Source organism: Zophobas morio, unplaced genomic scaffold (genome assembly GCF_036711695.1).
Source record: "Zophobas morio isolate AGI-343-1 ecotype UQ-CSIRO unplaced genomic scaffold, CSIRO_AGI_Zmor_V1 ptg000008l, whole genome shotgun sequence".
In the NCBI taxonomy this organism is placed as follows: Eukaryota; Metazoa; Arthropoda; class Insecta; order Coleoptera; family Tenebrionidae; genus Zophobas; species Zophobas morio.
Genome location: NW_026972113.1, coordinates 6,179,464 through 6,323,642, shown reverse-complemented (window position 1 = coordinate 6,323,642; position 144,179 = coordinate 6,179,464). Strand labels below are relative to the sequence as shown.

Genomic DNA, 144,179 nt, shown 5'->3' with positions numbered 1-144,179 from the left:
TTTCATTAAACAGATACCTTGTTTTTCCATATAATATATTTATATTACGTAAAATATGTCAATTTACAAAAACTGGAGTTTATGAAAAACAACACGCAACTTGGAATTTTCAATTTTTTAGACAGGGCCGTAGCTATGAAAAATCTAGAAATTTTTGCTTCCCCTAGTCCTAGACAAGTTATAATTAACCAAATGTGAATTTCAACATCCAAAATCAAAATAAAACGCAATATTTTATTTCATAAGCGGAAGTCGAAGCATTAAAAGAGTCTGGACATAGTCAATTATTTTCAGGCATTAATATTGTATTAGTTAAAAGATATTTGGGTGCATGATGGGATGATAAAATTTTTCGAAAGTTTTTATGAAATAAAGTTAGGGTACGTTAGCGCCAGGCGTCTTGATTAAGTACATGTTCACAAACACCTCTAAAGTAGTAATTAGACTAAAACCGGTTCTGTGCCCGTTCTAAACTTAACTCCTCCGCCTGAGCTCCTATTTTCGCCGCCAATCACGTAAAAAATGCAACCGTCTGTGGTCCACCGTGCCAGCCAACAACAGTAAAAAAACCCTCCACCCCCTTGTACTTTGTTCCATTTTTTAGCCGTCAGGAGCGTTTCCCTGTTTCGGGAATCCGCCAAACACCTGGTTACATCTCGTGCCCGTGCCACGTGCTTCGCAGGCCCGCCGCCGAGGGCAGCACGCGTCCGCGTAAAAAAGCACGTCGGAACGCACCCTTAGCGCGTGCCGTCCTTGTCGCACTCGTTGTCGAGCTTTTATGGCGGCATTCGATGGAGATGCGTATTTGATAGAGATGGACTCGTGCACAGACAAGGGATGAGTTTATTGCACGAAAAACTCAGGATAATGGCCTATAAAAACGTATATGCAAAGTTTATGAATGGTGCGGGATTGCCATCTCGGATCGAAATTTGGTTTATAACTTGCTTTATATCAAATTGATATAATGGGGGGATGGTGAAAGGTGTGCGATAAAAATACGTCTTATTCTCGATCTGTCGCACAATAAAAATTGCCGCTCGCGCTTTCAATATCCACGAAATTTCGGGGATTTCGGGTTTTATTAATAAGAAACAGGAAAATCCGCTCTAACGATGCGTATTGTTGCGACATTGCACAATGCGATTATTTCCGCACAAAGCGGAGGCTTAATTAGTAAACTTTCTTGCAGCTGCTGAGATATGAAATTAATAAAATGAAATTCGCATTTTAATAAGTAGCATAGAAGAGAGCAAAGGAGCCTCTTTAAAGAAATACATCAAAAGCATATTGTCCATGACAGATTTCTCTTTGATGTTTTTGCTTCCTACTTTTACCGGTTAATTATTAACAAGGAGAAGCTTTATAATGCTTTATATCTCAAATAATGCCTTCTAATATCTACCTTTTATAACTTCTTCTTTTCTCCTTAGTACACAATCTTTACTCGGCCTGGAAATGTTTGTGACATGGAACAGAAAACGAGGGATTTACGCAAATTTTTTTTACCCGGATCGATGGTAATAAGAACCCCCGCCCACGCTTTGTCAATAAAATAATGGACCTAGGCACTTTTCAAATATTAATTTACTCAATAATATAACAGACATGAAATCTTACCCGTAAATCAACCCGACTCTGAATTATTCCTGACGTAAACACACGCAAATGCATGTCTACAAATTCCAAAACTAGCGTACCGGCTACTCTCAAATTAAAACATACTTCAAATCTATAAAAAAGTAAGCTTCCCATGTTTGATAAATTCACCCTTTTTAATTTAACGTCTAAAACAGAAGTATTGATTTTTTGTTAAAAATTATAGAACATTCATTAAAAATTGTTTATACATCCTCTCCAAAAAACCGGTGACGTCATTTTAAAAACTGCACTATTAAGTACTTGTACTTAACCTCCTCACTTGCGTTTTGTTCTCGTTCTCATTTTTGTTTTTGCCCTGTTTTCATCGTTCTAACTTTCGTTCTCTGGATTCTCTCTATTTTCGTTTTCATTCTCGCCCTCATTCCAGTTAGTACTCTACCCTGCCTTCCGTTCTAATCTTCCTTTTCATTCTCATTCTCATTCTCATTCCTGTTCTCATTTTTGCTCTAATCTTGTTGTCATCGTCTTGTAATCCTTGTTGTCTACGTCCTTCCTCATTCTCACTTTTGCTTTCATTCTAGATATCATACTCTTTTTCATTCTACTTCATGTTCCTGTTCTACATTCCGTTCTCATTCTCGTTTTCACTCTCATTAGGATTTTGGTTCTGGTTGTAATTTTCCTTATTTTGGTTTTAATTCCAGTTTTCATACTCTTGTTCTCAATCGTACTCTCATTCCGGACTTCAATCCTTGTTTCATTCTCATTCTCATACTTGATCCATTCTGTGCTAATTTTCGTTGTTAATTCCTTCTCCTGTTCAAAATTCTTACTTTCCTTTCTCTTCTTTGCCTCATTCTCATTTTACTCGAGCAATTTCTCCTTGACATTCTCACTCTCGTTTTCATTCCCGTTCTTGTCGTCATCACACTTGCTCACAATCTCTCACTTACCTTCGCTTTCATTCTCCTTCACGTTCATGTTCCCATTTTCGCTTTTATTCCGTTTTCATCGTCTTATACATCCTTTTCATTTTTGTCGCCCTCATTCCAGTTCTTGTATACATTCTGTCTTTAGTCCTCATCTTCTTTATATTCTTATTCATGTTCCAATCCCGTTCTCGTTATCATTTCTGTTCTTATCTTGTTTTCATCGTGGTTCTAATTCTTGTTCTCTATGTCCTTCCCATTTTTTCGTTCCATTTTCTGTCTCCATTCTCGCTCACCCCCTCATTCGCACTTTCGTTCTTATCCTCGTTTTTACTCCTATTTACTTTTTCGTTTTCTTTCTAATTCTCTTTATTCTGATTTTCATTTCCGATTTCATACTCGTTCCCGGTTTTACTCCCTCTCTCTCATCCTCATGGTTACTCTCGTTCATTCCCGATTTTATTTTCATTTTCATTCGTGTTCAATTTTTATGACAAATCTGGTTCTTAATTCTCTTTCTCGTTATCATTTTCGTTCTTCGTTGAAAGTTTCCTTATTTTGGTTTTCATTCAAGTTTTCATTCGTGTCTTGCTCTCTCTCGATCTCACTCTCATTCTCATTTTTATTCTCTCGTTTTCAATCCCATTTTCAATCCTACTCTCATTTTTTCAGTTTTACGCCAACTCTCCTTCTTATTCTCTGTGTCGTTCTCGTTCTTAATTCTCCCTCTCATTGTAGATAATCTTACTTTCCTTCTCCTTCTCGTCTTCACCCTCATTTTCTTCATGCGATTTGTCATTGTCATTCCATTCTCGTCCTTGTCTCGTTATTCTTGGTGTCATTGTTACTCTTACTTTCGTTGTCATTCTCGATCTCAGGTTCATTTTTATTCCAGTTCTTGTTCGTATTCTCATCTTAGTTTTTATTTTAAGCCCTTCTAATTTTTGTTTTTCCTTGTTTTCATCGTTCTAACTCTCGTTCTCTACATCATTTTTATTTTCATTCCACATAGTACCTTGCTCTACTTTTGGTTCTCATTCTCATTTTTGTTCTTATCTTATTTCCATGATCGTTGTAATTCTTGTTCTCTACGCCCTTTCCGTTTTCGTTCTTGTTTTCATTCTCGCTCACACTCTCACTCTCACTTTTGCTTTTATTCTAAATCTCATTCGTTTTAATTATAGTTCTTGTACCCGTTCTATCTTTCGTTCTCATCCTGGTTTTCACTCTCATTCTCATTTTTAATCTCTCATTTTCAATCCCGTTCTCAATCTTACCTCTTATTCTTTCAGTTCTCCGCCAAATCTCCTTGTTTTCTGTGTTAATATCCTTCTTAATTCTCCCTCTCATTGTCGATATTCTTGTTTTTCTTCTTCTTCTCGTGCTCATTCCCAGTTTCCTCATGCAATTTCTCATTGTCGTTCCATTCTTTTTCTTGTTTCGTTATCATTCTTAGTCCTACTTTTACTTTTACTTTCGTTGTCATTCTCGATCTCATGTTCATTCTTATTCCAGTTCTTGTTCGTATTCTCATCTTAGTTTTTATTTTAAGTCGTTCTAATTTTTGTTTTTCGTCGTTTTCATCGTTCTAACTCTCGTTCTCTGCATCATTTCTATTTTCCTTCCACGTAGTACCCTGCTCTACCTTTCGTTCTCATTCTTATTTTTGTTCTTATCTTATTTCCATCATCGTTGTAATTCTTGTTCTCTACGTCTTTTCCGTTTTCGTTTTCATTCTTGTCTTCATTCTCGTTCACGTTTTCACTCTCACTTTTGTTTTCATCGTTGTCTTCACTCTCATTCGCATTTTTGTTTGGTTGTAATTTTCCTTATTTGCATCCCAGTTTTCATTCACGTTCTTGGTCACTCTCTTTCTGGCTCTCTTTTACTCTCTTCTCATTCTTATTCTCCTGTTTTCGATACTACACTCATTCTTTCTATTTTACGCCAACTCTCCCTCTGATTCTCTGTGTCATTCTCCTTCTTAATTCTCCTTCTCATTGTCAATGTTCTTGCCTTCCTTCTCCTTCTCGTCGTCATTCCCATTTTCTCATGCAATTTCTCATTGTCGTTCCATTCTTAGTCCCACTCTAACTCTTACTTTCCTTTTCATTCTCGTTCTCATTCTCATTTTTGTTCTTATCTTATTTCCATCATCGTTGTAATTCTTGTTCTATATGTCTTTTCCGTTTTCGTTTTCATTCTTGTCTTCATTCTCGTTCACGTTTTCACTCTCACTTTTGTTTTCATCGTTGTCTTCACTCTCATTCGCATTTTTGTTTTGGTAGTAATTGTCCTTATTTGCATCCCAGTTTTCATTCACGTTCTTGGTCACTCTCTTTTACTCTCTTCTCATTCTTATTCTCCTGTTTTTGATACTACACTCATTCTTTCTATTTTACGCCAACTCTCCCTCTGATTCTCTGTGTCATTCTCCTTCCTAATTCTCCCTCTCATTGTCAATGTTCTTGCCTTCCTTCTCCTTCTCGTCGTCATTCCCATTTTCTCATGCAATTTCTCATTGTCGTTCCATTCTTAGTCCCACTCTTACTCTTACTTTCCTTTTCATTCTCGTTCTCATTCTTATTTTTGTTCTTATCTTGTTTCCATCAGCGTTGTAATTCTTGTTCTCTACGTCTTTTCCGTTTTCGTTTTAATTCTTGTCTTCATTCTCGCTCACACTTTCACTCTTACTTTTGCTTTCATTCTATATCTAATATTCGTTTTCATTCTAGTTCTTGTACCCGTTCTACCTTTCGTTCTTCACTCTCATTAGCGTCTTCGTTTTGGTTGTAATTTTCCTTATTTTGGTTTTCATTCCAGTTTTCATTCACGTTCTTGGTCACTCTCTTTCTCGCTCTCTGTTACTCTTATCTCCTTCTTATTCTCTGTATCATTCTTCTTCTTAATTCTCCTTGTCATTATCAATATTCTCGATTTCCTTCCCCTTCTCGTCCTCATTCTCGTTCTAGTTTCGTCGTCATGCTTGCCCACACTCTGACTCTCACTTTCACTTTCAATTTCCCTCTCATATTCGTCCTCATTCTAATTCTTGTTCCTGCTCTGTCTTGCCTTCTCATCTTCGTTTTTGATTCCCCAGTCACCTTCCCATTCACATTTTTGTGTTTATTTCATTCTCATTGTTCTCTGGATTGTTTCCATTTTCCTCGCTCTTTTTCTGGTTCTTGTACCCGTTCTGCCTTTAGTCCTCATGCTCTTTTTCATTGTTATTCATGTTTCATTATCGTTCTCTTTATGAGTAGTCATTATTTCCTTCTTATTCTCGTCTTCATTCTAAATTTTCCTTGCATTGTCATTGTCTCTTTTTTGCTTTCGTTCTCACTCTCATTCTCGTTCTTATTCTAGTTCTTGTTCCTGTTCAGGGTCGCACTCTCATCCTCTTTTTCAATCTTATTCTTTTTCACGTTCTCATTTTTGTTCTTGTTTTCGTCGTCGTCCTAATTCTTTATTTCTATGTCCTTCCTATTTTCGCACTTTCGTTCTTATCCTCGTTTTTACTCATATTCATTTTTTCGTTCTCTTTCTATTTCTCCTTATTCTCGTTCTTAATCCTCTTTCTCGTTGTCATTAGTCTTGTTTTCCTTAATTCGCATTTTCGTTCTCGTTGTGATTTTCCTCATTTTAGGTTTTCATTCCAGTTTTTCATTCACGTCGTCCATCTTACATTCTCTCTATCTCATTCTCAATCTCATTTTGATTCTCTCGTCTTCAATCCCATTCTCAATCTCATACTTTCACTTTTATGTCAACTCTCCTTCTCATTCTCGTTCTTATTCTCATTTTTCTCATGCAATTTCTCACTGTCGTTCCCACTCTCGTTTTTGTCTCATTGTCACTCTTGATCACAGTCTAACTCTCACTTTCACTTTCATTCTCCCCCTCATACTCGTCCTCATTCTAGTTCTTGTTCCTGTTTTGCCTTAAATTCCCATCCTTATTTTTATTCTCACTAGTTTGATAGCCGTTCTAATTCTCGTTCTCTACGTTTCCGTTTTTCTTCGTCATTAATCTCCGTTCCCACTTTACATTCACTTTCACTTTCTTCTGCCTTTTGTGTTCACCCTCGTTTTCATTGTCATTTCCATTCTCGTCCTTGTCTCGTTGTCACTCTTAGTCACACTCTCATTGTCACTTTTACTTTCAATTCCCCTCTCATACTCGTCCTCATTCTATTCCTGTTCCTGTTCTGCCTTGCATCTTCGTTTTCGATTCCCATTCATGTTCTCATTCACATTTTTGCTCTTATCTTGTTTTCATCGTGGTCCTAATTATTGTTCTCTACATTTTTCTTATTTTTGTTTTCATTCTCGCTCCCATCCTCGATTTTATTCCAATTCTTGTTTTCGTTGTCATTCGTTCTCATCGTTGTTGATACTCCCATTCATCTCCATATTCTTGTTTTCATCGCAGTTTTCATTCTTGTTCTTGGTCTCTTTCCTTTCTCAATCCCATTCTTACACTCGCTCTCAATGCCGTCCTCAATCGTACTCTCATTCTTCTTCATTTTTATGCCAATTCTGGTTATTTGTCCCTCTGTCGTTCTCGTTCTCAATTTTCTTCTCCTCATTCTCAATTTTCTCCCTCATTGTTATTCTTAGTGTCGTTCTCTCCTTTCGTTTTCATTTTCATGGTAATACTCGTTCTCATTCTAGTTCTTATTCCTGCTATGGCTTGCATTCTTATCCTCGATTTTAATTTAATTCTTGTTCCCGTTCTCCTTTTCGTTGTCATCCTTATTTTTATCTCTATTCAGTATAGTTTCTTTCCTCCAAAAATTGCAAATGAACTGTTCTTCTCAAAATATTTTCACTCTACAACTTTGACAATATTGATAAGATGGAAAACAGATTGTATCTTACGAATTTTATTTGTTTGTTTATTATTATGGTATTTACTAAATAATTAATCGTTATAATAATGTAATTAATGAATAATTAAATCAGTCAACAGTTAATTGGCAATTAATAACTGTCAAATAATTAATTTTATCCAAATGAACGGAGACAACTTTTAGAAATGAATTTATTTCCATCGAGTTTTCATGGAAAGCGAAGTGTAGGAAATATTATAATAAGGTCAGTGTTTAAACAATGCTAAGTAAAAATTTAATTTAAATTTACCTTACAATATTCTAGGATTGTCATAATTTTTTTAAAATACATAGATATTTAAGTAAATTTTAGTAAGTGTGTGTAGGATCGACGAGACGCGAACAACATGTGTTGATTTAAAATCTCGAGCTTATAGGAAACAGTGCTCTTTTTGCTTGTGTAATATACACAATGATAATTGTAAAAAAAGAACACCCGGTGTATTTGGACCGATTTATTGTCATTACAAGTTTGCCGGTCTAAACCTTCTCTCCTTTTGGCACTTTGCCCACACAAACATTTACGAACTCCTTTCATCCACAATATGTGTACGTTATTGTTATCGCAAGACCACATGTTTGTTTAATTTATTTCAACGACGCGTCGTCATGTCGTATTTATTTGCTTAGGTTAGGTTAGGGTCCAGACTGATTATTGTTAAGTGCGGCTCTGGCATTTAGCGACCTTGACTTTAACCAACATCGGCCTTATCTTATTCCGGTTGAGGCAAATACAAGGAAACTGTCGAAATGTGTCGGTGGTAGATTAGGAGGGTTAATAGAGAGGTAAAGTAAAGAAACGATCTAACACGACAACGCCAAGGTAATAAAGTTTCGATGATTGCGTTTGACAGATTCGTGATAAAGCAGGTCTAAAGTAAACAGGTGATAACGCTAATCGAAAACAAAGTAGGAAACGATTTGTTTTATTTACCTTTCGGCAAAAGCGATTATTCCACGGTTAGAGACAAAAAGTATGTTTAAATCTAGCGACGGGGAAGTAATTAGGGCAAAGTCGTTGCTCACTCACACCATACAAATATACTAGTACGGACGCTAAAAAAGTATAAGCCGATTTCTCTATTTTTTTCTCAATCCCGTGTTATTTGTTATTGAAATCCATTGAATCTAATCTTAAGAAAAGTTTGGACCGGACATTTTATCCATAAACAAGTTAATCGGATACGGAATTGAAAAAACATCAAAAACGAACGATGCTTATTCATTCCCGATTGAGAAAAATATCTTTAGGGGCTGACGCAAGTGTGTGCCGAGGAGAAATCCAAAGCTGTCACCGACCACTGGCCAGCTGTCAATATCTCATCTACCTGGAATAGCCCCAGAAAATATAAAAGCAATTTTTTTTTTTTGATTTTTTTTAGGAATTAATAACGGAGCGTGGCGAGGTGTTTTAAGTTTTGTTTTGTGAAAAACAAATAATCGAGTTTTCTTGCTGTTCTCTCTTGCTGTTTGCTGTTGCTACTAATGTTATTTGTTACTTTTGAAATACAAAAAAATTACGGAACTTATAACGACTCACAATGTAATCATGTTTTATGTAAAATTTAAATGTATATTTTTAAGGTGAAAGCACATTTAAAAAAATTGAGATAAACGCATTTTTTATTTATCCACAAAGTTATGCCAATTTTATGAGAAATAAAATGATAGCAGTTATCTAATTCGTTTTATTTTTCTTCTAAAACGTCTCTCCCAATGGAATTTTAGAAAAATTTAGAGATTAAGTTTCATGAAAAAAAAATTCGCACTAATGATGTGGTTAAATTTGCGTCTCGTTCGTGTCACTCTTGCTCATATTCTTACTCCCACTTTCACTTTCATTGTCGCTCTCATATTCGTTCTTTTTTAGTTCTTGTTCCTGCTCTGCCTGCCTTTTCATTCCTGTTTTCATTCGCTTTCCGGTCTCTCTTTCTCTCTCTCCTTCTCTGACCTCATTCTTACTCTCGCTCTGAATCTCGTTCCCAATTTTACTCTTAATCTAGTATTCATTTCTGGTTCTTGTTTAATTTGATGCCAATTCTCGTTCTCATTCCCGTTCTTAATTCTCTTTCTTTTTATATTCTTATATTCTCTCAATATTCTTGCTTTCCTTGCTTTCTCGTCCTCATTGTCACATATCTCATGCAACTTATCATTATCACTCCCGGTGTCGTTCTTGCCTCGACATCACATGTTCACACTCTCATCCTCATTCTTTTTCACGTTTTCGTTTTTATTTTTTTATTTCCCTTCCATGGTTTCAACTCTCGTCATTTATATCCCTTCCATTTTCGTTTTCATACTCGCTCTACCCCAATTCTTGTATACTATAATTTTTATTTCGGTTCATGTTCTCATTCTCTTTCTCTTTTTGTTCGTATCCTCTTTTCATCGTCGTTCTAATTCTTGTTCTCTTACTTTCGCTTTCATTCTAGTTCTTGTTACTGTTCTACCTTGTATTTTCATCATCGTTGTCAATCTCATTCACGTTTTTGTTTTCTGTTTCTTCTTCTACCGGTTTTGCATTTCTTTCTCATCTTCGTTTTCATTCTCATTCGTGTTTTATTCCTATTTTAATTTAATCGTGGTGTCTTTATTCTCGCTCATACTCTCATTCTCACTTTCACTTTTATTCTCGCTCCCATAGTCGTTTTCATTCTAATTCTTGTTCCCATTGTGTCTTTCGTTCTCATCCTCGCTTTCACTCCCATTCACCATTTCATTCTCGCTATAATTTCTATTATTCTGGTTTTCGTTCCAGCGTTCATTCTCATTCCTCGTTTCATTCTCTCTGTCTCTCACTCTCAATCTCATTCTTACTTTCGTTCTCAATCCCATTCTCAATCTTACTCTAATTCTGGATTCCACCCTTGGTTTCAGTATCATCTTCATTCTTGTTGAGTTTTATGCCAATTCTCGTTCTTATTTCTTCTGCATTTCGTTCTCATCCTAGTTATCACTCTCCTTCCCCTTTTCGTTTTCGTTCTAATTCTCCTCATTCTTAATTCCTAGTTTCAAAATAGTTCTCGTTCTTATTCTTCTTCAATTTTATGCCAATTCTTATTCTTACTCCCTCTCTCATTATGGTTCTTAATTCAATAATTATTCTTGCTTTCCTTCTGCTTCTCTTCCTCGTTCTCATTTTTGTTCTTACTTTATTTTTCGTTTTCGATCTTGGTCGTTGTCTTAATTCTCATTTTCTACGTCCTTCATTCATTCATTCTCATTCTTGGCATTGTTACTCACACTCTGACTCTCATTCATTCTCATTCACATTCTGATTTTCGTTTTTATTTTATTTTCATCGTTCCCAAATGCCTTTCCATTTTCGTTTTCGTTCTCGCTCAATTCTTGTACACATTCTGCCGTTCTTTTTCTTTCTCACCTTCCTTTTCATTATCGTTATCGTTCTCATTTTTGTTCTTATCTTTTTTCCACTGTCGTTCACATTCTTTTTTGCTACAACCTTTTCAGTTCGTTCTCATTTCTGTCTTCATTCTTGTTCACATTTTCACTCCCACTTTCCCTTTCGTTCTCATTCTCATACTCGTTTTCATTTTCGTTTACCTTTTCGTTCTCGTTCTGACTCTCCGTGTTTCACTCCCATTTTAATTCTCGTACTCAGTCCAGTTCCAACCTTAATGTTGTTTTGGATTTCATTCCTGCGTTCCTTCACCTTTTCGTTCTAGTTATATTTAATTCTACTCACTGTGGTTTTCATTCCAGTTTTCATCCTCATTCTCGGTTTTTTGCTCTCTTTCTCACTCTCATTGTTACTTTTGTTCACAATCCTGTTCTCAATCTTCCTATCACACCAGGTTTCATTTCTGATGTTAGTCTTATTCGTCTTCACTTTTATCCTAATCTCGTTCTTATTCCCTCGTTCAATTTCGTTCTTAATTCTCTCTCATTATCAATATTCTTGTTTTACTTCTCCTTCTCCTTCTTATTTTCATTGTTATTTTTTTATCCAATTCCTCATTAGTTTTCCCATTGCCGTCCTCATTTTTGTTCTTGATTCGTTGTCACTCTTTCTTACATTCTCATTCTCACTTGTCTTTCCATTTCCTTGTCATTCTTATCTGTGTATTTATTTTCATGATCGCAGATCTCCACTCCTTTCTATTTTCGTTTTCAGTTTCATTCTTGTCTTCATTCTCTTACACTCGTACTCTTATTTTAGTTTTCATTCTCGCGCTCGCACTCGTTTTCATTCTAGTTCTTGGTCTCACTACCTTTCTATCACTCTCTATGTCATTCTTACTCTCGTTCTTAATACCGTCATCTTTCTCTTATTCTGGCTTTCATTCTTGGTTTCAATCCCTCAGTTATTCTTGTTCAATTTTACGCCAATTCTCGTTCTTGATTCGCTCTTTCTCTCTCGTTATCAATATTTTTGCTTTCTTTCTTCGTTCGTCCTTATTCTTATTTTTTTGTTTTTCTCATGTAACTTCTCATTCTCATTCCCGTAACCCATTTTTGTTCTTGATTCGTTGTCACTCTTTCCTACATTCTGACTTTCACTTTTCTTTCCATTTCCGTTTTATATTCGTTCTCATTCTCATTTGTGTTTTTATTATGATTATCACAGATCTCCACAACCTTTCTATTTTCGTTTTCATTCTCGCTCTTATTCTAGTTTTTGTATCCGTTCTGCTTTTAGTTCTCATCTTCCTTTTCATTCTCATTCTTGTTTTCATTCTCGATCACACCCTCACTCTCACTTTAGTTTTCATTTTCTCCTTCATACTCGTTTTCAATCTAGTTCTTGTTCCCGTTCTGCCTTTCACTCTCTTTTGCATTCTCGTTCTCGTTCTGTTTATCATTATTCTGTGTTTCGTTCTCGGTTTCATGTGTATTCTTGGTGTCTAACTCGCTATGTTATTCTTTCTCTCGTTCTTAATCCTGTTTTCAATCTTACTCTCATTCTGGCTTTCATTCTTGGTTTCAATCCCTTAGTTATTCTTGTTCAATTTTACGCCAATTCTCGTTCTTAATTCGCTCTTTCTCCCTCGTTATCAATATTCTTGCTTTCTTTCTCCGCCTCGTCCTTATTCTTATTTTTTTGTTTTTCTCATGTAACTTCTCATTCTCATTGCCGTTCCCCTTTTTGTTCTTGATTCGTCGTCACTCTTTCTTACATGCTGACTTTCACTTTTCTTTCCATTTCCGTTCTATATTCGTTCTCATTCTCATTTGTGTCTTTATTTTGATTATCACCGATCTCTACAACCTTTCTATTTTCATTGTCATTCTTGCCCTCATTCTGTTTTTTGTATCCGCTCTGCTTTTAGTTCTCATCTTTCTTTTCATTCTCATTCTTGTTTTCATTCTCGATCACACCCTCACTCTCACTTTAGTTTTCATTCTCTCGTTCGTACTCGTTTTCATTCTAGTTCTTGATTCCGTTCCGCCTTTCGTTCATTTTGGTCATTTTTGTGTCTATTCTATTGTATTTCTCATTTTCATTCTGGTTCTACGTTAATTTTAACATCGTTATGCATATATGTTGTATATTTTTAATTTCAAAATAATATGTATAGTCAAACCTGTTGCATATTCCTATATAAAAAATGTGAGTACACTTTATTTCTGTTCTTTTTGATTTTAACTGTAAGGGAATTTTTCAAAAAATAGTAATTTTCGAATATTTAAAAGTCGTTTAAAGTTTTTTTAGTTTATATCAGGTGATTTTTTAAAGTTCTGCCATAGTTACCCTTGAAGCGTCATGGGTAACTAGAGCAGAAATTTAAAAAATCACCTGGTATTAGATTCTTACATAATTAAACCCCATTTTTTTCAGTTGTTGCAACAAAATCTGATATTGTAGATAAAATGTTGTGTTTAAGATATTATTATCGCACTCGTATAGTAATAATGCGATTATTCCACTTATAGAAAGAACAATTTAATTAGTTCAACAGTAATAATACATTATTACAAAAGAATCAATTACCATTTTTTGCGGGCTGCTATCGAGCATTTTCCCCGTCTCCTTTCAGCCTAAAACTTGACGAAATTTGAAAAAACCAAGTTTAAATCCCCCAGAATTGGCACCGAACGATAATAAGTATTACATTCGAAGAGGAAAATCACGTCGGAATCATACTTTTTGAATTATCTCGCATAATGAACGTCCCGATTGTCTCCATTCAAATTCCCGCTATTGTGGTGCTTTGACAGGCCCATGTTTGAAATAAAAATGCAAACAATAAAATAACGCAAGCGAAGAAACAGGATAAGTTGTGAGCGCCAACTGCCGCAACTTCCTTTCTGGCAAGATAAGACAACAACTGACATTATTATCTTGAGTCGCCCCAACAATCAACAATTCACCGACACCCCCGTAGCCACATAAAAAACCTGTACAATGGAATTTCACGAACCGCCAATTTAAAAAACAAAATATTTAAAAGAGAAGGGAAAACGCACACGGACAAATGGACTAATAAATAACAATCGCACATGGAAGCATTGTGTCGTATACAGTGTACTTTTTATAGTGCGCCATTGTTGGGGTTTTTATTATATTATGTCGATGACAGAAGGGAGTGAGTTGGCAATGCGTGCTTCAAGTGGGGGGAGGGTAATCCACACGAGCGACATCATCGCGGACTCGTTTTTGCGAAAATAGTGTCTTAGAGGTAATAAATAACGGGTTAACAGGTCATTAATGTATGAAGTGAATAGCACAGGAGTCAATACCGCCCTTGAGTTAGTTTTCGTACCTACGACAATTTTTCTGCGCCGCCCCCGTTAATTTTCGCTGACCGATCATTCAGTAATCCGAACCTGACGCTGTAGCGTCTTCAAACATCCTGAAACTAAAAACCTCCATCGTCTTGCTGGCCGATGGATGATGACATAACATTAGATCAGGCTGTACACAACTTCCCTTTCCGGGTCCACACCCCTCATTTTTGCGGAATTTAGGGAAAATCGGAGCTTTGCGTCCCCTTTTAGACATCATCGGGTTGTAGTCGATGCTGGCACGTGAAGGGTTTGCTGTTAATATCTCTATAGAGGGAGGCTGTGTGTTAAGTCGGAATAAGGACGAAATTGGGGCAGTGATACAGTAAATGTACATTGTTTTAATGGGGGTTGGGGTGGACTTTATCCTTTGCGCTCGTGGTGGTGGTGAATCGCCGCCACCCTTCCACGATTTCGAGTAATTGATTCGTTAGGTTGCACGGACCGACATTGTAACGGAAATTTTTTCACCAGGTTTATTTTGGTTTGAAATCATATATAAAAATTGTATCGTGTGGTCAAGCAAATCTTGCGCAATAATAATAATTTCCCATTTGGTAACATCTCCTCGAACATTTCCAATCGAGTTCACCGAAGAAGCAACCCTAAACGCGGCCCTAAAATTTTGTAAGCAAATACCCACTTTGTGCTGCCATTATCTGATCAGACACATAACGAAAAAATGTAAAAGGAATCGAAGCTTTATCCTTATGACCAGCACAAACAACTACGAAATAGGGAAATATCGTCCTTGCTCTAATAAAAGAAACCGATCGTAAGCCTCAAAGTGGACAAAGGTAGCGGACCTTCCACACAAAGGACCATCATAAAAACAACATTGACCGTTTCCCGATCACTCCTCAATCTTTCTGAATATAATAATCTAGATGCGATCTTTGTGCGTAACAGATTTCTTATACCGTGGATATTTTTTTCGGCGAGGGTTTGTCCAGTTGGCGATTTTTTCTTTTCGAGGGCACGTTCGTGTTTGTTACAATTTGTAAAAAATATAAGCAGATGCCTGCAGCACGTGACGGATTTTCGCGCTTGGGTGGAGGGATGAATGACGTTTCGGGACGAATGGGGCTTGAAAAAAGAATCAAAGAAGAATGGGTAATTTCAGGCGAAATTTCGGGCGCTAAATATTGGTGGTTTTAAAGCTAGAACTTGTCGGAAAATAACTGATGGTGGATGGAGAGCTTTTTCAGCAAACATCATGTTCCAACTTGTCTAAAAAAACAATCAACACAAAAAATGTACCCCCTTTTATTTTAAATAAAAGTTTAAGATTTTTTTTTACGTGAATTAATCGTTCCGAGTTTCAAACTTCTATTTACTTTTGCGTATATGTGAAATATTAGAACAGAATTGGTAAAAACTGAAACAACAAAAAAATATTCTATTAAGATGAGACTGATTTTGGCAGGTGACCCATTCTTCTAAGAAAATAACGGCTGGGTGGGGTTAGTATTTGCTAAAAATCAAAATAATTAAAAATCCAAAAATTAAAAATTTGATAAATGAGAAATCGGAAAATTGTACAACTGTTTAATCGCAAAATCAAAAACTGAAATATCGAAAAATTGAAAAAAAAAACAAATGTTATAAAATCGAATTCAAAATTCCAGTTTTCATTTTTTTTGACAATTTTGCAGTTTTTAATCCCAATCTTTTGATTTTTCAAGTTATAACTTTACATTTTTTTGAATTTTTTGATTTTTAATTTTTCAAGTTCTCAAGTTAAAATTTTTCCTTTTCACGATTTGTCATTTTTGATTTTTTAACCAAAGTACAAATTTATTCGAACCGAAATTTTGAAAAATCGAAAAATCCAAAAATTGAAAATTAGAAACAAAATTTTCAAATGTTCTAAAGTTACGTTAAACATGGCAATCGCTGATCAAAATTCCTGTTTACTCCCTTCCAAAAACTCGGTGACGAAAAATCAAAAATCGAAAATTTTGAAAAACAAACATCTATTTTCTCGATATATTTAAAAATCAAATAATTGAGAAATCGGAAAACTGCCAAAATTGTAAAATTAAAAAATTGAATGTTCTCGATCTTTAGACTTCTCTCTTTAACATGTTTTGTTTTTTCCGTTTTTCGATTTTGGATAATTTCGATTTCGCAATTGTTCGATTTTCCGGCTTCTCAGTTTTGCGATTTTTCAACTTTTCGATTTTCCAATTTTTCGATATTTCAGTTTTATGACTTTTTTTCTCGAATTTTCAGTTTTTCAATGCTTTAAATTTTACATTTTCGATTTTTCCGTTTTTCGATTTTTAATGTTTCGATTCTCCAATTTAAATTAACCTACCCTCTAAGAAAATAAAAGGCGGGTGAGCCAGGCTAGTATTTGCCAAAATAAGACTCATTTTGACAAACGACCTACTCTTCTAAGAAAAGGTACTAGCCTCGCCCACCCACCCTTTATTTTCTTAGAAAAGTAGGTCATCTGCCAAAATCAATCTTATATCTTGGCAGGTATGAAACTCATTTTTGCAAATGACATATCCTCAAAGAAAATAAGGGAGGGTGGGCGGGGCTAGTACTTGTCAAGAAAAGACTGATTTTGGCCGATGACCCACTCTACTAGAAAAATAAAGGGTGGGTGGGCGGGGCTAGCACTTGTCAAGATGAGACTGATTTTGGCAAATGACTTATGCTTTTAAGAAAATAAAGGCTGGGTGGGGTTAGTATTTGTAAAAATCAAAAAAATTAAAAATCAAAAAATGACAAATTGAAAAATTGGATAAATGAGAAATCGGAAAATTGTACAACTGTTTAATCGCAAAATCAAAAACTGAAATATCGAAAAATTGAAAAAAAAACAAATGTTATAAAATCGAATTCAAAATTCCAGTTTTCATTTTTTTTTTGACAATTTTGCAGTTTTTAATCCCAATCTTTTGATTTTTCAAGTTTTAACTTTACAATTTTTGGAATTTTTTGATTTTTAATTTTTCAAGGTCTCAAGTTAAAATTTTTCCTTTTCACGATTTGTCATTATTCGATTTTTTAACTGAAGTACAAATTTATTCGAACCGAAATTTTGAAAAATCCAAAAATCCAAAAATTGAAAATTAGAAACAAAATTTTCAGATGTTTTAAAGTTACGGTAAACATGGCAATCGCTGATCAAAATTTCTGTTTAGTCCCTTCCAAAAACTCGGTGACGAAAAATCAAAACTCGAAAATTTTAAAAAACAAACATCTATTTTCTCGATATTTTTAAAAATCAAATAATTGTGAAATCGGAAAACTGCCAAAATTGTAAAATTAAAAAATCGAATGTTCTCGATCTTTAGACTTCTCTCTTTTACATTTTTCGTTTTTTCCGTTTTTCGATTTTGGGTAATTTCGATTTCGCAATTTTTCGATTTTCCGGCTTCTCAGTTTTGCGATTTTTCAACTTTTCGATTTTCCAATTTTTCGACATTTCAGTTTATTATTTTTTCTCGAATTTTCAGTTTTTCAATGCTTTAAATTTTACATTTTCGATTTTTCCGTTTTTCGATTTTTAATGTTTCGATTCTCCAATTTAAATTAACCCACCCTCTAAGAAAATAAAAGGCGGGTGAGCCAGGCTAGTATTTGCCAAAATAAGACTCATTTTGACAAACGACCTACTCTTCTAAGAAAAGGTACTAGCCCCGCCCACCCACCCTTTATTTTCTTAGAAGGTAGGTCATCTGCCAAAATCAATCTTATCTTGGCAAGTATAAAACGGATTTTTGCAAGTGACATCCTCTAAGAAAATAAGGGTGGGTGGGCGGGGCTAGTACTTGTCAAGAAAAGACTGATTTTGGCAGATGACCCACTCTACTAAAAAAATAAAGGGTGGGTGGGCGGGGCTAGTACTTGTCAAGATGAGACTGATTCTGGCAAATGACTTATGCTTTTAAGAAAATAAAGGCTGGGTGGGGTTAGTATTTGCTAAAAATCAAAAAAATTAAAAATCAAAAAATGACAAATTGAAAAATTGGATAAATGAGAAATCGGAAAATTGTACAACTGTTTAATCGCAAAATCAAAAACTGAAATATCGAAAAATTGAAAAAAAAAACAAATGTTATAAAATCGAATTCAAAATTCCAGTTTTATTTTATTTTTTGACAATTTTGCAGTGTTTAATCCCAATTTTTTGATTTTTCAAGTTTTAACTTTACAATTTTTGGAATTTTGTGGATCATCTGCCAAAATCAGTCTTATCTTGGCAAGTATGAAACTCATTTTTGCAAATGACATATCCTCTAAGAAAATAAGGGTGGGTGGGCGGGGCTAGTACTTGTCAAGAAAAGACTGATTTTGGCAGATGATCCACTCTGCTAAGAAAATAAAGGGTGGGTGGGCGGGGCTAGTACTTGTCAAGATAAGACTGATTTTGGCAGATGACTCATTTTTCTAAGAAAGTAAATCCTGGGTGGGTGGAGCTAGTACTTGCTTAAAATAAAAAAACTTAAAAATCTAAAAATGACAAATTGAAAAATCGGATAAATGACAAATCGGAAAATTTAAAAAAAAACAAAATCTTATAAAATCTAATTCGAAATTCCAGTTTTCATTTTTTTTAGTTTTTAGATCTTTCAACATTTAATAAATTGTTTTACAATTTTGGAATTTTTTGATTTTTAATTTTTCAAGTTCTCAAGTTAAAATTTTTCCTTTTCACGATTTGTCATTTTTCGATTTTTTAACTAAAGTACAAATTTATTCGAACCGAAATTTTGAAAAATCGAAAAATCCAAAAATTGAAAATTAGAAACAAAATTTTCAGATGTTTTAAAGTTACGGTAAACATGGCAATCGCTGATCAAAATTTCTGTTTACTCCCTTCCAAAAACTCGGTGACGAAAAATCAAAAATCGGAAATTTTAAGAAACAAACATCTATTTTCTCGGTATATTTAAAAATCAAATAATTGAGAAATCGGAAAACTGCCAAAATTTTTACATTTTTGGTTTTTTCCGTTTTTCGATTTTGGGTAATTTCGATTTCGCAATTTTTCGATTTTCCGGCTTCTCAGTTTTGCGATTTTTCAACTTTTCGATTTTCCAATTTTTCGACATTTCAGTTTCATGATTTTTTTCTCGAATCTTCAGTTTTTCAATGCTTTAAATTTTACATTTTCGATTTTTCCGTTTTTCGATATTTAATGTTTCGATTCTCCAATTTAAAATAACCTACCCTCTAAGAAAATAAAAGGCGGGTGAGCCAGGCTAGTATTTGCCAAAATAAGACTCATTTTGACAAACGACCTACTCTTCTAAGAAAAGGTACTAGTCCCGCCCACCCACCCTTTATTTTCTTAGTAGAGTGGGTCATCTGCCAAAATCAATCTTATCTTGGCAAGTATGAAACTCATTTTTGCAAATGACATATCCTCTAAGAAAATAAGGGTGGGTGGGCGGTGCTAGTACTTGTCAAGAAAAGACTGATTTTGGCAGATGACCCACTCTACTAAAAAAATAAAGGGTGGGCGGGCGGGGCTAGTACTTGTCAAGATAAGACTGATTTTGGCAGATGACTCATTCTTCTAAGAAAATAAATCCTGGGTGGGTGGGGCTAGTACTTGCTTAAAATAAAAAAACTTAAAAATCTAAAAATGACAAATTGAAAAATCTGATAAATGACAAATCGGAAAATTTTAAAAAAAACAAAATCTTATAAAATCGAATTCGAAATTCCAGTTTTCATTTTTTTTAGTTTTTAGATCTTTCAACATTTAATAATTTGTTTTACAGTTTTGGAATTTTTTGATTTTTAATTTTTCAAGTTCTCAAGTTAAAATTTTTCCTTTTCACGATTTGTCATTTTTGATTTTTTAACTAAAGTACAAATTTATTCGAACCGAAATTTTGAAAAATCCAAAAATTGAAAATTAGAAACAAAATTTTCAGATGTTTTAAAGTTACGGTAAAAATCGCTGATCAAAATTACTGTTATTACATCTATTTTCTCGACATATTTAAAAATCAAATAAGTGAGAGAAATCGGAAAACTGCCAAAATTGTAAAATTAAAAAATCGAATGTTTTTTTCAGTTGCATAGAAAAATCAAAAATTGAAAAACAGTTAAAAAAACTGAAAATTGAAAAAGCGAGAAATTGAAAATTTGAAAGTTGAAAACCCGAAAAACTGAAAAATTTAGTAGTACTTGTTACGATAATATTGATTTTGGCAAGTGCCTACTTTCTAAAAAAAAAAAAGGGAGGGCGGGTGGGGCTAGCACTTGCCAAATAACCTACCCTATAAGAAAATAAAAGGCGAGTCGGCTGGGTAGTATTTGCCAAAATAAGACTCATTTTGGCCAATGACCTACACCTTTTACAAGATTAATAGGGGCAAAATCAGTACTAGACCCGCCCACCCGCCCTATTTTCTCAGAGGGTGGTACTTCCTAGTACTTGCTAAGATAAGTCTTATTTTGGCAAATGACATATTCTCTGAGGAAATAGGGGCGGGCGGGTGGGCGGGGCTAGTACTTGTTCAGACAAGACTGATTTTGGCAGACGTTATACCCTTTGACAAAATAGAGGGCGGGTGGGCGGGGCTAGTACTTGCTAAGATAAAACTGATTTTGCCAAATGCCATATCCTCTGAGAAAATAGGGGGCGGGTGGGAGGGGCTAGCACTTGCTAAGATAAGACTAATTTTGTCCCTATTGATCTTGTAAAAACTTGTTGAATTTAAAAGGTGTTAAATTGCAAATTTCCATGGTAACGAGTTAAATTCGTAAATCCGATTGGATGTCTATTTTTTACAACTCAGTCATTAATTTTTTTGAGTCACCCTGTTTGAGCAAATCTAAAAAATATGAATGCAGTGATAATTCATAAGTAGACTGATCATATTTTGCATTTTGTGAAATTTTGAGATAACGTCAACAATTTTTTGGAGGTGATAAGCGAATATATTTTGATTAAAAAATTCAGTTTGGCAGATTCAAAATTAAAATGTAGTCTTTATTTATTTTCACAAAATTGTTTCATTGAAAGCCAAAAAAACATGAAATTAGATATTTTTGGTGTTTTCTGCGTTGTAAAGAATGTTTTTTTAGTTTTTCAGAGGACAATATTTTCATGACAAAAACATGAAATTATATGTTTTCGGTACTTTCAGTTCAGGCAAGAATACGTCATTCCCAAAAATAAAAAAAAAAGAAAGATAGATTCCAAAAAAAGTTAATTTTTAATATCGTATATTATATTTTGGGAACAGTAGCCCTTTATTTAACTCAACTTTCATTTTTGTATTACTTTTTATCAACTGAAGTGAAATAAATATATAAGTATTGTACATTATTTTTCTACTTAAAAATGCAAATGTTCATGTCATTTCTGAAAAAACCAAACACGGTATTATGCTTGGAATAAATTTATTTTATAGATTTATTTGTGTTAATGAACTAGTGTAAATTTGAAACTTCTGTCTTTTGAAATAACCGAAATATTAATGTGGAACTGGTGGTGTAGCTCAGGACAGTATTGACTCCATTGTGATTCAATTGTTACAATAATGACGTGCTACCTGTATTGGACACTGTTAAAATAGGCCTTAAATGGCATTGTGTCGCTAGAAGGGATGTCCTATTTTTTTTAGTAGTGTACCATCTGGTATGTAACTCCTTTGATGTAAAATTTTAAGAAATTTTTAAATGACGAAGTCTCAGTTTGAATTTTTCACTCTCATATTTGAGTTATTGGAAAATATAGAATATTTGAAATTTGGGAAAGTAAATAAATGTCAAATATGTATATTTATAGCGTTAGGTCACCTTTGATTTTTCCGGTAATGATTTAAACTTATTTGTTCAACTAAATAGATTTATTTTTTCAATAGCATCGCATTTAATATGAATCATTTAATAGAGTGCCTTAAAATATCTGAGGTATTGTAGCAGAAATGGTAAAAAGGGAGTCATCATTAGAACAATTTAAAAGATTTAAAACTACTCTCTTCTTTTAGTATACTAGGATTTATTTTTATTTATTGTGCAATAAAGCGTTTTGTTCATGTTTCCCCAAAATAATGCAACAAAATCACTTAAATACGTTCAATTTCTTCTATAATAATAATAAAATCTGGTTGTGATAACACATTTGAAGTAACCCAAGGAACGGTGTTAACTCCAATGTTATTCATTGTACACATCAGTGACATACTGACTACATTAACCACCACAGAATCAATAATCCACACACTTTAAACTACCCTAGCCCATCTTCTGTCCAAAACCCCCGTTTTTAGTTTCACGGATGTTTGAAGACTCTCCCCCCAGCTTCCCATTACCGCCCGATCGGTCAGCGCAAATTAACTTCGAGGGCGGAAACGGCCAAACGCGGAAGTCTTTTGTGATGTTTAAAAATCCCAGAGAGGCTCTTCAAAAAACGAGCGCAAAAAACATGTGCAAGGTCAACGCACCCCCGAAAATAATTTTCTTCGGCGTCTTTGTACCTTTTGGCACGATGGTCGGATTTCACAGTGGCGAAGGTAGCTCTGATGGCGGCGGGCGTAGGGGCGCTTTTGGCTCGGCGGGGTTGAAAGTGAAAAATGATTCTTCTTAATTCTAGAAAATCAGCCAACCAAAATTAAAAGGCAGCGTTGCGGAGCATGGGAGGAATTTCTTTAGGTGAGCAAATATATGGTGAGGTGGTGAGTCTGCCGGGTTGAAGGACCTCCAGGTAGGTGATTAGGGATAAAAAATACTTCTGTTTCAGGCAAGTATGTGAGATGGGATGGTTGGGGGCTTGGGAAATTATTAGGGCATTGTCCTTCTGACCATTGGGTGATTGGGTGGGATGCTTCAAAGGCGGTTGTCGAACTAATTTGCACGGTTTGCGATGGGTCGATTTGGATAGAATTAAATAATTAGAAGCGAGGGCTTTTCCTGTGGTGCTGGGGATGATTGGTTTTGAATAATGTCAATTACAAACGAAGTCAATAAGGATGGTTCTAGAAGTGCACCTTGTCGAACACAACTAAAATACATAAATGTGTCTCAGCGCGTTAAAACTGGTAATCAGCTCATTAAAAACTGCGCTTGTTGATTACCTGTTATTAAAGAATTTTATCGCTCGCCGATAAAGAAACAAAACCATTATCTTTTTAGTGGTACTTCACGCGTGAAGGTAACATGACAGTCAAAGAGAAAATTGTGTTGCTCATAATTTCATGTTTCGGCGTACGTGAATAAAACTACCAGAAAGGGTACCTATGTCAATTTTGTTAAATTTCAGGTCACCCTAGCAAGGACACACGTTGAGGTCAGTTCACGTACAGACCATGTGATTTTACAAACTTCCAATGCCACGACTTCGGTCCGTCCTAAGAAGCACAAACTCAACTAATGGTATGAAAATGACAAACACGTCACGTTTAGTCAAAATTCACAAACACATATTTACATATTTTGCAGCTGTAAGTCCATTTATTTTGTAATTTTTGTATAGTTTTTGAGTATTATTTTTAGGTTATGTGTTTAATAATTTAATTTTTTGTGGAGGATTAAATTTGTAAAATCATTTAAGTAGAAAATAAATAAATGTGGGCCCAGATTTTTTATTTTGTTCAATCTGATTCTGTTCACTATTTCTTGTAATATCATTCACAACCTGGGTAAACATAGTGCTCCAGAATTACACCTTGAGGAACACCGTCATTATTTAACAACATAATAGGGAAAATGGTCCAAATAAAAATTAAATTTGAAAGCATTAAAAAAAAATGACGAAGTTGTGTGGAACATTAAAAAAAGTTTCATTTTTCCACTATTTGTTTTTTGATCATTACTTCAGAGTTAGTGAAATTAAAGGAATTCGGAATTATAATGTAATTAAATATATTATTCCACTGCGTACTTTGACACAACGATTAGGATGCAATTTTTGAAATGCTCATCTTCAAGATTTACACATTTATTTAATGAAATCTTTGATAATAGTGTGGAATTACGCGAATTTATATTTGCAATCGAAACCACCAGATTTATACTTCACACAATTTCGGTAGTAGTATTCAGATTTTAAATACGTTATTCATTACGCACTTTGAGAGAATATTTTCTGAATTATCTGAATTTTCAAAAGTGCCCTCGGAATTATTGAAATTCCTTATGAAAAAGTGGATTTGTTTAGAATTTTTAGAATTATTTATACCCAATTTTTAAAATGCACATCTTCAGGACTGCTACAATTATGTCATGAAATTTTTGATATCTTGAAAGTACTTCAAATAATGGAGAATTACGGGAATTACGGGAATTTATTTACTTTTAGTGAAATTCTGTAAAATTCATCTCAGTTATTGTTATCTTACACACTCTAAAATTGTTGGATTTGTTGGAATTCACGGGAATTTGCTCTAGAATCGTCAGAATTTCTGCTATAGTTACTATGCTAATTTTTACTGAACTGTTTAGAATTTTGTGCATTACTTTGGATTTAATCGAAACCACCAGATTTATATTTCACACAGTTTTGGTATTAGTATTCAGATTTTAAATACCTTATTCATTACGCACTTTGAGAGAATATTTTCTGAATTATCTGAATTTTCAAGAGTGTCCTCGGAATTACTGAAATTTTTTATGAAAAAGTGGATTTGTTTAGAATTTTTTAGAATTATTTATACTCAATTTTTAAAATGCGCACCTTCAGAACTGCTACAATTATCTCATGAAATTTTTGATATCATTGAAATTACTTCCAACAATGGAGAATTACGGGAATTACGGGAATTTATTTACATTTAGTGAAATTCTGTAAAATTCATCTCAGTTATTGTTATCTTACACACTCTAAAATTGTTGGATTTTGTTGGAATTCACGGGAATTTGCTCTAGAATCGTCAGAATTTCTGCTATAGTTACTGTACTAATTTTTACTGGATTGTTTAGAATTTTGTCAATTACTTTGGATTTAGAGGAATTAATCGAAACCAGATTTATAATTCACACAGTTTTGGTATTAGTATTTAGATTTTAACTACATTATTCATTACGCACTTTGAGAGAATACTTTCTGAATTATCTGAATTTTCAACAGTTCCCTCAGAATCACTGGAATTCCTTATGAAAAAGTGGATTTGTTTAGAATTTTTTAGAATTATTTATACCCAATGTTTAAAATGCTTATCTTCAGGACTGCTACAGTTATCTCATGAAATTTTTGATATCTTGAAATTACTTTAAATAACAGAGAATTACGGGAATTACGGACATTTATTTACATTTAGTGAAATTCTGTAAAAATCATCTAAGTTATTGTTGTTTTACACACTCTAAAATTGTTGGATTTTGTTGTAATTCACGGGAATTTGCTCTAGAATCGTCAGAATTTCTGCTATAGTTACTATGCTAATTTTTACTGAATTGTTTAGAATTTTGTGCATTACTTTGGATTTAATCGAAACCACCAGATTTATAATTCACACAGTTTTGGTATTAATATTCAAATTTTAAATACGTTATTCACTAGGTACTTTGAGAGAATATTTTCTGAATTATCTGAATTTTCAAGAGTGTCCTCGGAATTACTGAAATTCCTTATGAAAAAGTGAATTTGTTAAGAATTTTTTAGAATTATTTATACCCAATTTTTAAAATGCGCACCTTCAGAACTGCTACAATTATCTCATGAAATTTTTGATTTCTTGAGATTACTTCAAATAATGGAGAATTACGGGAATTACGAGAATTTATTTACATTTAGTGAAATTCTGTAAAATTCATCTCAGTTATTGTTATCTTACACACTCTAAAATTGTTGAATTTTGTTGGAATTCACGGGAATTTGTTCTAGAATCATCAGAATTTCTGCTATAGTTACTGTACTAATTTTTACTGAATTGTTTAGAATTTTGTCCATTACTTTGGATTTAGAGAAATTAATCGAAACCACCAGATTTGTAATCCATACAGTTTTAGTATTAGTATTCAGATTTTAAATAAGTTATTCATACGCACTTTGAGAGAATATTTTCTGAATTATCTGAATTTTCAAGAGTTACTCAGAATTACTGGAATTCCTTATGAAAAAGTGGATATGTTTAGAATTTTTAGAATTATTTATACCCAATTTTTAAAATGCTCATCTTCAGGACTGCTACAGTTATCTCATGAAATTTTTGGTATCTTGAAATTACTTCAAATAATGTAGAATTACGGGAATTACGAGAATTTATTTACATTTAGTGAAATTCTGTAAAATTCATCTACGTTATCGTTATCTTACACACTCTAAAATTGTTGGATTTTGTTGGAATTCACGGGAATTTGCTCTAGAATCGTCAGAATTTCTGCTATAGTTACTATGCTAATTTTTACTGAATTGTTTAGAATTTTGTGCATTACTTTGGATTTAATCGAAACCACCAGATTTATATTTCACACAGTTTTGGTATTAGTATTCAGATTTTAAATACGGTATTCATTACGCACTTTGAGAGAATATTTTCTGAATTATCTGAATTTTCAAGAGTTACTCAGAATTACTGGAATTCCTTATGAAAAAGTGGATATGTTTAGAATTTTTAGAATTATTTATACCCAATTTTTAAAATGCTCATCTTCAGGACTGCTACAGTTATCTCATGAAATTTTTGATATTTTGAAATTACTTCAAATAATAGAGAATTACAGGAATTACGGAAATTTATTTACATTTAGTGAAATTCTGTAAAATTTATCAAAATAAATTATTGTTACCTTACAGAGTCTAAAATTATTGAATTTTGTTGAAATTCATACGAATTTGCTCTAGAATCGTCAAAATTTCTATTATAATTACGACACTAATTATTATTAACTGAATTGTTTAGAATATTGTGCATTACTTTGGAGTTAGAGGAATTAATGGGGAGTTAGAGGAATTAATGGAAACCACCAGATTTATAATTCACATAGTTTTGGTAGTGAAACTGAAATTTTAAATAAATTATTCCCATTACGCACTCTGAGAGATTATTTTCTGAATTGTCTGGATTTTCAAGAGTTCCTTCCGAATTCTTAGTGTTCTTTATGAAAAAATGGATTTGTTTAGAATTTTTTTGAATTTATACTTTAGAATTTATTACTTTATATAATTTATACCCAACTTTCAAAATGCTCATCTTGAACACTGCTACAATTAAGTATCTCATGAAATTTTTGATATCTTGAAATTACTTCAAATAATGGAGAATTACGGGAATTTATTTTCAATTAGTGAAATTCTGTAAAATTCGTCTAAGTTATTATTATCTTACACCCTCTAAAATTGTTGGATTTTGTTGGAATTCACGGGAATTTGCTCTAGAATCGTCAGAATTTCTGCTATAATTACTATACTAATTTTTATTGAATTGTTTAGAATTTTGTGCATTACTTTGGAGTTAGAGGAATTAATCGAAACCACCAGATTTATAATTCACATAGTTTTGGTAGTGAAACTGAAATTTTAAATACATTATTCCCATTACGCACTCTGAGAGATTATTTTCTGAATTATCTGGATTTTCAAGAGTTCCTTCCGAATTCTTAGTGTTCTTTATGAAAAAATGGATTTGTTCAGAATTTTTTTAAATTTATACTTTAGAATTTATTACTTTATATAATTTATACTCAACTTTCAAAATGCTCATCTTGAAACACTGCTACAATTAAGTATCTCATGAAATTTTTGATATCTTGAAATTACTTCAAATAATGGAAAATTACCGGAATTTATTTTCAATTAGTGAAATTCTGTAAAATTCATCTAAGTTATTATTATCTTACACCCTCTAAAATTGTTGGATTTTGTTGGAATTCACGGGAATTTGCTCTAGAATTGTCAGAATTTCTGATATAATTACTATACTAATTTTTATTGAATTGTTTAGAATTTTGTGCATTACTTTGGAGTTAGAGGAATTAATCGAAACCACCAAATTTGTAATTCACACAGTTTTGGTAATAGTATTCAGATTTTAAATACGTTATTTATTACACACTTTGAGAGAATATTTTCTGAATTAGCTGAATTTTCAAGAGTGTCATCGGAATTACTGAAATTCCTTATGAAAAAGTGGATTTGTTTAGAATTATTTAGAATTATTTAGACCCAATTTTTAATATGCTCATCTTCAAGATTTGTACTTACATTTATTTCATGAAATTTGTGATTTCTTGAAATTACTTCCAGTATTAGAAATAATTTCATGAAATAAGTATTATGGAATTTATTCACTAAAATTAGAGTTTGCGACGTCTTACATTTACAGAGCCCTGCTCTCTAACTGGTTAATTATCGATCCGACCTCTCCCAAAATCACCATTCTAATTTACAAATTCGCGCAAACATGTCGCCGTCGGCCATGGCGTCGCCCTTTCACCCCAATTAATTAATTCAGTCACACCCCTCAACCCTTTTTTATTGGTCGGTCAACGCCCGCAGCGCTCTAACCCTTTTTATTTGATCCCCTGCCGACAATTACCCTTTCACTTGTACTCAACCCCATCCGCATAACACTGAAACGGAAAGTGCACGTCTACCTGCTAGCACCCATTGGTTCAATCAACCCTTCCGTTACACCAACCCTTTCACTCTCAATCCATTGGTCGTTAACCCCTTGTCAACAAACCGTACCATGCGAACCGGCGATGTTTTCGCCAATTTCGATGGCCGTGGGAAGTTGCGTCAGGTTCGGGTCAACGCAATATTTGAAAAGAGACTGGCGATGTTTACCGGGATTTTGTAAACAGGGTAGTGCGTGGGAACGGTCAAATTTTACAAAATTGCGTTATTTGTGAAGGGTTTAAGGCATTTGGAAAGTTCGGTGTCGTTTTATTTGAAAAGTGCAGGTCGTAGCATAACACCTTGAGTCACAGCAGACTTGATCAATTACTACGAATATAGTAAACATGAAGCGTAGCGGTGCCCATCTCTCGCTTCGCCGAAAATATGAATGCAGAAACCGGCGTAATCTCTTTAGCAAATTGAATAATTTATCCGATCGCACATTTCAGGCGTCAAACGGCCGAAATCCTCTCTACAATAAAGCAAATTAGGAAAAAGTGCTCCGTCGTGTTCGGTATTACCTGATAATGCGATAATCGTGAGTGCGAAACGGTGCGAAGGATTTAAAAAATACAACAGCCTGAATTTGTTAGTTTTAGGCGGCGATGATGCCAGCTATTTTTTATGGGGACGTTAAGACAGTGGCGGCGGGAGTTATTTTCGCTTTAATTGTATTTTTCTTCGTAAAATGTATCGATTCGGTTGACCCTCGCGACTATCCGATGCTTGATTGGCTAGCGATTCCATTATTTTGCGAGGGGGATACTTCGCCCCAGCGTCCATGGGGACTGACCCTTCCACGGCGTACCCTTCTTTGTGAAAAAAATTCACATATTTACATAAATGACGCGATGGCCGAATCATTCATAACAAATATGGTGGCTTTGTGAGGATGGGGGTTCGGGGGTTTCAATGGACCCACAGAAAAATCACAAAATAACATATGCACATAATGGTCAGCTAGAGATTGGGTTTTGTGTTGCAATTGCTGGAAATAATTGGAATTATTCTTTTGTGGAACCATTTTCGAGGAAGATCGAATCTGTAAATTCAATTCGATACACTGGAAAAAATCAAAGAATACGAGTATTAAAAATACGAGCGCAGCGAGCACTTTTAGGTGTTATTAAAATTGATTCGACAGTGTCCTTCAAAAGCTAAATTATTAATAAGATAATTTTTTATTGTGTAAAAAAAAGGTGAATCCTAAAAATGTTTGTGATTATCTGTTAAAGTTGGGGAGATTAGCTCGACGTGCTCGCTGCGCTCGTATTCTGAGAGTGTGTTTCTAGATTAATTAAAAAAAAATTGCTCGACAGTTACTTCGACAGAAAAAAAAAATCAAAAAATGGCAAGTCGAAAAATCAAAAAACCTAGACATCCAGACATGGAAGAATTGACATAACATCGAGAAATTGAGACATGAAAAATCGAGAAAATGAGAAATCGAAAAGTTGAGAAGTTGAAAAGCCGAAAAATTGAAGTCGAAACATCCAAACTTCGTTATATGGAGAAATCGAAAAATTGAAAAATTTTTAAATTCTAAAAGTCGAAAATTTAAAAATCGAAGAAATGAAAAATCGAAAAATTGAAAATTTAAAAAGCAGAAACATTGAATAATAATTGAAGAATCGAAAAATCTAAAATTTAAAAAATCGAAAAGTTGAATCATCGAAAAACTAAAAGATCGGGAGATCGAAACATCAAAAGCCGAAAACTTGAAAAATTTAAGAAATGAAAAATATAAATTTATGAAAATCGAAAAACTGAAACATTGGAAAATTGAAAAAGCCAAACATCAAAAAATTGGAAAATCGAGAAATCGAGAAATCGCAACGTCGAAATGACAAAATCGAAAAATTAAACATGGAAACACTGAAAATGTTAAAGTAAAAAGATCCATAATTCGGAAAATCGGGAAACTGAGCAAACGAAAAGTCGAAACATTGAAACTTCAAAAAATGGAGAAATCGAAAAATCGACTAAATCTAAAACTACGAAGTCGAAACATCAAGAAATCGAAACATCAAAAAGTGTAAAAGTTTAAAAACTTAACAAAAGCGAAGAACTGAAAAATCAAAAAACCGAAGATTTAAAAAAATGCGAAATTGAAGAATTAAAAAATTGAAAAAACATCGCGAAATCGAAATATAGAAACATCGAAAAATTAAGAAACTGAGAAATCGAAAAACCGAAAATTCGTAATAACCCAAAACCGCAAAATTAAAAATTGAAAAATTGAAATATCGAGAAATCGAATGAACAAAAATTTAAAAAGTCGAAAACATGTAAAACCTAAAAACTAAAAAAAATAAAAAAAAAACTGAAAATTCGAAAAATCGAGATGTCAAAAAATCGTAAATTTAAAAACGCCAAATATAAAAAAAAATCAAAATCTAAAAATTGAAATTTCGAAAGATTGGAAAAAATCCGAACTGAAATATCTAAAACTGAGTAATTGAAAAATAAAATCGAAAATAGACAAAATAAAAATAGAAAAATCGAGAAATTGATGAATCAAAAAACTAAAAAATCCCAAAATCGAAACATCGAAAAAATTAAAAACAACGAATTTTAAAATTCTAAAAAAGTTAAACAATTTAAAAATCTAAAAAATTAAAGAATCCAAAAATTTAAAATTTAAAGAATCGAAAAATTGCAACATTGTAAAACTGAAAAGCGAGAAGATGAAAAGCGAATAGTCGAAAAATCAAGAAATCGAGAAGTCGAAATATCCAAAAATTGAAAAAACAGAGGTCGAAACATGAAACTATGGAAAAATTGAAAAATCGAAAAGTCGAAAAACCGAAACGACCCAAAATTGCCAAATTAAAAATTGAGAAATTCACAATTTTAAAAGAATCCAAAGACAAATTGAAAAACCGAAGTACTGAAAAATCAAAAAACTGAAATATCGAAAAACTGATGCATCCATAAATCGAAAAATTGTAGAACCGAACAATCTCAAGTGAAAATTAAAAAATCGAGAAATTGAAATACCAAAATTTGAAAAATCTAATATTAAAAATTCTAAAAATTTAAGAATCGAATAACTGAAAAATCGAAAAATCTAAAATTTAAAAATTCGAAAAATTGAATAATGAGAGAAATGAAAACGATAAATTAAAGAACCGAAACATGTGTTGACAAATTCCAAAACTGAAATATCGAAAAACTAATAAATTGATAAATCGAAAAATTACAAAATCCCTATATTGAAACATCCGAACAATTGAAAAATTGAAAATTCGAAAAATCGAAAATTTTAAAAATTTTAAAATTTTAAAATCCCAAAACTGGAGTATCGCAAGTTGATATATCGAAAAATTGAATATTCAAAGAAAAATAAAATAATGAAAGATATGAAATATTCCAAAATTGAAATATCGAGAAATCGAATCAACAAAAATTTAAAAAGTCGAAAACATGAAAACCCTTAAAACTAAAAAAAATAAAATAAAAAAATTGGAGAATTTAAAAACTGAAAATTCGAAAAATCGAGATGTCAAAAAATCGTAAATTTAGAAACGCCAAATATAAAAAAAAAATAAAATCTAAAAATCGAAATTTCGAAAACTTGGAAAAAATCAAAACTGAAATATCTAAAACTGAGTAATTGAAAAATCGAAAAATTGAAGAATCAAAAAACTAAAAAATCCCAAAATCGAAACATCGAAAAAATTAAAATTAACGAATTTTAAAACTCTAAAAAAGTTGAATAATTTAAAATTCGAAAAATCGAGAAATGTAAAAACTAAAAAATTTAAGAATAAAAAAATCTAAAATTCAAAGAATCGAAAAATTGCCACATTGTAAAACTGAAAAGCGAGAAGTTGAAAGCGAATAGTCGAAAAAATGAGAAATCAAGAAATCGAAACATCGAAAAATTGAAAAACATAGAGGTCGAAACACGAAACTATGGAAAAATTGAGAAATCGAAAAGTCGAAAACCCGAAAAGTCGGTATGACCCAAAATTGCCAAATTAAAAATTGAGAAATTGAAAATTTTAAAAGAATCCAAAGAAAAATTGAAAAACCGAAGTATTGAAAAATCAAAAAACTGAAATATCGAAAAACTGATGCATCGATAAATCGAAAAATTGAAAAATCCTAAACTCACACAAGCGAAAGATCAAAAATTTTAAAAATCGAGAATAAAAAATCTTAAACCGAAATATAAAAATTTGGGTAATTGAAAAATCGAAAATCGACAAATTGAAATATAGAAAAATAGAGAAATTGCAAAATCGAAAAGTTGAATAAATCTAAAACTAAGAAGTCGAAAAATCAAGAAATCGAAACATCAAAAAGTATAAAAGTTCAAAAACTTAACAAAAATCGAAGAACTGAAAAATCAAAAAACCGTAGATTTAAAAAGTTGAGAAATTGAAGAATTAAAAAATTGAAAAAACATCGCGAAATCGAAACATAGAAACATCGAAAAATTAAAAAATTGAGAAATCGAAAAACCGAAAATTCGAAATAACCCAACATCACAAAATTAAAAATTGAAAAATTTAAAACTGAAAAAAATCGAAAAATCGGGAAATTGAGGAAAATGTCGAAACAAGATAAACCGGGAAATCGAAAAATTAAAAAATCAAAACATTTAAAAATTGAAAAACCGAAAAATCTCAAATGAAAATTAAAAAATCGAGAAATTGAAATATAAAAATTTGAAAAATCTAATATTAAAAATTCTAAAAATTTAAGAATCGAATAATTGAAAAATCGAAAAATCTAAAATTTAAAAATTTGAAAAATTGAATTACGGGAAAAATGAAAACGACAAATTAAACAACCGAAAAATGTGTTGAAAAATTCCAAAACTGAAATATCGAAAAACTAATAAATCGATAAATCGAAAAATGGCAAAATCCCTATACTGAAACTTCCGAAAAATTGAAAAATTCAAAATTCAAAAAATCGGAAATTTTAAAAATTTAAAAATCCCAAAACTGGAGTATCGCAAAGTTGATATATCGAAAAATTGAATATTCAAAGAAAAATTGAAGAATGAAAGAAATTTAAAAAGTCGAAAACATGAAAAACCTAAAAATTAAAAAAATAAAAAAATTGGAGAATTTAAAAACTGAAAAATCGAAAAATCGAAAAATCGAGATGTCAAAAAATCGTAAATTTAGAAACGCCAATTATAGAAAAAATCAAAATCTAAAAATTGAAATTTCGAAAAATTGAAAAAAATCAAAACTGAAATATCTAAAACTGAGTAATTGAAAAAGAATAGAAAAATTGCCACATTGTAAAACTGAAAAGCGAGAAGTTGAAAAGCGAATAGTGTCGAAAAATCGAAAAATCGAGAAATCCAGAAATCGAAACATCGAAAAATTGAAAAAACATAGAGGTCGAAACACGAAACAATGGAAAAATTGAGAAATCAAAAAGTTGAAAATTGCCAAATTAAAAATTGAGAAACTGGAAATTTTAAAAGAATCCAAAGAAAAATTGAAAAACCGAAGTATTGAAAAATCAAAAAATCTAAAATCGAAAAACCGAAAAATCTATAACTGAGAAGTCGAAAAATCGAAATAGAATCAAAAAAATTTTAAATCTAAAATTGAAAAAATTGTAGATATTGAAGAACGGAATAATTGAAAAATCGAAACACCAAAAATCGAAAAATTGAAGAATCTAAATGTGTACTGAAAAATCACAAAACTGAAATATCGAAAAACTGAAGAATCAAAAAATTGAAAAATCCCAAAACTTACCTATGTAAATTGAGATTCGAAAGTTGAAATCGAGAAATCGAAAATTTGAAAAATTGGAAAATCGAAACATCCTTATACAATTTTTATTCTTTTTCCATAAAATATATAAAAATTCAAGACCGATTTATAAACCACAAGTCCAGAAATATGTCGCTTTTTAACATTTAAACAACATTTATTCCACAAAATTGTAAGATGACGTCATTAATCCCTGGGGGGCATGAAGGGATACATTTTAATTCATGATTTCTATACTTTCAAAGACAAATTGCAAAATGTTTTTATACAATCATAATAAAATAGAATTTACTATTGTAAATTTTTTAAGTGACGTCATCACAGTGTTGGTGGGGGTTTTTAGACAAAGTTTATTTAGCGTTTTATCATCTACATGATTCCTGAAAGTCTTAAACTTTGAAATAAAACTTACAATACAAAAGAATCAAGAAAACGCGAAAGCTACTAAAATTTGATCTGAAAAGCAGTTTTCTCGTCCAAGATCAGTTATAGGGCTTTAGAACCGAGATTTCTGAGCTTCCAAATCTTCTAGACATGTTCAGGGATGCTTAAATAGTCACATATTCCGAGAAGTAATCGACTGTAGCTTTATTCGTAAAAGTGTTTTTATCTCGTCGATATTGCTGTTCAAAATTTTTAAATTAGTCCTAGATTTTTGCGCAATATTTGTGTACATATTCAATGAAGATTCGTACTAATCAGGGTCGTTCTGTGCCACGTGTGCTCTGCCCTTTGTATCCTCATCCTTTCTATTAGCCTTTAATGTACAAACCCTATTTGAAAAAAATATTTACTATCTGTCCCGATTGTCTATTTACTTTTCTTTAGAAAATTGGCAAGCGTGTCGCTTTCTTTAAAATCCTCCGAAGCATAAACACCCCCCCGCCGCCACCTGTATCCCTGCGATCGATCGAAGGAGAATAAAATCGATTCACCCTGAATGTAAGACCGAATTGCATGATGATTGTGTCTGACAGAAAAGAGAAACCCAACAATACAAGAATTTCCAAGAGTGCTTCGACAATGGTTAGACTTGCAAATCTCTATAATAGTCCCCCTTCAGGTATCCGCATATTGAGGAATATTTCTGTTTTCAACCTTGACCAGGTAAAAAGGGATGAAAAAGCGAAATTTTTCCGCCCTTTTCGACGCGAGAGAACGAGAGGGTGATGTTTGCCAGATATTGCGTCCGAAAAGGACCAGATTTATGTAAGAACCGCATAATGCTGGACGTGGGAACGTTGGCTCTAGGAAATGGGTTGTGCCTCGATGGACATTGACGTCTCTAATCCCAACAGGGTTATTGATTGCGTTATAACGTGGGAATGAGTTGATTTCTGTTTATTTTTGCACATCTCGGTAGTTTTTCGAGACGATTCCGCAAAATCTGCATGGCTTGTGTAATTTAAGACTGGTGGCTCGGGTGTCTTGCGGGGGTCTGTGACCCCTGAAATTGCGGGTAGTTCTCACCCCCAAGCTGCTTTTCGATTCAGGAACTAGAGTTTAAGACGCCGGTCGGTCACCGGGCCATTATTTCTGGTCGGTTCAGGTAATAACAGGTAAAAATGGCTGAGTAGTTTAATGTTACGTCGTTTTGCATCCGCACTTTTTTCCAAATCCTCGAGCATAACAATCGGAAGATGTAATTTAATCGCGGGAGAATCGCTGGCTCGGGTCGGAGTACGGTCGTACAACAAATTAAATAAGGAGAAATCGGTCGAAGCGGTGGACGGAAAATATGAGGGTATTTCCAAAATTAAGGAAGTAATAATGTGGGAAGAAATACAAGGTTGCGACATACAAAATTAAACGTAAGTCAATTAAAGGGAGTTTTAGAAATTTAATATATATTGAAATTAAATAAAGTAACAACTGTTAAGAATTTTTGAAAAATGAAAATTTGTCTTATGTAGAATTCTTCCCAGTTTAAACCCTAGAGTGCGAAAAACTAGGTCCCCCGTTTCTGTCTGTCTGTCTGTCTGCCTGCGTCTGTATGAAAAATTTGTCTACTTATCCCAACCCACAATAAAGTGCGTCATCTCCAAATTTTTGCTAGGGTAAATATTTTATTAATTAATTTTATTTATTTAAATTTTATAAAATAACGTACTCCTCCATTTGTGGTTTATGAATCCGCGTTGAATTTTTATCCTAGACATCGAGATTTTTGGAAAAAAATGACAATAATTGTATACATATATTCACAAACAACAATTTTTCCATTTCTCGATTTTTCGATATTTCACTTTTGAGATTTTTCAGGTTTTTTCATTCTTCAGTTTTTCAATTTCTCGATCCCGATTTTCAATTTTTCCATATTTTTCGATATTTTAGGGTTGGGATTTTTCAATTTATCGTATCTTCAATTTCTCGACTCTTCAAATTTTCGATTTCTCGATTTTTTCATTTTTCGGTTTCCCAATTCTCCGATTTTTCAATTTTTGACGTTGTAAATTTACGATTTTCCGATTTTTCAATTTCTCAATTGATTTTTTGGTTTTTCGGATTTGCGATTTGTCGATTTTTCAATTTTTCTATTTTTCGACTATTCGTTTCCCAATTTTTTGATGTTTTAGTTCTGGCATTTTTCGGTTTTTCGATTCTTAATTTTTTTTAAATTTTTCAATTTTTCTATATTTCAGTTTTGGGATTTTTCAGTTTTTTTATTATTCACTTTTTTGATGTTCGATTCCTCGATTTTTAATTTTTCCATTACTTACTCAATTTTTCGATACCTTAGCGTTAGGATTTTTCGATTTTTCGAATCTTCAATTTCTCGATTTTTTTATTTTTCGATTTCTCAAGTTTCCAATTTTTCAGTTTTTCGAATTTTCAACTTTTGACGTTTCTAAATTATCGATTTTCCGATTTGTCAATTAATTGATTTTTCAGGTTTTTCATTTTTCAATTTTTCGATTTTTCGAGTATTCGTTTCCCAATTTTTTGATGTTTTAGTTCTGGCATTTTTCGGTTTTTCGATTCTCAATTTTTTTTTAATTTTTCAATTTTTCTATATTTCAGCTTTGGGATTTTTAAGTTTTTTTATTATTTCCTTTTTTGATGTTCGATTCCTCGATTTTTAATTTTTCCATTACTTACTCAATTTTTCGATACCTTAGCGTTAGGATTTTTCGATTTTTCGAATCTTCAATTTCTCGATTTCTCAAGTTTCCAATTTTTCAGTTTTTCGAATTTTCAACTTTCGACGTCTCTAAATTATCGATTTTCTGATTTGTCAATTAATTGATTTTTCAGGTTTTTCATTTTTCAATTTTTCGATTTTTCGAGTATTCGTTTCCCAATTTTTTGATGTTTCAGTTCTCGCATTTTTCAATTTTTATATATTTCAGTTTTGGAATTTTTCAGTTTATTTATTATTCTTTTTGTCGATTTTCAATTCTTTCATTACTCAATTCTTCGATATCTTCATATTGAGATTTTTCAATTTTTCGAATCTTCAATTTCTCGATTCTTCAAATTTCGATTTCTCCATTTTTTCATTTTTCGATTTCTCAAGTTTTAGATTTTTCAATGTTATTGTTCTAAACTTTCGATTTTCTGGTTTTTCAAATTCTCAGTTAATTGATTTTTTGATTTTTCGACTTCGCGATTTTTGATTTTTGGATTTTTCAATTTTTCGATTCAATTTGTCTTTTTTCAGATTTTTGATTTTTTTATTTTTGGATTTTTCGACTATTCGTTTCCCAATTTTCTTTTAAGTTTTGGCATTTTTCAATTTTTAGATTCTCAATTGTCCATCGATTTTTCAATTTTTCTATATTTGAGTTTTGGGATTTTTCAGTTTTTTTATTATTCAATTTTTCGATTTTCGATATCTCGATTTTCAACTTTTCAATTTCTCAGTTAACGATTTTTCGATTTTTTGACTTTGCGAGTTCTCGATGTTTCAATTTTTCAATTATTCGATTCAATTTTTCGTTTTTCAGTTTTTTGATCTTAATTTTTCGATTCTTTGACTATTCGTTTCTCAATTTTTTGATATTTCAGTTTTGGCATTTTCAATTTTTCGATTCTTCGATTTTTCTTCAATTTTTCAATTTTTCTATATTTCAATTTTGGGATTTTCAGGCTTTTTTTATTCACTTTTTCGATTCTAGATTTCTTGATTTTCAACTTTTCAATTTCGCGATTTTTAGGTTTTCCATTACTCAATTAATCGATACTTTAGTGTTGGGATTTTTCAATTTTTCGATTCCTCAATTTTTGACGTTTCCAAATTTTAGAATTTCTGATTTCTCAATTTCTCGCTTAATTGATTTTTTGATTTTTCGACTCTTCAAATTCTTGATTTTTCGATTTTTCAATTTTTCGATTCAATTTTTCGTTTTTCAAGTTTTTTATTTTATTTTTTCGATTTTTCGACTATTCGTTCCAGTTTTGACATTTTTCAATTTTTTATTTCCAATTTCTCTTTGATTTTTCAATTTTTCTTTATTTCAATTTTGGAATTTTCAGTTTTTTATTCAATTTTTCGATGTTCGATTTCTCGATTTTTCGTTTTTTCAATTTTTCGATTCAGTTTTTCGTTTTTCAGGTTTTTAATTTTCAATTTTTCGATTTTTCGGCTATTCGTTTCTCAATTTTTTCATGGTTTTGTTTTGGTATTTTTCAATTTTTCTTCGATTTTTCCATTTCACCACCATTTACTTTTTCAATTTTTCGATTTTTAAATTTTAGTTTCTTCAATTTTTCAATTATCAAATTTTTGATGTTTCGGATCTTTGATTTTTTAATTTTTCGATTCTTCATTTGTTCTCTGTTTTAATTTTTGAATTTTTTTAAGTTACCAATTTTTGGATTTTCACTTCCCGGATATTTTTATTTTTCCAAATTTTCAAATTTTTATATTTTAGAATTGTTAGTTATCCACGATTTGATTTTTCGTTTATTCAACTTTTCGTTTAACAGAGTTCTTTAATTTAAGATTTTTCAATTTTTTAATTTTTAACTTTTCGATTTATCGATTTCTCGACTTCTTGATTTCTCAATATTTCAGTGATTCAATTTTTCGATGTTTCAATTTTTCGATTTCCCGGTTTTTCGAATTTTCGGCTTTTCAATTTTTTGTTTTTCCAATTTTTCGATTTTCCAGTTTTTCGTCATTTAAGTTTTGGAAAATGGTTAATTTTTTGATTTTTCAGTTTTTCGTTTTTTCAGTTTCCCCAATTTTCAATGTTTCCATTGTTTAAATTTTGGATTTTTCGACTTTTCGGTTTTTCAGTTTTTAACTTTCCGATTTTTTATTTTTCGATTTCTCAACTTTTACATTTTCCGCTTTTTCAATTTTTCGAATTTACGATTCTTTATCCGATTTCTTGACATCACGGTTTTCCGATTTTTCAATTTTTAGACAATCGTCGATTTTTCAAGTTTTCCATTTCTCAATTTGTCAACATTTCAATATTGGGAATTTTTCAATTTCTGGATTTTTCAATTTTTCAGTTTTTCGTTTATTCATTGTTGGACATCGATTTTTTTTAATTTTGAATTTTTAATTTGTCGTTAGAACTATTTCGATTTCTCTATTTTTCGATCTTTTCATGTTTCGGTTTTCCTATGTTTCAATTTTTCAATTATTCAATGTTTCGTTTTTTCGAATTCTCGGTTTTTCGATTTTTACAATTTTTAGACTTTTGAATTTTCCAATTTTTCGATGTTTCGATTTTTCAATTTTTCGACATTTTAGTTTGGAAATTTTTTAAATGTATTTTTCGAAATTAGAAAATTCTTCAATTTTTCTATTCTTCTTGTTCGATTTTTTAAATTTTAAGGTTTTTCAATTTTTCAATTTTTCGAATTTCTAAATTTTACGTTTCTCTCTTTTCTTGATGTTTCGATTTCTCAATGTTTCACTTTTTGGATTCTTTAATTTTTCGATATTTTAATTTTTCAATTTTTACAATTTTTTGAATTTTCTATTTTTCGATTTTTCAATTTTTCCATTTTTGGATTTTAGGATTTTTTGATTTTTCGATTCTTGAATTGTTCCATATTTTAATTTTTCATTTTTTATTAAATTTCAGACTTTTCGGTTTTTTGAGTTTTCAGTTCTCCGATATATTTATTTTTCAATTTTTCGGTTTTTAAAATTTTAGTGTTTCCAACTTTTCCATTTCCCAATTTTTCGTTATTGCAGTTTGGAATTTTTCAATTTCTCGAATTCCTAAATTTTACATTTTTCTCTTTTCTTGATTTTTCGATTTCTCGATGTTTCACTTTTTCGATTCTTAACTTTTCGGTATTTTAATTTTTCAATTTTTAAAACTTTGAATTCTCTATTTTTCGATTTTTCAATTTTTCGATTTTTGGATTTTAGGATTTTTTGATGTTATGGTTCTTTGATTTTTTAATTTTTCGATTCTTGAATTGTACGATGCTTTAATTTTTCATTATTTTTTTTATTTTAGACTTATCGATTTCTTGATTTTTCAGTTCTCCGATATATTTATTTTTCAATTTTTCGAATTTTTAAATTTTAGTGTTTCCAACTTTCCCATTTCCCACTTTTTCGTTATTGCAGTTTGGAATTTTTCAATTTCTCGATCTTTCAGTTTTTCAAATTTTCGCTGTTCCAATTTCCCAATTTTTCGATTTTTAAACATTTACATTTTTTGATTTCTTAATTTTTTTGTTTTTCCATTTTTCATTCGATTTGTTAACTTCTCGGTAATTCGATTTTTTAAATTTTTTGACATTTTGATTTTGAGATTTTTGGATTTTTCAAATTTTCAATTTCTCAATTTGTCATCATTTCAAATTTGGAGATTTTTCAATTTTTGAATTTTTTAGTTTTTCAATTCTTAAATTTTTCAATGTTTCAGTTTTCCAATTTCTTGATTTTTTAAGTTTTTGAATCTTCAATTTGTCCATATTTTAATTTTTCTCAATGTTTCAGTTTTTCGATTTTTGTTTTTCAATTTTTCGAATTTTTACATATTCGACTTTCGATTTCTGGATTTTTCTGTTTCGCCATTTTTCATATTTCAATTTTTCGAATTCTTAATTTTAGATTTTTCAGTTTTGTGATGTTTCGATTTCTTTTCTCGATCTTTCGATTTTTCCGCTTCTCGGTTTTAGATTTTGCAGATTTTCCATTTTTCGATTTCTTAAATTTTATATTTCTCGATTTTTCAATTTCAGTTCTTCAATAGTTCTATTCTTCAATTTTTAGACTTTTAAAGTTGTTCAACTTTTTGATTTTTGGATTTCTCAATTTTCCAACATTTCTATTTTGAGAATGTTTCAATTTCGGATTTTTGATGTTTTAATTTTTCAATTTAAATATATTTCATATTGTCCACACTTGTAAAGACTGCGTCACCTCGGAATTTGCGAGATTTGTTGGGCTGCACTTGAGGGGCGAGGGAAGTTCTGTCGAAATGACCTGCGACCAATTATTTCTTTTTAATTCTGCTATCCCAAAATTTCGAACAGAAAATCTTGTTTAAATTTTGTAAAATAAAATATTCCTGCACTTGTGGTTTATGAACCCGTGTTGAGTTTTTACCCCAGATATATAGATTTTTGGAAAACTCACTTGTCACATACATTTTTTTTTTACCTGTACTTTAACGGTATCTTTATTTTAACTAACATATGTTTTTCTAGAAATCATAAATGAAAAAATTATGTCACTAGTCATAGATTTACAACGTCAGCTTTGAAAAACTATTGTTGGAATTTGTTGCAGACGTGACTAAAACGCTGTCTGAAATACGTTAAGACAACTCCGATAACCTTGCCAAAAAATCAACATGGCTCGTGCCGCCATATGTCGAAGTATTTAGTTTTCCGTCACAACGCTGCTCTGGAATTAGCGGCCGCAAAATTGGTAGTGGGCCAAGACGCAATCCAAGGTGGTCACACGCAGGGGCGGACCGGCCCCCCGGTAATTCTCCCTTCACCGCCCTGTTCCGGCGATAAATTAGCGGTTTTAGTTTACTTTTTATTTTCATGGAAGAAGTGCCCATCGATTAGATCGACAGATGGGCGCGCTTTCAATTCGCACACTTCGTCACGTGATTTGGAAAAAAAAAACAATCAGGTGACGGGCAGTTTTTTATCGCCGAGGTATGGTTGGCATAACTGGCGTTTAAGATAAAGACTGGACACACAGACAACAGAGCGAAATAAATAAGCTCGCTACCGCGATGGTGATAAGAAGAGTCCAGATTACGAGGGTGCCAACTCAAGGGCCACGGTTATCACAACAAAAATGGCGTCGTATTTTTTACGTTAATGTTTTTTGCGTGACGCCGTCAGCCAATAAAATTTATCGGTTTTTTTGCAACGTATGTCGCACTGGGGAATATCGATGTGGGATGGGGAGGCAGAGGCGTGCGATTTCGGGGGCTGCGTGGTATTGTTTTCGTTTTGAAACTGACTAAAGTTTATACTGTAGTTAAAATGTTTTTAAACTATTGTTTTTTTCATTAAGAGTGATTTTTATAATGAAAAAATCTGCACTCAGTCAACGACGTATAAATGCACAAACAAAAATTATTCAAATTATACTTAATACGTTATTTTTTTAAACTAAGACATGGTGCTGCCATTGGTGGAGATTGAAAAAACATCATCATTGACATAACAATAATATATACTCCAATAGAGAACCCCTAAAACTTAGACTAAACATCTTGAAGAAAATTTATAAATTAAAATTGACTCCAGGCAACAAGAAATTTTGAGAAATTTGTCATTTTTACAAATTTCTTATTTATCGAAGTGTTGAAGATACAGAATTAAGATTATTTTTGCCTCATTGTAAAGGCTAAATTTGACAATACTAAAAAAGACCAAGTACAAAACACCTAACATTGCTTCAAACTACTTCAAAACATCATGGGGGCCGAGACTTTTTCAGATTATTTCAAAAAGAACATATAATAGAGACACGAAATATTTTAAACTTACTTCAAAATGAAGCCACAAAAGAACCCCGATAATTTTTAAAATTACTCCAAAAACAAAACCCAAGGTATCCCCGACACTCTTTCTAATTACTTCAAAAACAAGACACAAGATGTCCCCAAGAATCTTTAAAATTATTTCAAGAACTAAACACCAATGTGCCCAACATTGCTGCAAACTACTTCAAAACATCATGGGGGCCGAGACTTTTACAGATTACTTCAAAAAGAACATATAACAGAGACACGAAATATTTTAAAGTTACTTCAAAACGAAGCCACAAAAGAACTCCGATAATTTTTAAAATTACTCCAAAAACAAAACCCAAGATATCTTCGACACTCTTTCAAATTACTTCAAAAACAAGACACAAGATGTCCCCAAGAATCTTTAAAATTATTTCAAGAACAAAACACCAATGTGCCCAACATTGCTTCAAACTACTTCAAAACATCATGGGGGCCGAGACTTTTTCAGATTACTTCAAAAAGAACATATAATAGAGACACGAAATATTTTAAACTTACTTCAAAACGAAGCCACAAAAGAACCCCGATAATTTTTAAAATTACTCCTAAAATAAAACCCAAGGTATCCCCGACACTCTTTCTAATTACTTCAAAAACAAGACACAAGATGTCCCCAAGAATCTTTAAAATTATTTCAAGAACAAAACACCAATGTGCCCATTGCTTCAAACTACTTCAAAACATCATGGGGGCCGAGTCTTTTTCAGATTACTTCAAAAAGAACATATAATAGAGACACGAAATATTTTAAACTTACTTCAAAACGAAGCCACAAAAGAACCCCGATAGTTTTTAAAATTACTCCAAAAACAAAACCCGAAGAATCACCGACACTCTTTCTAATTACTTCAAAAACAAGACACAAGATGTCCCCAAGAATCTTTAAAATTATTTCAAGATCAAAACACCAATGTGCCCAACATTGCTTCAAACTACTTCAAAACATCATGGGGGCCGAGACTTTTTCAGATTACTTCAAAAAGAACATATAATAGAGACACGAAATATTTTAAACTTACTTCAAAACGAAGCCACAAAAGAACCCCGATAATTTTTAAAATTACTCCAAATACAAAACCCAAGGTATCCCCGACACTCTTTCTAATTACTTCAAAAACAAGACACAGGATCTCCCCAAGAATCTTTAAAATTATTTCAAGAACAAAACACCAATGTGCCCAACATTGCGTCAAACTACTTCAAAACGTCATGGGGGTGGAGACTTTTTCAGATTACTTCAAAAAGAACATATAATACAGACACGAAATATTTTAAACTTATTTCAAAAAGAAACCACAAAAGAACCCCGATAATTTTTAAAATTGCTCCAAAAACAAAACCCAAGGTATCCCCGACACTCTTTCTAATTACTTCAAAAACAAGACACAAGATGTCCCCAAGAATCTTTAAAATTATTTCAAGAACAAAACACCAATGTGCCCAACATTGCTTCAAACTACTTCAAAACATCATGGGGGCCGAGACTTTTCAGATTACTTCAAAAAGAACATATAATAGAGACACGAAATATTTTAAACTTATTTCAAAAAGAAACCACAAAAGAACCCCGATAATTTTTAAAATTGCTCCAAAAACAAAACCCAAGGTATCCCCGACACTCTTTCTAATTACTTCAAAAACAAGCCACAAGATGTCCCCAAGAATCTTTAAAATTATTTCAAGAACAAAACACCAATGTGCCCAACATTGCTTCAAACTACTTCAAAACATCATGGGGGCCGAGACTTTTTCAGATTACTTCAAAAAGAACATATAATAGAGACACGAAATATTTTAAACTTATTTCAAAAAGAAACCACAAAAGAACCCCGATAATTTTTAAAATTACTCCAAAAACAAAACCCAAAGTATCCCCGACACTCTTTCTAATTACTTCAAAAACAAGACACAAGATGTCCCCAAGAATCTTTAAAATTACTTCAAGAACAAGACATCAGTGTCCCCCAAGACTGCTTCAAACTACTTTAAAAACAACGCACAAGGGATCCCCGAGATACTTTAAAATTACTTCAAAGCCAAGACACCAGGGACCGCCGAGATTCTTTCAAACTACTTCAAAAACAAGCCACAAGGGGCCGCAGAGATTCTTTCAAATTATTTCAAAACAAAAGACAAGTAGTCAAAGAGATATTCTCAATTTACTTCAAAACCAGGATGATAGGGGATCCGAGAGAGATTCTTTCAAATTACTTTCAAAAACATGTCACAAGGGGTTCGAGAATCTTTCAACTTACTTCAAAACAAGACATAAGGGGGTCCCCGAAATACTTTAAAATTACTTCAAATACAAGACATAAGGGGCCCGCAAGATTTTTTCAAATTACTTTAAAATCAAGATACAAGGTGTCCTCAAGATACTTTCTAATTATTAAAAACATGAAGAAATACTTTCTAATTACGTCGAAAAGAAGGCACAAGTTTCCTTGAGATCCTTTACAATTACTTCAAAAATAAGACACGCGGTTCTCCCAAGATTCTATCAAACTACTGTAAAAATAAGACACGAGGAATCTCCGAGATTCTTTCAAACTACTTCAAAAACTAGACACAATTCTTTCAAATTATTTCAAAAACAAGACACAGGGAATCCCCGAGATACTCTAAACTTACTTCAAAAACATGTCACAAAAGATCCGGAGAATGTTTAAAATTACTTCAAAAACAAAACACAAGCGACCCCCTAGATTCTTTTAAATTACTTTAAAAACAAATCACAACGGTCTTCGCGAATCTTTAAAATTACTTCAAAATCAGACATCCAGACCCCTGAGATTCTCCCCTATGGTGTGTATTTAAAAGAGTTTGTAAAAATCTCGTAGGTTCCTGCTGTTCAGAGAATCATTTGTTTTTTAAAAGTTTGAAGAATAATTTTGAGGGCACAGAAAGAAAATCGAAAAATTGGAAAGAAGAAAAAACGAATCGAATCGAAAAATTGGAAATCCGAAAAATTGTAAAATCGAAAAGCTGTAATTAAAAAATTGAACGTCGAGAAATTGAAAACTTAAAAATCGAAACTGAAAAATTAAAAAATGAAAATTCTAAAATTCCAACAATGGAAAGATTATATTATTACATATATTTAAAACGAAATCTAGAAAAACTGAAAAAACGAAAAATTTCAAACTCAGAACACTGAAAAACCGAAAAATGGATAAAATAAAGAACATAAAAAAAACCGAAACAAAAAATTGCAAATCGAAAAATTGAAACATCCAAAAGTTGGAAAATCGAAAAACTGAAATATTTATCTAAGAGTTAAGAATGAAAAATTGTAAAAATACAGACCATTAAAAATGAAAATGAAAGCCGCAAATCGAAAATTTTAAAAATTGAAAACTCCAGAAAATTTAAATCGAAAAATTGCAAAATCGAAAAACTGAAGAAACAAAAAAATTAAAAATCGAAAAATTGCAAATCAAAGAACTGACGAAACGAAAAATTGAAAAATTGGAAAGAAGAAAAAACGAATCGATTCGAAACAATTATAAAATCGAAAATCTGTCACACTGAAAGATCGAAAAATTAAGATGTAAATGAAAAAGTTATAAAATCCAATACATAATTGAAAAATGAAACGATTCTAAAATCGCAAAAAATTGAAAAATCATGAAAATGAAAAATCAAAAATAAAAAATCTAAAAATTGATAAAACGAAAAAAATTGAAAAATCTAAAAGTTGGAAAATCGAAAAATTGCAAATCGAAAAATTATAAAATCCAAATACTGAAGAACCGAAAAATTGCAAAAATGAAAAACATTAAAAAATCGAAACGAAAAATTGCAAATCGAAAAATTGAAAATTCTAAAAAATTGAAACATCCAAAAGTTATAAATTCAAAAAACTGAAAAATTTGAAAACGAAAACTCGAAAAGTGAAGAATGACAAACTGAAAAACTGCAAATCGAAAAATTGAAAAAACAAAAATTATAAAATTGGAACATTGAAAAACTGAACATTTTTCAGTTTTTCGATATTTCAGTTTTGGGATTTTTCAATATTCTTCGACTTTTCGATTTTGACTCCTGGATTTTTCGATGTGTCGATTATTTTACTTTTTCGATTTATCAATTTTTAGATTTTTTAATTTTTAAAATTTTAGATTTTTCGATTTCTCCATGTTTCAGTTCAGTTCTTCGATATTTGAATTTTTCAAGGCTTCGAATTTTTCAAATGTTTTGATTTTTCGACTTCCTGGTTTTAGATTTTCAATTGCCATTTTATCAAATTTTCGATTTTTTAATTTTTCAAATTTGACTTTCTATTTTTGACTTCTGCATTTTTCGATGTGTCTACCTTTTACTTTTACGATTTTCCAATTTTTGGATTTTAAATTTTAGATTTTTCAATCTTTCGATATTTTAATTTTTCAATATTTCTTAATCTTTGGATTTTTCGACTTCCTGATTTTAGATGTTCTGATTTTCAATTTTTCGATTCGTTAATTTTTCATTCCCGATTTATCGAGGTTTGATTTTTCAGGCTTTCGATTTTTTTGTTTTTTGATTTTTCCACTTTTCAAATTTTTCAACTTTTAACTTTTTGTTGGTCGATTTCTCTATTTTTCGATTTTTCGACTTCATCACTTTTCGATTTCTCATTCTTTGGATCTTGTAATCTCTTAATTTTTCAATTAAGTTTTTTGATTTTTCGATTTATCGATATTTGGATTTTTCGATATTTTGATTGTCAATTTCTCAGTTTATAAATTGTTCAATTTTTAACTTTTCAATTTTTTGATTTTGGCTTATTTCGGTTTCTCAATTGATCAACTTTTCGACTCCACTATTTCTTGATCTTTTGATTTTTCGATTTCTCGGTTTTTCGATGTTTCGATTTTTCAGTTATCCGATTTTTTAAATTTGGGAGTTCCGATTTCTCGATTTTTCGTTATTCGGTTTTTAAATTTTAGATTTTCTGATGTTTCATTTTTCGATTTTCAGTTCTTCTATATTTCGATTTTTCAATATTTCGGTTTTATGATTTTTTAAGGTTTCGATTTTTCTATTATTAGATTTCTCGATTTTCCGAATTTTCGATTATTTTAATTTTTCATTTTTTTTTCTCACTGTTAATATCATACAAAAATTGTCACTAAAAACATTTAAAAATTCATACAAAATAGAACACAGTGTTTCCAAAACATTTTCCCGAAAAAAATCCATTGGGTTATTACGATTTCAACAATATTCTTAGTTGAAGACGTTTGCTAGTATAAAACACAAATAAAGAATCCATTCTTAGTTAAACAAAATATGTAAAAACATCTAAAAACGTACCAAAAATGTAAAAAATCACAGTAGGGTTATTTTTAAAATCTGGGTTACAATATTTTCTGGAGAGATAAATAAAGGTACGCGCTTTATTGTGGTATAAATAAAATTAATATACGGAGTGTTTTTAGAAAAATTCAAATTATAACAACTTTCAAATATCGATATTTCCATTTTCTCACACAGTATTTTATTTTCAATTCAAAAAAATGAATTGTAGTTGTAAAGTCTAGGAAGAGGCTAAAAAGGATACGTAAAAATAAATATACGCTCTGTATAGTCGAAAATAATCTCCCACTTATTGAGTCAGCATGTATATGTGTACAAGAAAAATTGCTCACATTAAAACCACTTGCGCAATATTTAAATGTATGTCAACAGTACCACTTCTTCTAAGTTGGAAGATATTTAAGTCAGGGATTAATATTGATGCCTTTGTTATTTCTATTATTTATTAATGATCTGACGATAACAGATTCTGAATATTATTTACAAGTTGTTTTTTTTTTTAACTATATTTTTGGAATTTAACCGGAAAAAATGCCTTTTAAATATTTTAAGCCATAATTGAATTTTTTTTTTAAATAATTGAGGATTTTCTTTTTCGAATAGATTTTAGTTGTTAATTTCTTCAAATATAAATTCGAAGAGAATAATGCAAGAACCCGTATTTGGTCCTACAACATTTGCGACATATGTGAACGATATTACAAAAGCTTGACAACCAAAGCAGAAATTTTGTCTCATTTGTCATTAAACTGTAATTTTACGTAATTCACCCACGAAAAAAATAACACCACCACCACCAAAAAAATAAAAATCGAGCACCGACTCTCCCTAAAACCTCTCTCCAAGCTGTCCTCGCCGCTCTTCCTTAAATAAAATTCGATTAAAATGATTCCACATAATCTTTACAGTCCATTCATCGTGGACAAAACCATTTCAGTTGTCATTGACGTGCCGTGTATAAATTCAATATGGCGTCCATTCAACTCGAATGATAAATCGAGGGGACATCATTTATGTCGAGGACACTTGAAGGCAGACGTCCATCCGTCGAAAATACATATTCGAGGCAGTTTTTGTTAAAAACGAGCGAGGAGGGTGCGAGGGACGCCGAAACGCACCTACGCCTAATTTAATTCGACTTTTCGAGAGGATTTTGTTTCGAGTACCCACCTCGTATGGGCCGATACGGGACATCGTGATTTCTACGCTCTGACGCTCGACAACAAAAGGAAGAAGTTATAATGGCCAGGAACACGGGTTTTGTTGGACGAGCGAGCGATCATCATCATTATTAATATTATTATTATTATTATTATTATTATTATTATCAAAGTGTGTACGCTGTACTATGGATGGTCTCTTCCATTCATAAAAAAGTGTACCTGAAAGTGCCTCCGTAATTTATGGCCAACCCCAAAAAAACGGGTACCGCACACGCGTTTTGTAAATAAACACTTATTAGGTAGCAGGCAGTAATAACAACCCTATCTACTACCCTTTATTTACAATAGTTTTTATAGCCCACTATAAAACCGGGTAGGCAAAGCGCGTGCCCACCAGGTAAAAAAGTTTCACAAAAAACGCTTATCGCAAGGGTTGCTCGCACTAAGACACGTTTTAAAGGCTTCTTTATTAAGTTATTTGAGGTTAACCGCTTATTAGAGACTTTTTATAACACGGGCACGCGACCAGGTAGAAAAGGGGTAGCTTGTCGTGTTTTTTCATGGCGATTAAACCGGATGAGTTTTTTAAATGAATGCGAACCCTTCTGGTAAACCACCCCTTCGGAGGCCAACAGACAAACGCTTTGTAATAATAACTCATTTAATTTTATTTTATGATTTAATTTAGTTGATTTATTACTTAAGCTGTTTGTCGTCTGTCCGGGTTTTTATTGGATTTAGGTGATTATCGCCAACAACAGGATGACGTCATCCGCAAAATTTACTTTAGTAAAAATTATTTAAATTTTATAAAATAGTGTTCCTGTACTTGTGGTTTATGAGTCTGTGTCGAGTTTTCACCATAGGCATCCAGATTTTTAGAACAAAATGTAAAATTTTATAACAATATTTTGCAGTTTAACATCGAAGCTGCGAAACCAAATGCTGTGAAATATTGCAGATTTTGAGACAAAATTCAAAATTATATAGTAACATTTTGCAGTTTAACTTTGAAAATATTCTTGCAAAACGGTTATTAAAAGCATGTAAATCGTTAATCAAAATTTGCCCGTTTATGTGATTTTTCAAATTTTTGATTGTCCGATTTTTCGCGTTTTCAGTTTATGAATTATATCAATTTTTCAATTTTTGGTGTTTCTAAATTTTCGATTTTTCGATTTCTCAATCAATCTGATTTTTGTTTTTTCAATTTTCCGACTCTGGTTTTTTGACTTTTAGATTTTTCAGATTTTCGATTTTCCGATTTCTCTATTTTTAAATTGTTCAATTTTTCGATATTTGTTATTATTTTTTGAATTTCCGATTTTCGATTTTTTGATTTGTCGATTTACCGACCTTTCGATTTCTCGATTCTTCAATTTTATAATATTTCGTTTCGATTTTTCGGTTCTTTACTTTTTCAATTTTCCAGTTTTTCCATTTTTTAAATTTTAAATTATTCCATGTTTCCAATTATTTGATAGTTTATTTTCCGGTTTTTTAAATTTAAAATTTTTCGATTCCTCGATTTTCCAATTCGTCTTTTTTTGATTTTTCAACTTTTCAATTTTTCGAGTTCTCAGTATTTCTCAGTTTTTACAACTCTTCAATTTTTCGAATTTCAGTTTTGGCATTTTTCAATATTTCGATTCCTGAATTTTGCGATTTTTCGTTCCGATTTTCCGGTTTTTTTTATTTTTCACTTTTCCAATTTTTCCGATTTTCAAATTTTAGATTTTTCGATTTTTCAATGTTCCGATTTCTCGAGTTTTCAATTTTTCCACTTTTGGATTTTTCGGTTTTGGAGTTTTCCATTTCTGGATTTCTGTATTTTTCAGATTTTGCAATTGTTTAATGTTTCGATTTTTCGGATTTTCAATTTCTTGGTTTTTCGACTTTTAGATTTCTGGATTTCTATATTTTTCAGATTTTGCAATTTTTCAATTTCTCGATTTTTAGATTTTTCGACTTTTCGACTTAGATTTTTCGGTTTTCGAGTTTTCCATTTCTGTATTTTTCTACTTCTCGATTTCTATATTTTTCAGATTTTGCAATTGTTTAATTTTTCGATTTTTCGGCTTTACAATTTATAGATTTTCCAATTTTTCGATATTTCAGTTTATGGATTTTTCAATTTCGATTTTTCAATTTTTCAATTTTCCAATTTCTTGGTTTTTCGACTTTTAGATATTTAGAATTTCCTTCTTCTCGATTTCTCCATTTTCCAGTTTTCAGTTCCTCAATTTTTCTATTTTCCGATTTTTCAGATTTTTTATTTCACAATTCTCTAATTTTCGGTTTTTCGATTTTTGGACTTTTCGATTTCTCGATTTTTTTAATTTTTCGATGTTTCACTTTTGGGATTTTTCAATATTTCGATTCTTCAATTTTCCGATATTTCGTTACGATTTGTCGGTTTTTTGCTTTTTCAATTTTCCAATTTTTTGATTTTTCGATTTTTAAACTTTTCGATTTTTCGACTTTTTGATTTAGATTTTTCGGTTTTGGAGTTTTCCATTTCTGGATTTTTCGACTTCTCGATTTCTCTATTTTTCAGATTTTGCAATTCTTTAATTTTTCGATTTTTCGGCTTTTCAATTTATAGATTTTCCAATTTTTCGATATTTCAGTTTTAGGATTTTTGAATATTTCGATTCTTCAATTTTTCAATTTTTCGATTTCTCGATTTTTCGACTTTTAGATGTTTCGATTTTTTTAATTTTCTTTCTTCTCCTTTTTTCAATTTCCCAGTTTTTCAATTCTTGAATTTTTCTATTTTCCGATTTTTCGGAGTTTTTTTCAATTCTTTAAATTTCCGGTTTTTCGATTTTTCGACTTGACGATTCTTTGATTTCTCGTTTTTTCAATTATTTGTGTTTTTTATTTTTTAATTACTGACATTTCGAAATTTTTGATTTTTGGACTTTTCGATTTCACGATTTTTTAAATTTTTCGATGTTTCAATATTTCGATTCTTCAATTTTTCGATATTTCGTTACGATTTGTCGGTTTTTTGCTTTTTCAATTTTCCAATTTTTCGATTTTTCAATTTTTTAATATTTCGATTTTTCGATTTTTACATTTTTCGATTGTTTTTATTTTTCACTTTTCTAGACTTTTCGGCTTCTCGATTTCTCGATTTTCCAGTTTTATTGCGATTGCGTGATTTTTCAATTCTTCAGTTTTTATATTTTTCCATTTTTGTCATTTCTAAATTTTCGAATTTCAATTTCTTAATTTTTAATAAATTTTTCGTTTTTTTTACATACAAATCTTTCGATTTTTTCTTCTTCCATTTCCCGTGTTCACAATTCTTCAATTTTTCGGATTTTCAGGTTTTTGATTTTTCAATTATTTAAATTTTCAATTTTTAGATGTTTCAACTTGATGATTTTTCGATTTTTCGATTTCTTGATTCTTCAGTTTTTCGATATTTCGTTTCGATTTTCTGGTTTTTTTACTTTCCAATTTTTCGGTTTTTGAAATTTTAGATATTAAGATTTTTAATGTTTCCATTTTACAATTCTTCGATTTTTCGAATTTTCAACTTTTCTATTTCTCGATTTTGCGACTTTTCAATTTTTCAATTTTTCACTTCTTCAGTTTGTTCATTTTTTCAATTTTTCAGGTTTTTGATTTTATATTTTTTTTAATGTTCTGTGTCTCAATTTTTCGATTTTCTAGTTTTTTAATTCTTCAATTTTTATATTTTTCGATTTTGCGGGTTTCTTAAATTTTTTAAATTTTCGGTTTTTCGATTTTTCGACTTGACGATACTCTGATTTTTCGATTTTTCAGTTCTTTGATTTTTCTATTTTTTCGATCAATTATTCGATTTCTCGATTTTCGACTTTCAGATTTTTCGATTTTTTGATTTTTTATTTTTCCATTCCTCGATTTTTCAGCTTCTCGATTTCTCTATTTTTCAGTTTATGCAATTCTTTCAGATCCTTGATTTTTCAATTTTTTGACTTTCGATTTTTCGATTTTTCAAATTTTTCGATATTTTAGTTTTTTAATTCTTCAATTTTTCGATATTTCGATTTTTTGATAGTTCAATTTCTGGATTTTTCAATTTTTTGATTTCTCGATTTTTTTCATTTTTTCCTTTTCTCGATTTTTTGACTAAATTTTTAAATTTTCGATTTTTAATTTCTCCATTAATCAATTTTTCAATTTTTTTACTTTTAGATATTTCGATTTTTCAATTTTTTGATTTTTTGTTAGTTCAATTTTTCTAGTCACAAATTTTAATTTTATCTCTAAGTTTTTTGAGTATTAAATTTTTCGATTTCTCGATTTTTCAGTTATTCGATTTTCCGATTTTTCAATTTTTGGATTGCTCGATTTTTCGATTTTTTTTATTTTTATCTTTTCTCAACTTTTTGACTTGTCGATTTCTCGATTTTCCAGTTTTTCAATTTTTAAGTTTTTCATTTTCGATTTTTCAGTTTTTGATTTATCAATTTTTTTACTTCTAGATTTTTTGATTTTTTGATTTTCCCAATTCTCATTTTCGCAATTCTTCAATTTTTCGAATTTTCAGGTTTTCGATTTTTCAATTATTTAAATTTTCGGTTTTTAGATTTTTCAACTTGATGATTTTTCGACTTTTCGATTTCTTGGTTCTTCAGTTTTTCGATATTTCGTTTCGATTTTTGAAATTTTAGATACTAGGATTTTTGATGTTTCGATTTTTCGATTTTACAATTTTTTGATATTATATTTTTCGGTTTTTTAAATTTTACATTTTTCGGTTGTTCAGCTTTTCTATTTCTCGATTTTTCGACTTTTAGATTTTTTAATTTTTCAATTCTTCAGTTTCTCAATTTTTCGATTTTTCAGTTTTGCGATTTTTCGATAATTCTATTCTTCAATTTTTCGATTTTTCGAATCCAAATCCAAAATTTACGATAGTAAATTTGTTTTTAATTGTATAAAGTAAGATGTTCCTGTACTTTCACCTTAGACATCCAGATTTCTGGAAAAACATCAATCTCTCAAGATATAATTTTCGAAAAATAATGAATAATAACTGAAAATGACGTGTGACACATTAATTTGTGCAATATGAATTTAAAATTGACAAATGTCCGCTTGTGAAAGCAAACGAAGTATACATTTATAAAGTGAAATTAACTACCGAACATCCGTGCTTATGTTTCTTTGTGTACGGTTTCAGCCAGCAATAAACCCCACTTCTATTTCTATTTAAACAAATACCAATGAGGCGCACCCCGTTATCACAACATCTCCCTTAGAGAAAACGAATTTCCTCAACAAACCCTAACTACAAACATATTTTATAAAATAGAATGCGCCGGAAGCTAGGAAGACACCGAAACGGCAGACTAACACGCGACAGCCCTTAGCAAGGGTGTATTTTTTACCATCGTTCGATCTAACCCGAAAGTGAATTTTTCTAATACTGTTAGCGACAGGTGTTGTAATAAGCTTGTTAAGGGTTAATTTCACCCTTCCGCCTCGGCAGGTGCATAACTCATCGTAACCGGCATGCCAGGGTTAAAAAAGGGTAAAACCGCATAAAAACCACTTACGGGGGGTGGGCCGGCTAAATTCAGCAATCATAAAAAGATCCATCATGTTTGGATCGTAATTTGTCCCAACCCTTTGTCGCGCAACAATAACCCTTGCAGGTAGCAACCCTTGTTTGGCGTAACTCTTTAATGCCGCATTGTGGGGTGAAAGGGTGAAATTCCTGAACGGTTTCGCTATATTGAACATTCCGGGCTTAATTACGCCGCCGGAACATCCCCTAATAATTCCTAAACGATTCCGCCCTTTCAGACAATGGAGAGGCATTAATCTACGCTGTGACAGCGTATTTATTACGAACTCTCGGAATTATTTTGTCCTTTGTCTCCGGAGGACCAAGGTGGGCACTTGGGGGGTGGTTTTAGTTCGGGGGAGGCGGCACGCGATAAAAATACATATATAATGAATACTTAGCCCTAACCAGATTTAACTTTCTTCTGTAATCAAAAATTCTCGTTGGCGAAAGTGCCAGAAGGGGAAGCTCCATCCATTTCTTTTAAAACTTTAGAAATTATTCATCAATCTTTTAGTAGGGCGCGAGATACACCCCACTTAGTGTCTGTCGTCTAGTAATCACCCTAATGGATATTTTATAAATAATCAACAAGTCACAAACTTGCGTTATTTTGACCTACCTACGCGCACTCCAAATTTCGACAAACGTTAATAATGGAGGGCGCTTAATGGCGAAAAAATTCCGCAAACTATGTGTAATCCAATACTTATCAATAGCGATGGAAATACAGAGGGTGGTGAGGCATATGGCCCGAAGTCCAATTATTTTTGCAAATGTCCGTTCGGTGCGGAGTAATTTATCTCTCGCAGTGTGAGTAACATGGTGAGTAAGGACCCTTATAGGGACGCCATACGAGGGACGATGGACATTGGCCAGACACACCCTATAGCGGTATAGTATATAAGGGTGCATGCCGACAATCGAATTATGCCCGAGTGGAGTTATCGAGACCATGGGCGGCGATTGCGTCACCGACAACAATATCGCAAAAATACAACATTTTCAAGGTTTTTGAAAAAGTAGCTTCAAAAACGAGAAGTTCTTGCAAATCAAGATATCAAAAGTTGAGTTGCTTTTGTATTCTAGAAGCTGTGCACCGACAAAAAAACATGACAGTATAGAGAGTTATTTAATATTTTGTCATTAACTTTCAACTTCTGCAAGAGTATGAAAAAATAGGTCTCCCATTTCTGTCAGTCGTCTATAGTCTGTGTCGATGTTCATTGGACATAATCTCTGAAACTGCTAGACCGATTGTTGTAAAATTCTACACGTATTTTTGGAATATTGTGTATATCAATAATGTGGTGACGTCATCTCAGAGTTTTGCATAGTAAATGTTATTTAAATTTAATAAAATAACTTGTCAAAATTTACCATTTCCGTTTTTTCAAATTTGAATCTTTTTCATCATATTTCAATGATTCATTTCTTCTTTTTTCGGTTTTTCAAATTCTCGATTTTATACTTTTCCATTTTTCATGTTTTGAATTTTTCGAATTACGTTTGTTGAATTTTTCGTCTTTTGAATGTTTGTTCCTTCAACTTTTCGATTCTTCTATTTTTCATTTCTTCGTTTGAGTTTCCATTCTTCAATTTGTCAATTTTACAACCTTTCCATTTTCAGGTTTTTAGTCATTTGACTCTTTCAATGTTTCATGCCTTTTTTAGATTTTTCAGAATCTCGATTTTTTTTTTTTTATTCTTCATCTTTTCGATTTTTCGAATTTACGTTTCTTGAATTTTTCATTTCTTCAACTTTTCGATTCTTCATGTTTTCATTATTCAATCTTTCATCTTTTGAATTTTCGATTTTTTGTTTCTTCAATTTCTTGATTTTTCGTCTTTTGATTTTATCAATTTTTCATTTCTTTCTTTTTCGCTTTTTAAATTCTCGATTTCTAAATGTTTGGATTTTTCTTCTTTGGAGTTTTTTGAATTTTCGTTTCTTCAATTTTGCGTCTTTTTCATCATATTTCAATTATTCATTTCTTCTTTTTTCGGTTTTTCAAATTCTCGATTTTATACTTTACCATTTTTCATGTTTAGAATTTTTCGAATTACGTTTGTTTAATTTTTCGTCTTTTGAATTTTTGTTTCTTCAACTTTTCGATTCTTCTATTTTTCATTTCTTCGTTTGAGTTTCCATTCTTCAATTTGTCGATTTTGCGATCTTTCCATTTTTCAATTTCTTTCGTCTTTTGACTCTCTCAATGTTTCATAATGCCTTTTTTAGATTTTGCAGAATCTCGATTTTTTTTATTCTTCATTTTTCCAATTTTTCGAATTTACGTTTCTTGAATTTTTCATTTCTTCAACTTTTCGATTCTTCATGTTTTCATTATTCAATCTTGGAATTTCCAAATATTTCGGATTTCAATTGTCCATTTCTTCTTTTGGATTTTCCATTCTTCAATTTTGTCGATTTTACACTCTTTCCATTTTCCACTTTTTTTTGCCTTCATTCTTTTTCAGTGTTTCATTTCGCCTTTTTTCAATTTTCCATTATCAATTTTTCATCTTTTGAATTTTCGATTTTTTGTTTCTTCAATTTTTTGATTTTTCGTCTTTGCTTTTATCAATTTTTCATTTCTTTCTTTTTCGCTTTTTAAATTTTCGATTTCTAAATGTTTGGATTTTTCTTCTTTGGAGTTTTTTGAATTTTCGTTTCTTCAATTTTGCATCTTTTTCATCATATTTCAATGATTCATTTCTTCTTTTTTCGGTTTTTCAAATTCTCGATTTTATACTTTTCCATTTTTCATGTTTTGAATTTTTCGAATTACGTTTGTTGAATTTTTCGTCTTTTGAATTTTCGTTTCTTCAATTTTTCGGTTTTTCTAGTTTTCATTTCTTCGATTGAGTTTCCATTCTTCAATTTGTCGATTTTGCGATCTTTCCATTTTTCAGTTTTTTCGCCTTTTGACTCTTTCAATGTTTCATAATGCCTTTTTTAGATTTTTCAGAATCTCGATTTTTTTTGATTTTTCATTTTTCCAATTTTTCGAATTTACGTTTCTTGAATTTTTCATTTCTTCAACTTTTCGATTCTTCATGTTTTCATTATTCAATCTTGGAATTTCCAATTATTTCGGATTTCAATTGTCCATTTCTTCTTTTGCATTTTCCATTCTTCAATTTTCTCGATTTTACAATCTTTCCATTTTCCACTTTTTTTGTCTTCAGACTTTTTCAGTGTTTCATTTCGCCTTTTTTCGATTTTCCATTATCAATTTTTCATCTTTTGAATTTTCGATTTTTTGTTTCTTCAATTTCTTGATTTTTCGTCGTTTGTTTTTATCAATTTTTCATTTCTCTCTTTTTCGCTTTTTTAATTCTCGATTTTTAAATGTTTGGATTTTTCTTGTTTGGAGTTTTTTGAATTTTCGTTTCGTCAATTTTTGGTCTTTCGAATTTTTCAATTTTTCATTTCAACTTTTCGATTCTTCACGTTTTCATTATTGAATTTTCCATTTTTTCAATTTTTCGATTTTTCGTATTTTGAATTTTCGAAATTTTCGGGATTTTCAATTTCCATTTCTTTTTTATATTTTCCATATTTTAATTTTGTCAATTTTACAATGTTTCCATTTTTCAGTTTCTTTCGTCTTTTTACTTTTACAATGTTTCATTACACCTTTTTTTGGATCTTGAATTGTTTCTTGAATTTTTCATTTCTTCGTCATTTCGATTCTTCATCTTTTCATTATTCAGTTTTCCGTTTCTTATATTTTTCGATTTTTCGTCATTTGAATTTTTTCGTCTTTTGGCTTTTTCAATGTTTGATTTTTCATTTTTTTTAATTTATCCATCTTTTGAATTTTCGATGTTTTGTTTCTTCAATGTTATAATTTTTCGTCTTTTGAATTTTTCAATTTTTTATTTCTTTCATTTTCATATTTTCAAATTCTCGATTTTTTAATGTTAGGATTTTTCTTTTTTGGAGTTTTTTAATTTTCGTTTCTTCAGTCTTTCATTTCTTCTCTTTTCGATTTTTCAAATTCTAGATTTTTTATTTTACGATTTTTCATCTTTTGAATTTTTTGCATTTACGTTTCTTGAATTTTTCCTCTTTTGAGTTTTTCATTTCGTCAATTTTTCGATTTTGCGTCTTTTGAAGTTTCAATTTTTTTTGTTTTGAATTTTTCATTTCTTCTTTTGGTTTTCCATTCTTCAATTTTGTCGATTTTACAACCTTTCTATTTTTCTTTTTTTTCGTCTTTTGACTTTTTCAATGTTTCGTTGCGCTTTTTTTTTTATTTTTCAGATTCTCGATTTTTTTTCTATTTTCCATATTTTCAATTTTTCGAATTTAAGTTTCTTGAATTTTTCTTCTTTTGAATTTTTCATTTCTTCAACTTTTGAATTCTTCATCTTTTAATTATTCGATGTGTCGTTTCTTCAATTTTTCGACTTTTCGTCTTTTCAAATTTTCAAATTTTTCGGTTTTTCAATTTTCCATTTCTTATTTCAGATTTCCCCTTTTTTAATTTTGTCAATTTTACCGTCTTCACATTTTTCTTTTTTTCTTCGTCTTTTGAATTTTTCGATGTTTCAATACGCCAATTTTCGATTTTTCATTTTTTGAAAATTTCGATTTTTCATCTTTTCAATTTTCCAATTTATCGTGCTTCCACTTTTTGATCTTTCGACTTTTGAATTTTTCAATTTTTTACTTCTTTTTCCGATTTTTCAGATTATCAATATTTAGTTTCCCGATTTTTCATTTTTTCATTTCTTTTTTTGATTGTTTCTTCAAATTTTTGATCTTTCATTTCTTCAATTCTTTTCGATTTTACAATTTCTCCATTTTTCGATTTCCTAGTTTCTCAAATTTTCTAGTTTTGGATTTTTCAACCAACCGATTTTAGTTTCTTCGACCTTAAAATTTTCAACTTTTGAATTTTACAATTATTCGAAAATTCAAAAGTTCAAAAATCGAAAAACTGAAAAATAAAAAATCAAAAAATCGAAAATCGAGAGGTTAAAAATCGAAAAATGGGGAAAACGTGAATTAAAACATCTAGAAGTAAAAAATGAGAATTTCAAGAAAATCGGAAACTTCGAAAACAGACAATAAAATACATAGGTTGTTCTATAAAAAAAAAACGAATTTATTTGTTATGTCTCACAAACAGAACACTTTGTACTATTGAAAATAATTTTAATGCAACGACTTTAGTCTCCGCCTTGTTTTTATTTTAAACAATTAATGAGATATCGAGTTAGTGACTCACCCTGTATATTTTACGAATTTAGATTATCTATTACAAAAGTACAAAAATAAATCAGCCACACAGAATTATTTATTGATCAACAGTTTTCAACATATTTGCGTTTTTTATATGTAAAATGGCCATATTTAAAAACTCTCAAGTCCGCCATATTTAAAAATGGGGGTCTGTGACTTTACACAAAAATTTTTAGTTTATTTGCCTTGACAAACGTATAAAAACCGAGAAATATTTTAATTTGTTTATACAGGGTGTCGTATTTTTCAAATGGGACACCTGTATTGTCAGAAGTTCCTGTTTCAATTTTTTTAGATTTATTGCTAGGTTAAACGCAATGATCTGGTACCAAAAGAAAACTTACGTAGAGTTCAAAAACGCTAGAAAACGCAGGGTCCCATTTAAAAAACGGCAGAACTAGCAATTTGTAAAGTTAAACACCCTGTATACTTTGTTCATTTTTTAAGTATTCCAATTTTGTTTGATTACTTTACCAGCGGCATAGTGTTCACAAAAAATAAAACAGAGTTATTTTTACAATCTGCACTTTGTTGTGGTTTCAATTATCAATTAAATAAAATTTTATTATACATGGTGTTTTCATTTTTTACCTTTTATAAGAGACATACTGACATATTGAAAAAAAGAGAACAAAAATTATATTAAGATGCAGTATAAAATACTGGGGGTTTGATTTAATCACCCTGTATATTCGGGTTTCAAATCGTGTTTAATGAAAAACCGTCCAGCTTTAAGTGGGTTAAAACACAACAAAATATAAAATGTCATGAAATTATTGCTAGATTTCCGTTAAAAAATTAAGGTGATTCGACCACTATTCTAGAAGCAGTTTTAATCTTTTTTTACCTCCTAGAAACCCGCATGCACTTTCCCATCTTCTCCTCCGCCAAACACTAACGAACCAACTTTCTCCTCGATGTAATGCAGCAGCTGCACCCTTAAATTCCAAAATCTAGCGTTATACAAATTGCATTCAAATCAGTTTTCGCATAAAAACGGTCTCTTCTGGGGGTAGATTGCGGCGTTGCCTTTCAACATTGTATCGGGGTAAACGCATTGTGCATAACCGCTCACCCTCCACCGCACCCTCCACCGACTAAATTAATATTTCGATTATTTCAGGTATAGCACGCGCAGAAAGTCGCATCTGTTATTTTTTGCGCGGTCCGAAGGAAGCTTAATTATTCAAGGGGTGGTTTTAAAAAACATCCACCGGCACGGGCCTATTGTGCACTTTTCGGAAGAGACCACAAAGGAGGCAATAATTTGAGTTTTTTAAGACCGGCTGCAATGACACACTTTCTACACAGATCGGAAAGATAAAGATGAAGTTGGCCCCGATATATAACTTTCGCGAAAAGTAACTTTAATAAGAAGCAGCTTTGCACTTAAAGCGCGCCGACTTTATTTCCTCCACCGGGTATATATAAGCTATTCTTCTCGCTAACGACCGATGAAATATTAAGCCCGCAGAAGATAACCGGGGGCGGAAGCACGACAAAATCCGGAAACGCAATATAAAGATAAATAATTAATTCCCCAGCCGCCATTTTGGCGCGTCGATGGGTCCCCGTGAGGGTGTAATTATCCCTCAGAGTGACAAGGAGAAATTACAGCTCCATGCAAATAATAGCGACTTTCACAAGACCGCCGACGGGTGGTGGTTAGAAACTACCCTAATTTTAAACGGTCAACCTGCGAAACAACTTTCGACCCATTTCGAGGAGAAGAGGAAAAAATGTTAGGTGAGTGGACGGTACATTAGTTCGGACAAGAGAATAGATTATCGATGGCCGATGCATAAGGGGTGGACGTTAAAAATGGCGAGTTGGGGATTTTTTATGGGCCGGCTGCATCCCGTACCCTTTATGTGGACCACGTCCAGCCGATGCAATAAATAATGTCCGAGGGTGCAACTTGCAACTGTCCCCTCGGACGCACCCTTAACATGTGTCTTGTTCGCTGGACGGGTGGATGTTGCGGATATTTCTTCAGAGAGAAAATGAGAATTCGATTTTTCTTGATTTATTAATGGGAGAAAAGTGCGATGCGGAGGTCTCAACGGATCTCGATGTTTTGAAGACTTCTTGAAACTTGCAACAAAATATCTCTTTGGATATGTACGACTCGTACTTATCTGGATTTTGTGTAAAAACGTAGGTGTCTAAGAGAAAAACTCAAGGCGTATTCATAAACCACAAGTACTAGAGTATGTTAATTTATAAAATTTACCAAGCTAAATTTGAGGGTGACATCGACAAATTGTTGGTGTCAATTCTAAGAGAAAAAATTAAAAAAAAAATTAAGTGAAGGTCTAAAGCATAATCGTTTTGCTTTTGAAAATGAGCCGTTTTTGAATAACAAAATTAAAAATTAATTAGCACTTAATTATATTTACTTAACCTATCGAGAATCCAAAAATCTAAAAAAGGGGTAATGAAACAGTGAAAAAGTCAAGACGAAAACAACTGAAAAATGGAAAGATTGTAAAATCGGCAAAATTGAAGAATAGAAATTCAAATGAAGAAATGGAAAATTGAAAAACTGCATAATTTGGAAATTCAAGAAACGAAAAATCGAAAAATTGAAGAAACGAAAAACTGAACAATAAAGAGAATCGAAACGTTGAAGAAATGGACAATTCAAGAGGCGAAAAACTCAAGAAACGTAAATTCGAAAAACTGGAAAGATGAAAAATCGAGAATCTGAAAATTCAAAAAAGGCGTAACGAGACATTGTAAAAGTAAAAAGACGAAAGAAACTGAAAAATGGAAAAATTGAAAAATCGACAAAATCCAAACGAAGAAATGAAGAAATGGAAAATTGAAAAACAAAAAAAATTTGACAATTCAAAAGACGAGAGTAATGAAAAGATGGAGACTCGAAAGCTGAAGAAATGAGAAATTGAAGAAACTTAAATGCGAAAAACTGAAAAGATGAAATATCGAAAAAAAATCGAGAATCTGAAAAATCCAAAAAAAGCTTAGTGAAGCATTGAAGTCAAAAGATGAAAAAACTGAAAAATTGAAATATTGCAAAATCGACAAAAGAAGACTGGAAAATGTAAAAGAAGAAATGGGAAATTGAGGAACTGAAAAAGTGAAAAATTCAAAAAACGAAAAATCAAAAAATTGAAGAAATGATAAATTGAAAGATTCAAAAAATAAAAAATGGAAAAAAGGCATTAAAAAATTCAAAAGACGAAGAAAAAACGAAAAGGGGAAGATTGTTAAATCGAAAAAATTGAAAAATGGAAAATCCAAAAGAAGAAATGGCAAATTGAAAAACCAAAAAATTTGGAAGTTCAAAAGACGAAATACTGAAGAAACGAAAAACTAATTAATGAAAAGATGAAGAATGGAAACGACCAAGAAATGAAAAATTCAAGAAACAATTCAAGATCAAAAAAAGGTGTAATGAAACATTGTAAAAGTAAAAAGACGAAAGAAACTGAAAAATGGAAAGATTGTAAAATCGACAAAATTAAAGTATGGAAAATCCAAAAAAAGACATGGAAAATTGAAAATCCCGAAAATTTTGAAAATTCAAAATACGAAAAATCGAAAAATTGAAGAAATGGAAAATTCAATAATGAAAACGTGAAGAATCGAAAAATTCAAAAGACGAAGAAAACAAAAAAGGAGAGATTGTAAAATCTACAAAAAAGAAAAATGGAAAACTGAATAAAAAAATTTGGAAGTTCATAAAACGAAAAATTGAAGAAACGAAAAACTGAATCATGAAAATGAAGAAACGAAAAGTTGAAGAAATGGCAAATTCAAGAGACGAAAAATTCAAGAAACATAAATTCGAAAAATTGAAAAGATAAAAAATCGAATTAAAAATCGAGAATCTGAAAAGTTCAAAAAAACATTGAAAAAGTCAAAAGACGAAAAACTGAAAAATGGAAACATTGTGAAATGGATAAAATTGCAGACTGGAAAATTCAAACGCAGAAAACATTGAAAAACTGAAAAAATGGAAAATCCAAAGTCGAAAAATTGAAAAATTGAAGAAATGAGAAACTGAATAATAAATCGCCCCTAAAGCATAAACAAACAAATCGAGTTTTTTTAGCAATGCCCCAATTGCTCTTGTATTGTTACAAAATTTTATGATAATATTTGGATTTTTGTCGAAAAATTTGGGTGCCTAGAATAAAAACTCAAGGCGGATTCATAAACCACAAGTACGTGTATGTACTTTATTACCCGACTCGACCAAAATTAAAAATTAATTAGCACTTAATTACCTACTTACTGCTCTATACTGGGTCTTTCAACTTTTGATTATCAACTATTAACCCTCTGATTGACCTGACTTTACAACGGTTGCAAGACTTCAGGGCATTCGGTTTAACAGTGTCAAATTTAATTTGCAAAATGGTGTTATAAAACTTTAATTTTTGTTTTCAAAAGTCGGGATGTCAAAAAATTACCAGGTAACTATTAATTATTGAAGCAAATTTTTGTGTTGGCAATTCTGAATTACTGGCATCCATGCTAGTACATCAATTTACAATCGTCAATTTTAATTGGTTGAAGCGGTGGCAGCTATCATAAATATCATTTTGACAATCAGGTATGCCATCAAAGAATTTTTAAACTTTAAAAAACTAACTTTTTTCTCTAATATTAACGAGTTGGTCGTAGAATTGAACTATAATTATCTTCCGAAGTTTCAATTGTCGGAAAATATTTGTTTTTGTTTGAGCCTTCAATCAATTTACATTTATTCAAGTACTTACAAAAAATATATTGACACACTACGAAGTAAATGGTGTTCAATTAAAAAAGTCATCAAGTGGGCGTTCCTTTTTTGATAGGAGAAAACATAGAAAAAAACGCTTGTGCTTTATTAGTTCACACCGTTTTATATAACTGACATTTCCGCATTGTCAGCTGTCATCGATTAAATTTTAGGTTAATTGTAGACATACTTCACTTTTACAAAAAACCAAAGCCAACTTGATGACTTTTTTAATTAACATCACTGTATACTGTATCACAAAAATAATCCATTTTGTCACCAAGATGCCCCAAAGTGTTTAAAATTACATTAAACGCATTTCAGCCATTGGCATTTATAGAAATATCAACATTATCAACACCCAGATATTACCATAAACAGTTGCTGATGTTGACAAATGCACTTCCTGTGACGTTCGCAACCCTCGTGCGAAATTTTCAAATTATCGAAAATAAATCGAAACCGAGCGGGTTTTAAAGTGGAGAGAAGCGTTTAGGAAGTTGTGTGTCACATGTGTGAGGGTGGATGGGGGTGGGTGGATGCAGGCAAGTTCCGTGACGTTGACCCAGGTCAGAACGGGATGTGACGTCACAGTGCTATTTCAGTGAAAAAGCTCAGCCACCGGCTTCTAGGAAACGTCGATGTGGGCACGAACTTCTTCCTTTTCACCATGAAATGTTTCTTTACCTGTTAGCGGCGATACTTTTTAGCCAAACTATTCTAGTTTGTGCAGCGTAATTGTAACAACGAATCTAACCTCATTCGCTTGACGTATGTCACCAAAACCCCGCTCACACCGCAAAACTTCATACCAATATTCAATAAAGTCGCAAAAACAATTTGTGAACTAATTCCTCTCGCTATAGGACGCCCAATTTAACTTTGCCAATTAATCGAAAAACTTTAAGCGCCCCCAAATTAAAATACCTGATTGCGATGCAAAGTAATTACTGTAAACGTCAACTAAACTAATTAAAACAAAATCGCAACAACTGCCAATGGCAGGCCGTGAAATGCCTGTGGTGGTTGCGGCAGCTCACCTCACACAGGAACAAAGAGCTCTTTGTCGCTTAGCCTCTAATCCTTTGAACACAACACCTACAATAACCCAAATGGACCTTTCGAGCCAAGTCAGGCAGAAAAAGATCTGTCAAAACTGCGTCTCTATTGTGGAAATTGCGAATAGCGTTATAAAATTTAAATTTACAAGCAGGAAATTTTGCATTTTGGGCGAGGTTGGACGATGTCCCTTGGACGGGTACTATCAATCAGGGGTTACAAGATGTTTTTACTCTGAGACGTTGAGTGAAACATGGCAAAAGTGTTTTGAAGCACTGAAAACATATTGTGGTAGGATGGAGACCCTTGCGCAAAAGTTGGGCTTCTTGGATTTCGGTTCCTGATGGGGTGACCGAAGGACGTTTGAAGAATGGGTATTGTGTTTGAGTAATGTAGGAGCCATGCGAAAATTAAAGCAATAGTTTTGTTGCTGTTTTGTTAAGTTATATAATATAATATAATACATATAGAGAGAGTGAAGATATTATGTAAAAAATATACATATAATAAGAACAACAATATACAACTCGAATTTTACTGATACATATTACATTATTTAAATTTCATAAAATAACATATTCCTACACTTCAGTTTATGAATCCGCCTTTAGTTTTTATTCTAAGCATCTACATTTTACTGTACTTCGGGAAATTCCATCTAATACCTGAGACCAATTTTTTTTATAAGTAAGCATTTGTGTCGACCATTTTTTTTAAATAAAACCTCAACGTGCTCGCTGCACTCGCATTCTAAATGCTCGTTTTTTAAAGTTAAACAGACTTTAGTGATCACAAACAATTTTCAAACTTATATTTTTACATAACACCAAAATTGTTCTTAAAAATTTAGCTTCTCTGTGAAACCAACAAATATATTTTTTAAATTACATCTGAATGTGCTCGCTACGCTCGCATTATATTTTATGTACGACTTGTTTAAAAAGTTATCACCTGACCTGTACTGTATTGACAGTTTATTCGTCAGTTAATTGACCTTAACTGTCAAATCGAATGGGAACGAGTTAGCGTTGCCAACATAAACATTTATAACATTAAATTTCACTGTCTGCTCGACGATTTTTTTGGACGATATGCCCCCCTTAACATTAATTTTTTCGTTTCTCCCGTTTCAGACGTACCATACGTCAAAAAAGACATGCCCTTCCTCGGCCCATTGTCTCTAATCCCATCGTTTTTAATGGTCTTCCTCCCCCACCCCGCACCCTTTACTGCATCTTCGCAAATTTCACCTCGTTCCAATAATTCGACAAGCAACGGACGTTGTAAAAATAAATTGCGTTATTATGGTCGAGTTTTGCGACGGACGACTCAGTTTCTCTTCCTTGTTATAAATATTTAAGTGAATTGTTGGAAAGTTTCGAGGAAAAATGACGACAATAAACAACTTTGACTTGTTTATTACGGCACGTTGCGTTTTTCTAGGCCGATCGGTACACCCATTTGCATAATTTTGCCATTTTATGGGCGATTTTTATTGAACAGAATTGGGTCTGTTTGGCAGGTGACGCAAAACAACAACAGATGTCGTAAATTATCGAAATTCGAAAACGAAAGCGGGCTAATTCACCGGCTGGTCGTCTCAAAAACGCCGCCAACGATTTTAAGTTGGCAGAATTGAAGTAATTAATTAAAACGGGAGCGAGAGAGGGGGTTAGTAGTGGTGTTATTTGTGATGAGCGGTGGCGAGGGTTTAATTGCCGCTCTGTGTGGATGAAGTTGCGTTTAGCAGCATGAATTGCACAAAATTTTCTCCGAATTCGTCAGTTTTTAAATGGTGTTTAAGCGATAATTATCGAGGTGTTGTTGAGGAGGTATTGTGAGGCGCCACAAAAGTGGACATTGGCCATATCATTAATAAAAACGGTGACGGGTACAGCGGCGACTAAATATCTCTCGGTGTGTGAGAAGAGTGCAGAAGAGGGACAAAGTAACAATGATCATCTTCTGTCACCGAACGGGTTATAAATGGCATCGTAAAAGCAAAATTTTTGAAAGCGAAAGCAAAAAATACACAATAGGACCAGTAGCTAAGGCATTACACAACAAAGGGAGCTCGTAAATGCCTTGGTTAAAGAATTATTTAACCCATTGTGGCTGCCGGAGACCTGCACATGGCTATACTCATTACAGATTTTACACGGAGATTTATGCCCTCTCTTGTGTCAACCCACACCCGGCTCTAATGGCTGGTCAGGGCTGAAGAAAAAAAAGCACACTGAAGAGAAAGCGGTGCCTTCGAACTATTCTTAACAACATAAATACAAAGAATAGAATACAATAATAAATTTATATAGTCCGGGTGCGGCATTAGTTACATCGCAATGTTATAATTTAATTGCATTACTTTGCAACTATCAAACTGTACCAAAATTCCGCCACAATAAAGTGAGAGCTCTTTCTAGTTTAACAAAAAATTACAAGTGTGTAAGCAACGAAGCGAAATTCGTGCCTGGTTAAGCCTTTAGGGCTCCAAATCCTTTAAGCTCCTAAATACGTTTCAACCGCCTTCGGTCGGCGTCTTTACGTGAATTTAAGCCCCAACACTTTACAAAATGGATAAAGGAGTACTGATATGTGCTAAGCGAACCCTTTCAAGAGGTGTCCGTAGATGAATTGGAGTGCAATCGCCCGGCAACTTTCAGAGGGTAAACAACGATCCTGTATCGACAAAGAAACAAAATCTCTTCAAGGATAAGTAATGGTAAATATGAATCAAAGTAGAAGAAATGCCGAGTCAGACCGGTGCTGCTATCTGGAGGGTGGATCGATCGTGAAGGGGATGGTGGCTGTTTATTATATTCGAGGCGCGGGATAAGTGTGCAGGATGGGTGCAGATGTCGCCATTTTAAGATTGATTTTAAACCCAAATATTACTGTTGCGAGCGCAGCGAGCACGTTTATGTCATTAAAAATTACTCTTTGTAATGTTTGAATCTCTGGAAGGAGTATAAAAAATTCAGAGTATTCAGAATTTTCAGACTTTCAGAGCCTTTAGATTGTCTAGAACTTCCAGAATCTTTATGATCCAGATCTTTTGCGTCTCTAGAATTGATTAATTTTCTGGAATATTTAAGCTCTACAAGCTATTTAGAAGTTCTAGAATACTTAGAATTTCTGGGATCTCTAAAATTTGTAAATTATCAAGAATCGTTCGAAAAATCTTCAGAATTTCAGAGTCTTGAAAGTCTTCAGAATCTCTTCTCTGACACTGTTGCAACCTGGAATTTATTAAATTTCAACAGTATTTATGACTTCTAGAATTTTTATAGGGTCTACAGTATTTCTCAGTTTTCTGGAATATCTAAGACTTCGAGGATCTCTAAAATTTGATAATAAAATAATAAAAGGTACAGACATTTTGGAAATCTTTGAATCATTGCAAGAACTTTTAGAATCTTCTGAACGGCGAAAATCTCTGGAATCTTTCTGATCTACAGTATTTATGATTTCTAGGATCTTAACGTCCATAGAATATCTAGAATTTCTGGAATGCCTAGGATTTCTAAGATCTCTTCAACTTTAAAATCTCAAAAGTTAAATCTCTAGGAAATCGCTGGAATTTATTGAGTTTCTACAGTATTTATGATTTTGTAGGATGCTTCATGTCTGTAACATATCTAGGATTTCTGAAATATTTAGGATTTCTAGGATCTCCAAAACCCGTAAAATCGCAAAAGTTACAGAAATTCTGCAACTCTTTGAATCGTTGGAAGAATCTTCAGAATTACAGGAATTCCTGGAATCTCTCTAAAATCTATAATATCTGAAAATTTGGAGGGATTTTGAAAATCTTTAAAGTTTTGGAGGAATTTTTAGAATTTCAGGATATTCATGATCTTCAGAATTTTGAGAATCTTTGGAATCTTTCTCATCCCTGGAATTTATTGAATGTCTCCAAGATTTATTATCTCTAATTTCCTTAAGGACTATAGTGTATATCTAAGATTTCTGGAATATCCGGGATTTCTAGAACACCTAAAATCTATAAAATCTCAAAAGTTACAGAGATTTTGAAAATCTTTGAATCGTTGGAAGAATCTTCAGAATTTCAGGAAGTTCAAGATCTTCAGAATCTTGAGAATCTCTGGAATCTTTCTTATCCCTGGAATTTACTGAATTTCTCCAAGATTTTGAAAATCTCTGAATCGTTGGAAGAATATGCAAAATTTCAGAATCTTCAAGCTCTCCAAAAACGTAAGAATCCCTGGAATTTATTAAATTTCCGCAGTCTTAAGACTTATAGTGTATATAAAGTTTCTGGAATATCTAGGATCTCTAAAATCTATAATATCTGAAAATTTGGAGGCATTTTGAAAATCTCTAAAGTTTTGGAGGAATTTTTAGAATTTCAGGATACTCATGATCTTCAGAATTTTGAGAATCTCTAGAATCTTTCTCATCCCTGGAATTTATTGAATGTCTCCAAGATTTATGATCTCTAATTTCATTAAGTATATCTAAGATTTCTGGAATATCCGGGATTTTTAGCACATCTAAAATCTATAAAATCTCAAAAGTTACTAGGAATCTGAAAACCATTAAATCGTTTAAAAAATCTTCAGAATCGTGAGAATCTCTGGAATCTTGCGGATCTCTGAAATTTGTTGAACTTCTACAGTATTTATGATTTCCAGAATCTTAACATCTATAGAATATCTAGAATTTCTGGAATATCTCCGATTTCTAGGATCTCTAAAATTGTGAAATCTCAAAAGTTACAGAGATTTTGAAAATCTTTGAATCGTTGGAAGAATATGCAAAATTTCAGAATCTTCAAGATCTCCAAAAACGTGAGAATCCATGGAATTTATTAACTTTCTGCATCCTTAAGGCCTTTAGTGTATATAAAATTTCTGGAATATCTAGGATCTCTAAAGTTTATAAAATCTCAAAAATCAGAAGGATTTTGAAAATCTTTGAATCTTTGGAAGAATCTTCAGAATTTCAGGAAGTTCAAGATCTTCAGAATCTTGAGAATCTCTGGAATCTTTCTTATCCCTGGAATTTATTGAATTTCTCCAAGATTTTGAAAATCTCTGAATCGTTGGAAGAATATGCAAAATTTCAGAATCTTCCAGCTCTCCAAAAACGTAAAAATCCCTGGAATTTATTAAATTTACGCAGTCTTAAGACCTATAGTGTATATAAAGTTTCTGGAATATCTAGGATCTCTAAAATCTATAATACCTTAAAACTTGGAGGGATTTTGAAAATCTTTAAAGTTTTGGAGGAATTTTTAGAATTTCAAGATATTCATGATCTTCAGAATTTTGAGAATCTCTAGAATCTTTCTCATCCCTGGAATTTATTGAATGTCTCCAAGATTTGTGATCTCTAATTTCCTTAAGGACTGTAGTGTATATCTAAGATTTCTGGAATATCCGGGATTTCTAGAACACCTAAAATCTATAAAATCTCAAAAGTTACAGAGATTTTGAAAATCTTTGAATCGTTGGAAGAATCTTCAGAATTTCAGGAAGTTCAAGATCTTCAGAATTTTGAGAATCTCTGGAATCTTTCTTATCCCTGGAATTCATTGAATTTCTCCAAGATTTTCAAAATCTTTGAATCGTTGGAAGAATATGCAACATTTCAGAATCTTCAAGCTCTCCAAAAACGTAAGAATCCCTGGAATTTATTAAATTTCTGCAGTCTTAAGACCTATCGTCTATATAAAGTTTCTGGAATATCTAGGATCTCTAAAATCTATAATATCTGAAAATTTGGAGGGATTTTGAAAAACTTGAAAGTTTTGGAGGAATTTTTTGAATTTCAGGATATTCATGATCTTCAGAATTTTGAGAATCTGTAGAATCTTTCTCATCCCTGGAATTTATTGAATGTCTCCAAGATTTGTAATTTCTAATTTCCTTAAGGACTGTAGTGTATATTTAAGATTTCTGGAATATCCGGGATTTCTAGAACACCTAAAATCTATAAAATCTCAAAAGTTACAGAGATTTTGAAAATCTTTGAATCATTGAAAGAATCTTCACCATCGTGAGAATCTTTGGAATCTTTCCTATCTCTGGAATTTATTGAATGTCTTCAAGATTTATGATCTCTAATTTCCTTATGGACTATAGTATATCTAAGATTTTTGGAATATCCGGGATTTCTAGAACATCTAAAATCTATAAAATCTTAAAAGTTACTGGGATTCTGAAAACCATTAAATCGTTTAAAAAATCTTCAGAATCGTGAGAATCTCTGGAATCTTGCGAATGTCTGAAATTTGTTAAGCTTCTACGGTATTTATGATTTCCAGAATCTTAACATCTATAGAATATCTAGAATTTCTGGTATATCTCCGATTTCTAGGATCTCTAAAATTGTGAAATCTCAAAAGTTACAGAGATTTTGAAAATCTTTGAATCGTTGGAAGAATATGCAAAATTTCAGAATCTTCAAGATCTCCAAAAACGTGAGAATCCCTGAAATTTTTCGGATCCCTGGAATTTATTAAATTTCTGAAGCCTTAAGGCCTATAGTGTATATGAAATCTCAAAAATTAGAAAGATTTTGAAAATCTTTGAATCTTTGGAAGAATCTTCAGAATTTCAGGATCTTCAAAGTCTTCAGAACCGTAAGAATCCCTGGAATCTTTCGCATCTCTGGAATTTATTGAATTTCTGCAGTATTTATGATTTTTAGGATCCTTAAGGTCTCTAAAATCTCAAAAAATACAGAAATCTTTGATCACTGGAAAAATCTTCGAAATTTCAGTATCTTCAGAATGGTAAGAATCTCTTGAATCTCTCTCATCCCTGAGATTTATTGAATTTTTACAAGATTTATGACCTCTAATAGTCTTAAGGCCTATAGTATATCTATGATTTCTGGAATATCCATGATTTCTAGGATCTCTAAAATCTGAGATTTATTGTTATTATTATTTTATTATTACAACTGAACCCAAACAACTTCGGTAAGACTCTTTCTTGAGTACATATTTTTGAAACTAAAATTAAAAAGGTTTCAGGTTTTATTAAAAAAAATCGGTATTAAGGTATGTATACAATTTTCAGGAAAAGTTTGTGTGTGTGTGGGGGGGGGGGGGGGAGGGGATAAATGGATACATTTTGAATAACGATATACAACGCTTTCGATGACCTTAAATTGCAAAATGTTATATAATTTTATTTTTTTTTTTCAAAATGTGGATGTCTAGGGTAAAAAACTCAAAACGGATTTATAAACCACAAGTACAAAAGTACATATGTTATTTTATAAAATTTACTATTGTAATTGAATTTTGGAAAATTAGTAACAATTTAGTAACAGGTAAGGTACGAGACAAAAAATTATCACGGTGCAATTTTTTAAGAATTTTTTATTATCTAGACCTTTGACTAAATAATACACCCAGTAGAGGTTAATTTAGTATACAAAATGCTTTTTTCAGTGATATTTTTGCATCAAATAATTTCTGATCTGTGAAAACTCAATTGTGTCAAGAAATTTTGAGACAAAAAATTATCACGCTTCACTTTTTGTATAAAAATCAATTAGAAAAACGTAGTATGCGTAATTGTTGTTTATTTGTATGATATGCACGATGTGCAATTGTTTGTTAGAACTGATAAAGTGTCGAAATATAATTGGCTGAGCTACAATAATTGTCTTTCCCCATGGGCAAAGAAAACGATTTGACAGAACGTGAAAAAGGACAGATTGAGGCATACTATGACCAAGGTTTGACTTTTGCGGAAATAGGATGAAAGATTGGAAGAGATCGGACCAGAATCTCCAAGTTTGTAAGAAAGAAATACAGTGAAAATGGACGACAAAATTGTGGAAGAAAAGAAAAACTCACTGCACGTGCCAAAAGATCCATTGTGACTCCGGGTATAAAGGATAACATGTCGTCTCAAATGATAAAGACGACCCTAGAACTTCCTGTTCACAAAAGAACAGTTTTGCGAGTACTGGCTAATGACAAAAATGTTAAATATGTCAAATATAAGAAACAACAAATGTTAACAAAAGAACATATTCAAAAACGTCGTGAATGGACCAGAGAAATGCAGACGAAAAATGAAGAATGGTTCCAGATAGTTTTTTCAGATGAAAAGAAAGTTAATCTTGATGGTCCTGATGGTTTTAGATATTATTGGCACGATTTACGGAAAGAACCAAAGTATTTGTCAAAACGAGTTCAAGGAGGTGGCAATGTTATGGTCTGGGGTGCTTTTAGTAGCTTAGGAAATAATAACTTAGGATTAATCAAATCGAATGGACTCTCTGAATTACCAAGATGTGTTGGAAATGCGCCTCAAACCATCTTTGAACCTATTTCAAGACAGCAAAAACGTGGTTTCAACGACAAAATATAGCTTTGCTATAATAGCCTGCGAAAAGCCTACATCTCAACCCTATTGAGAATGTATGGAGTTCTCTTGTACGAGAGGTTTATAAAGATGGGAAGCAGTACGCAACAGTTAATGAATCGAAAGATGGTATCTTGGGGGCTAGGGAGAATTTGGACGTCAATTACTTGATCCATTTGGTCAATTCTATGAAGCAACGCGTCTACAATCTCATAGAAGCAGGTGGAAAATACATTGGGTATTAAATTAGTTTTCATTTAGTTAGTTAGTTATTTCCCTTTTAAGCGTGATAATAATTTGTCACAATAAGTCTGTTAACAAAATTACATATTTTCAATAAATTTCGTTCAGTTTAGTGTTTTCTGTGAAAATGTTTTATTAAATTAATTAAAAATGGAATTGCTGAATCAACCAGGTATCTTCACTTTCTTTTAATACCTTTAGGCAAAAATTCTGCACCGTGATAATTTTTTGTCTCGTACCTTATAAACTCTCTTAAAAAATCTTTCCCCAATTTCACCCCACCGGAAATTTAATTTAGCCGCCGCTACTGGTACAATTCACCTCCCTAGAACTTAGTAACTTTTGATTTCCCCACTACACACAACCCTGTAAATCCACAAACTTGACAGAACCGACAAAGTGTGAGGTTACATTCACCAAATCGTTTTTTCCACAACAATAACAACAAAAATGGCTCAATTAGGCCGCTTCGCCCTCAACCGCCTCATTCTAACCTCGCGCAAACACGTAACCCCCACCAAACTCAACGCTATCCGCAACTTCCAAAAAAATCACGGTAAGCCCCTTTTCTAGGTTAGGTAATGTTTGTGGAATTTCCCCAGCCCCTGCTCTCCAAATCCACCGACCGACATGCCTTTCGCCAAAAGCGCTATTTTTAGCAGCCCGTGCAAGTTGCAACGCAATTTCTCCACCATAAATAACAAAAATAAAAAGTGAGGTTATGCCAATTTCCAGATGTATTTTTCCTGCGGTGCACGAGCAGCACCACGAGCGCCGCCCCCAAGGACGATGACTACCACACGATTATCAAGGACACGGAAAAACCGACCGGAGCGCCCACCAAACACGAGTTTCAGGCAGAAACACGCATGTTGCTGGATATAGTAGCGAGGTCTCTGTACTCGGATAAGGAGGTTTTCGTGAGGGAGTTGATCTCGAACTCGAGCGACGCGTTGGAGAAATTTAGGTTTTTGACGCTGTCGGAGGACGATGCGGTGCGGCAGAAGTTGAAAGAACCGAACCGGGTGCTGGAAATTCACATCTCTACGGATAAGCAGAACAGGACTCTCACTATACAAGTGAGTGTCAACTTAATAACGCGATTTTTATTTATTTATGTATTTATTGATTATTTTTAAAGGATACGGGTATTGGTATGTCCCGGGACGAATTAGTTGCAAATCTTGGAGTTATAGCGCGTTCTGGCTCAAAAGTAAATTTATAACCCACTGTGGGAACAATTTCTAACAATCATTTCAGGCGTTTTTGGAAGAATTAAAGAAGAAAAAAGATTTAATGACGGATGCTAGCGGCAACATTATTGGACAGTTTGGCGTCGGGTTTTACAGTGTGTTCATGGTCGCTGATAAGGTGGACGTCTACACAAGATCGTCCATGGAAGATCAAGGCTATAAATGGAGTTCTGATGGGTAAAATTGACCCGCACGTGGTTCAAATAACGGTTATTTTTTCCAGAACCGGGTCGTATGAAATCCAAGAAGCTGAAGGTGTTCAATGTGGCACTAAAATAGTTCTACATTTAAAAATCGACAGTCGAGAATTCTGCGACGATACGACTGTAGAGAGTGTTATTAATAAATATAGCAATTTTATTGGAAGCCCGATTTACTTAAACGGAAAAAAAGCCAATATTGTTAAGCCCGTTTGGCTTTCTGACCCCAAAACTGTAACTCTGCAACAACATAACGAATTTTATAGGTTCGTCAGCGGTAGCTACGATGTTCCTAGATATATTTTACATTATAACACGGATGTACCTTTATCAATACACGCGTTATTGTATTTTCCGGAAGGCAAGCCCGGTATTATTATTTTTTTTAGCTAAATTTATATATTCAACTAAATGACGGTTGTAGGGTTGTTTGAAATGTCACGCGAAGTCGAATCAGGGGTTGCCCTCTACACCCGTAAAGTCCTAATCAAAAATAAAACCGACAACATCCTTCCAAAGTGGTTACGCTTTGTTAAAGGAGTCGTCGATTCAGAAGATATCCCCTTAAATTTGAGCCGCGAGCTTTTACAAAATAGTGCCCTAATAAGGTAATCATTAAAAATAAAAAATACACACACTATATTACTTAAATATCACCATTTTTAGAAAACTCAGAGACGTCTTAACAAGCAAAGTCGTCAAATTCTTACTCGAACAACTAAACAAAAAACCCGAAGATTACGAAAAGTTCTACGCCGACTATGGTCTCTTCATTAAAGAAGGCATCATCACCAACCCCGTCCAATCAGAGAAGGTAATCACCCGAACACCTCGCTCCCCTCGCTCCCGGATTGATCCCCACCGTCATCCAAATCATCATCACTTGGCATTTCTTCATCTTCGTCTTCGTTCTCTTCGCGCGACGCTTCCGTGCTCTGCGACAAAATATCCTCTCCTTGAAGATCCCTATTCCTCAAATTCCCCATCCAGAACGCCGCCGAACACCCATTAGCCACCAACGCCGCCTTCACCCGAAACACCAAAGTCTCCAAAGTGAGCCTAAACTGCGGCACGTACGTCATCAAACTCGCGTCCTTCATCAGTTTCGAGTAACAACACAAATGGTGCAGAAAGCGCGTATTCGACTGGATGGTTTTGAAAATTTCGACCACTCGATCCGGCTCAGATTTGAGTTCGATCTCGAGAATCGGGATCCCATGGGAGAGGAAAATCTTCAAAATCGCGACCGATTTCTTGAGGAAGCAAACCAAGTTGGCTTTGCTTTCTTGGGCTTTGACCACGGTCATCAAACCTTGCATGGTCAGAGCGGTGGTACGCCAAAGCGTCAAGTGTTGCGAATTCGTTAAAGATTGAACCTCGGTTTTGACTCTTTCGTGTAACGAAGTCCACAGGTTTCGGTAAAAAATGTAGAAGTGGCTTTTCGTTACGGTTTGGAGCATGTCTAAAGAGTCGCTTTTGGTGGTGAGGGTTGGGGCTTCATCTTGGAGAGTACCAACCATCCCGCAGATGGTTTTAATAGTAGCGCTACTGAGGTACGACTTGATTAGAACGTCGACGTTGGTGGAACTCTGCGTCTGCCACTTTTGTTTCAAGAGGGTTCCAGCGGTTTTGGCAATTTTGGAACGCGTCGAAGGATTGGGGCTCAGAGTGAATAAAGCTTCAGTGGTGGCTATAAGATCGACGGCTTGCTTCAAACTCGAACAGTACTTGGTATAGTCGGATAGGCGATTTACGAGTTCCGCTGTCAAAAGATTGACTGAGTTTAAAGGCGTGCTGGTGATATCCGAACGGAACGATTTTAAGATTTCTCTTAGTGTGTCTAAACGTTTGGAGTGTTGGAAACCCGACCAGCTAAAAATCACTGATAAACACTCCAAGACTAGACCAAACCCGAGTTTCAACTGGGTGGTTTCGTTGTCGTCGCACTGTTCGATTTCGTCCATTTTTTTAATAATAACTTCGAAGTGTTGGTTAACATTTAGGAGAACTTTGTGACAGTCGGATATCAAGTCTGACGGAGCGACGATATTCAAGTGTGATAGCCCTAAATCACGTTTCTTAGTTAGTTTGGTTAATTTCGCCACGTAATCCGTCAGAATGAAGTTGAACTGGTTTAAGTTCAGTGTTATCGAGACTGTGGAAGACATTTCTGCGCACGTCAGAGGGTACTTGAGGAGTTTCACCAAATCTGTGTCGATCTCTCGGAAGGTGAAGTTTCGTTCGAGTTTGGTTTTTGGGGGTGGTTTTGAGCTGCAAGGTGCGACTGAGGTGTCTTCCACGAACTCCCTGGTTTTGAGTTTCTTGCGGGGGGCTTTCCCGACTTTCGTGGCTTCTTTGATTGGAGACCCGCTCCGATTCGTCGACTGTGAGCCAAAATAACTTTGGGGTAGTTTATGACTGGGGACATTCTCCAAACACTCCAGTAGGAGGTTCTCCAGCTCGTGCAAATCATCGACGCGTCGGATTACCTTTGATCTTAACTTTGGCTCCTTCTGGACTACGAACCCGCTAATCGTTTCCCGAAACCAATTGATACAGTGGAATACACAATCCGCCATTTGTTTGAGTTGTTCTATTCCTACACTATCCCGTTGTTCGAACTTGGGGAGGATTACGCCACAACCCAGTAGCGCATCAATCGAAGATAAGTCACCGTTGTGGTGTCTAAAGTGCAGCATGCGCAGTAACCGAAAGTGCGGCGCAAGCACTAAAATCGAGTTCTTCTCGGGTTTGAGGGTCAATTCTGCTATATTCACCGCAAAGAGACTGTCCACTTCATCTTCACTATTAATATCGAACTGTTTACTAAATTCCAAGTCGTTAATAGCGTCACAAACGCTCTCCGCGACGTACATGTGTTGGAACTCATTGGTAACCAAATCGTACAACCACGTCACGAAATTTTTATCTACCTTGTCACTCTTCACCAACATCGACCCCAATTCATCGTAATACAGTCCGAGTAGTTCGGGACAAGTACACGCCGAAGTGTTCGTCAGTTCCAAAATGGCGGCGGCTTCTTTCGCCGACCCTTTCAACTGATTGACACTCAAAATCGTTTCTTCGGACAAAGAAAGGTCACTTTGGTCGTCCATAGTTGCAGCTACGTGTTTCGCCATCACCACCCCTGCTATAATCCCACGAAGCTTGAGGCTACGTTTCGAACTCGACAAATGCTTGCGGATGACCATGTGGATCTCCTCTTTCAAACCCAGCAGCGATTCGTCGTAGCAAGTCAGTCTGCACAAAATTTCGTAAACCAGACGCACATCATTCGACTCACAAGTGTCGATTTTTTCGAGAAGTCTCATCAAAATAATCGCGTGGTTCGGCGACTTGGCCACATCGTCCAACAACTCGACTAAAATATTCAAAATCGCGGTTAAGTTTTTCTGGTCACTGGACCCCACCAAGACTACCATGTTTTCGAGGATTTCTTGCCGGAAAGTCGGTATTGTGTAGTCGTGGGTGAACAGAAGCTTGAATAGAGTGGAAGCGAAGTCCGTAACGACTGGATCGTCGGAGGTTCGTAGCAAACCCGAGCCGATTTCCACCACGGAATTAAAGTAGTCACGGAGGAGTTGCTGCGGGAAGTACTTGTCAAAGCCTTGTTCCAACAACCCGCATTTAAACAACCCTTCCTTGACTCGCTTTCGGAACGTAGTCTCAATCGTGCGTTTTTTCAACTTGGTGTTTGAATGTAGCATGAATAGGATAATCAAGTCGATTGGTTTGTGGTCCGTGTGGACTTTGATGTTTGAAATTAGGGACAACCAACCCTCGGACACGACTTTCGTGACTGCCGATTTTTGCAAGCGGGTGAAAATGACCACTTTGGAAGATTCTTTGTCTTTGTCGGGGTTGTCGTTGCCCATGATCGCGTTCAAGGAGCTGCGGATTTTCATCAAGGTGCCCGGTAAAGTGCGCGATGTGCAGTCGCTCATTAGAAAGTCTAGAAACACGGGGAAGGTTTTGGTCGACGTGCCTGTTAACATTTTAGCTAGGATGTGGTCTTGGATTCGCGCTCGAGTGTCAGCGTCGAGATTTAAAGCGTTCAAACAGTCGATTATGGCCGACGCGAGGTCGTCACTCTTGTCTAGCATTTGGATAAGTTCGCTCGCGGTCTCGCTATACTCGCTATCAGGTAAGATTTCAGGAATCGAGTCTAGGATTTCTAGTTGCGACGGAAACGACGCGATGTCTAGAATGTCTAACAGTTTGGTTGTGAGACTCTGGGGGTCTTTAATATGAGGTAGGTATCGCAGTTGGCTTAATAGTAGCCGCAAACGCGGCACGTCGTGCTCCTCATCACTAATAGTCGACGTCAACTCATCCAATACTATGTCGATAATCTCCTTCTGCAGCCGGCTCACTTTGAGGAATATTCTGAAATAGGTGAAAATGTGGGTTAAAACAACAACACATAAATTACGCTGATTTATCACGTCTCAAGTGCATTCACCTGACACTATAAATCACGCACTTTTACAATACCTGAACAAACTCTCCTGTTGGATTTCCACCTCGGTCTCCGGACTGCCACCCTGTTTCTTGAAACTAGTAGCCAGGAGCGCCTTCCTCAAGTACTTTTCCTTTTTCACTAAAACCCTGAACCCCCGAAGAAACTTGTCGATGTTTTCATCGGGGTCAGAGTCAAGGTGTTTATCAATGTCGCGCACCACCAAAGCCTGCTCTTGCGTCAGCACGTTGGGGTCATCACTAGCCACTAATTTAACCCCCGAATCGCGCATTACGGTTTTGAAAAATTCAGTCGACGGGTTTTTGGCGGGTTGCGAGTTTGAGGTTAGAATACCCGAACCGGGTTGCGTGGTCATTTTAGCGACTTCCACCAATTCTCGGTGATTTAAGACCGTTTATAACACGTCACTAACACATTTGCGGACTTTTTGGTTAGTTTGTTCGTCGATTTTGTATTTTTCGTTACAAAGACGACACTAATTGAATGCACCAATAGGAACGCGGTTTGCGTTCACGTGTGTGGCGCCAGTTTTAAACTAATCGATTTCAGGAAGATGCCGCCAAGCTGCTACTTTTCGAGTCTTCGCACAAAAACCAAGGCGAGAAAGTGTCTTTGAATGACTACATCGAGCGAGCGAAAGAGAGCAGGACGATTTTTTACTTGGCTGCACCAAGGTAATTGTGTTAGCTAACACAACTAAATGTTATTTTTGTGTAGTCGTAGCTTAGCGGAAGCTTCACCCTACTACGAATCTCTCAAAAGCAAACAACAGGAAGTTCTTTTCTGTTATGAACCCTACGACGAGCTAGTTTTAATGCAGTTGCAACAATTCAAAGGGTACAGGTTGGTTTCGGTTGAAAAAGACATGAGGGACGACAAAAACGCCAATGATCTTAGCAATTTGGGTACGTTTTGAGTCAGAATGATTTTTTTTGTGACTATCGTTTTTATCAGGGGAAGACAGTTTGAAGAGGAGCGAAGTGAACGAACTGTCCGACTGGATCAAGAAACAGCTGTCCGGAAAAGCGGTCGAAGTGAACGCTACGACGAGACTCGAAAATCACCCTTGTGTGGTGACAGTTGAGGAGATGGCCGCCGCCAGACATTTCATAAGGACGCAAAGCCATCAGTTGTCGGAGGATAGACGATACGCGATTTTGCAACCTAAGTTTGAGATTAATCCAAGGTTGGGGGATTTAGATATTGAGCTTTAGATAACTGGTTGATTTGTAGGCACCCTATTATTAAGAAGTTGCATAAATTAATGACCAGCGACCCGCAGTTGGCGGAACTTTTGGCTAATCAGGTAATGAAGGAAATATATTAATTTTTTATCAAGGTGTTATCGATTTTGACGCAAAGGGGTGATTCATTCAATTAACGTTGCGTCCAGGTCTTATCATATCAGAGACAACTGCGAAGTAAATCAATTTTGAATTATTTTCAAACAAAATACTATCTGTAACATGAACCTTACACTTAAGTCATGTAGTTACTCAGATACAAGTAACGAATTTTGTTTAAGTGGCGGTTTCAAAAAAATTAAATCAGATTTCCTGAAATTCCTCAAACTGATTAATTTCCACGTGATTATGTTATCACATACATGTAGATTATCAAAATCCTTTTATTGCAACACTTCGTCGTTTCTTTGGTTACATAATTTTCCACATTTAACCCGTTTGTTGTTGAAAAATCGACCCAAGCCGTCCCTGAAGTAAATTTAGTGAAATTACAAAACAAATATTTGATATAGTTGGAAACGAATCGTTGGATTTTGATTTATGGCGAATTTCGCAACCAATTTTGCTCCAGAACGATTACCTAATGTAATTTATTTCAGCTATTTGCGAACTCCATGGTGGGTGCTGGTCTGGTGGAAGACCCCCGGGTGCTCCTCACTTCCATGAACGCCCTCCTGGCCAAAACACTAGAGAAACATTAACTCCCCCCCAACCAGTGATCATTCCTATTTTTTCTAAGTGAATTTAGATGTTGGTACAATAGATAAAATTGCGTTGATGGCCTGTGAGTAAATGTGACATTAAACCATTAATAAAGAGAGTAAATAAGGCGGTGTTAATTGATTTCATAACATCATGACGCACCACATGTGATAAATTCATAAATTATGTACATCATATAATCTCTTATCACCCCCTATTATGCATCGGGGCTCGTGTAATCGATCCTGAGCACAATCCGCCTGTGGCAAGTCCTGTTGATGAGGAAAAATTCGAAATTGGCGCCAGACGCGCGCGTGCTTCGCGCCGGAAACCGCGCTGATCATGTGACAGGAGCGCCGCTTTTGTGACAATTTTAACCCCGATTTGCGACTTCTAACACAATTTTGGTTACTAAAAAATCCCGTTTTCGTTTTTGACGCTAGTTTTAGTAATGAAAGGTGTCCGCGGGGTATTTTTCCGTGTTCATGTCGCCCCCGTTGACGTGTAGTGAAAATGATGTCATCAGATAATGGCCCACGGCCCGCTCCCATTGGCCGTCGCGCGCCCTTGATTCGCAAACCGGCCAATCGCGAGCGGCTTTCCACCAGTACTCCACTAGAAAATCTCTTATCGTCATATGACCCATTGCTGCTTGTGGCAGTCGTGTAAGCCATATTTGTCAGTGACTTCGCTGGTTTCGTGTAGTCTTTTGTGAGTCGCGGTCCGTTCCAACCTGTAAATACTCCACAACCGAAAATGGTCGCAATCGGCGAAGAAAATCCAGTGTACGGGCCCTTCTTCGGGGTGATGGGGGCGGCGGCCGCTATCATCTTCAGTTGTAAGTGGAATAAACCCTTCTGTCAAGTATCGATTTTGTCCCTCGGAGCCGCTTTTCGGCCGCCGAGGCCACCAACCGCCTGGATCGCACTCAAAACAAGGTTCTAAAATAGTTTTGAGTCAGGTCTGGGCTAGCTGGGCCGCCCATGGGCGTTGCGCGGGTCGCCTGCCAAAGGCAGGACCGGATCGATCGCTTGCGCCCCCGAGAGAAAAAGCCCGAAAACGGGACACCCGCGCGAGGGTAACCCAGTTTGCGGGTCACATGCCTGGACCCACCCTGACTCACCAACAACCAACGAACCCATTTAATAATACCATATTACCATAATCATCACCATCATTAGTATCACTATTAGGTATCGTAGGACAAAATCGAAAACCTGAACCCTATTTTTCGCAGACCCTCTCATTCCGGGTGTCAAGCAGGCGACGCCTGTCACTCTTAACACCGTCACGTGACCCCTCAAAATTATCCGTTTTTTGGCGATTTTGGTTTTGAACAGGTGGGTGTAACTAACCACCTGAGAAGCATGTGACTTCAAGGTTTGCACCAAGTCACGTGAATTTCAATACCGAGTTGCATAACCTAGAATTCGGTTGATATTGAGGGGAGACAAGAGCATTTCAACCCAAACAGATTAGTCATGTACGCAATTGTTTGGCCCGTCTGACAAAAATAAATAATTGCGGTGGGTGGCAGAGTGCCAATAATGCGTGTATTGACACCTGGAGCAAATCCTCTGCATTCAGATGGGGTGTTAGGTCGGGCGCAACAACGTTGCAACGGCTAGATTAGATAAGGCGTCATGTGATTGAGGTCTATTGTCTCTAGATTTTGATAAAGTGGGTACTTTGGGGTTTGTGGGGGCGCAAAATGGGTTACACTAATGGTGTAGTGGGCCATGAAAAAAACAAGGACGCTAGAAATGTGAAATTGTTACGTCACGATTTACGACCTTACTAAAGTCCAAATTGGTATCCAGTCCATGAAAATTGTTACCACGTGATTCAATCAGGTTATAGTAAAGTTTTTACACATTATGATTCAAATAGGGATTTCCAATTGACAGCTGGTGCACGTATTTTATTCAGAAATAACGATTTCATTGTCTTGTAGTTGTCAACAAGCTGTCATTTCTTACCAAATAAATTATGTTGACACTAGACCACAGTTGCATGAAATTTTATATGGAAAGATAAAGACCTGATTGTCTTATCGGACAAGTTTACTTCGTGTTCCACTAATTTAGACATTGTTCCAAATTGTATCGGGCACAATTGAGCATTTGTTGCCAGGGATAAGTAATGACTTCTCAGTCTCAAGTAAAGTTAAGAGTAATCGGTTCAGTAGTTTCGGAGATGAACTATCAGCGCCAATAAAAGACGGACGGAAATGGGCAGCGTATATTTTCGTTTTTTATGAGTTGTGAAATGCCAAGAACACATAAAATTAGACACTGAAAAAGATGACCCCATTACTTATGTCTTAGTTTCAATTCAAAATGATTTATTTTTTTAAGTCATATTGGAAAATGAGTTTTAATTTTTCCTTTTAGTTTTCGAGAAAACAATTGTAGTCTTACATTAAAAATAGAAAGTTGGAGCGAGCAACTGCCACACCACTTTCGAATCTATTTTTGCACCCTACTTAACTTGGTTTTAAAATTATCATTTACCAATACAACTAATGTGTGTTTGTTCTCTCTGAATAATCGAATCTGATAAGTACCTCGAGCTTTCTTCCGATACCCGTCAAGAATGTGCATACTAATATTCCGTTGCAGTTTTATTTATTCACGTTCATACTTCCTCATGGTCATTACTCATTACTTAATCTATTTGTTGTCTATTGACATAAATTTATCGCGAAAGTCAACTCAAGACACTCATCCAACTTTTTTTTATCAAATTAAACACACTTTATTCCCACCCAAAACTGATACGCCTTTGTTTTTATTTCGAAACAGAATTGGATCGGACTCAAATATTTCCGTAGCAGAAATTTTCACTCATTTATGAATCGCCGAAACCCTTGCAATTGATGGTTCGACTATTCAAAAACCTATCTTCGATTTTTGTTGTTATTTCGGGGCGCCTGAAATAGTTAAAAGTGACAGTGACCTTCATTCCAATAGTTGCATGCCGCTTAAAATACCCATGCACTAGGAAAGGTTCCCCGTGCACCCAAACCATGCCGCGTTTTTTGTTATTATTAATACGTCGTCCGTATTTATTTTTAAATTGCTTTATGTTGCAATAAATAAGCGTGCGCGCTTTTTACACATCGCGTCTCGGTTCAGGGCTGTAATTATAAATTTTATGCTCTCACTATATTTAACTCGTTTATCCTTCGGGATTGTAATTGTAACTATTTTCTAAGCAGGCGGGGTTGTAACAAAATGGTTTTGTTTTTCAGCCCTAGGAGCCGCCTACGGGACGGCGAAATCAGGCACCGGTATAGCAGCCATGTCGGTGATGAGGCCAGAACTTATTATGAAATCTATAATCCCTGTTGTCATGGCGGGTATCATTGCCATCTACGGTCTAGTTATTGCTGTCCTTATTGCCGGAGGTATTGGCCCAGCGAGCGAAGAATACACGTTATACAAGTAAGTAATTGGGTTTTGGCTAATAGGAACGGTGGGTTCGTTATTCACAAGTGGCTAACTTGGCTTTTGGAAATGAAATAAAATTAATAATGACTAATCTCGGGGACTCGGGGACAATATTATCTTCTTAGTGTTTCTTTAAAATTTGATAAACAAAAACATTAAAATTGATGGTTTTGTGTTACGATTATTATTAATGATGATAAAAATATTTTATCTGAGTATATTTCATGGGTGGACAAAATCTGAACAATGTACATCCATTTCAAGTAACAACGTTGGAAAGGCGATTATTAAAGATCGAGTTGGTTTTCAATTTTCGGAATTTTTTTTTTTAACTTTTTTGATAGGCAACCAATATTTCAGCTCTAATTGTACATTTGCTACCTATTTCAACTTTTATAAATCCAAATTTAAGTATGTTTTGTTATGTTTTCAACGCATTTTAAAGTTCGATTAACCCAAAATTGTTAATGTTTTGCGACCAAGAGTTGCTAACTGTTCGTTTTTATCTTAATTCTGTTCTTTTAGTTCTTAAATTCTTTCTTGGAGAATATTTAGGAGTTTATAGAAATGGGATCACCAAAATCAGATTTCTTTACAGCACAGTTTATATCAGAATTGCAACAAAGCCACTATATTCTATAGATTTTCAGTTTGAGGACTCATAAAAAGGCTTTTTTTATTTTTCGTCACTTGTATTATACGTATGAACACCTTTAGAATCGGTTTCAATCATGTTTGTAATGTTTGTTAAACTTTTTTTTTAAATATGTAGCTAAAACGTCATACATCAGGTTGGCTTTGAAATTTCGTATATTTTGCCGTTTTGCGACGAAACTCATGGAAATTAAAAATGAGAGAGTTAAAACAAAAATTGAAAGTTTTACAAAAAATCAGCTTGAATAATTATTAGGCTAAATTAAAACAAAGTCACTTCTGGCTTCCTTTCTTCGATGACTTAAACCGTTTTTCCAGAATCGTCCATTGAAATATCGCAATTTTCGAAAATTTCAAAAAATCCTAATTTTACACCGAATTTTCCGGAAATATTGCTCCGGTACCGTAAGCATGCTATATTTTTGGAGTCAGCACGTCTCTGAATTTTTTCAGAATTTTTAGACAACTTTTCCAAAAGTGAAATTTTACACTATGGTAGTACTTTTTGTTTTTTAAATTTTACATTTTCAATTTTTCCATTTTTCAACTTCTCGATTTCTCCATTGTTTGATGTTTCGGTTTCTCGATGTTTCAATTTTTCAATTTCGATATTTCAGTTTTTGCGATTTTTCGATTTCTCGAATTTCCAGTTTTTAGAATTTTCAATTTTTCGCCATTTCGGTTTTGGGATTTTTTAATTACCCGATTTTTCAAATTTTCGGTTCTCCATTTTTTCGATTTTTTAAATTTTGGATTTCGATTCCTAGTCTTTTTAGTGTTTAGATTTTTTTAAATTTTACATTTTGTTTTTTCCATATTTCAATTTTACCATTATTTTTAAGTTTGTATGTTTCAATTTTGAATTTTTCGATTTTGGGTAATTTCGACTTCGCAATTTTTCGATTTTTTGATTTTCCAATTTTTCGAATATTCACTTTTCCAATTCTTCAATTCTTAGATTCTTCAATTTTTTGATTTGGGAAATTTTAGATTTTAAATTTTTTAAGTTTAAATGTTTCAATTTTGAATTTTTTGATTTCTCAATGTTTCAATTTTTCGACATCTCAGTTCTGGGGTTAAACATTTAATTCTTCGAGTTTCCGATTTCTCAATTTTTTGATTTTTTACTTTTGTGATTTTTCAGAACTTCCCTTTTTTAAATTTTAGATTTTTAATGTTTCGATTTTTTGATGTTCTGATTTCTTGATTTTTCATTCACTTTTTCGATTTTTGTATGTTTCAATTTTATAAAATTTTAAATTTCTTTTTTTACTTTTTGATATTTTTATTTCCCGATCTTTAGACTTCTCTCTTTTACATTTTTCGTTTTTTCTGTTTTTCGATTTTGGGTAATTTCGATTTCACGATTTTTCGATTTTCCGGCTTCTCATTTTGCGATTTTTCAACTTTTCGATTTTCCAATTTTTCGACATTTCAGTTTTATGATTTTTTTCTCGAATTTTCAGTTTTTCAATGCTTTAAATTTTACATTTTCGATTTTTCCGTTTTTCGATTTTTAATGTTTCGAATCTCCAATTTAAAATAATAGGCTAGTATTTGCCAAAATAAGACTCATTTTGACAAACGACCTACTCTTCTAAGAAAAGGTACTAGCCCCGCCCACCCACCCTTTATTTTCTTAGAAGGTAAGTCATCTGCCAAAATCAATCTTATCTTGGCAAGTAAGAAAATAAGGGTGGGTGGGCGGGGTCAGTACTTGTCAAGATGAGACTGATTTTGGCAGATGACCCACTCTTCTAAGAAAACAAAGGGTGGGTGGGCGGGGCTAGTACTTGTCAAGATGAGACTGATTTTGGCAAATGACATATCCTCTAAGAAAATACGGGAGGGTGGGCGGGGGCTAGTACTTGTTAAAAATAAAAATATGTACTTAAAAATTAAAAATCACAAATTGAAAACTCGGATAAATGAGAAATCGGAAAATTGTACAACTGTTTAATCGGAAAATCAAAATCAAAAATTGAAAAAAAAACACACATCTTGTAAAATCGAATTCGAAATTCCAGTTTTCATTTTTTTTTTTTTTGTTTTTAGATTTTTCAACTTTTGAATAGTTCATTTGATAATTTGTTTGACAATTTTGCAGTTTTTAACTCCATTTTGATTTTTCAAGTTCTCAAGTTAAAATTTTTCCTTTTCACGATTTGACATTTTTCGATTTTTTAACAAACAAATTCATTGGAACTAAAATTTTGAAAAATCGAAAATTAGAAACAGAATTTTCAGATGTTTTAAAGTTACGGTAAATATGGCAATCTCTGATCAAAATTGCTTTTTACTCCCGTCCAAAAACTCGGTGACAAAAAATCAAAAATCGAAAATTTAAAAAAATAAACGTCCATTTTCTCGATATTTTTTAAAATCGAAAGACAGATCAAAAAATTGAAAATTTAAAATGGGAGAAATTGAAAAATTCGAAAGTTGGAAAATCGAAAAACTGAAAAATCTAGTAGTACTCGCTACGATAAGACTGATTCTGGCAAATGATTTCTCTAAGAAAACAAAGGGTGGGTGGGTGGGGCTAGCACTTGCCAAATAACCTATCCTCTAAGAAAATAAAAGGCGGGTGAGCCAGGCTGGTATTTACCAAAATAAGACACATTTTGACAAACAACCTACTCTTCTAAGAAAGGGTACTAGCCCCGCCCACCCACCCTTTATTTTCTTAGAAAAGTAGGTCATCTGCCAAAATCAGTCTTATCTTGGCAAGTATGAAACTAATTTTTGCAAATGACATATCCTCTAAGAAAATAAGGGTGGGTGGGCGGGGCTAGTACTTGTCAAGAAAAGACTGATTTTGGCAAATGACATTTCTTCTAAGGGACGGTGGGCGGGGGGCTAGTACTTGTTAAAAATAAAAAACTTAAAAATCTAAAAATGCAAATTGAAAACTCGGATAAATGAGAAATCGGAAAATTGTACAACTGTTTAATCGGAAATTCAAAATCAAAAATAGAAAAAAAAAACAAATCTTATAAAATCGAATTCCAAATTCCAGTTTTCATTTTTTTTTTTTTTTGTTTTTAGATTTTTCAACTTTTGACTATTTCATTTGATAATTTGTTTGACAATTTGCAGTTTTTAATTCCAATTTTTTGATTACTCAAGTTCTTAAGAAGATAGGTCATCTGCCAAAATCAATGGTATTTTGGGAAGTATGAAACTAATTTTTGCAAATGACATATCCTCTAAGAAAATAAGGGTGGGTGGGCGGGGCTAGTACTTGTCAAGAAAAGACTGATTTTGGCAGATGACCCACTCTTCCAAGAAAACAAAGGGTGGGTGGGCGGGGCTAGTACTTGTCAAGATGAGACTGATTTTGGCAAATGACATCCTCTAAGAAAATAAGGGAAGGTGGGCGGGGAGCTAGTATTTGCCAAGATAAGGCTGATTTTAGTAGATGACTTATTCTTCTAAGAAAGTAAAGCCTGGGTGGGTGGGGCTAGTACTTGCGAAAAATAAAAAAAACTAAAAAATCTAAAAATTGCAAATTGAAAAATCGGATAAATGAGAAATCGAAAAATTGAAAAAAAAACAAAATCTTACAAAATCGAATTCGAGATTCCAGTTTTCATTTTTTTTTTAGTTTTTAGATTTTTCAACATTTCATAATTTGTTTTACAATTTTGGAATTTTTTGATTTTTAATTTTCTAAATTCTCAAATTAAAATGTTTCCTTTTCACGATTTGTTGTTTTTCGATTTTTTAACAACAAACAAATTTATTGGAACTGAAATTTTGAAAAATCGAAAAATCGAAAAATTGAAAATTAGAAACAAAATTTTCAGATGTTTTAAAGTTACGGTAAACATGGCAATCTCTGATCAAAATGGCTTTTTGCTCCCTTCCAAAAACTCGGTGACAAAAAATCAAAAATCGAAAAAATAAACATCTTGGCAAGTATGAAACTAATTTTTGCAAATGACATATCCTCTAAGAAAATAAGGGTGGGTGGGCGGGGCTAGTACTTGTCAAGATAAGACTGATTTTGGCAGATGACCCAGTCTTCCAAGAAAACAAAGGGTGGGTGGGCGGGGCTAGTACTTGTCAAGATGAGACTGATTTTGGCAGATGACTCATTCTTCTAAGAAAGTAAAGCCTAGGTGGGTGGGGCTAGTACTTGCTAAAAATAAAAAACCTAAAAATCTAAAAATGACAAATTGAAAAATCGGATAAATGAGAAATCGAAAAATTAAAAAAAAAACAAAATCTCATAAAATCGAATTCGAAATTCCAGTTTTCATTTTTTTTTTTTTAGTTTTTAGATTTTTCAACATTTAATAATTCGTTTTACAATTTTGGAATTTTTTAATTTTTCAAGTTCTCAAGGTAAAATGTTTCCTTTTCACGATTTGTCATTTTTCGATTTTTTAACAACAAACAAATTTATTGGACATGAATTTTTGAAAAATCAAAAATCCAAAAATTGAAAATTAGAAACAAAATTTTCAGATGTTTTAAAGTTACGATAAACATGGCAATCGCTGATCAAAATTGCTTTTACTCCCTTCCAAAAACTCGGTGACAAAAAATCAAAAATCGAAAATTTAAAAAAATAAACATCTATTTTCTCGATATTTTTAAAAATCAAATAATTGAGAAATCGGAAAACTGCCAAAATTGTAAAATTAAAAAACCGAAAGAGATCAAATAATTGGAAATTTAAAAAGCGAGAAACTGAAAAATTGGAAAGTTGCAAAATCGAAAAACTGAAAAATCTAGTAGTACTCGCTACGATAAGACTGATTTTGGCAAATGATCGACTCTCTAAGAAAACAAAGGGCGGGTGGGTGGGGCTAGCACTTGCCAAATAACCTATCCTCTAAGAAAATAAAAGGCGGGTGGGGCATACTAGACCTACTCTTCTAAGAAAAGGTACTAGCCCCGCCCACCTACCCTTTATTTTCTTAGAAAAGTAGGTCATCTGCCAAAATCAATCTTATCTTGGCAAGTATGAAACAGATTTTTGCAAATTACATCCCCTAAGAAAATAAGGGTGGGTGGGCGGGGCTAGTACTTGTCAAGATGAGACTGATTTTGGCAAATGACATATACACTAAGAAAATAAAGGAGGGTGGGCGGGGCTAGTACTTGCTAAAAATAAAAAAACTTAAAAATCTAAAAATGACAAATTGAAAAATCGGATAAACGAGAAATCGAAAAATTGAAAAAAAAAACAAAATTCAGATGAATTTTTACAAAACTTGGTGTTGTCACAAAACCACTATATTTCTATAGATCTCCAATTTGAGGCCCCAGCAGGACACCTTTCTTTTATTTTACTTGTCACTTAACAGCTGTGCTTAATGTAATGTTAAATTATACGACGAAATCCAGAAGGCATAAATAACTTTTTTTTTTTTTTTTTGGAGAATTAAATTTATTAAAAAAATTAATTTTATTTTTGTGTTTTAGGGGTTTCGTGCATTTGGGTGCCGGTCTCGCAGTAGGCTTCTCTGGTCTGGCGGCCGGTTTCGCCATCGGCATCGTAGGTGATGCAGGTGTCCGAGGAACGGCCCAGCAGCCCCGTCTCTTCGTAGGCATGATCCTCATCCTCATTTTCGCAGAAGTATTGGGTCTTTACGGTCTCATCGTCGCCATCTACCTCTACACAAAATAAGTTAATCGTTTTCTTTTTTTAAGTGTAAAACAGAGCAGATTCATCCTTTCAAATCCAGTCCCCTGTACTGTCATAGTAGAGTTTCCCCCATAACCTGATTTTTCGAAATGTTATCTCCTTCATCCTATTTTTAATGTTTATTGTATAAAAAGATGTATAAAACCGTGTTGTAAGCTTTGATGAATTTGACGGACGAGGCATAGAAGGTGTAAATATTTTATTGTGATGGAACTCGTATGACGATGCGGGTCCTGTCATTGTAAATAATTTGGACTGGGCTTGAATCATGCTACATTGGCTGTCATGTTCATAAAGGGTTACGCCTTGATAAATTAATTATTGTATAGTTATTAGTAGTTTGTTAGGTTAATCATTTCATAATATGCGATTTAAGGGTCTACGACTCTGAGTATTTAAAGTTACAAAGAATAAAGTTACAAAAGTAGCACAATTATTTTTAATTTCATGGGCATGTTCGAGATTTGTTGAGCCTTATAGACCTACAGTAGCGTTCTGTTCTTTTAAATTCTACATATCATTGCCAACTTTGTTAATTAAGTGTTTGTTCCTTAGCAGAGTATGATGTTCACACTATTGTATCGAGATTGCTCACGTTTCTTTGCGTTCGTCGTTTGACCTTCCATTAATCAGGCGCAGTGTTGACAGTTTGTAATTAAACAATAATAATAAATACAGTTGTTGTAAATAATGGCAACATTATCTATGTATCGATCGATGGTTTGGTGTCCATAGTTATACGTGTTAGCCTTCTCTGTAGCCTAGGACACTTGGGGGCGCGGCTGTGAACTGCCCTTAACACACAACCCAGTCCAGAGCCGCGCCCTTGCGTCTATAACCTAAACATGTTGATAGTATTTTTTTTCTCGTCATTATACTTTCTTCTAGTACGCAGCACCGGGCTTGGCGGCTGGGGGAGTGTCGACGACTCCAGCCGTCTGTCTTTTAGGTTCGAAATGTAGAAATGCCTCTGTTGTAAGAAGGGAACAGCAAAATTATGTTGAAAATAAATAATTTGTACATTCCATTACAATTTTTGTTGTGTAAATTTTATTTTGTTTTTCTTTTGTCCGCTATTAGACTTGTTTATGTACAGTTTTAACGAAATATATGGCTTCGATTTATAATCAGACCGTTTAATCGTTATCTTCGCATACGTTTGGCCTAAGCTTGTAAGTTTTTCAAAAAAAAAAAGATATTCGAAAATACATGTAGTCCCGTTATGCTAAATGATTTTTTTTTCTTTGTGTTGATGAGAATACAAGTTATTTTGTTAATGTTGAAGATGGTTGTTTTTTTAACCCTTCATTGTGTTAAGGCAGGTTTACTAGGTCTAAAATTCCACAGTAAAACCGATTTTTAAAACCTGCCGAATTTCGATATTACAAAAGCTTGATTTTTCATTGAACCCTTTTTCGCTTAACTGTTTATTACTTGGAGGACTGTGGCGATTGAAACGTCATCTAAGAGAAAACAAGGAATTTGTTGACAAGAAGTCGAGGACAGTAATGTAGCGAAGTAGAGTCGAAAAACTTCGAGAAGAACACGTGATGCTTCGTGGTTCATATTCTTCTCACGGCATTTCCACTCTAAATTGCGTCTACTTGAGTACGTCGAATTCTGTTTTTAATTTCAGGCCTATATAATAGTAATTTTGAGTGTTGTTTCTGTCTGTAAATAATTGTATACTAAAAAATAGCAAAAGTATTGTCTACGCATACCTTAACGTTGCCTTAACCACATCCTTACAAAATATTTAACCAGAAAAAATCAACAATCCTTCGAGAACATTGATGTAGCAGAGATTAATTCTCATTGAGGTTATGTTGCAAACAGGTAATTTAGTTTGTTCGAGAAGATGCCGATATAGTTGCGAAACGTCTCGACCTTGGCCTCAAAAAAAAACAGGTTATAGTTACCTCATTTTTTATCTGGTATTACTTGCTGACAGCCATTGTGTTGTCAACTGGTGGTAAATAGAATTATACAGAATGTCCCAAAGTTCTGCTGAAAAAATTATTTATCGAAGAATGAAGACCTAGAATTTGACATTAATTTCAATTATACAGAATGTTTCGTTTTAAATTTGCATTTTTAAAATGTGATACCTGATAGTCGCTACGCGTAGTTTTCGAAAGCTGTATGGTTCTTTAAGAAGCACACACTCAAATTACTTTCAACTATACAGAGTGTTGTGTTTTTAAAGCGTAACAAACAACTTGGTTTTTTCAAATGGCACTCTCTATATTTTGATTAGACAGATAATCTCCGAAAGTACTAGCCGAGTGTTGTCAAATTTTGTATTTATATTAGGAATATCATGTAGATGGTAACACGCTAACCAAAATTTGTCTAATCATCCCCACCAATAATGTAATGACGTCACTTCGAAATTGTAAGTACATATAAAATGGGTTTTAAATTGAATAAAATAACATAGTCCTACACATGTAGTTTATGACCTCGAATTGAGTTTTTACCCAAAACGTCCAGATTTTTGGAAAAAATCAAAATTATGAAACAACATTTTGCAATTTAATTTTAAATCTGCCAAACCGAATGCTTTGAAATCTTGCAGATGTTTTCAAGTTATTGTAAGCATAGTAATATTTAAAATCAAAATGTATTGAATAAACCAACAATGGCAAAAATGAATACATACTTCGAAATCTTGCAGATATTGTAAAGTTATTATCTATAACGTTATCTAACCAAAAATCTAAAAAAAATAAGTCTTATCTTAGCAAATACTAACATTTTGGCAAATGACATACTTTTTAAGAAAATGGAGGGCGGGTGAAGGGGGCTAGTATTTGCTAAGATGAGATTTATTTAGGCAAATGACATATTCTCTGAGAAAATAGGGGGGGGTGGGCGGGGCTAGTACCTGCTACGATAAGACTTATTTTGGAAAATAACATACCCTCTGAGAAAATAGGGGGTGGGTGGGCGGCCCTAGTACTTGCTAAGCTAACACTTCTTTTGGCAAATGACATATCCTCTGAGAAAATAGGTGGCGGGTGGGCGGGGCTAGTACTTGCTAAAAAAAATCAGTCAATTTATTTTATTGAATAAATCAACAATTGGAAAACTAAATACTTTGAAGTCTTGCAGACGTTGTAAAGTTATTGTAACCATGGTAAATTGCTAATTAAAATAGAACTGTTTATTCCCCCCAAAAAATTGATGACGTCATCGCAAAATTTTCCCGAATTAATTGTATCCAAAATGTGCAAAATATGATCGGTTTTTACTTGTGATTTATCATTGCATTCATATTTTTTAGATTTGCTTAAACGGGTGGCTTAAAAAAAAAATGAATGAGTCATTTTTTTATTGATTAAATCAGGAACGGCTCACTCCATTTTCCTAGAAAATTTTGGGAATACAATACTGTTATTTTCAGTTTTCATTTTACATTAAATAAAATAAGTCAGTGAAATCGAGAAAGAAGGTGGACGGGGTGAATTTAGCTTTTTTCTAGTTTTATGAGCAAGCAGTAGGCCCGCCCACCAACCCAGTGACTACTCGTAATATTGTTCAGTCCTATCTTAGTAAGTTTTAGCCCCGCCCACCCACCCTTTTTTAATTAGAGGATATAAACTGGAATTTCGAATTCGATTTTATAAGATTTGTTTTTTTTTTCAATTTTTCGATATTTCAGTTTTTTTCCGATTAAACAGTTGTACAATTTTCCGATTTCTCAATTTGTCATTTCTAGATTTTTAAGTTTTTTTATTTTTAGCAAGTACTAGCCTCACCCACCCAGGCTTTACTTTCTTAGAAGAATGAGTCTTCTGCCAAAATCAGTCTTATCTTGACAAGTACTAGCCCCGCCCACCCACCCTTTGTTTTCTTGAAAGAGTGGGTCATCTGCCAAAATCAGTCTCATCTTGACAAGTACTAGCCCCGCCCACCCACCCTTATTTGCTTAGAGGATATGTCATTTACAAAAATCAGTTTCATACTTGCCAAGATAAGATTGATTTTGGCAGATGACCTACCTTCTAAGAAAATAAAGGGTGGGTGGGCGGGGCTAGTACCTCTTCTTAGAAGAGTAGGTCGTTTGCCAAAATGAGTCTTATTTTGGCAAATACTAGCCTGGCTCACCCGCCTTTTATTTTCTTAGAGGGTAGCTTATTTGGCAAGTGCTAGCCCCACCCACCCACCCTTTGTTTTCTTAGAGAAATCATTTGCCAAAATCAGTCTTATCGTAGCGAGTACTAGTAGATTTTTCAGTTTTTCGATTTTTCAACTTTCGAACTTTTCAATTTCTCGCTTTTTAAATTTTCAATTTTTTGATCTGTCTTTCGATTTTAAAAAATATCGAGAAAATAGATGTTTATTGTTTTAAATTTTCGATTTTTGATTTTTTGTCACCGAGTTTTTGGAAGGGAGTAAAAAGCAATTTTGATCAGCGTTTGACATGTTTACCGTAGTTACGGTTTTAAAGTTTTAAAGCATCTGAAAATTTTGTTTTTAATTTTCAATTTTTCGATTTTTCAAAATTTCAGTTCCAAGGAATTTGTTTGTTGTTAAAAAATCGAAAAATGACAAATAGTGAAAAGGAAAAATTTTGATTGATTTTTAAGTTTTTTTATTTTTAGCAAGTACTAGCACCACCCTCCCTTATTTTCTTTGAGGATATGTCATCTGCCAAAATCAGTCTCATCTTGAGAAGTACTAGCCCCGCCCACCCACCCTTTGTTTTCTTGGAAGAGTGGGTCATCTGCCAAAATCAGTCTCATCTTGACAAGTATTAGCCCCCCCCCCCCTCTGTTTTCTTGGAAGGTAAGTCGTTTGCCACAATCAGTCTTATCTTAGCAAGTACTAGCGCCTTTCTAGGGTTTATAACCAATTTGTTTTTAATTCCATTGCTATGTTGCCATGTTATTCCAAATTTCTTAAATTTTTTTTAATCCTAGGGTTCATAAAAAAATCGTCAGTAGGATTATTTTTAAAATCTGTGATGCAATATTTTGTGAATCTGATTATACAGAGTGTAAAGATTCATATTTCCGCCATACGGACAAAAACAAAAAATAGAGTAAAAAGAAGTAATAAAATATAGGTGTTCTATTTGAAAAGACTGAAATATCAATATTTTAACATTCTATACTTTTATAAACACCCTGTATATTAAAATTTTATTTAATGGATACCACAATAAAACACGTACTTCTGTTTATCTCGCCATAAAATATTGCAACACAGATTTTAAAATTAACACTATGGGAATTTTTTTGTGCTAAAAAAATCAAGGAAATTGGAATAACGTGGCAACATCGCAACGGTAGAATATTAAATATACTGTATTCCATAAAAAAAACCTAACTTAAGCTAACTCAAAAAGAAACACTCTGTATCTCTTTAATATTTAATTACATAGATGTCGACAATCACACGCTTAATGACTCTCCCTGTATATATTTTAATTGACTTAATCGTTGTAGGTTTTGTAGCCGTAATTTAATTTTGAAATTCCGTTGTGACGTTGCCACATTATTCCAATTTTCCTGAATTTCTTATCTACAGTAGCGGTCATTTCTACGGAACCACTCGATAAAAAGTCAAGTTGGTAGCCCTGTCACCTAGTACTTTACGCCGAACGCGGTTGGTAGCGGTAGTTGACATGGCAATCGAAACTAGCACAACACGAATGTTTCGGTTGCCCTCAGCTATGCCGCACTGTATCCCGTGCAGACTGTATGTTCTGTTCATCTATTTATTAAAATAAAATATCTACATTGACAATGGGGCCATCTAACCTGTCAAATTTTTGACACATATGTTTTCCCCCAGAAACCTGTCAAGGTCACTTACACCAAACAAATTTTGAAAATTTACACTAGGGAGTGGTTCTATAGAAAAGATCGCGACTTTACTCTAAAACATTGCATTTTTCAAACATCGATAGAAAATATTTTATTGCTTAACAAAACAAAAAAGAGAGAGAATAAAAGCAGAGTAAGAATAAAATATTTGGAAATTGTAATATTTTATATTGATAAAAAATTTCAAGAAAATTGGAACAACGTGGCAACATTGCATCGTAATTTCTTTATTTAAGAAAATAAGTCATGTGTTAAGTCTCAAAAATAGAACACTCTCTATAGTTGAAAATAATTTTAATGTTACGGCTTTTTAGTCCCGACTTTTTTTATTTTCAATAATTAATGAGGTATCGAGTTAGTGACTCACGCTGTATATTTTCAGAGATTTTCAGAATTATTTATACAATATATTTTCAACATATTTGTGTTTATTATGTGTAAAGTGGCCATATTTAATAATAGTAATATTTTTAAGTCAGCCATGTTTCAAGATGGAGGTCTGAAATTTTGCACAAAACTTTTTAGTTTATTTCCCTCGACAGGCGTCTGAAAAAGGGACAATCATTTTAATTTGTTATACAGGGTGATTAAATTTGTAAATCTTGAGTTCTGTCAAATACGTTGTTATAAATACGATATTTTTTGATATTGCGGGATACTTTTTTAATTATGGTAAATTTAGGTTAAGAAAAATAAGAAAATGGATTGTGTGTAACATGATCTGAAAAAGTATCTTTCTGTGGATAAAATAAAAACGTAATGAAGCTGTAATTGCCTTCTTAATGAGATTTAAAATGTTCTTAGAATTTCCAACAATTTAAGTATTTTCTTTAATCATGGAATAATTTTACTAACGCTTTTATTTGTGTTTAGAAATTTTTAAAATTTTGTTGACAGTGTTCGCAACTATGTGAATCGTAAACTCAAAAACTACATGTCTATAAATCTTTATTACATTCTTTTGGTAACACACAACATTTTAATCTACTCAAATCCTCAGATTTCGATTTCGGCAAGAAGTTGATCCAGCCCCAACTGCAAAAAAATTCTCACAAACCGAAAATTCACGATTCACCCTACTCACGGCTTTTCCCTCCTTGGCAGCACACGTGGCCAAACTAGCAGCATAATCGCAAGAGTCGCTCTCCACGGGGGCTAAAAAAACAGCATTATCCTCAAACCACCCCAAAATAATCACTCACTTCCTTCGCAGTTCTTGAAAACCGTCACCATTTTGTTGTACACGTCCTCGTCTTGCTCTTTTAGGGGCTCTAGAGCTTTAGCTGCCCCGTCTTTATCGATAGAGCCGTCTTCGTTTTGCTACAGTGTTTTATGTAAATATGAAAAATTTTCAAAAAAAAAATGGACTTACGATGTGGAAGTTCTTGTGGAAACAGAAAATCAAGCATTTGCCTTCGTGCGATTCCGGGATGTTGTGGGACAGGAGGACCTTGATGTCGTCTAGATTTAGAACGGGTTAGGGTTTGAAATTGAATACACTTATTACTATTTTTATTATTATTACCTTCACTAGCGGAGACTTCTTTGATACAAGTTTCCCCGACTTTCTTAACTTCTGCCACAAATTTGTCAATGAAGTCTTTGTCCAACTATGAGACAACTATTACTTTTAAATATAAAAATATTTAAAAACTTACAGCATTTGCGGCGAAGAAAAGTGTTGCCAAAACTAGGAGGGTTTTCATTTTTTTTGTAGCTGTACACGGTGATTTTGAAATGAGACTGATGACAGTTGCTCAGTCGTCTCATTTTATATTATTTTTGTAATCGGTGGAGGTCGCTCAAGGTGTACTTTTTTTTAAATTGATTATGAAACTAGACGTAAATAATAGACATTGTTTCCTCAATCAGCGTATGTTTCTGACCAATTAGTGTAATAACACCTTAGATGTAATTATCGAACACAAGTGAACGTCGAAAATTTGTAAAAATAATGAAGTAAATTAGTGTTTGGCGACATGCGATGGGTAAAAAGTGTACAGTTTCCGCGTAGTCTTTATTATGGAAGGTTACTGGAAGTGTATGAGTTGTCAAAAACACTTTATTATCATATAAATGTCATAGTTTTTTCGTAAAGGTATACATAGTTGTGTAATGTTTATTTCACCTACCCTGTATCAGTTTTTGATTTCGTTGCATGTTAAAACAGGTTGTCGCGTTTATAATTATCAATTAATTAAAATCTTGTTTCTGTCAAACTATGACTCAACGTAATCTTTAAATATGTAAAAATAAAAGAAACAAATATATTTCAAGGTTAAAAATGGGATTCGATTTTGATCTTGTAAAACCTAAGATGTTAAAGAAATAAACGAATTTTTTCAGCACCAATGTTAAGGGTAAGTTTTACGTATACCTAATATCAGAGAAGATACAACTAGAAATTTGAGCGAAAAAGCCCCTTAATGACGACTCTTTTCAACATAGGTAGGTACACTTTAAACTTCCTTGATAGGAAAATTCATTTAGATGGATCATGTCAATTAAACATGCTTTTTTGTAATGAATTTTGACTTTGTGTACTCTTTGCTCAAGCATAAGCAAAATGCGTGGTGTTGATGACAAAAGTTGCCGCTTCTCTGATATTCTATAGTTTTCTCAGTAGTTACACCGAAAATTTCTCTTTTTTCTCAAATAAGGAAAGTAATACAACAGATTTTAAAAATCGCAAAAAATGAAAATAAGTTTGTGCTTTTACTTCTTTACATATGTTGGCAGAACTGCAACAGTTGGTATCTATCTAAGAAATATTCACTTGAGAAACTTCAAATAATCGTCCATAGAATATCCTCCCTTGTAGGGTTTTCTATATCCACAACTTAAAAAAGCCATGACCTAAACATTACATAACCACACTTCTTGACAGAAAAGAAAATAAATAGCGACTTCTCTCAGAATTAAATGACATAAGTAGAGTCGACTCGGGTTGCACGTGTCCACCTTGCAACCGACCTTCAAGAATTTCCCTAGTGTAAACGTCAGTGTTTCATGAAAAAGGGGACCGTCGATTTTTTTGTCTCTGTTCATTGTAACGTGTGATTATGGTTTCTGGTAATATTTGTGAGATTATGACGTTAGAGTTACTGTTGTCACTGTAAGCTGTCATCAATGTCCCTTATTTTCTATTTCTTAATTGTTCATGAATAGTAAATCATGAAAAGAAACATTACAGCATGAAAATTAAAGTCAGTAAAAGAGAAGTAAATTAAATAATTAGTGAAATAAGCTAAGTAGTGAACGTAGCGCTGCCAACAGTTCAGTTACGAAGTTCCTAGTTTTTTCATTATATAGGAAACACTACAAGAGATTTTAATACTAATAATAATAATTAAAAAATGAAAATGCTGTTTGTCTTGTTCCAACTTTGCAAAACTATCCAAATTTCAGTAATTATTTTTCTTCTTATTGTTTATATTAGAAAACATATCATATCTTGCGTTGTGTTGGCAGATCTGAAACAGTTGGTAACAATTTAGAAAATATTCACTCAAGAAACTTTAAAGAATCGTCAAAGTTCAAACTCGGAAGAACCCATATCCATAGAATATCCTCCCTTGTAGTGTTTGCTATATCCACAACTTAAAAAAGCGATTACCTAAACATGACATAACCACACTCCTTGACAGAAAAGAAAATAAATAGCGACTTCTCTCAGAATTAAAGAACGTAAGTAGAGTCGACTCGGGTTGCACGTGTCCACCTTGCAACCGACCTTCAAGAATTTCCCTAGTGTAAACGTCAATGTTTTATGAAAAAGGGGACCGTCAATTTTTTTGTCTCTGTTCATTGTAACTTGTAAATATGGTTTCTGGTAATTGTAAATCATGAAAAGAAACATTACAGAATGAAAATTAATGTCAGTAAAAGAGAAGTAAATTAAATAATTAATGAAATAAACTAAGTAGTGAACGTAGCGCTGCCAACAGTTCAGTTACGAAGTTCCCAGTTTTTTCATTATATAGGAAACACTACAAGAGATTTTAATACTAATAATAATAATTAAAAAATGAAAATGCTGTTTGTCTTGTTCCAACTTTGCAAAACTATCCAACGTTCACTAATTATTTTTCTTGTTATTGTTTACATTAGAAAACATATCATATATTGCGTCGGTTGGCAGAACTGAAACATTTAGTAACAATTCAGGAAATATTCACTCAAGAAACTTTAAATAATTGTCAAAGTTCGAACTCGGAAGAACCCACATCCATAGAATATCCTCCCTTGAAGTGTTTTCTATATCCACAACTTAAAATACCATTACTTAAACATGACATAACCACACTTCTTGACAGAAAAGAAAATAAATACCGACTTCTCTCAGAATTAAAAGAAATAAGTAGAGTCGACTCGGGTTGCACGTGTCCACCTTGCAACCGACCTTCAAGAATTTCCCCAGTGTAAACGTCAATGTTTCATGAAAAAGGGGACCGTCGATTTTTTTGTCTCTGTTCATTGTAACGTGTGAATATGATTTCTGGTAATATTTGTGAGATTATGACGTTAGAGTTACTGCTGTCACAGTAACCTGTCATAAATGTCGCTTATTTTCAATTTCTTAATTGTTCATGAATTGTAAATCATGAAAAGAAACATTACAGCATGAAAATTAAAGTCAGTAAAAGAGAAGTAAATTAAATAATTAGTGAAATAAGCTAAGTAGTGAACGTAGCGCTGGCGACAGTTCAGTTACGAAGTTTCCAGTTTTTTCATTATATATAGAAACACTACAAGAGATTTTAATACTAATAATAATAATAATTAAAAAATGAAAATGCTGTTTGTATTGTTCCAACTTTACAAAACTATCCAAAATTCACTAATTATTTTTCTTGTTATTGTTTATATTAGAAAACATATCATATCTTGCGTTGTGTTGGCAGAACTGAAACAGTTGGTATCAATTTAGAGAATATTCACTCAAGAAACTTTAAATAATCGTCAAAGTTCAAACTCGGAACAACCCACATCCATAGAATATCCTCCCTTGTAGTGTTTTCTATATCTACAACTTAAAAAGCCATGACCTAAACATGACATAACCACACTTCTTGACAGAAAAGAAAATAAACAGCAACTTCTCTCAGAATTAAAGGACATAAGTAGAGTCGACTCGGGTTGCACGTGTCTACCTTGCAACCGACCTTCCAGAATTTCCCCAGTGTAAACGTCAATGTTTCATGAAAAAGGGGACCGTCGATTTTTTTGTCTCTGTTCATTGTAACGTGTGATTATGGTTTCTAGTAATATTTGTGAGATTATGACGTTAGAGTTACTGCTGTCACAGTAAGCTGTCATCAATGTCGCTTATTCTCAATTTCTTAATTGTTCATGAATAGTAAATCATGAAAAGAAACATTACAGAATGAAAATTAAAGTTAGTAAAAGAGAAGTAAATTAAATAATAAGTGAAATAAGCTAAGTAGTGAACGTAGCGCTGCCAACAGTTCAGTTACGAAGTTCCCAGTTTTTTCATTATATAGGAAACACTACAAGAGATTTTAATACTAATAATAATAATTAAAAAATGAAAATGCTGTTTGTATTGTTCCAACTTTACAAAACTATCCAAATTTCAGTAATTATTTTTCTTGTTATTGTTTATATTAGAATACATATCATATCTTGCGTTGTGTTGGCAGAACTGAAACAGTTGGTATCAATTTAGGAAATATTCACTCAAGAAACTTTAAATAATCGTCAAAGTTCAAACTCGGAACAACCCACATCCATAGAATATCCCCCTTGAATTGTTTTCTATATCCACAACTTAAAAAGCCATGACCTAAACATGACATAACCACACTTCTTGACAGAAAAGAAAATAAATAGCGACTTCTCTCAGAATTAAATGACATAAGTACAGTCGACTCGGGTTGCACGTGTCCACCTTGCAACCGACCTTCAAGAATTTCCCTAGTGTAAACGTCAATGTTTCATAAAAAAGAGGACCGTCGGTTTTTTGTCTCTGTTCATTGTAACGTGTGGATATGGTTTCTGGTAATATTTGTGAGATTATGACGTTAGAGTTACTGCTGTCACTGTAAACTGTCATCAATGACGCTTATTTTCAATTTCTTAATTGTTCGTGTATGGTAAATCATGAAAAGAAACATTACAGAATGAAAATTAAAGTCAGTAAAAGAGAAGTAAATTAAATAATTAGTGAAATAAGCTAAGTAGTGAACGTAGTGCTGCCAACAGTTCAGTTATGTAGTTCCCAGTTTTTTCAGTATATAGGAAACACTTCAAGAGATTTTAATACTAGTAATAATAATAATTAAAAAATGAAAATGCTGTTTGTCTTGTTCCAACTTTACAAAACTATCCAAATTTCAGTAATTATTTTTCTTGTTATTGTTTATATTAGAAAACATATCATATCTTGCGTTGTGTTGGCAGAACTGAAACAGTTGGTATCAATTTATGAACTATTCTCTCAAGAAACTTTAAATAATCGTCAAAGTTCAAACTCGGAACAACCCACATCCATAGAATATCCTCCCTTGTAGTGTTTTCTATATCCACAACTTAAAAAAGCCATGACCTAAACATGACATAACCACACTTCTTGACAGAAAAGAAAATAAATAGCGACTTCTCTCAGAATTAAATGACATTAATAGAGTCAACTCGGGTTGCACGTGTCCACCTTGCAACCGACCTTCAAGAATTTCCCTAGTGTAAACGTCAATGTTTCATGAAAAAGGGGACCGTCGATTTTTTGTCTCTGTTCGTTGTAACGTGTGGTTATGGTTACTGGTAATATTTGTGAGATTATGACGTTAGAGTTACTGCTGTCACAGTAAGCTGTCATCAATGTCGCTTAATTTCAATTTCTTAATTGTTCATGAATTGTAAATCATGAAAAGAAACATTACAGAATGAAAATTAAAGTCAGTAAAAGAGAAGTAAATTAAATAATTAGTGAAATAAGCTAAGTAGTGAACGTAGCGCAGCCAACAGTTCAGTTACGAAGTTCCCAGTTTTTTCATTATATAGGAAACACTACAAAAGATTTTAATACTAATAATAATAATTAAAAAATGAAAATGCTCTTTGTCTTGTTCCAACTTTGCAAAACTATCCAAATTTCAGTAATTATTTTTCTTGTTATTGTTTATTTTAGAGTACATATCATATCTTGCGTTATCTTGGCAGAGCTGAAGCAGTTGGTATCTATTGAGGAAATATTCACTCAAGAAACTTTAAATAATCGTCAAAGTTCAAACTCGGAACAACCCACATCCATAGAATATCCTCCCTTGAAGTGTTTTCTATAACCACAACCTAAAAAGCCATGACCTAAACATGACATAACCACACTTCTTGACAGAAAAGAAAATAAATAGCAACTTCTCTCAGAATTAAATGACATAAATAGAGTCGACTCGGGTTGCACGTGTCTACCTTGCAACCGACCTTCAAGAATTTCCCTAGTGTAAACGTCAGTGTTTCATGAAAAAGGGGACCGTCGATTTTTTTGTCTCTGTTCATTGTAACGTGTGATTATGGTTTCTGGTAATATTTGTGAGATTATGACGTTAGAGTTACTGCTGTCACTGTAAGCTGTCATCAATGTCGCTTATTTTCAATTTCTTAATTACTCATGAATAGTAAATCATGAAAAGAAACATTACAGAATAAAAATTAAAGTCAGTAAAAGAGAAGTAAATTAAATAATTAGTGAAATAAGCTAAGTAGTGAACGTAGCGCTGCCAACAGTTCAGTTACGATGTTCCCAGTTTTTTCATTATATAGGAAACACTACAAAATATTTTAATACTAACAATAATAATTAAAAAATGAAATTGCTGTTTGTCTTGTTCGAACTTTGCAAAACTATCCAAATTACAGTAATTATTTTCCTTGTTATTGTTTATATTAGAAAACATATCATATCTTGCGTTGTGTTGGTAGAACTGGCACAGTTGGTATCAATTTAGGAAATATTCACTCAAGAAACTTTAAATAATCGTCAAAGTTCAAACTCGGAACAACCCACATCCATAGAATATCCTCCCTTGTAGTGTTTCCTATATCCACAACTTTTAAAGCCATGACCTAAACATGACATCACCACACTTCTTGACAGAAAAGAAAATAAATAGCAACCTCTCTCAGAATTTAATGACATAAGTAGAGTCGACTCGGGTTGCACGTGTCCACTGTGCAACCGACCTTCAATAATTTCCCTAGTGTAAACGTCAATGTTTCATGAAAAAAGGGACCGTCGATTTTTTTGTCTCTGTTCATTGTAACGTGTGAATATGGTTTCTGGTAATATTTGTGAGATTATGACGTTAGAGTTACTGCTGTCACTGTAAGCTGTCATCAATGACGCTTATTTTGAATTTCTTAATTGTTCATGTATGGTAAATCATGAAAAGAAACATTACAGAATGAAAATTAAAGTCAGTAAAAGAGAAGTAAATTAAATAATTAGTGAAATAAGCTAAGTAGTGAACGTAGTGTTGCCAACAGTTCAGTTACGAAGTTCCCAGTTTTTTCATTATATAGGAAACACTACAAAATATTTTAATACTAACAATAATAATTAAAAAATGAAAATGCTCTTTGTCTTGTTCCAACTTTGCAAAATTATCCAAAGTTCACTAATTATTTTTCTTGTTATTGTTTACATTAGAAAACATATCATATCTTGCGTTGTGTTGGCAGAACTGGAACAGTTGGTATCAATTTAGGAAATATTCACTCAAGAAACTTTAAATAATCGTCAAAGTTCAAACTCGGAACAACCCACATCCATAGAATATCCTCCCTTGTTGTGTTTTCTATATCCACAACATAAAAAGCCATTACCTAAACATGACATAACCACACTTCTTGACAGAAAAGAAAATAAATAGCGACTTCTCTCAGAATTAAACGACATAAGTAGAGTCGACTCGGGTTGCACGTGTCCACCTTGCAACCGACCTTCAAGAATTTCCCTAGTGTAAACGTCAATGTTTCATGATAAAGGGGACCGTCGATTTTTTGTCTCTGTTCATTGTAACGTGTGATTATGGTTTCTGGTAATATTTGTGAGATTATGACGTTAGAGTTACTGCTGTCACTGTAAGCTGTCATCAATGTCGCTTATTTTCAATTTCTTAATTACTCATGAATAGTAAAACATGAAAAGAAACATTACAGAATGAAAATTAAAGTCAGTAAAAGAGAAGTAAATTAAATAATTAGGGAAATAAGCTAAGTGGTGAACGTATTGTTGCCAACAGTACAATTACGAAGTTCCCAGTTTTTTCAATTATGTAGGAAACAATACAACAGATTTTAATACTAATAATAATAGTAATAATAATAAAATAAAAATTCGTTCAAATTCGTTCATCTGATTTCAATTATGTAGGAAACAATACAACAGATTTTAATACTAATAATAATAGTAATAATAATAAAATAAAAATTCGTTCAAATTCGTTCATCTGATTTGGTAAAAATGTATTTTTATTACAAGTTTCAAATTTTGTGAAGAATGAACATAAAATTTGTGTATTGTGTATTTAGACAAAATTTCTGAAATTAGCTTTATTATTTAGTAGGAGAGCTACCCACAGACGTCAAAAGTAACCCGATCCACCCATTTCTATGTACCATTCGCACGACGTTTACAACCAATTTAGCCCTCCCACGACGCCCATTTCGATTTTTATTTCGCCGGTTTCCCATTTCAGTGTCGATCTGGCGGCATCCGGAGCAGCAATGATCCGCTTTGTCTTCCACTCGTGCAATTAGCGCCATCCCGGATCGAAACGGTGATCATGCGAACCATCGCAGCATCCCAGCTCCCAATTCACTTCACACCTACCACCTAAACTGTGTTTATGCGTTGAAATGTCCGTCTTAAACAACCCGTACGCAAAAATGAATTTTCCTTGAACATCATCCCGCTTAAGAAAGCAAACAAATTTCGCAATATGTGGTCGTCGTGAACGCGCTGGTGATGTATGTGGTGATAAGGGCCATTTTCGTGTTGCTCATGTAAGTTGTCGATAATTAGTTGATGGTTTGTTGGTTTTGGAGTGGTTTTATGGTGATTATGATCGGTGATGCGATTGATAACTGGCAGAGTGCCGGTTTTGCCAGGTTTGGACGGGTTTATTAGGGACAATTATTGCTCGTTTCCGGGCGGGCTGCGTATAAACACGCCAGAAATAACTAAATTATATTGTTTTTGTTTTGGAAAAGACATAAAATGCATTCGAACAGACGCGAACAATGAGTAAATATTTATGGCAGGTTTTATGATTGGGTTCGATAACTGTGGCGTGGCTTTTATTTTGGGACCGCAGGTGGGAATGGGGCGCTGTCTGAACTCGTTATTTTTGATTAATTGGGTGCCGGAATTACAAGCTATTTTAAAATTATACTTGCCAACTTTACCGTCCTAAATTTATATATGTAAAAATCTTGTAATGAAATACGTCACAATAAGGAAGCTTTTTTTTAATGGAAAATACAGTTTATTATAACACAACAAATGCTCAACAAATGACGTAATTTTTGTCCAGTAATTTTTTTGTGTCAAACTTTTTCTTTCAAGGTTTTTGGAAGTTGGTCTATGGGTATAAATGACGTTGATAGCGGGTCCTTTGAAAACTTGCAGTGGAATTTGCTTTTTGAAAAGTAAAAAATTCTGACACTTGCTTTCAGCTTAGATTTTTATTCAATTTGTATGTAGTTACTTTCCTACTTTATTTGGACGAAATATGGCCACAGTACAACTAATAATTATATTATAATACACAAAGAAACTTTTTATTCTAAAGGATCAATTAATTTCCCCGGCGCCTCCACCATTCTGGTCAAAATTTTTTACTTTATTTTTGTTAACGTTTCAAATTACGCAGAAGTCTGTACTGAACCTTCGTATTTTGGCCAGAATGTTCTCAATAGTAATTTCAAATTCTGAAACTCTTTCTTTCGCCGCATTCCCATTCTTATTTATTTTTGTTATATTTATAGTATTGTCTTGGTTATTTTAAAATACAGGTAGAAGTTTGAAATTTATTAGACTTGTTCATTAACAACATACAAAGAAATATATAAATTTGGTTTTTCGGGAATGACATCAAGTTTTTTTTATTTTTTGACTGCATGAAAATATTTTTTTATTGTAATCGAGTCCATCGGGCGATTTGCTGCTTTCATGTTTTGTTGACGTTTCATAATATCTAGAGTACGAAAAAATTGGTTTCTCGTTTCCATCTGTCTGTTGTTTGACCGTTTTCTAAGGACTATCGATTAAATGTAAACAAGTGTGTTTTCGTAATGTAATGCGTTCGAATCATAGACAGTGGCGAGTATGAGTGAATAAACTCTGATATATTAATGAATTTAGAAAAACAAGCTCTACAAGAATTCTTAAAAAATACAATTCGTAGATTCCAAATTCTGAAATTCTGGAGTCCATATTCCAAACTCTGTGAATCCCAAAAGCCTTACAAAAATAGTACTATACTGGTAAATCTGGAAGCCTGAAGTCTTAAATTTTAAAAACCACAATTTTTTAATACCAAATTCGGAAATTTTAAAGGTATAGTTATCATGTCTACAACCCTAAATCCTAAAAATTGAATTCCGAAATTCGGAATTCTGAAATTCTGGAATCCATATTCCAAAAACCTTAAATCCCAAAACTCCGAATCACAAATCAGGAATATTGCAATTCTGAATGCTGAAATCCTGAATACTATGATCCTAAAATTTGGACTTCTGGCAATGGGAAAATTTAGATGGTACTGGAATATCCATTCAAGTCCTGAATTTTAATACCTGTAATACGAATTCTTAAATTTTAGAAACCACAATCTTGGAATTCCAAATTTGGAAATTTTAAAGCTGTTCAGATGTTATTATGCCTCAAATCCTAAAAATTTCATTCCCAAATTCGGAAGTCTGAAATTCTGGAGTCAATATTCCAAAAACCTTGAATCCTAAAACGCCGAATCACAAAACAAAAATATTGAAGTTCTGAATTCTGAAATCCGGAAATTTGGAATCCTGGCAATCTGAACCCCTAGATGGTACTGCAAGTTTTGAGTTTTATTACCTGAAACACGAAAATGCAAAATCCTTAAAAAAATTAATACACTTCTGCTAAATCTAGAAGCCTGAAACCTTAAATTTTAAAGAATCTTGGAATTCCTAATTCGGAAACTTTAAAGGTGTCATTCCTTATGTTATATCGCATTGAATTCCCGAATTCCAAATTCTGAAATTCTGGAGTTCATATTTCAAAAACCTTGAATCCTAAAGGACGGAATCACAAATCAGAAATATTGAAATACTGAATTCTGAAATCCTGAATACTGTAGTCCTAAAATATGGAATTCTGGCAATCTGAAACGCTAGATGATACTGGATTATACATTTAAGTCTTGAATTTTAATACCTGAAGTATAAAATTGCAAAATCCTAAAAAAAATATATTTTTTTTGGATTAATTTTTAATTTTTTGAGGGTTCTAGATTTAGCAGTATAGTATTATTATTATATATACTGCTAAATCTAGAAACCTGAAATTTTAGATTTTAAAAACCACAATCTTGGAATTCCAAATTCGGAAATTTTGAATGTGAAGTTCCTGATGTTATCTTGCCTCCAATCCTAATTCCTAAAAATATTGAATTACCAAATTCCGAATTTTGAAATTCTGGAATCCTTATTCCAAAAACCTTATATCCTAAAACTGCGAATCACAAACAGAAATATTGAAATTCTGAAATTCTGAATACTATGATCCTAAAATTTGGAATCCTGGCAATCTAAACCCTTTGTTGCTCCTGTAATATCCATTCAAGTCTTGAATTTTAATACCATCTTGGACTTCTAAATTCGGAAATTTTAAAAGTGTAACTCCTCATGTTATTTTGCCTCTAATCCTAAATCCTAAAAATTGAATTCCCAAATTCCAAATTCTGAAATTCTGGAGTCCATGTTCCAAAAACCTTGAATCCTAAAACGCCAAATCACAAAACATAAATTTTGAAATGCTGAATTCTATGATCCTAAAATTTGGAATTATGGCAATTTGAAACCCTACCTAGATGGTACTGGAATATTCATTGAATTTTAATACCTCTAATACGAAATTCTAAAATCCTTAAAAAAATTAATACTTTACTGCTAAATATAGAAGCCTGAAATCTTAAATTTTAAAAACCACAATCTTGGAATTTTGAGGGTGTAGTTCCTGATATTATCACGCCTCCCAATCGTAAATCCTAAAAATTGAATCCCCAAATTAGGAATTCTGAAATTCTGGAGTTCATATTCCAAAAACCTTGAATCACAAAACATAAATATTGAAATTGTGAATTCTGAAATCCTGGATACTGTGATCCTAAAATTTGGAATTCTGGAAATCTGAAACCCTAGATAGTACTGAAATATCTATTCAAGTCTTAAATTTTAATACCTATAATACGAAATTCAAAAATCCTTAAAAAAAAATTAATACTCTACTGCTAAATCTACAAGCCTGAAATCTTAATTTTAAAATCCACAATCTTGGAGTTCTAAATTCGAAAATTTTAAAGGTGTAGTTCCTCATGTTATCTTGCCTCTAATCCTAATTCCTAAAAATATTGAATTACCAAATTCCGAATTTTGAAATTCTGGGATCCTTATTCCAAAAACCTTAAATCCTAAAACGGCGAATCACAAATCAGAAATATTGAAATTCTGAAATCCTGAATACTATGATCGTAAAATTTGGAATCCTAGCAATCTACAACCCTAGTTGATCCTGTAATATCCATTCAAGTGTTGGATTTTAATACCATCTTGGAGTTCTAAATTCGGAAATTGAAAGGTGTAGTTCCTCATGTTATCTTGCCTCTATTCCTAAATCCTAAAAATTGAATTCTCAAATTCCAAATTCTGAAATTCTGGAGTCCATGTTCTAAAAACCTTGAATCCTAAAACGCCAAAACACAAAACATGAATATTGCAATGCTGAATTCTATGATCCTAAAATCCTGACAATCTGAATCCTTAGATGGTACTGGAATATCCATTTAAGTCTTGAATTTTATTACCTGAAATATAAAATTGCAAAATCCTTAAAGAAAATTAATACTATACTGCTAAATCTAGAAACCAGAAATCTTTAATTCTAAAAACCACAATCTTGGAATTCCAAATTCGGAAATTTTAAAGGTGTAGTTCTTGATGTTATCTTACCTCTAAAGATAACTCCTTAAAATTATACTCCCAAATTCGGAATTCTAAAATTCTGGAATCCATATTCTAAAAACCTTGAATCACAAAACATAAATGTTGAAATTGTGAATTTGAAATCCTGGATACTGTGATCCTAAAATTTGGAATTCTGGAAATCTGAAACCCTAGATGGTACTGGAATATCTATTCAAGTCTTAAATTTTAATACCTATAATACGAAATTCTAAAATCCTTAAAAAAAAATAATACTCTACTGCTAAATCTAGAAGCCTGAAATCTTAATTTTAAAATCCACAATCTTGGTGTTCCAAATTCGGAAATTTTAAAGGTGCAGTTCCTGATGTTACCTTGCCTCTAATTCTAAATCCTAAAAATTGAATTCCCAAATTCCAAATTCTGGAGTCTATGTTCCAAAAACCTTGAATCCTAAAACACCAAATCACAAAACATAAATATTGAAATTCTGAAATCCTGAATACTATGATCCTAAAATTTGGAATCCTGGCAATCTGAAGCCCTAGATGGTACTGCAAGTTTTGAATTTTATTACCTGGAATTGCAAAATCCTTAAAAAAATTAATACTATTCTGCTAAATCTAGAAGCCTGAAATCTTAAATTTTAAAATCCACAATCTTGGAGTTCTAAATTCCTTAATTTTAAAGGTGTCGTTCGTGATGTTATCTTGCCTCTAATACTAAATCCTAAAAATTGAATTCCTAAATTCCAAATTCTGAAATTCTGGAGTCCATGTTCCAAAAGCCTTGAATCCTAAAACGCCAAATCACAAAACATAAATATTGAAATTCTGGAATCCTGAATCCTATGATCCTAAAATTTGAAATCCTGCCAATCTGAAGCCCTAGATGGTACTGGAATATCCATTCAAGTCTTGATTTTTGAAATTTCAAAATAATTAAAAAAAATAATATAAATCTAGAAGCCTAAAATCTTAAATTTGAAAAACAACAATCATGGATCCAAACTCGGAAATTTTTGTAGTTCCTGATGTTATCTTGCCTCCAATCCTAAATCCTAAAAATTGAATTCCAAAATTTGGAATTCTGAAAAGAATAATAAAATGCATTTTGCCTTATTGTTTCAAACTCAGCTGGAAAATGTATACAAAGTTATTTATTTTGGCGAGTAGTTTTCACATTAACTCATCCCGAAGTATCAACAGTTTGTTTTTTGTTTGTGGCCATCTCTTTTCAAACATTTCGTTCCGTTTCTTTGTTTTAAGATCTTGAAATTGTCATAAATATTTTGGTAAACGAAAGAAATACAGACATTGTTTTTTTGATATGAGAGAATTATCAAGTTTTTTTTTATATTATTATTTATGATAACCCCTATAACTTAAAATAAATGTAAAGTTAAAGACGCATTTTCTGGAAAATCGGTGAATCATTCTTGATTTAATCAATGCAATAAATTGCCTCATTTCGATTTTGCATCGATACAACGCATTATTCTAAGAAACCATACGCTCGAACCAGTCCAAACACTCCAAATTTTCCCCTTTTCTGACCACCTGTTCTCAGCTCTAGTTCCAGACAATATTAACCAGAAAATGCCCTCTTCGTGACGTCACAACCATGACTGATAAAGCCGTATCCACCGAAGATCTCTGCATTGATGTACCTCGAAACGCCAGTTTAGAGGCGCTTCGCCTCGAAGCCGTCATCAAGACTCTCATAGAAAACAAAGTAGAAACATTAAAAAACGCCAAACGCAAATCCTCAAGCATCACTTCCAGCCCGAAGAGCCTCTTCAACAAACTCCGAGGCACTTCAACATCGACAGTGTCTTCAAAAGACAAAGACGAAATCGTATCGATCCACTCGCCACTACCCAAACGACACGAAGTCAGTCGAAGACGCGACGGGAAACGCACAGGTAACCGCTTCCTCCATGCAGCCACACGTCTAGCTCGCTTTCCAGATCACCGCAAACGAAGAATACACCACCACTCGTCACCCAGACGCGCCAGGAAGTCGCACAAACCCCATGAACGCACCCTTCAGTTCAGCGACGAAGACGGTAACGAAAATTACGGGTTCTTGCACAGGGAAGCCATGTTGACGTGCGCGGAGAATTGCTGCTGTCGGCAAAACCCCAACGAAATGTGAGTTTTACGACGGTGTTAAGAAATGCGTTCATTACGATATTCGTAGACAAATCCACGTCGATAGCGACTTCATTTCGCTCAATCTCGAAGATTACAACAGTCTTGATCCTGAGGAGGTTGCTGCCATGAGTACGGTCAAGAGGGCTCAGAGGAAGAAGAGGCGGCGTCGGAAACACCAAAGGAGCCAGATGAAGATGACAGCGGTGGCAGTGCAGGTCAATGATTTGAAGGACTTGGATGACGATGAGTTGTCTCAAAGGGCTCGGATGACCATTGTTCTTACTGCCTTTTTGTTGCTATTTATGTGCCTGCTGCTGGTGGGGATTACCCTTAGGATGGCTCCGCTTATAGATGATATGGGTAAGGCTAATTGTCTCCATAACCTAGTGTTGCACTAGTATCATACAGCTTTTCCTGCTCGTGTTTCGAGTTCTATCGATTCTGATTTCGTATTCTTTAGCTTCTAAATTCTTTAGTAAGGCGCTGCTCATCCGCACTTACAAGGAAATTGGTCGATTTTTCGTGCGCTTGTATTTTTCTTTGAATTCGAGGAAACAGGATAAATAAATAATGTCCCTTTACTGGCCGTTTGTAACGAGTGAATAGTTCTTTTTTTTGAGACGGTGTAGCATACGTTTTTATGTGAGTAATAAATAATAAAAATAGATCCAACAGAATTGCGAATCCGGTATCGGTTCCAGCGCTTAATATATCATTCATGTCAAGTTTCAATGGTGTCTAGAATTCCGTCTGAAGTGCCACGAATATATTAACTAAAGCGAATAGAAACCTACTTTTATAATTTATCTAAGAAGTTGGACTTGTTTGTTTGTGCCCCAGGTGCGTCTAAATAACGGTATTTTTTTGACATACGGTGTATCTAATAAGATCAAGAGAGGCGGACGTAATGCTCTCGTATTCGTCTTCTTTTAAATAAACTTCTTAGTAATATATACAGCAGGTAATTACCCATAAATCTTGTAGTTTACAAATTACTGTCGTCTCCGTCCTTATTCTTAGTCAGTTCCAGTTAACTGAAAAATTTGCGTTTATTTATTCTTTGAGAATAAAACGAATAATGCAGTGACGTGCATCCAGTGTGCTGTCACAATAAGCTTGACGTATAGGAGCAGAGAGGTGACAACTTGAGATTTGGGACAAAATGCTCCTTAAGTGTCGTCGCTTTCAGTGTATACTTTAAACATACCTACACACTGAAATAAATTTAGGTTTAGCGTCACGGTAACATTTATTATATTACTGTTCAACGAAAATTCTTCTATACACAAATTTTAATAATAGATAGCAAAATAAAAGTCAGTTTGTGCTGACGTAAAGAAAAAATTCAAAGTGTAGTAATTATTTAATTAACTGAAGCAGTTGGCATGAATGAACGTCAAATAACTGTCAAAGTACAAACTCAGACTGGCCAACATTGTAAAAAATCCATGAGCTGAACGTGGTAAAAATGAATATTAAAAAATATGTAAAAATAACGACAAAAATTTAACAATTTTCAAGCGAGATTTTGACGTCATCGAGACTTATGTCATTTTTTCTCGACATTCCATAACTCCTATAGTATGAATAAGTTGGTCTCCCGTTTACGCATGTCTGTCGTCTGTGAGCGGTTTTATTCTGTACTAAAATTTTTGATGTATTATTTTTATTTTGATGCTAAAACGCTAACCAAAAATTGTGTGATCGCTCCCACCAAAAGTCTGATGACGTCATCTCAAAATTTTGCAAAGTGGTTCTTGTGTAAATCTTATAATATAACGTATTTACTTCTTTCTATTATGCAGAGAAAAAAAATTTGTTGCCCTATTTTCATCGTTTTTTGTATTTTTTAAACCTTTTTTTTAACTTTTTTTGCTTCTTCGTTTTATTCGCCCTATTTAAGTGTCCTTTTTGTCGTTTTTTGTGCCTTTATTGCATTTTTTGTCGCTTTTTTCCTCACTTATTTGTCTTTTGTCTTGTTGTTTTTCTTTGGTGAGGTTTTCATTATTTTTTGTTTTTACTTTTTTCAATCCCTATTTTGTCGTCTTTTTGTAGTTTTATTTTGGTTACTTTTCTCCCTCCCGATTTTTATTAGCTTTTTATGAATTTTTCTGTCATTGTTCTTATATTTTTTGGCAGTACGATTTGAGGTTGTCACAGACATGATAAATCGCTAATCAAAAATGATCTGTTTATCCCTTCAAAAGACTGGATGACGTCATCTCATAATTTAGCTGTATCAATCCTAGATAAAATGCAGAAAGTGGGTCTACATTTGTGGTTTATCATTGAATTTATATTTTCTATCTCCTTTTTTGTTGTCACATTTTTTATTCTTTCTTTGTTGCCTTTTTTCCTCATTTTTTTGACTTTTTTGTGGTCGCGTTTATTGGTTGTATTTTTCTGGTCTTTCATTTAGTCGCACTTTATTGTGGACTTTTTTGGTGCTTTGTCAATTTTCTTCTAGTTTTTTTCCTTTTTTGTTTGCTTTTTATGGCCTTTTTCTGTAGCATTGTTTTTGCCCCTTTTGTTATGGTTTTGCTTCTGTTTTTACCCTTTTTTAGATATTTCGTCTTTTTGTCGCCTTTTTTGTTAATTTTCATATATTTTTTTCACTTTTTTTTTATTTTCACCATTTTGTCCCTTGTTTTTGAACACCACGATACTTAAAAATATGTTTTTCATTTCTTGTAATGAAATAAGGGTCCTCTTGATTCACGCCTAATACAAAAAATCATCACACTTGAGATAGGACGGGTGGGCGGGCTAAAATGTTGACTTTTTTTGATATGTATTATCTTCCTTTCACAACATGAAACTTACAACATGTTTAAAATGGAAAATTTGTATAAAGAAATATCCATTTTCCAGTTAGGCTTCGCCCCATATGTATATTAAGAAAAAGAAAAAGCAAAATATAAGCCCTGCCCGCCCACCCGATTTCCATTCTGATGATTTTTTATTCATCGTGAGCTGCGGGGTGGAACTTAATTGCAAAATTCATGTTTCTTTACAAAAATTTATGAATTTAAACGTGTTTTAAGTTTCCAAGAATAAAAAGAATCATACGAATGTAAACGGGGTGGGTGGGCGGGGCAAATATTTTGCCTTTTTTTCTTAATATACACAGTATTCTTTGAACACCACGACTCAAAAACATGTTTTTATTTTCTTGTAAAGAAATAAGGGTTTTTCAGTTAAGCTCCGTCCCCTTGGTTCACGCCTAATAAAAAAAATCGTCACAATTGAGATAGGGCGGGTGGGCGGGCCAAAATTATGTCTTTTTGTTTTAATATGTATAGACTTCTTTTCACAATATGAAAGTTAAAATATGTTTAAAATGGAAAATTTGTGTAAAGAAATATCGATTTTCCAATTAGGCTTCGCACCACAATTCCAAAATCCAGATTTCCTTGAAAAATATACCATTTTAACCGTATTTTAAGTTTCTTGTTATGAAAAGGTGGCTATGTATATTAAGAAAACAAAGGCAAAATAGAAGCCCCGCCCACCAACCCGATCTCAATTCTGATGACTTTTTTATTCGGCGTGACTCGAGGAATTGTGAATTGTGAAATCCTTCTTTTTCTACGAGAAATTACCATGTGAAATATGTTCTTAAGTAATCGTGTTATATAAAGAAAACTAAATGTATTAATTTAAAAAAAAAACCAAAGAACAAGCTCTCTCGATCTCAATTGTGATGAATTTTTCATTCGTTGCCAGACCGACGAACGAAGCCTAATTCCAAAATCCAAATTTCCTTAAAAAAATTTACAATTTTAAACGTGCTTTAAGTTTCTAAGAATAAAAGAATCATCACAATTGAGATGGGGTGGGTGGGCGGGGTTAATATTTTGCCGTTTTTTCTTGATATGCATTGTGTTCTTTGAATACCACGATACTCAAAAATATGTTTTTAGTTTCTTGTAAAGAAATAAGGATTTTGCAGTTAAGCTCTGTCCTCTTGATTCACGCCTAATACAAAAAATCATCACAATTGAGATAGGGCGGGTGGGCGGGCTAACATTTTGCTTTTTTTTTAATATGTATTATCTTCCTTTCACAACATGAAACTTAAAACATGTTTAAAATGGAAAATTTGTATAAAGAAATATCCATTTTCCACTTTGGTTTCGCCCCATAAATGCAAAATCCATATTTCCTTGTAAAAATCTACCATTTTAACCATGTTTTAAGTTTCTTGTTATGAAAGGATGACTATGTATATTAAGAAAAAGAAAAAGCAAAATATAAGCCCCGCCCACCCACCCGATTTCAATTCTGATGACTTTTTTGTTCGGCGTGACTCGAGGAATTGTGAATTGTGAGATCCATATTTTCTTACCAGAAATTACCATGTTCTTTTTTGATAGCTTTTCTCTGTGGCCTTTTATGTCGTCATCTTTGTCGATTGTTTTACTTTTTTGTCGCTTTTTTCGCCTTTTTGTCGTTTTTTTTATTTCTTTATCTAAGTTTTCTGTCCAATTTTTACGTCTGTTTTTTGGTCGTTTTATTGTTGCCTTTTTCCAACATTTGTCTTTATCTTTTTGTCGTCATTTTTTCGCAGATTTTGTTGCTGTTTTGTTTTTTCCACGCATTTGTTTATGCTTTTGTGTCCTTTTGTTAGTCGCATTTTTTTACCCTCACTTACTTGTTCTCGCATTTTTTTGTCTGTTTCTCTGTTTTTTTTAATCTCTTTTTTCACATTTTTTGTTGCCTTTTTTTGTCTATTTAGTGGCTATTTTGTACCTCACAATTTTAGGTACTATGAATCTACATTTGGGGTTTATTTATCTCCTTATTTTTGCGTTCTTTCGTCTTTTTTGTTGCCATTTTCCTCTTTTTTTACTTTTGTTGTTTCTGTTTTGTAGCTTTTTTGTTCGCATTTTTTATAGAATTTTTTTGGTCACTTTTTTGGTCCCTATCTAAATCGCATTTTTCCGTCTTTTCTTTGTCACCTTTCTTGTGGAATTTGTTGTTTTTTTCCCGTTTTTAAGATTTTTTCTGCCATGTTTTTTGTCGCATTTTTTTTAACTTTTTGTCCCTTTTTTGTCGTCCATTTTTATCGCTTTTTCTTGATCTTTTTTGCTCCTTCGGTTCATTCGCCCTATTTAGGTATCTTTTATTGCTTGCTTGATGCTTTTTTGTGGTTTTTTGTCTTTTTTGATTTTTTTTGTCGTTTTTTTCCTCATTTTTTGTCCTTTGTTTGTCCTGTTGTTTTCTTTTGATGAGGCTTTTCATTATCTTTTGTGTTTCAACACCCATTTTGTCGCTTTTTTGTAGTTTTTTTATTACTTTTCTCCCATTTTGTCTTTTTTTGTTTCCTTATTATGGCTTTTTTTCTGCACCGTTGCCAGATTTTTTGTTGCTTTTTTCGGTCTTTTTTCGAAGGTATTTCTTATCCCTTTATTTTGATCGCCGTTTTTTTTCTTACTTTTTTAACGGTTTTTTGTGTCGTGTTTTTGTTGCAATTTTTTTTGTTGCTGTTTTTTGTTATCTTTCCTTTCCGTTTTTTGTCTATTTTGTTCTTGTTTATTTGTGTTGCTCTTTTTTCGCTTTTTACCCATTTTGGCCTTTTTTCTTGGTTGCTTTTTCCCTCCATTCTTTTGTCAGTTTTTTTTATTGTTTTTTGTGTCGCCTTTGGTATAGATTTTTGGTGGCCTTTTTGCCGCCTTTTTGTCGCGTTTTGTCATCCCTTTTTGTTTTAATCGCCTTTTTTGTGTTGTTTCCTTTGGTAGCTTTTTTTGTCAGCTTTTTGTGTCGTCTTTTCTGTTTCATTATTTAAATGGCACTTTTTATCTTCTGTGGAATTTTTAGGTCTTTTTTGTCGTTTTCGTTTTCTCCTTTTTTGTTGCCGCCCTTTTTGTCAATTTATTCAGTCGCTATTTTGTTACCTTTTTTCTATCGGTTTCTTCGTTCTTTTTCATCCGTTATTATTGTTGTTTTCGGCCCTTTTCCGACATTTGTCTTTATATTTTTGTCGTCATTTTTCTCGCAGATTTTGTTACCTTTTTAGTTTTTTTCTCGCAGATTTTGTTACCTTTTTGTTTTTTTTTTGCGCATTTCTTTGTTTTTGTATCTTTTTATCAACTGGCATTTTTTTTACCCTCACTTTCTTATTCTCGTATTTTTTGTTTTTTGTCTTTTTTAATCCCTTTTTTCATATTTTCTTGGTTGCTCTTTTTTTCTATGTAGTCGCTAGTTTGTACCTTTCTTCAACCTTTTTTTTGTAACGTCTTTTTACCAGTTAATTTTATATTTTTCACTGTAATGTGTAACGTTCTGAGGTTGTCGTAAACATAGGAAAGAGCTAATCATAATTAATCTGTTCATCCCTTCTAAAAATTTTATGACGTCACCTCACAATTTTGCTGGATGAATCCTATCCGAAATATAAAAAATAGGCTCTTACGTGTTTTTTGATGCAATTTTTCTCATTTTTTTTTACTTTACGTTTTTTGTTCCTTTTTGGTGACCTTGCTTTTGCTTCTTTTGGCGTCTTTTTGTCAGTTTTTTGTGTCGTCTTCTTTTTTGTTGTTTTTTTGTTGTTTTTCCCTCCCGGTTTTTATTCCCTTTTTTTCTTGAATTTTCTGTCGATTTTTTGGTCGCACTTTTTATAAACTTTTTTGATCACGTTTTTCGGTTCCTATTTAAATGCCGTTTTTTCATTCTTTTTCTCTTTTTTTGTCATTTTTCTTCAATTTTTTTTGTATTTTTTTTTGTTTCCCTTTTTATTATTATTATTATTATTATTATTATTCTTATATATTCGACAGGGCGAACCCCATTTATGGAATATATTTTTTAAGACTGTTGCGTTTTTTGTTACATTTTTTGTGGCCTTTTTGAAGCATTTTTGTCGTATTTTTTGTTCCTTAATGTTAATCACCATTTTTATATTTTTTTGTGTAGTCATTTTTTGTTGCATTTTTTTTTTGTTGATTGAAAATCACCCTACTTGAAAAAAACAAGAGTATCGTAAGCATGGTAAATCGCTAATGAAAATTATTTGTTGATCCCTCCAAAAACCTGATGCCGTCATTTTAAAATTTTGCTGGATAAAGCTGTGCTGTGCAAAATACTTAGTGAATTTTAATGCTTATGATTTTTTTTGTCAAGTTGGCAACATGTTTAAGATTTTATGATCAGTGATACCATACCTAATTGTTAGATTGACATTTATGACACTATGTCAGAACTGCCACCTTCTCAACACCTGTGTTAGGCGCGTTCGTGCTAAAAATGACAATTGTGAACTGACATATTAGCATTGCTGTCAATAATTCAGAATTGCCAAGACATAAATTTGCTTCAGTCATTAATAGTCACCCGGTGTTGTCTACAGATGTAGTTTATCTATGCATTCCTAACTATTTAGAAATGTTTATACAGGTGGCTCAAAAAAATTAGTGAATGGAACAATTTATTTTATTAAGAGAGAAAAGTTCTGTCTAAATAATTTTAGGCAAATGTTTTTAGATTGAATTGCATTGAAAATTGAGTTATATAAACTCCAGAACTAAACAATACACACAATTTTTGATAACTTCCACTTAAAAAAGTTTACGTCATCAAGTTTTTGGAAGGAATAAAGAGAAAAATCTCGATTAGCATGCTCGCGATAACCTTAAAAACCCTATAAAATGGTCAATAGAGAGAACTGACAGACGGAAATGGCAGACCTATTTTTTGACATTCTACCCTAATACCACACTATTTTATGATGAAAATAAAAATTTATCGAGCGCTCATTACTGGTTGTCGACCAGCCGACCCCCCAATTGAAAAGGATGTTTAATTTCTCCACTGTTTACCACCCCGCACTCCTCCAACCTGTTAAAACTGCCAGATCCGCACCATATTTCTCTTTCGTTCGCCTCTCCCAACCCGCGTCTCGGTATTAATAGACTCCATAAGCACTCTCACCAACCCGCAGTATTCGCACACCTCCGTGCCTGCACACAATGTCCATTCCTCCCGACCCTCCGCTCGACTTCCCGGAGATCGACTGCCTCATCGACGACGTCCCCTCGACCCTGCCCAAGGCCCGCGTCACCTCCTCCCTGGACGACATCCGCGCCTGGACGTCCGCCCCCCCGAAGCGGCCCCACCGCAACAGCTGCCAGATCAGCGCGTTCGAGGCGCCCCGACGCAAGAGCAGCGCCTCGAACCGGAGGAGCAGCGTCGCGTCCTCGCGGAGGCACAAAACGTCCTCGGCCACCACCAGGAAGTGGCTCTCGCCCGAGCAGAAGGCGCGGGAGCGGAAGAGGCGCAGGACGGTGTACATAGTAGTGGGGACGTTTCTTTTTATTCTGTTTTCGTGTGTTCTGGTGGTGATTGTCACGCTGACGCACCAGTCGGAATGGGGGAGGAGGAACAGCACGGTGGCGAGGTATTACACGTTCGCGCCGCCGGCGGACGTGGAGCTGAAGACGCTGAGGCCGACGGCGGGAGAGGAGGTTTACACCGGTAGGAGATGGGGACCCAAATTTTAGTTTTTCGTTTAATTTCATACCTTTTTTTTTTAATCAAAATTGGATTTTTTGAAATTTTGGGGAAATTTGTGGTGGTTTGTACGACAAGTGTCAAATTGTAGCATTTGGAGTTACAATTTTCACAATAATAAAATTATTATTAACAATGAATGATGCTGAAGACAGTCTTATGTCCTTCGAAATACGGGAAAAATATCTTTTCGTTATTTTGACACTTATTTTGTTTATCTTCAACGATTACCAATCTTGAAAACATAAATTACACCATTAAGAAACTTAATTAAGTTATTAGAGCACTCAGTTTGGGTGCCTTAAAATTTGGTTATAAACCCAAATTAACACATTTTTGTAGTGACAGTTCTGAATTGTTGGCAGCAATGTTACCATGTCAGTCCACTGTTGTCAATTTTAAGATGGGGACGCGTAACAAACGTGACGAGAAGAGGGCAGAACTCAGGATTTCAACATTTCAAATTGACAATTAAATATGACATCGCCTTCATAGAATTTTAAAAATGTTGCCAACCTGACAAAAAACTCGTAAACATTAATAGTCATCCGGTGTATTAAAAAAGAAGTTTTATAAGACGTTGATCAAGTCAGGTCAGGACAAGTCAAGTCAGGTCATTTTAGAGTTGGAATGCCAAAATTAGACAACCAGTCATCAAACAAGTTTTTTAAGAGATGAGTGCTCCAAAATATTTTATGAAATGTGTATTTTATGCTATTTTTTTACTTAGCACCTTTTTTCTATTTTTAAATAAAAACTGTATTATTGAAACTTTGGGGAATTTTGTGGTGATTGGTACGACAAATGTCAAATTGTAGCATTTGGCGTTTAAATGTTCACAATAATCAAATTATTAGTAACGATGCTGAAGACAAATTCTCCGAAATACCAGAAAAATATCATTTCGTTATTTTGACGTTTATTTTGTTTATTTTTAACGACTAGATACCAATTTTGAAAACATAAATTACCCCAATTTTATTACGGAACGTAACTGAGTTATTAGAGCACTCTGTTTGAGTACTTTAAAAATTCGGTTATAAACGCGAAGAGTTGGTGACCATTAATGATTGAAAAACATTTTTGTAGTGGCAATTCTGAATTGTTGGCAGCAATGTTACCATGTCAATTCACTGTTGTCAATTTTAACATGAGGACGCGTAACAAACGTGATGAGGAACTGACAGGCACCTAAAATTTCAAACTGACAATTAGATATGCCATCGTAAAATTTCAAATATGTCGCGAACCTGACAAATAAATCACAAACATTATTAGTCACTTGGCATATTAAAAAACAAGTTTCATATGACGTTGGTCAGGTCAGGTTATTTTAGAGTTGGAAAAATTTGACAACCAGTCGTCAGACAAATTTTGTAAGGGATGAATGCTGTAAAATGTCTTATGAAATGTGTATTTTATGCTACTTTTGTACTTCACATTTTTTTTCCAATTTTGAATGAAAATTAGAGTTATTAAAGTTTTGGGGAATTTTGTGATGGTTGGTACGACAAATGTCAAATTGTAGCATTTGGAGTTACAATTTTTACAATAATAAAATTATTATTAACAATGAATGATGCTGAAGACAATCTTATATCCCTCGAAATACGGGAAAAATATCTTTTCTTTATTTTGACACTTATTTTGTTTATCTTCAACGATTACCAATCTTGAAAACATAAATTACATCAGTACGAAACTTAATTAAGTTATTAGAGCACTCAGTTTGGGAGCCTTAAAATTTTGGTTATAAACGCGAATTAGAAAATACTACCACATGATTATTAATGATTGAAGCACACTTTTGTAGTGACAGTTCTGAATTGTTGGCAGCAATGTTGCCATGTCAGTTCACAGTTGTCAATTTTAACATGAAGGCGCGTAACAAACGTGATGAGAAAAAGGCAGACACTCAGAATTTCAACATTTCAAATTGACAATTAAATATGCCATCGCCATCATAGAATTATAAAAATGTTGCCAACCTGACAAAAAATTCGTAAACATTAATAGTCATCCAGTGTATTAAACAAGACGTTTTATAAGACGTTGATCAGGTCAGGTTAAGACAAGTCAAGTCAAGTCATTTTAGAATTGGAATGCCAAAATTAGACAACCAGTCGTCAGACAAGTTTTTTAAGAGATGAGTGCTGTAAAATGTCTTATGAAATGTGTCTTTTATGCTATTTTTTTACTTGGCACCTTTTTTCTATTTTTAAATAAAAACTGGATTATTGAAACTTTGGGGAATTTTGTGGTGGTTGGTACGACAAATGTCAAATTGTAGCATTTGACGTTTAAATGTTCACAATAATCAAATTATTATTAACGATGCTGAAGACAAATTCTCCGAAATACCAGAAAAATATCATTTCGTTATTTTGACGTTTAATTTGTTTATCTTTAACGACTAGATACCAATTTTGAAAACATAAATTACCCCAATTTTATTACGAAACGTAATTGATTTATTAGAGCACTCTGTTTGAGTACTTGAAAAATTCGGTTATAAACTCGAAGTAGTTGGTGACCATTAATGATTGAAAAAAAATTTTGTAATGGCAATTCTGAATTGTTGGCAGCAATGTTACCATGTCAGTTGACTGTTGTCAATTTTAAGATGAGGACGCGTAACAAACGTGATGAGGAATTGACAGGCACCTAAAATTTCAAACTGACAATTAGATATGCCATCATAAAATTTCAAATTTGTTGCCAACCTGACAAATAAATCACAAACATTATTAGTCACTTGGTATATTAAAAAACAAGTTTCAAATGACGTTGGTCAGGTCAGATCAGGTCATTTTAGAGTTGGAAAAATTTGACAACCAATCGTCAGCGAAATTTTGTAAGGGATGAATGCTGTAAAATGTCTTATGAAATGTGTAATTTATGCTACTTTTGTACTTCACATCTTTTTTCCAATTTTGAATAAAAATTAGAGTTATTAAAGTTTTGGGGAATTTTGTGGTGGTTGGCACGACAAATGTCAAATTGTAGCATTTGGAGTTACAATTTTCACAATAATAAAATTATTATTAACAATGAATGATGCTGAAGACAATCTTACGTCCCTCGAAATACGGGAAAAACATCTTTTTGTTATTTTGACACTTACTTTGCTTATCTTCAACGATTACCAATCTTGAAAACATAAATTACACCAGTACGAAACTTAATTAAGTTATTAGAGCATTCAGTTTGGGTGCCTTAAAATTTTGGTTATAAACACGAATTAGAAACTATTACCACATGATTATTAATGATTGAAGCACACTTTTGTTGTGACAGTTCTGAATTGTTGGCAGCAATGTTGCCATGTCAGTTCACAGTTGTCAATTTTAACATGAAGGCGCGTAACAAACGTGATGAGAAGAGGGCAGACACTCAGGATTTCAACATTTCAAATTGACAATTAAATATGACGTCGCCATCATAGAATTTTAAAAATGTTGCCAACCTGACAAAAAACTCGTAAACATTAATAGTCATCCGGTATATTACAAAAGAAGTTTTATAAGACGTTGATTAAGTCAGGTCAGGACAAGTCAAGTCAGGCCATTTTAGAGAAGGAATGCCAAAAGTAGACAACCAGTCGTTAGACAAGTTTTTTAAGAGATGAGTGCTATAAAATGTCTTATGAAATGTCTATTTTATGCTATTTTTTTACTTAGCACCTTTTTTCTATTTTTAAATAAAAACTGGATTATTGAAACTTTGGGAATTTTGTGGTGGTTGGTACAACAAATGTCAAATTGTAGCATTTGACGTTTAAATGTTCACAATAATCAAATTATTATTAACGATGCTGAAGACAAATTCTCCGAAATACCAGAAAAATATCATTTCGTTATTTTGACGTTTATTTTGTTTATCTTTAACGACTAGATACCAATTTTGAAAACATAAATTACCCCAATTTTATTACGAAACGTAACTGAGTTATTAGAGCACAGCACTCTGTTTGAGTACTTTAAAAATTCGGTTATAAACGCGAAGAGTTGGTGACCATTAATGATTGAAAAACATTTTTGTAGTGGCAATTCTGAATTGTTGGCAGCAATGTAACCATGTCAGTTCTTGTTGTCAATTTTAAGATGAGGACGCGTAACAAACGTGATGAGGAATCGACAGGCACCCAAAATTTCAAACTGACAATTAGATAGGCCATCCAAAAATTTCAAATATGTTGCCAACCTGACAAATAAATCACAAACATTATTAGTCACTTGGTATTTTAAAAAACAAGTTTCATATGACGTTGGTCAGGTCAGGTCATTTGAATTTAGGTCAGATCAGGTCATTTTAGAGTTGGAAAAATTTGACAACCAGTCGTCAGACAAATTTTGTAAGGGATGAATGCTGTAAAATGTCTTATGAAATGCGTATTTTATGCTACTTTTGTACTTCACATCCTTTTTCCAATTTTGAATAAAAATTAGAGTTATTAAAGTTTTGGGGAATTTTGTGGTGGTTGGCACGACAAATGTCAAATTGTAGTATTTGGAGTTACAATTTTCACAATAATAAAATTATTATTAACAATGAATGATGCTGAAGACAATCTTACGTCCCTCGACATACGGGAAAAACATCTTTTTATTATTTTGACACTTACTTTGTTTCATAGATTTGTTTATCTTCAACGACTACCAATCTTGAAAACATAAACTGCACCAGTACGAAACTTAATTTAAGTTATTAGAGCACTCAGTTTGGGGCCTTAAAATTTTGGTTACAAACGCGAATTAGAAAATACTACCACATGATTATTAATGATTCAAGCACATTTTTGTACTGACAGTTCTGAATTGTTGGCAGCAATGCTGCCATGTCAGTTCACAGTTGTCAATTTTAACATGAAGGCGCGTAGCAAACGTGATGAGAAGAGGGCAGACACTCAGGATTTTAACATTTCAAATTGACAATTAAATATGACATCGCCATCAGAGAATTTTAAAAATGTTGCCAACCTGACAAAAAACTCGTAAACATTAATAGTCATCCGGTATATTAAAAAAGAAGTTTTATAAGACGTTGATCAAGTCAGGTCAGGACAAGTCAAGTCAGGTCATTTTAGAGTTGGAATGCCAAAGTTAGACAACCAGTCGTCAGACAAGTTTTTTAAGAGATGAATGCTATAAAATGTCTTATGAAATGTCTATTTTATGCTATTTTTTTACTTGGCACCTTTTTTCTATTTTTAAATAAAAACTGGATTATTGAAACTTTGGGGAATTTTGTGGTGGTTGGTACTACAAATGTCAAATTATTGCATTTGGCGTTTAAATGTTCACAATAATCAAATTATTATTAACGATGCTGAAGACAAATTCTCCGAAATACCAGAAAAATATCATTTCGTTATTTTGACGTTTATTTTGTTTATCTTTAACGACTAGATACCAATTTTGAAAACATAAATTACCCCAATTTTATTACGAAACGTAACTGAGTTATTAGAGCACTCTGTTTGAGTACTTTAAAAATTCGGTTATAAACGCGAAGTAGTTGGTGACCATTAATGATTGAAACAAAATTTTTGTAGTGGCAATTCTGAATTGTTGGCAGCAATGTTACCATGTCAGTTCACTGTTGTCAGTTTTAAGATGAGGACGCGTAACAAACGTGATGAGGAATGGACAGGCACCCAAAATTTCAAACTGACAATTAGATATGCCATCATAAAATTTCAAATATGTTGCCAACCTGACAAATAAATCACAAACATTATTAGTCACTTGGCATATTAAAAAACAAGTTTCATATGACGTTGGTCAGGTCAGGTCATTTGATTTTAGGTCAGATCAGGTCATTTTAAAGTTGGAAAAATTTGACAACCAGTCGTCAGACAAATTTTGTAAGGGATGAATGCTGTAAAATGTCTTATGAAATGTGTATTTTATGCTACTTTTGTACTTCACATCTTTTTCCAATTTTGAATTAAAATTAGAGTTATTAATGTTTTGGGGAATTTTGTGGTGGTTGGCACGACAAATGTCAAATTGTAGCATTTGGAGTTACAATTTTCACAATAATAAAACTATTATTAACAATGAATGATGCTGAAGACAATCTTACGTCCCTCGAAATACGGGAAAAACATCTTTTTGTTATTTTGACACTTACTTTGTTTATCTTCAACGATTACCAATCTTGAAAACATAAATTACACCAGTACGAAACTTAATTAAGTTATTAGAGCACTCAGTTTGGGAGCCTTAAAATTTTGGTTATAAACACGAATTAGAAACAACTACCACATGATTATTAATGATTGAAGCACACTTTTTTAGTGACAGTTCTGAATTGTTGGCAGCAATGTTGCCATATTAGTTCACACTTGTCAATTTTAACATGAAGGCGCGTAACAAACGTGATGAGAAGAGGGCAGACACTCAGGATTTCATCATTTCAAATTGACAATTAGATATGTCATCGCCATCATAGAATTTTAAAAATGTTGCCAACCTGACAAAAAACTCGTAAACATTAATAGTCATCCGGTATATTAAAAAAGAAGTTTTATAATACGTTGATCAAGTCAGGTCAGGACAAGTCAAGTCAGGTCATTTTAGAGTTGGAATGCCAAAATTAGACAACCAGTCGTCAGACAAGTTTTTTAAGAGATGAATGCTATAAAATGTCTTATGAAATGTCCATTTTATGCAATTTTGTTACTTAGCACCTTTTTTCTATTTTTAAATATAAACTGTATTATTGAAACTTTGGGGAATTTTGTGGTGGTTGGTACGACGAATGTTAAATTGTAGCATTTGACGTTTAAATGTTCACAATAATCAAATTATTATTAACGATGCTGAAGACAAATTCTCCGAAATACCAGAAAAATATCATTTCGTTATTTTGACGTTTATTTTGTTTGTCTTTAACGACTAGATACCAATTTTGAAAACATAAATTACCCCAATTTTATTACGAAACGTAATTGATTTATTAGAGCATTCTGTTTGAGTACTTGAAAAATTCGGTTATAAACGCGAAGTAGTTGGTGACCATTAATGATTGAAAAAAAATTTTGTCAGTGGCAATTCTGAATTGTTGGCAGCAATGTTACCATGTCAGTTCACTGTTGTCAATTTTAAGACGAGGACGCGTAACAAACGTGATGAGGAATTGACAGGCACCTAAAATTTCAAACTGACAATTAGATATGCCATCATAAAATCTCAAATAAAGTCGCGATCTTTTCTATGGAACCACTCCCTAGTGTAAATTTTCAAAATTTGTTTAGTGTAAGTGGCCTTGACGGGTTTCTGGGGGAAAACATATGTGTCAAAAATTTGACAGGTTAGATGGCCCCATTGTCAATGTAGATATTTTATTTTAATAAATAGATGAACAGAACATACAGTCTGCGCGGGATACAGTGCGGCATAAATGAGGGCAACCGAAACATTCGTGTTGTGCTAGTTTCGATTGCCATATCAACTACCGCTACCAACCGCGTTCGACGTAAAGTACTGGATGACAGGGCTACCAACTTGACTTTTTATCGAGTGGTTCCGTAGAAATGACCGCTACTGTATGTCGCCAACCTGACAAATAAATCACAAACATTATTAGTCACTTGGCATATTAAAAAACAAGCTTCATATGACGTTGGTCAGGTCAGGTCATTTGAATTTAGGTCAGATCAGGTCATTTTAGAGTTGGAAAAATTTGACAACCAGTCGTCAGACAAATTTTGTAAGGGATGAATGCTGTAAAATGTCTTATGAAATGCGTATTTTATGCTACTTTTGTACTTCACATCCTTTTTCCAATTTTGAATAAAAATTAGAGTTATTAAAGTTTTGGTGTATTTTGTGGTGGTTGGCACGACAAATGTCAAATTGTAGCATTTGGAGTTACAATTTTCACAATAATAAAATTATTATTAACAATGAATGGTGCTGAAGACAATCTTACGTCCCTCGAAATACGGGAAAAACATCTTTTTGTTATTTTGACACTTACTTTGTTTATCTTCAACGATTACCAATCTTGAAAACATAAATTACACCAGTACGAAACTTAATTAAGTTATTAGAGCACTCAGTTTGGGAGCCTTAAAATTTTGGTTATAAACATGAATTAGAAACTACTACCACATGATTATTAATGATTGAAGCACACTTTTGTAGTGACAGTTCTGAATTGTTGGCAGCAATGTTGCCATATTAGTTCACACTTGTCAATTTTAACATGAAGGCGCGTAACAAACGTGATGAGAAGAGGGCAGACACTCAGGATTTCAACATTTCAAACTGACAATTAAATATGACATCGCCATCATAGAATTTTAAAAATGTTGCCAACCTGACAAAAAACTCGTAAACATTAATAGTCATCCGGTATATTAAAAAAGAAGTTTTATAAGACGTTGATCAAGTCAGCTCAGGACAAGTCAAGTCAGGTCATTTTAGAGTTGGAATGCCAAAATTAGACAACCAGTCGTCAGACAAGTTTTTAAGAGATGAATGCTATAAAATGTCTCATGAAATGTCTATTTTATGCAATTTTTTTACTTAGCACCTTTTTTCTATTTTTAAATAAAAACTGGATTATTGAAACTTTGGGGAATTTTGTGGTGGTTGGTACGACAAATGTCAAATTGTAGCATTTGACGTTTAAATGTTCACAATAATCAAATTATTATTAACGATGCTGAAGACAAATTCTCCGAAATACCAGAAAAATATCATTTCGTTATTTTGACGTTTATTTTGTTTAACTTTAAGGACTAGATACCAATTTTGAAAACATAAATTACCCCAATTTTATTACGAAACGTAATTGAGTTATTAGAGCACTCTGTTTGAGTACTTGAAAAATTCGGTTATAAACGCAAAGTAGTTGGTGACCATTAATGATTGAAAAAAATTTTTTTAGTGGCAATTCTGAATTGTTGGCAGCAATGTTACCATGTCAGTTCACTGTTCTCAATTTTAAGATGAGGACGCGTAACAAACGTGATGAGGAATTGACGGGCACCCAAAATTTCAAACTGACAATTAGATATGCCATCATAAAATTTCAAATATTTTGCCAACCTGACAAATAAATCGCAAACATTATTAGTCACTTGGTATATTAAAAAAAAAGTTTGATATGACGTTGGTCAGGTCAGGTCATTTCATTTAGGTCAGATCAGGTCATTTTAGAGTTGGAATCCTAAAATTTGACAACCAGCCCTTGACCATTAATGATTGAAAAAAAAATTTGTAGGGGCAATTCTGAAGTGTTGGCAGCAATGGGTGTGTCATAGGGTGCATTATTATCAGACGAGGTCAAAGTCATTTAATAATAATTTAACTAACCTTGAGACGAGGTCAAGTTTCTGAAACGAGTTTTTAGGAAAAACGAGTGTGACAATGAGTTTATAGAACCCGTTTCTTATACTAGTTTTTCTATTGAGGAAATTTAATACCATTATTAAAAAAAAAATCGTCAAAATAATTATAGTTATTTTGAAAGTCTGAGGTGGCAGCCATTCAAGTTACTGTCAAATACAAATGTCTAGTTTGACTTTAAATTATTTAGTGTGGCACTTACTCTACAATTGCGCTACTGTACGCTACAATACCGTTTCGTTGCTGTTCTAAATAGAACTTCCCTTGCTCCTTACGTATCATCGAACACATCCAGTTTCTTAGAAAAATGATAAAATTTGAATGTGCGAATTTTATTTTAGTTACCGAGCGTTAGCTAGCTAAAAATTAGTAATTTTGGGAAAATAAAAGTATAGTTCGTTGTTAGATTTTAACCTGAATATTTTTGTTTCAGTTCGAAAAGAAAACGAAGAACTAATGAACTCCATGACCGACGAAGACTCAACCAATCATGACAGCCTCCACAACTTAACCGCCTCCGTCCCTAACACTCTAAAATGACTTACTTCCAGCCCCGCCCTGTAATCTATATACCCAAAATTTCTCGGCCAAATTTGGCAGACACTGAAAACTGAATCAAAAGTGCAATAATAAAAACTGAAATATCAAAAGAAAAAGACTGAAATCCCACCAATTAAAATAAATACGACTGTCAGGCTCAAATTTGGTCCTCTATACAGCTACTACCCTATTGTATAAGAGATTGTTGATTCGTGTTATAAATGGATGCTCGGCACAACGGCTGTTGACAGTCGGATCAGCATCACCGATATTGTCGCTCAGTATCGTCAATTAGCTGAAAAATGTGTTAATATTTTTATTTTGACAATTGGGAAGTCGGATACGTGTGTTTAAAGTATTCAGAAACAAACGTTTTTATAAAGGAGATGTTACGATGTCAAATTGTGAATGTTAGGTTTATTTAGTAAGTCATGGCAGGGTATATACGAAGACTAACCTTAAAGTAATAAACACTGCAATAGCGATTAAAAATAAAATTTGTTTAGATTAAATGAAATAGTTTACACACACCGTTCGAGGGATCCTACACCATCAAGTTAGAGATTAGTTCTAGTTTTAATATGTTAAAAGGAAAATTAAATGACAATCACATAAATCCTAGGAGCTGTTACGTCATTGGCTATCACTTGACAAAACTCAAATTCGTGATATTCGTTGCTAATCCAAACTTTCGCCGAAAATAAACGACGCTCCAGGGGCGACTCGTGTGAGAAACGACGCAGCGCCATATATCCGTCTCTCTCTGTCAACGGTGCTGCGTGTTGAATAAGCTGTCAATATCACGACCTTGAAAACAATTATCACGAATGACGTAACAATAAACACGAAACTAAAAACACTTTTTAAAATAAGAACTTTTTAAAAAACGAATAATTTTGTATTTAGATTTTTATTCATGTTAAATGTGATACCTAAACCCTCCATATCGCACAATGTCACATGTTTATGGGTTTTAGAGTTGTTGACGTAATAACAATTATCAACGTTGTTTGTAAGTAGACAATCAAAAATGACGTAATAAATCGTTAAAATCAGATATATTTGTATTGTTGTTCGGGAAGTGTTGTGTCAATATAATAACAATAACCAAAGGACTACCTAACAGTGATTTGTAATAGGATTTGTTAATAATTTTTAATGTACGTTCAATGTAATTTATTAGAAATAAATTGTTCAAAATGTTAGTTCTTGTTTTCGTTTGCACGCCACTGCGGGTTGAATTATGTGATAAATCACGACGCCGTTTATAAATAAAACTTCCACCACATCCTGCATGTTAAGAATTATGGAAGGAAAATAACATATTTTTCCGACGCAAATATTGAAAAGTGTTGGGTAAATAAACACGAAATAAAGTATTCCATATGGTTGCAAATTTTTAAATTGTAGCGTGCCACCACGTGTAGTTGGTATTATTGCTTTGAAAGTGACAAACTTGACATGTGACAAGCGAGGTTATGTTACTAGAAAAACGCAAAATCACGGTGGTAGAAGTAAGGTGTGGAAACCTCATTCATAACTTTCCTCAAAATCATTGGTAGAAAACACAAATCGCGTGGTTTGGATTATATGTCATTCGCTGTCCACACCGCAGCGACGTCTAGAGAGATCAGTTGAAATTAAGTAATAGAAAACTGCATTAAATCTTTGACATTTATGCCAATGTCATTTATTACCCAATCACAAATGTCGAATCATCCACCAATCACACGATTCACACCAAGGACCAACCACAAACCGTTGTGCTGTGATTTATTTTCCCTCCAACGAATCTGTCACTTAATTCATTCATAAATACACTGACAAGTTGAAATGTTAATACATAGATGGACATACTGTGCTGCATACTATTTCGTAGTAAATAAGCCTACTGGGATGCGTGTTTTATTCAACAAATTGGAGCGGTTTGTTTCCACACCTTACTTCTACCACCGTGCGCAAAATAAATAAACTTTAACACTTATTTTTATTAAATATCTAAAGTAGACACATCAAACAGTAAAAATATAGAAATACACCAAAAGTCAACAATAAATACAAAAAAAGGCTGCCCAAACAAAAAACTAATATTACTTAATCACTATCATCATCGTTTCTAGATCTGTTCAGAGGCCTTCTGCTTTCTTCGTCTGACCCATAGATGACATCCTCATCAGAATCATTTATCATCGAAAAAGCAGGATTATCTTTCGTAATATCAAACTCTGAAAAGAAAAAATGAAACCCAGTTAGACTGTGGTACTAATCTTACCATGAACAGCTTTGCTAATGGGAGAATATACATATGCCATCGTATAAATGTAAAAATTGAGCAGCCCATAAAAAGACATGAACTGGGCAGAACTATTATAGTGCGTCGATAACCTCGCTACGAAGTCATCCTCAAGCACCCCGACGCCGAAACGTAGCACCGTAATAACGCACGTGATTACAATCACTACGATCATCAATAAAGTGAGAAACTTCAGCCGCAGTCCTACAACACCAATAATAATAATAATAATAATAACACAACTTTGGAACTTCATACCAAAAAATGGCATAGACCTCAATTCAGTATAGGCTCTCAGTATCAAAAGTATCAAATATACAAGATATACAACCCCAAAAATGAAGAAAAACGCCTTCAGTGTCTGAAACGGTCAACGTTACTTTTAGTCGTACAAACAAAACAAAGTACATAAAAATTCGCCGTGTCGGCGGAGTGGTTATATGTCGGGTCTTGTAGTTCACTATACTTCTGCCACGTGGCCAAAATAATCGCCGGGAACCACAACATGGCGACTATGAAGACTTTCGGGAAGTAGAAGGTTAGTATTCGTCGTTCGTTCTGTCTCAGTCCGTGGTAGATGCACAGCCAAAACAGCAGCAAAGCGCAGAGGAAGGTCGCTTGTGCGATCGCGTCGATCATCCCCGGGATCCACGAGTTCACCAAGAACATCATCGGGAACATGGGATCTGTCATTGTGTGTTGGACAAGTTTACAAGTTGGCAGTACTTACTGTTATAACCTAACAGTAGTGGCAACAAGAGGGACATCCACTTTTGTTCGATGGACCAGTCGTAGATGGCGTACTTGCGAAGGCAGTAGGCGAACCAGCACTACGGAGTAAACACGTTAGAACAAATACGGCCCTGTTTGGCGTTCAACGACCGTCGAATAGTGTGATTTTAATAAATCTCCTAAATTACCAACTTTGTAAAATAAGCGCTTTGGACAATTTTTTTTTTTGAACGATGGGTGCTTGAACGAGATTTATTACCGTTACGAGGAAGGTTGCTGACAAAAATATGAACCTGAAGCCGATTTCGATTTGGGTGAAGGCCGGATTGTACGTCTTAAACTGTAAATAAAAAAATAATCACAATGGAGTAGTAAATTAAGATCTCGGTTTAACACATGCTGGGTTAAGTTTAATGGTTAATATACGTACGAAGAACGTCAGCTGGTTGATGTTATATCGTCTGTGGAAGGCTTCCAGTCCATAAAAATTCACAGTAACGATGTAGTGGGTGTAGTCTAAATAACCCAGATGCATTACGATGAATTCATCACAATTTTGGTTCTCGCACATGAGGTGTCGGGTCCTGTAGTTCAAGCACAATTTTAAATTAAAGCAGACAACCAATGGGAAAAAATGATCTCTCAGTAATAATAGCATGCTTAACTTCGAGCGTTTAGGTTTATACAGCCAAAGAATGTACAACGCAGAAATTTGTTTGATTTGAATGAATCTGTCTCCTCAAAACAGAGAACTAAAATTATGAATTAAGCCACAATATTTTAATTTATATTTTATCATTATCATTTTAAAATTAGATTATGCAACCAAATATACACGTCATGTCATTTATAAACTCCGTTGCCTTTGATAGTAACTTTGATGTTGAATTTTAGCCGTATCTAAAGGGGTTGTAGAAAAGTGAGGAGAATTTAAGTTGATTACTACAAAAATTTACCATTTTAGACATGTTTTAAGTTTCAAAATAAATCAACACATATTAAGAAAAAAAGGTAAAATGTAAACCCCGCCCACCCACCCGATTTCAATTGTGATGATTTTTTTTAATTCGTCGTGAGTCAAAAGAATGGAGCTTATCGTGTAGTCTAAGCCCCACCCATACCCGCCCCAATCTCGAATCCGAATTGTGAGGAAGTTTTCATTCGTTGTCAGATCCAGGGGCGGAGCCTAATTGCAAAATCCATATTTTATTGCAAAAATTTACCATTTTAAACGTGTTTTAAGGTTCTCAGAATAACAAAATCATCACAATGGAGATGGGGTGGGTGGGCGAAGTTTATATTTTGCCTTTTTTCATAATATACATAGTATTCTTTGAACACGATACTCAAAAATTTTTTCTTTTTCTTGTAAAGAAATAAGTATTTCTCAGTTTCGCTCCGTCCCTTGGTTCACGGCGAATAAAAAAAATCATCACAATTGAGATAGGGCGGGTGGGTTGGGCATACATTTTGCCTTTTTGTTTTAATATGTGTAGACTTCTTTTCACAACTTGAAACTTACTCTAAGTTCTTTCAGTTTTCATCAGATTTTTCCAGTTTCTATCAAATCCCTACAGATTTTTTAGATTCTTCCAGAAACTTTCAGATCCTTTCAGGTTGTTTGAGATTCTTTCATATTTCTTCGCATCCTTTCAATTTCTCTTAAGATTCTTTCAGATCTCTTCAGTTTCTTTCAGATATTCTTTATGTTTTTCAGATTCTTTCAGATTGTTTCAGATTCTGTTAGATTCTTAGAGATTCTTTCTGATTCTTTTAGATTATTTGAAGATCTTGCGAATTCTGTCGACCATCTCGCATTCTGTCGGATTCTTTTCGATTCTTTCGGATTTTTTCAAATTATTTCGGATTTTTTCAGATTCTTTCAATTCTTACACATTTCTACAGATCTTTCAGATCCTTCTAAAACTCTCTCAAATTCACTCAGGTTCGCCTGAATTCTCTCAGTTTCCTTCAGTTTTCTTCAGATTCCATCAGATTTTTCCAGTTTCTTTCAGATCCCTTCAGTTTTTCTTCGATTCTTCCAGCCTCTTTCAGATTGTTTTAGACTCTTTCAGATTCCTTCGAATTGTTTCGGATTTTTTTGGATTCTTTTATATTGTTTTCATCAGATTCGTTAACACTCTTCAGAATTCTTTCAGATCCTTAAAAATTCTTTTCAGATTCTTTCAGATTGTTTGACATACTTTCAGATTTTTTCGCTTTCTTTCAGATTCGTCCAATTTCTTTTCAGATCCTTTCAGATTTTTTCAGACCCCTCCAGATTCTTCCAGATCCCATCAGTTTCTGTCAGATTCTTTTAGATATTCTTAGATTCTGTCAGATTCTTTCAGATTCTATCAGATTCTTTCAAATTCTTTCAGATTCTTTCAGATTCTTTCAGATTCTTTCAGATTCTTTCAGATTCTTTCAGATTCTTTCAGATTCTTTCAGATTCTTTCAGATTCTTTCAGAATCTTTGAGAATCTTTCGAACTCTTTCGAATTCTATCAGACTCTCGCGTTCTTTCGGATTCTTTCGGATCCTTTCGGTTTCTTTTGGATTCTATCGGATTCTTCCGAACTTTTTCAAATTATTTCGGATTCTTTCAGATTTTTTCAAATTTTTACAGATTCCTGAAGATCTTTCAGATTCTTGTAGACTCTCTCAAATTCTCTCAGATTCTCTTGAATTCTCTCAGATTCACTCACATTCTGTCAGATTCCTTCAGGTTTTTGCACATTCTTTTAGATTCTTACATGTTCCTTCGGATTCCTTGAGATTCTTTCAGATTTTTTATGATTATTTCAAGTTCTTTCATTTTCTTTCAGTTTTCATCAGATTTTTCCAGTTTCTATCAAATCCCTTCAGATTTTTTTAGATTCTTCCAGAAACTTTCAGATTGTTTGAGATTCTTTCAGATTTCTTCCCATCCTTCCAATTTCTCTTCAGATCCCTTCAGATTGTTTCAGATCCCTTCAGTTTCTTTCAGATTCTTTCAGATTCTTTCAGGTTCTTTTAGATCCTTTCAGATCCTTTCAGATTCTTTCAGATTTTTTCAGATTCTTACTCAATAATACGATCCAAGTTTCTTGTTGTGAAAAGATGACTATACATTTTAAGAAAACAAGGCAAAATATAAGCCCCGCCCACCCACCCTATCTCAATTGTGATGATTTTTTCTTAATCGTCGAGGGCCAAAGGAGCGGAATTTAATTGCAAAATCCATATTTTCTTACAAAAATTTACCATTTTAAACGTGTTTTGAGGTTCTAAGAATAAAAAAAATCATCACAATGGAGATGGGGTGGGTGGGCGGGGTCTATATTTTGCCTTTTTTCATAATATACATAGTATTCTTTGAACACGATACTCAAAAACATTTTTTTTGTTCTAAAGAAATAAGTATCTTGCAGTTAGCTCCGCCCCTTTGGTTCACGGCGAATAAAAAAAATCATCACAATTGAGATAGGGCGGGTGGGTGGGGCTTACATTTTGGCTTTTTGTTTTAATATGTGTAGACTTCTTTTCAGAACTTGAAACTTCAAATATATTTAAAATGGAAAATTTGTATAAAGAAATATCGGTTTTGCAATTAGGCTCCGCCCCATAACTGCAAAATCCATATTTCTTTACAAAAATGTCCCACTTTAATAATGTTCCAAGTTTTTTGTTGTGAAAAGATGACTATACATTTTAAGAAAACAAGGCAAAATATAAGCCCCGCCCACCCACCCTATCTCAATTGTGATGATTTTTTCTTAATCGTCGAGAGCCAAAGGAGCGGAATTTAATTGCAAAATCCATATTTTCCTACAAAAATTTACCATTTTAAACGTGTTTTAAGGTTCTAAGAATAAAAAAAATCATCACAATGGAGATGGGGTGGGTGGGTGGAGTTTATATTTTGCCTTTTTTCATAATATACATAGTATTCTTTGAACACGATACTCAAAAACATTTTTTTTGTTCTAAAGAAATAAGTATCTTGCAGTTAAGCTCCGCCCCTTTGGTTCACGGCGAATAAAAAAAATCATCACAATTGAGATAGGGCGGGTGGGTGGGGCATACATTTTGGCTTTTTGTTTTAATATGTGTAGACTTCTTTTCACAACATGAAACTTAAAATATATTTAAAATGGAAAATTTGTATAAAGAAATATCGATTTTGCAATTAGGCTCCGCCACATAACTGCAAAATCCATATTTCTTTACAAAAATGTACCATTTTAATAATGTTCCAAGTTTTTTGTTGTGAAAAGATGGCTATGTATATTAAGAAAAAAAAAAAGGCAAAATATAAGCCCCGCCCACCCACCCTATCTCAATTGCGATGATTTTTTCTTAATCGTCGAGGGCCAAAGGAGCGGAATTTAATTGCAAAATCCATATTTTCTTACAAAAATTTACCATTTTAAACGTGTTTTGAGGTTCTAAGAATAAAAAAAATCATCACAATGGAGATGGGGTGGGTGGGCGGGGTCTATATTTTGCCTTTTTTCATAATATACATAGTATTCTTTGAACACGATACTCAAAAACATTTTTTTTGTTCTAAAGAAATAAGTATCTTGCAGTTAAGCTCCGCCCCTTTGGTTCACGGCGAATAAAAAAAATCATCACAATTGAGATAGGGCGGGTGGGTGGGGCTTAGATTTTGGCTTTTTGTTTTAATATGTGTAGACTTCTTTTCTCAACATGAAACTTAAAATATATTTAAAATGGAAAATTTGTTATGAAAAGATGGCTATGTATGTTTAAAACGAAAGGCACAATATAAGCCCCGCCCACCCGCCCTATTGCTATTGTGATATTTTTTTTAATCGTCGAGAACCAAAGGAGCGAAATTTATTTGCAAAATCCGTATTATTTCTCTACAAGAAATTACCATGTAAGACGTGTTTTTGGGTGTCGTGTTATTCAAAAAATATTATATGTATTAAGAAAAAATATATTTTGTCTTTTTTTCTTAATAAATGTACATATGTAGTATTCTTTGAACAACACGATACGCAAAAACATGTTTCTAATTTCATGTAAAAAACAAGTATTTGCAGTTTAGCTCCGCCCCCTTGAATCACCACAAATAAAAAAAAATCATCACAATTGCGATAGGGCGGGTGGGCGGGGCTTATATTTTGCCTCTTTTTGTTAATATAATTATGTAGTCATCTTTTCACAACAAGGACTTAAAACATATTTAAAATGGAAAATGTGTATAAGGAAATACATAGGAAAGTTGGCAGCACAGTACACTACCGCAATTTGATTGGTTGAAAAGCTAACGTCAACGGCAACGTCAGCGGCAAGTTTATAAATCGACCTTTAAAATCAAAACAAATCGATAAATCTGTTTCAAGCCATTTTAAGTTAAAAAAAACTGCGAAAAGAGAACATAATAAAAAATGCTTTAAAACGTTTTTAAAAATTTAAAAATATAAGGTAGCGACGGACAATTGATGTTTCCTTCATTTAGCAAAATATTTATGAGAATACCAAGATTAAAAAAAATGCACGAAATGTTTAAAAGGAGACGTCCATAAATAAGAACTGTTGATATTTCGGGATGGATTAATGTGAAAAATACTCGCCAAAATAAATAATTTTGTGTACATTTTCCAGCTGAGTTGGCAACAATTAAGGCAAAGTCGAGTATGCACCGTCATCTCATTAATTTTTATTTTCAGGAAAAATACTGCCTGTTCAACGCATTCATGACCTTTTTAAACTAAAGAACTGCGCTTTCGAGAAATTTCAAATTTCTTACCTATTTCGCGTATTGTGACTGTCCAGAATACTCACGGGCTTGTGTTGTTGGTCAAGCCCTTCTATAGTAACCGCCACCAAAAAACTCTTATCAAAAGATTCGTCTAGAAAAAGCAAATATAGACACGTTCAAAAATGTCTTTTTTTTACCGTCTGTGTTTTGGGTGGATAGTTTAGCGATAACCCAAAGCTGCTGGGAGTACGTCGTCAAGGGCGGCGTTTTCATAATAAAAGGACCTGTTGCCACAGCATTCGTGTGGTTGTCTTTGGTCAACAACGATTTCCCATCCACTTCTGTAGTGGTAGTTATTGGAGGACCTGGATCCCCGAGACGATTATTTAAGAATTAAATAGAAGGTGTGAGAACCCACCTGCCACTCCTATGAACAACCCTAACCCAAAACACGCAAAAAACGCTATGAAAACTACAACAAACTCCCTTTTATGCATGGAGTACAGTCTCATATAAACCGACCTAAAACAGACCCTAGAACCTCGAAGAAATCCTCAAAAATACTCACCTTTCGCACCTGTCGTGGTGGTACGCCGGTGCTATATATTTATCAAACTCGCTAAAAAGATCACTAAACTGCGACAAGACGTTTCTCATCCTTAGCATCCATCCTCCCGAGGGGAGGTGATAGGAATATCCTAAGCCGACTCCGTCTAGCTTTGCCATTTTTGTAACTACTTACTACAAGGTAAACAAAATTTAGTGGAGTGGAGGCGGGAGAGGGTGGCACTTACGTCTACCTATGTTTAAATCTAAAATAAACCGTTTCGAGTACCAAAGACTAATCCAACTCAAATAATTAAACTGATAGGGAAACCATTGTACCAACAAGTAATTGTTTAATACTGAAATAGGTATGGTCGCATGGCGAAGCTATTGATCTGCGCTAAGTGCGAACGCGGTAAGGGATCAGAGTCGGAAAGAGGTCAATTGGTAGTAAGTGTCCTGGGAGCAGCAAAAAGATTTACAAAAAAAAACGAAATTTTTCCGAAAATGTAGTTGGATGTACATATACATAGATGACATTTTTTTCCATTTTCGAATTAAATTATGTAATAACAATGGGCTATACGCGATGTAAAATTTAAAAAATCCAAAAATTGAGAAATTAAAATATCGAAAAATTGAAGAATTGGGAAATCGAAACACCAAAAAAATCAAAAAAACAAAAATCTAAAATTCAAAAATCAACAAATTGAACACTCGAAAAGCCAAAAAGTCGAAAAATCGAAACATCGGAATGTTCAAAAACTGAAACATCGAGAAATCAAAACATCAACAGTAGAGGAGTCAAAAAATCAAAAAATTAAGAAATCACATTAGACCAAAATTGAAAAATCGAAAAGTTAGTAATTGAAAAATTGAAACATTTTAAATGAAAAAAAATCGGTAAACCGAAAAATTGAAAAATCTAAAAATTAAACAATTTAAAAATCGAAGAATTGGAAAACCAAAAAATCTAAACCGAGGACTAGAAAAATGGAATAATCGACAAATCAAAACATCAAGGAAACCAAAAAAATTAACGGAAAATCTAGAACTTAAAAATTGAAAAATTAAAATACCTATCGAAAAATTGAAAAACCGAGAAATCGAAACATCAAAAAATGGAAAGATTGAAGAACCGAAACATTGCAAAATCCCAGAACTGAAATACTGAAAAACTGAAAAATGGAAGGAAAATTGAAAAATCGAAAAAGTGAAAGAATTCAAAACTGAAATCTTGAAAAACTGAAAAATGGAAAGAAAATTGAAGAATCGGAAAAGTGAAAAAATCCAAAACTGAAACATTGAAAAATTCAGAAATCGCAAAATTGAAAAATCACAATTGAAGAAAGAATTGAAAAATCGAGAAATAGAGAAATGGGAAAATACAAAAATTAGTTAATCGAAAAATTGAGAAATCCAAAAATTTAGAAACGTCAAAAATTGAAAACTGAAAAAAAAAATTAAAAATCGTAAAACTGAAACATCGGAAAATTGGGAAAACGAAA

General features: G+C 33.2%; 6 protein-coding genes and 2 long non-coding RNA genes across 9 annotated transcripts; 4 read left to right on the top strand and 4 right to left on the bottom strand.

The window, feature by feature from the left end:
• Positions 1 to 23,287: 23,287 nt before the first annotated feature.
• On the top strand, positions 23,288 to 23,680 carry LOC135124769 (uncharacterized). The gene is made up of 3 exons (XR_010279830.1): positions 23,288 to 23,358; positions 23,414 to 23,594; positions 23,647 to 23,680. It is a non-coding gene; the product is annotated as an uncharacterized LOC135124769 (long non-coding RNA).
• Positions 23,681 to 75,481: 51,801 nt separating this feature from the next.
• Positions 75,482 to 83,142, top strand: LOC135125166 (heat shock protein 75 kDa, mitochondrial). Its single transcript, XM_064050539.1, has 12 exons — positions 75,482 to 75,670; positions 75,850 to 76,193; positions 76,256 to 76,327; positions 76,375 to 76,544; positions 76,591 to 76,937; positions 76,992 to 77,175; positions 77,234 to 77,381; positions 81,618 to 81,742; positions 81,786 to 81,973; positions 82,023 to 82,254; positions 82,302 to 82,374; positions 82,912 to 83,142. Exons 1-12 carry the CDS (start codon positions 75,565 to 75,567, stop codon positions 83,011 to 83,013), a joined length of 2,091 nt encoding a protein of 696 aa, XP_063906609.1. The 5' UTR covers positions 75,482 to 75,564; the 3' UTR covers positions 83,014 to 83,142.
• Positions 77,210 to 81,567, bottom strand: LOC135125165 (Fanconi anemia group D2 protein-like). The gene is made up of 2 exons (XM_064050538.1): positions 81,083 to 81,567; positions 77,210 to 80,974 (listed from the first exon to the last, which is right to left on the bottom strand). The coding sequence occupies exons 1-2, from the start codon at positions 81,421 to 81,423 to the stop codon at positions 77,386 to 77,388; spliced, it is 3,930 nt and encodes a 1,309-aa protein (XP_063906608.1). The 5' UTR covers positions 81,424 to 81,567; the 3' UTR covers positions 77,210 to 77,385.
• A 498-nt stretch (positions 83,143 to 83,640) lies between the features above and the next one.
• Vha16-1 (Vacuolar H[+] ATPase 16kD subunit 1) lies at positions 83,641 to 93,812 on the top strand. The gene is made up of 3 exons (XM_064050537.1): positions 83,641 to 83,852; positions 86,268 to 86,460; positions 92,557 to 93,812. The coding sequence occupies exons 1-3, from the start codon at positions 83,771 to 83,773 to the stop codon at positions 92,759 to 92,761; spliced, it is 480 nt and encodes a 159-aa protein (XP_063906607.1). The 5' UTR covers positions 83,641 to 83,770; the 3' UTR covers positions 92,762 to 93,812.
• Positions 93,501 to 94,771, bottom strand: LOC135125164 (uncharacterized). The gene is made up of 2 exons (XR_010279861.1): positions 94,501 to 94,771; positions 93,501 to 94,450 (listed from the first exon to the last, which is right to left on the bottom strand). It is a non-coding gene; the product is annotated as an uncharacterized LOC135125164 (long non-coding RNA).
• Positions 94,772 to 99,544: 4,773 nt separating this feature from the next.
• Positions 99,545 to 100,376, bottom strand: LOC135124768 (general odorant-binding protein 19d-like). Its single transcript, XM_064049987.1, has 6 exons — positions 100,272 to 100,376; positions 100,139 to 100,223; positions 99,986 to 100,074; positions 99,816 to 99,933; positions 99,698 to 99,768; positions 99,545 to 99,648 (listed from the first exon to the last, which is right to left on the bottom strand). Exons 1-6 carry the CDS (start codon positions 100,317 to 100,319, stop codon positions 99,610 to 99,612), a joined length of 450 nt encoding a protein of 149 aa, XP_063906057.1. The 5' UTR covers positions 100,320 to 100,376; the 3' UTR covers positions 99,545 to 99,609.
• A 7,914-nt stretch (positions 100,377 to 108,290) lies between these two features.
• On the top strand, positions 108,291 to 134,589 carry LOC135125161 (uncharacterized). Its single transcript, XM_064050536.1, has 5 exons — positions 108,291 to 108,639; positions 114,388 to 114,742; positions 114,788 to 114,971; positions 115,021 to 115,334; positions 133,278 to 134,589. The coding sequence occupies exons 2-5, from the start codon at positions 114,442 to 114,444 to the stop codon at positions 133,382 to 133,384; spliced, it is 906 nt and encodes a 301-aa protein (XP_063906606.1). The 5' UTR covers positions 108,291 to 108,639; positions 114,388 to 114,441; the 3' UTR covers positions 133,385 to 134,589.
• A 777-nt stretch (positions 134,590 to 135,366) lies between these two features.
• Positions 135,367 to 143,057, bottom strand: LOC135125160 (transmembrane protein 181). 2 transcript variants are annotated; one of them, XM_064050534.1, is made up of 12 exons: positions 142,920 to 143,057; positions 142,694 to 142,866; positions 142,544 to 142,647; positions 142,323 to 142,490; positions 142,174 to 142,276; positions 136,840 to 136,993; positions 136,669 to 136,749; positions 136,408 to 136,507; positions 136,086 to 136,363; positions 135,936 to 136,038; positions 135,657 to 135,881; positions 135,367 to 135,609 (listed from the first exon to the last, which is right to left on the bottom strand). In XM_064050534.1, exons 2-12 carry the CDS (start codon positions 142,849 to 142,851, stop codon positions 135,479 to 135,481), a joined length of 1,605 nt encoding a protein of 534 aa, XP_063906604.1. In that variant the 5' UTR covers positions 142,852 to 142,866; positions 142,920 to 143,057; the 3' UTR covers positions 135,367 to 135,478. The 2 variants fall into 2 exon arrangements, with proteins under 2 accessions (XP_063906604.1, XP_063906605.1); XM_064050535.1 differs by having other exon boundaries at positions 142,926 to 143,057.
• Between the last annotated feature and the right edge of the window lie 1,122 nt (positions 143,058 to 144,179).

What these genes read in the sequence shown, in the direction of transcription:
- LOC135125166 (XM_064050539.1), top strand. Translation starts at nt 75,565, where the DNA reads ATGGCTCAATTAGGCCGCTTCGCCCTCAACCGCCTCATTCTAACCTCG. An exon ending in TAGCGCGTTCTGGCTCAAAA is followed by an intron (nt 76,328 to 76,374) that starts GTAAATTTATAA and finishes CAATCATTTCAG; the next exon opens with GCGTTTTTGGAAGAATTAAA. An exon ending in TTTTACTTGGCTGCACCAAG is followed by an intron (nt 81,743 to 81,785) that starts GTAATTGTGTTA and finishes ATTTTTGTGTAG; the next exon opens with TCGTAGCTTAGCGGAAGCTT.
- LOC135125165 (XM_064050538.1), bottom strand. Translation starts at nt 81,423, where the DNA reads ATGACCACGCAACCCGGTTCGGGTATTCTAACCTCAAACTCGCAACCC. An exon ending in CAACAGGAGAGTTTGTTCAG is followed by an intron (nt 80,975 to 81,082) that starts GTATTGTAAAAG and finishes CACCTATTTCAG; the next exon opens with AATATTCCTCAAAGTGAGCC.
- Vha16-1 (XM_064050537.1), top strand. Translation starts at nt 83,771, where the DNA reads ATGGTCGCAATCGGCGAAGAAAATCCAGTGTACGGGCCCTTCTTCGGG. An exon ending in GGCCGCTATCATCTTCAGTT is followed by an intron (nt 83,853 to 86,267) that starts GTAAGTGGAATA and finishes TTTGTTTTTCAG; the next exon opens with CCCTAGGAGCCGCCTACGGG. An exon ending in GAAGAATACACGTTATACAA is followed by an intron (nt 86,461 to 92,556) that starts GTAAGTAATTGG and finishes TTTGTGTTTTAG; the next exon opens with GGGTTTCGTGCATTTGGGTG.
- LOC135124768 (XM_064049987.1), bottom strand. Translation starts at nt 100,319, where the DNA reads ATGAAAACCCTCCTAGTTTTGGCAACACTTTTCTTCGCCGCAAATGCT. An exon ending in TTTTCTTCGCCGCAAATGCT is followed by an intron (nt 100,224 to 100,271) that starts GTAAGTTTTTAA and finishes GTTGTCTCATAG; the next exon opens with TTGGACAAAGACTTCATTGA. An exon ending in CTGCCAAGGAGGGAAAAGCC is followed by an intron (nt 99,649 to 99,697) that starts GTGAGTAGGGTG and finishes ATTTTTTTGCAG; the next exon opens with TTGGGGCTGGATCAACTTCT.
- LOC135125161 (XM_064050536.1), top strand. Translation starts at nt 114,442, where the DNA reads ATGACTGATAAAGCCGTATCCACCGAAGATCTCTGCATTGATGTACCT. An exon ending in CGGCAAAACCCCAACGAAAT is followed by an intron (nt 114,972 to 115,020) that starts GTGAGTTTTACG and finishes CGATATTCGTAG; the next exon opens with ACAAATCCACGTCGATAGCG. An exon ending in TCCGCTTATAGATGATATGG is followed by an intron (nt 115,335 to 133,277) that starts GTAAGGCTAATT and finishes TTTTTGTTTCAG; the next exon opens with TTCGAAAAGAAAACGAAGAA.
- LOC135125160 (XM_064050534.1), bottom strand. Translation starts at nt 142,851, where the DNA reads ATGGCAAAGCTAGACGGAGTCGGCTTAGGATATTCCTATCACCTCCCC. An exon ending in ATCCACCCAAAACACAGACG is followed by an intron (nt 142,277 to 142,322) that starts GTAAAAAAAAGA and finishes TGCTTTTTCTAG; the next exon opens with ACGAATCTTTTGATAAGAGT. An exon ending in AGTCACAATACGCGAAATAG is followed by an intron (nt 136,994 to 142,173) that starts GTAAGAAATTTG and finishes CTTGAACTACAG; the next exon opens with GACCCGACACCTCATGTGCG.